The sequence below is a fragment of the Molossus molossus genome, unplaced genomic scaffold (assembly GCF_014108415.1).
Source record: "Molossus molossus isolate mMolMol1 unplaced genomic scaffold, mMolMol1.p scaffold_m16_p_14, whole genome shotgun sequence".
In the NCBI taxonomy this organism is placed as follows: domain Eukaryota; kingdom Metazoa; phylum Chordata; class Mammalia; order Chiroptera; family Molossidae; genus Molossus; species Molossus molossus.
In genome coordinates, this window is record NW_023425349.1 from 1,293,035 (window position 1) to 1,414,930 (window position 121,896).

Consider the following 121,896-nt stretch of genomic DNA (forward strand, 5'->3'; position numbering starts at 1 on the left):
CTGGATGGGGCCCTGGGCCTGGCCGGGGACCCTGAGCCGGGCAAGAACGGAGCTGACCGGCAGTGTCTGCAGCCCTGTGGAGGATGGTCCTGGGGGTGCACAGGCGCCCAGGGGCAGGGCCTTTATGCCCACAAGATGCCTGGGGAGCTCACCTGCCACCTGGCTCAAGGTCAGGGTGCCCTGCAGCGAGCACCCTGGCCCATCTCCAGTGTCTCCTCTGGGGGGGTGGCCAGACGCTCCGCAGCAGGGGAAGGGTAGTCTTGGCAGGCCCTCTGGGATATTGGTGCCCAGCCTTCAGCTCAGGCATAGCCCCTGGATCCCCTCCTCCGAGAAGCCCTCCCGGAAGCTCACCCTCACCTCCGAGCCTCACAACCCCTCTGCAGGGCCCGGCCTGGTGGGAGCTGAGTGGACTGCACAGGGCGAGCAAGGGGCCCGGACAGGGCCTGAACATGGCCCCCAGCGGGAACCCAGGGCGGAGAACAAGAGGCAGGGCGGGTGGGAGACCACACTCCTGCAGGCGTTGGATTTGGTGCCAGGAGCCTGGCAGATGAGCAGGGCAGGGTGCTCTTGAGACCCAGGCCAGAGGCCAAGTGTCCTCGGGTACTCGGGTAGCCGGAGGGGATGGAGGGTGGCCCGTCCAGCCCACTTGGTCAATCTGTCCCGGGAAAAGGGGGCAGACACCAGCCACCTTCCTCCTGGTCCCTGGAAAACCCGACCCCCGCCCAGCCCCAGTGTGCTAATCCCACGCCTTCCGAGCTGCCTGGACCCCAAGCTGCCCTGACCTTGGGCCTTGCCTGGCAGGGAAGGGCAGGCTGCTGCTGGGGGCACGTCCCCTAGCTGTCCTGCCTTCTGACCGGCCACCTCCCCTGCCCCACCTGTGCCCCAGGAGGCCCTGAGGAACAGAGAGGGGCGGGGGGACAGGGTCCGGAGCCAGTGGGGGTGCTCAGGAGCCCAGAGAGCAGGTGGGGCAGGCCCCGGGGCAGCGCAGACGGCGGACTGCAGGACAGACAGACAGACAGCAGTCAGGCTGCTGACTTGCTTCTGGACTTTATTCTCAGAGGCAGCATAAAGCTCGGGGGCGGAGTGGTGGCCAGGGGGCCAGGGCTGGGTCTCGGGGTCTCGGAGGAGAGCGGAGCAGGGCAGCATGGCCAGGTCCTGAGGGCTGGGGTCACCTGCTGAGAGAGCGGACCGCAGTGGCGCAGGCAAAGGGCCCCTCGCTGCCCCGGGGTGTGCAGACTGCCCAGGGTCCAGGCAGCAGGGGAGTGGACGCCCCTAGGGCCTCATCCCATGACATTTCTCAGCAAAGGGCACCGGCTCCTCTGCCCTCCTCACCCGATCCTGTCCCAGCCTCAGTGCACCCCGGTGCAGCTCCCTCCCCCTTGGGCGCCCTCTGCCCGGGACCTCCCCTGCATGGGGGGTGGGAGGCCAGCCCGCAGCCCACTCACCTACTGGTGCCCCTCCACGCACTTATCTGCCAAGAAAGAATCGGAGGGAGGAGGGGCAGTCAGTGTCCTGGGCCAGGGCCACCTCCCCCACCTGGGCTACCTAGGGAGTTGGTTGACCCCCAAAACTGCTCCTCTGTCTCTCCCACCCCTCTCCCAGACCCTGCACCTACAGACAGAGGGGTTCTGTCCCCACGTGTCACAGAGCAGGCTGCCTGACCCTCCAAAGCCAATGGGCCCTGAGGCCTTGGGGAGCCGCGTCTGAGCCCCAATGTGCTGTACCCCGCCTGCCCCCACACAGTGCCTGTCCCCACACAGGTTGTTTGTAGTGCCTGCCCCCCACTAGGCCGGGGACACCTGTACCTTGGGGGCTGACCCAGGACCTGGCACATACTTTGGGTGCTTGGTGAATGTGGGGAGGGGGGGTTTCTAGCCCCACCCCCCCAACTCCGGGGCTACAGGCCAAGGTCATGCGGGGAGTACAGCCCACCCCCACTCCAGAGGCCACGAGGCAGCTCCGTGGGCAGTCTGGTCAGATGAGCTCAGACCTCAGCTGCCCCTGAATCAGGAGGCTGCGTATCTGCCTCGAATCTGATCTTAATCCCAGCATCAGACCAGGGCCCTCACCGGTCTGGGGCAGGAACACAATGGTGTCCTCTGTGAACCCCTGGGCCTCGGCGAAGGTCGTGAACTTCTCCTTCACATCAGCCTTCGGGGTCTGGGTCCGACCTGGGCAGGAAGGCAACGGGTGCTGTCTGCTCTGCCCCACTCAGGGAGCCCCCCCAGGCCAGGCTGGGTCCCTGGGAGGGCGGGTGCGTACTGTAGAGAGTGGCCAAGTGGAAGTCGTGGTCCCGGGTGCCCGAGGTGTAGAGCAGAGCGTAGTCTTCGTAATCCGTCTCCACCACCCGCACCTCCTGCGTGCTGCCCAAGTCTGGGAACCCACGAGAGGACCCCGGTGGGTGAGCCGCCCCCAGACCTCTGGCCTTGGGAGGGGGCCTCGACGCTCCGCCTCTGGCTGGCTGCCTTCCCGCTCCTCCCCAGCCCGGGCAGGTGGCCAGCCCCCTGCTCCCAGCCTGCACAGCCTGTGAGCTCTGCGGGTGGGGCCTGTGCTCCCAAAACAGGAGTCCTGGGGGCCAGCAAACTGGGCTCAGGAAATGGGGCGATCATGGTGTAGCTGCCAACCCTTTGGCTGGCCAGGGAGAGGGAAGATTTCCCAGCCGGGAAGCCATCTTTAGTGGCCCCCACGGCAGGGGTGGTCCTGTGTGTCCTGCCTGGCCAGCAGGGAGGAGGCAACTAAGGTGTGGAAAATTCCACGCAGGGGCAGGGAGGGGCCTCCCAGGTCCCCTGCACATGAGCAGATCCAGGCCGCGCACTGGACTTGCTGACGCCGGTGGAGAGGCCCTCACCCTGCTCATGCTAGGGGTTCACCCAGAGTCACCCACAGCCGTGTGCCGGGGGGCCACTCACGGAGACTGGTGTAGCTGTAGCAGCCTGGGGGGCCCGCTGGCCACAGCAGCAGACTGCGCGTCTCACACTGGTCTTTCCTATGGGCAGGTCACCTTGGGTCAGGATCAAGTCCGGGGTACCCCTGACCACAACCACGGGGGGGGGGGGTGCTCTCAGCCCCGGAAGGCCGCCCGCTGTCCCACCTGAGGAAGGTGGTGGTGAGGTTGAGCCCGCCGCCGCTCCCGGTCGGGGCTATCACCGAAGTGCACATGGTCAGAGCCGCCTTCTTCTCCCGGAACCAGCTCGAGTTGGAGGCGAGGCCCGAGGTGAACCAGCGCCCCAGGAACTGCGGGAAACGGCCCCTGCCCAGTCGGCCAGGACCCTCTCCGGGCAACAGGGGTGGACCCCCTGCCCCTCGCGCCTGTCTCCAGTCTGCCCCCGCCCTGCCGCCCCTCCCCGGGGCAGGTCCGTCCCGCCTCCTCCGCCCAGCCCGTCGGGGGGAGCGTGGACCGGGCAGCTGAGGGCACCGGGCCGTTCCTGCAGGGGGTGGGGCGGCTCAGCCTCCAGGCGTCTGCGCCGCTCGTGGGAAGGGGCGCAGGGCTGGGCGGGAGGACCAGCACCGCCGCGTCCCCGCGTCCCGAGCGTGCGCGCCGCCGGCTGTGTGTGCGGGGCCGTGCGCCACCCCGTGCGCCCCCTCCATCAGCCTGCTTGCGCCGGCTGTGTCCCAGGATTCGTCCTGAGACCCAGGTGTGGGACGTGTGCTTGTTTCCTCTAAGTCGTGAGCTCAGGGGAGTGACCCTTTGGGTGGCGCAGGCACGCCGTGGCCCCATGCCCGCGTGTGCCACGTGCGTCTGTCACAGGTGCATCCCTGCGGGTCAGCGATACCCACCTCCTCCTCCTCGGCTGGGGAACTACCGGCCTGGCCTGTGCAGGTCAGCCTCCTCCTCCTGCTCAGCTCCCTCCTCCCAGGGAGACAACGCCAGGCCAGGGAGCACCCCTGTCCCCTGACTGAGCCCTGTCCCGCCCTGGGGTCCGGGCAGGGGAGCACCTCACCTTGTCCTGTTGGAAGTTGGGCTGCAGGGAGACCTGGGCCTCAGCCGCGGGCTGCAGGACCCCCAGGACCCCTGGCAGGACCAGCCCCATCCACAGTGTGTACAGAGCTGCCATTGTCCTGGAGCCGGGCAGGCGTCCGCGGCCTGGTGCCAGCAGCGTGGACAGCGTGAGGAGGCGGCAGGACTAGCGGGAACCACTGGGGAGACCCCTATTTATGGGCCCGGCTTGGCCTCCACCCAGGGCCCAAGGACAGCCCACTGGAGGCTCGTGATGCCAGAGTGGGGAGGGTACGGGCACAAGCCCTGCTGCAGCCTCACCCCCACAGGGCGACTTATGTAAGAGGCTCTAATCAGGACAGGCCGGGCCCTGCCAAAGGGGCTGAGGCCGCTCATGGCTGGTCCCTTTCCAGAGCCAGAATCCACCCAGCGGCCCAGATGGGAGCAGGGGACATAGCCTTGGCACTGCCCTGCCTCTGGGGCCTCGTCGCTTCCCACCTGGGGCTGGGCCCCCCGGTAAGCCCAACCATCATTCTCTCTCCAAGCCTGGTGACCCCGGGAGGGGACTCCAGGCCCCCGCTGCACTGCATGAGTTAGGTCCTGAGAGGCCCAGCGAGCTGGGTGACCAGCAACCCGAGCTAAGGTACAGAGCAGACCTGCTGGGGGCCGAGCCTGAGTGCCATGCCTGCGGGCACAGCTCCCCCAGTGCGTCCGCTGGGGCTCGGCTGGGGGCCCAGACACCCTTCTCAGCCTAGGGCCACTCTGGCCCCTCCCCCTCGAGTGTAGCAGCCGCAGTGTCCTGTCCAGGAGTCTGGGCCAGCAGCACCCCAGGGGACTCAGGCTGGTCCCGTTACCTGGGGCCCCGAGGCCAGGACCACTCACAGCTGCGGTGTCTCCCCAGCCCGGGGCCTGAGGGCAGCTGCCCACCTTACAGAGAGGGCTGCCCCATCCAGAGGCCTCCTGGGTGGTGACCGCCTGTGAGGCCCGAGGTCCTGGGACTGCCCCCTGTTCTCCGATCCTGCCTGAGGCGACTCCGGTGGGGGCCTTAGCAGGGCTGAGTGAGGTCGACGGCTCTAACCGGTGTTGGACGCGCTGGGTGCGGGCGCCCGGGCGAGGGGCAGCCTGCGCTCTGACCCTGGGGTGGGGAGTGAGGCTGGGGAAGGGGTGCCGGTGTGCGGTGAGGACACCGGAGCTGCGGCTGTGGCTGGTCATCCCCAAACACAGGCCCAGACCACTGGGGGGGGTCAGGCTCCTGCCCCAGGCCTGGCACCTTCTGCCCGGAAGCTGGATTCTTGGCAGCCCTGGCTCTGGCCTTGGCATGGCCCCGAGGCTGGCTGGAAGTGGTCAGGGGGAGGCGTGGGGTCAGGACATCTCCCTGAATGGGACCAGCATGGGCACTGGCACATACCTAGTGGGGGCGGGGGGTGGGCACCAGGCCCACAGGGGCCTGTGATGTTGGGGCGCCTTCACCTCAGCCCACGTGGGCTTCCTGGCCCTGGCTGGGACCCTGCTGCAGCTTGGTTGGGCACCCGGCTCAGCCACAGAGGAGCCAGGGCACAATTTGGGGGCTCAGGAAGTGGGTGCCCAGGCAGCTGCCCCCTGAGAGTCTTATTTATGGGTGTACCCGATGCCAGCACCGCCCCCAGCCGGTGATTCATCTCTTGCCAGGTCCCGGTAGGGTTGGGATGTTGAGGTGGCTCCTGCTGAGACACCGGTAGGATTCCTGCCCCTTTCTCCCCCACCCCTGGGGCTGTGCGAGATGCAGGCCCAGGGGAGAGGTGGGCACCCCCAGAGCCCCTGGCTCATCGGCAGGCACCGGGACTCTGCACTTGGTGCCCTGTGCTCCACTCTGGCCTAAGCCCTGTGGATGGTCAGCGGTCCGAGCCGAGCAACCTCCGCCGTCCAGGGGCTCCCGCTCAGCCCATCTCAGGGGGGGGGGATGTGCTGGACATTGGGGGTGTCATGGCCCCTCCTGCACCCTCAGAAAGCAGAGATGCTGGGTCCTGGTGCTACTTCCTGGTCTCACAGGCTCAGGGCGAGCTGAGGACGGACGGGCCCAGCCCGGGAGGGCAGGGTGCCGGCCCTGAGCCTGAGTCCGATGCTGGCCTCTGAGGAGCCCACGTGAGGCCCGGTGGAGAGAGAACCCCACGAGGCTGACCGGGAGTACCCCCTCGGGGCAGCCCGACCGGGCCTGTGAGCTGAGCTCAGCGGCCACGCGGAGCTGAGGCTGCGGTTTCCTGGGACGCATCGGCGGGGGCTGGGCGGGAAGGCCTTCCGTCGGCCTGCTGCTGGGCACTGGGATGCAAAGTTGGCCCCCAGGCCTTCCCCTGCGTCTGGCAGGCAACGGGGAGACCAGCCCAGGCCCAGGCCGCTGCCTGAGCTCAGCCTGGGGGTGGGGCGGAAGTGACAGGTCCCAGGCCCGGTGCAGTGTCCTGCAGGGATGGTGTGCCACCCAGGGCCTGAGGCTGTCTCTATGCCTGGTGGCCTCTTGCTGACCTGTGGAGTGTCTGCTGGCCTTGGGTGGGACACATAGCTCCCCCTAGCCTCAGGAAGTGGCTTTGAGGGACCCTGAGCAGACCACAGGACCCCACCCCACCCCGAGATGCTCCTCCATGGGAGGTGTTGGTGAGACTGGCTGATGAATCCCCAAAGGATTTTAAGTTGGGAAGGGGTTGTGGAGACGCTGCTAGAATATTCTTCAAAATCCCTGAAGGCCTGTCCCCTCCCCAACTTCCAGGGCTGTGCCAGGTGGACAAATGACCATCGCCAGGTGTCGGCGGAGGCCACCCTGACGCGGGGGAGGCAGTGTAGACATGCCCGAGGCGGGGTGCGAGGGCTGCAGCATGAGAACCTCAGGCTGGTGGAGGGGGGCAGCCCGCTCAGGCCCCCTAACTGCAAGAAGCTCTCCCCACCCCCACCCCCAGGAGAGCCCCTCTGTGATTTAAGGAGACAGCCCTGACTCGGGTGCCCAGCATCACGGCCTCTGGGACAGATGGCTCCCAGAGCGTCCAGACCGACCATGGGTGGTCGGGGCTAAAGCATGTCGCCACCTGTGTGAGGGCTGGGTGGGCCCCAGGCAGGCTGCGCTGCGTGGGCGGGGCTTGCTTGCCCAGGCCCCGTGGGGTCTCCTGGCCTCCATGCCAGGCTGTCAGGCTGGCCCAGCAAGGGGTCTGCAGGGTCTCCTGGTCCCTACCTAGGTGTGCCTCTCAAACCCTTTCCTGGGGACACACTGCATGCACACACCCATAAGTAGTCATGCACAGGTACACACCTACATACCTGTGCACACACCTATGGGGCATGCACACCTGCACATACATACACCTGCACACACCTATGGGCATACACACCTGCACAAACACACCTGTGCACCTACACACACACCTGCACACACACACCTATGGGCATACACATCCTCACATGCACACACCTGCACTCACCTGTACACACACCTATGTGCACACATGCATGGGGCTCCTGTACATGGCTGCTCCATCCTTCAAAGACACCAGTGCCGGGCTACAAGGTCTAATCGAGTCAGGACCACGGCGGGCTTCCTAAGGGCCCGAGCTGGAGGCAGGGCAGTGCTGTCATGTCCCTCAGCCCCTCCCAGCCCCTTCCCCAGAGCTGCTGCAGACCCCCTTTCTCCCTCCCTCCACCCTCCTCCCCTCCCCTTCCTGGAAGCCACTGTCTCTTTCCTTTACCTGTTCTCTGGCTTTGCCCCTCCACCTTCACCACCAGCAACCGCGTCTCTCCTTGACGTTCACCCAAGGCTTTGTCTCCTCCCCACCAGGCTAGGCACCTGTCTGGGTACCTGTTGAAGGGGTATGCAGAGGCTCCTCCCCTCTCCAGATAGAGGAAATGTAGGGGGGGGGTCCTTGCTTCAGTGTACCCCTTCCCGATCCCCAGAAATAAGCAGGTCTACCAGGGGTCAGGGCTCTGAGCATCTTTATCTGCAAAACCAGCCCTGGAGGCCACACCCCGGCCATGCCCAGGATGCCCCACTCTGTCCTGAACCCCAGCAGACTCCGCCAGAGCCGTGAGCTGGGCACAGACATGGCCATCCTCAGATGGCTCTAGGAGAGCCTCTTGGGCATCCCTGGACCTGGAGTCACCCTGCCCACTCCGCCCCGGGTAAGGGCCGGGCCAGTGGAGGGCGACACAGGGAGCTGTGGACTCTCTCGAGGGTCCCATGTGCACGGCACCGTGGGACCTGGAGACACACTGGGCAGCAACCCCCCAGAGTCCCTGAGGTCGCTCTGAAAGGTGAGACCTGAAGCAGGCCCCTGAGATGCAGTTGGAGATGGATGTGTGGGGGGACCAGAGACAAGGCCAGTCGTGTCCCCCAGAGTGGGGTCTGCTTCCAGGGACAGCGCCAGACCTCCCACCAGCCTCCCTGCCAGCCTAGAGGCAGCCCAGCCCTCCTGATGGGACAGAGCCAGGGAACCTCGCTGAAGTGCATAATTGCTGTGGGGGACATTTGCTCTCCAGGGTCTGAGTCCTGGTAACTGATAGGGTGGAAAATCCCAGCTCCCAGTTAATCTGCACAAACCTATGAAATAAGATAAACAAAGTAGCTTTCTTTCTGCCAGAGCATTCCTCCCGGGTACAGCAGCCGGGGAGCCACAGCCGGGGCCTTTCCCAAGGAACACGAGACAGTGCGCCGCACAACAGAGGCACGGTGGTGCACACACCTGTGTGCTTGTGTGTGTGTCTGTTTCTGTCTGTGTTTGCGCATGTGTGTGTGTGAAATATGCGCATGTATTTGTGTGTGGACGTGCATGTATGTGCCTGTACACTTGTGCGTGTTTGTGCATGAGTGTGCATGTACATGTGTGCATGGGCATGCCTGCACATGTGTGCATGTGTTTGTGTGCATGTACATATGTGCATGTACACATGAGCATGCCTGCATGTACATGCACACCTGGGTGTGTCTATGAAATGAACACAGTGGAGACAATGTTTCAGCGTCCCCCATCTGCCTGGAAAACTAGCTTCCTCCCCAGGACAGGGAGGTGGACAGTCAGGTCCTCTGTGTTCCTGCAGCTGCCCAGGCTGGTCCCACTGTGGCCAGAGCCCACGACTCCCCTCTCTGAGCCCCTCCCCTGGCGCCCACTCCCATTTCCGGCCTGCTTGGAGGACACCAGAGGTGGCCCCAGGGTGGACACCTGGGGAGGAACCCTGTGCACAGGCTCCTCGCTTTGCAGTCAGCCACGGGAGCTGGGTGTCCAGCCCCGGAACAGTGCGGGCACAGTCCTGGCCAGCAGGGTCCCTGGCCTCCACAAGCACCGTGGCACTGGGGACTCCGAGGCACTGGGGTGGAGAGGGCCCCACCTCTGTGCCCTCCCTCGGGCTTTCTTGCCAGGTCAGAGCGGCTGTTGAGGTGGGCAACTGGTGGGGACCCCTCCCAGGCCAAGCCCAGCCCCGGAGCTTTATCCACCCCGAGTCCCTGGGAACCTGCCCCCAGGTCCCCACCTGCGGGCCCTGGCCACACCACCACGTGAGCCAGCAGCAGGCGGAGGCCCCGCTGGACACAGGCAGGCCTGTCTTCTCCAGCCCACACCCGCTCCCAGCTGCAGGCTGTGCTCAAAATGAGGAGGCGTGGCCAGAGGCAGGCGCAGAGCAAACGGGGTGGGGCGGCCTGGCCCCCCCTCTCGGTAACACACAAAAGGCCGAACCCCTCTGTGGTTAAGGCACTAGCCGGGCTGTGGGGCAGGGAGCCTCCTGGGGCCTCGGGGTCTGCTGGGTCAGGCCATGTTTACACAGGTGTCTGCCTCTGTCCAGACTCCTCCAAATGGACGATGAACTGTGTCCACCTTGGGGTTAGTCAGACAGGGCTCACATTCCAGACACGAAGGCTAAATAAGAACTTTTTCAGAAAATAAAACCCGGAGGAATTCGTCACCAACAGATGTGGACTTGAAAGAGATACGAAGGGTCTGGCCGCTGTGGCTCAGTGGTTGAGCATCGAGCCTGCACCAAGGGGTCCCGGTTCGATTCCCGGTCAGGGCACATGCCCAGGTTGTGGGCCAATCCCCAGTGGGGGGCGTGCAGGAGGCGGCCAATCGCTGTTCTCTCTCATCCATGTTTCTATCTCTTCCCTCTTCCTTTCTCTCTAAAAATCAATAAAGGAAAAAAAAGTTAAAAAAAAAAAAAAGAGAGAGATGCTAAAGGGACCCACCATCCAGGAGGGACCAAGCCTCAGAATGAGCCCTGGGGACCCCAGTCCTGCTCAGCGCCCTGTGTCTGCTGGGGATCATCCCCACCCAGAAGGCAAGTCCGTGACAGCACAGAACCAAGGCTCAGGCTGTGAGTGGAGCTGGGTGGTAAGCTGCCGGGGACGGGGACGGGGACATGGACATACTGCCTGCTGGGGACGGGGACATGCTGCCGGGGACGGGGACGGGGACATGGACATGCTGCCTGCTGGGGACAGGGACATGCTGCCGGGGACGGGGACATGCTGCCGGGGACGGGGACGGGGACATGCTGCCTGCTGGGGACATGGACATGCTGCCTGCTGGGGACGGGGACATGCTGCCGGGGACGGGGACGGGGACATGCTGCCTGCTGGGGACGGGGACATGCTGCCGGGGACAGGGATGGGGACGGGGACATGCTGCCTGCTGGGGACGGGGACATGCTGCCGGGGACGGGGACGGGGACATGGACATGCTGCCTGCTGGGGACGGGGACATGCTGCCGGGGACGGGGACGGGGACATGGACATGCTGCCTGCTGGGGACGGGGACATGCTGCCGGGGACGGGGACATGGACATGCTGCCTGCCGGGGACGGGGACATGCTGACGAGGGGCAGCGAGCGTTCGGAGGGAAGCATGAACCACGCCCGCCCGCCAACCGCGAGAACAGTAGAGACGGCCGTCCACAAAGCAGGGTCTGAAGAGGGATCTGCACACCCACGCGCACAGCCGTGTGGCTGCCCACGGCCACGCATGCAGCAGCCCGGGGCCCACAGACAGGAGCGGCGGGTAAACACGGCAGGTCTCTCTAGGCCAGGAACACGGTTCAGCCATAAAAAGGAAGGAGATTCTAACAGCTGCTACTGCGTGGATGGCCCTCGAGGACTGGATGCTGAGTGGAATGAACCACACGCGGGACACATTTTGTGTGACCGCACTCATGAGGTCCCTGCAGGAGCAGGAGCCACAGAGACAGGAAGGACAGTGGGGACCGGGGGAGGGGTGGGTGGGCGTTCCCGGGGACAGAGTTTCCGGGGACAGAGTCAGGTGGGAGGATGGACTGTCCCGGACAGGATGCGGTGGCTGGGCCACAGTGAGTGCACCTGAGGCCACGGAGCTGTGCACTTGGACGTGGTTAAAAGGGTTAAAGAAACAAAGTAAAGTATAAGCTAATGAAAAGAAAATTATGCAATCAAGAAATTACTTACTCCCGAAGAGAGAGGACAGGAACAGCTGTCAGACAAGGCCCCCCCACGTCCCCAGAGTAGGGCAGACTGTACACCCCCCACCTACGCTACCACCACGCACTCCACCCCGCCCCCACCCCACCACCCCTGCCCAGGGCTCCTCCTCCTAAGTGACTGACACCCTTCCCATACAGTGTGGATGGGAGTGACACCACGTGACTTCTGACCGTGAGTCCTCAAAGGAGAATGTCCTCTGCTGCTCTTGTGTCCCAGGTCACGCTGGAAGGAAATGAACCACGGCCCTGGGCCACGGCCACAGTGGTTCACAGGGGTTGGCTTCATGCTGAGAGCAAGCGCTGGGCAGTGACAGGGCCTGGTGGGGGCACTTCACCCTTCAACAGCTTCCCAGAGAGGGTGACCACCCTGATGGGGGGACAGAGCCTCAGGATGGAGCATGGAGAAGAGAGGAGGGCAGAGGGCGGGGCACAGAGCCCAGGAGAAGGCCAGGGAGACAGCAGCTTCCCAAGGGGGAGGAGGAGGCTGGGGCAGCTGCTCTGGGGAGGGGCTGGGGCAGGAGGCAAGGGGCTGCGGGGTGCGCCCCGGGTGCTGCTCTCCCCCAGCCCTAGTCCTCAGGAAGCCCCCCTGGCCCCTGGACTCAACGCAGACCTAGGCACAGTGGGTGTGCAGGTGGGTGCAGGTGGGTGCAGGGAGGTGTGCAGGTGGGTGCAGGTAGGTGTGCAAGTGGGTGCAGATGGGTGCAGGTGGGTGCAGGTGGGTGCAGGTGGGTGCAGGTGGGTGCGCAGGTGGGTGCAGGTAGGTGCGCAGGTGGGTGTGCAGGTAGGTGCACAGGTGGGTGCAGGTGGGTGCAGGTGGGTGCAGGTGGGTGCAGGTAGGTGCGCAGGTGGGTGTGCAGGTAGTTGCGCAGGTGGGTGCAGGTAGGTGCGCAGGTGGGTGCAGGTGGGTGCAGGTGGGTGCAGGTGGGTGCAGGTAGGTGTGCAGGTGGGTGCAGGTGGGTGCAGGTGGGTGCACAGGTGGGTGCAGGTAGGTGCGCAGGTGGGTGCAGGTGGGTGCAGGTAGGTGCACAGGTGGGTGCAGGTAGGTGCGCAGGTGGGTGCAGGTGGGTGCAGGTAGGTGTGCAGGTGGGTGTGCAGGTAGGTGCGCAGGTGGGTGCAGGTAGGTGCGCAAGTGGGTGCAGGTAGGTGCAGGTGGGTGCAGGTGGGTGCAGGTAGGTGCAGGTGGGTGCAGGTGGGTGCAGGTAGGTGTGCAGGTGGGTGTGCAGGTAGGTGCGCAGGTGGGTGCAGGTGGGTGCAGGTGGGTGCAGGTAGGTGTGCAGGTGGGTGTGCAGGTAGGTGCGCAGGTGGGTGCAGGTAGGTGCGCAAGTGGGTGCAGATGGGTGCAGGTGGGTGCAGGTGGGTGCAGGTAGGTGTGCAGGTGGGTGCAGGTGGGTGCAGGTGGGTGCAGGTGGGTGTGCAGGTGGGTGTGCAGGTGGGTGTAGATATGCACATACTTCTCAGCAGAGTGCACAGTATGTGCACGAGTTTGTTTCTCTCTTGTTCACATGGGCGCACACAGGTGTGCAAATTGATACATCTCTGCAAAGGGCCAGAGGCAGGGAGTACAGGGGCCAGGTAAGAACACCCAGTTGGGGAGGAGGTGAGCCAGGACAGGGGGACCAGGTGGGGGAAGAGGTGGCCCAGGACAGAGGGACCAGGTGGGGCAGGAGGTGGCCCAGGACAGAGGGACCAGGTGGGGGAGGAGGTGGCCCAGCACAGAGGGACCCAAGTGCTACCTGTCAAGTCTGGGAAAATGACGTTGTCCTCTGACAGGCCCTGAGCTCTGACCAGGCAGATAAATTTGTTCAGCACCTGGGTCTGTAGCGCCCATATTCTGCCTGAAGCCCAAGAACACAGTGTGGCCCTGAGCAACTGGAGGTGGGATGACCCCCCCAGCACAGGGCCAGGCCTCCTCCCTCCAGCCCCCTCCAAGTGCACTGCGGAGAGGGGAGGGGCTCACACAGCAGGGTGACCCTGAGGACGGGCTGGCTGCCCGACTGTCTCCTGGAGAGCATCAGGGCGAAGGTGGTGTAGTCCGTGTCCTGCACCTGCACCTCCTCAACCTCTGCCGGGGAACCTGCGGGGGGACCTGCGGGGCTCGGCCAGGTCAGGGGCGCTCCCGCCGGGCCCTCCACCAGCGCCCCCGTGCCCCCCCTGCCCACGGTCTCACTCCTGCTCTGGTCCACTGAGAATTTTCCAGGCTGGGCTGTGGGAATCAGCACATAGGACCAGGTGAGGCAGCGCTGGCCCCTGCGGGGGAAAGAAGGGCAGGGGAGGAAGGTTCTGGAACCTGGCCAGGCCCATGGCCTCTTCGGCCCCAAGGTGGGCCCTCCAAGGAGAATTCAGCAGCTGGTTTGTGAGCAGGGCCCAGCAGATGAGGCTCGGCACCTGCCCCAGGGAGGGGGTGTCCACCCTGCGCCCCTCAGGCCATCTGCGTCCTCCCTCCAGCAGCCAGGCATGAACTCCACCTCCGAGGAGCGCGGCCAGCCCCTGCGCAGCCTCTGCCCAGCCCACGGCTGCCCGGCCCTGCGGGGCCTGGAACAGGGTGTGCAGGGATGAAACGGCTCCTCGGGTCTTGCTGGAGAAGCGGAAGGAGGTGGAGGGGCTGCATTTGCACTGGGTCCCCTGCCCCCAGGTAATCAACCTCCAGCCAGAGCCCAGTTGGCCAAGTCAGATGCCCCAGGAGTTTAAGCCTCCCCGGTGGGGGGGTCTGGTGGGGCTCAGCTGCACAGGCGACTCCGAAGGCCGATGGGTGGCCGTGCTCACAGGTTCACAGGGCAGGGAGCTGAGTGTACCCCTCAGGGGAGGCTGTGTCCCACTCTTGGCCTCCAGGGGACCCTGGGTCTGCATGACAAACCCACCTCGCGGAACCCTAAGCAGAGGTCTCGGGCCTCTCTTCCCCTCAGCCCAGCAGGCGGAGGGGTGGCAGGCCCTCAAGGCATCAGTGTCCCCCAAGGCTCCCGCCTCCTCTGTGATCAGGGAGCAGGCATTTGACCCAGGCAGGCCAGCCAAAGCAGCTGTCATCCTGGACACAGCTGGTCCAGGAAGGGCACGTGACTCGAGAAGACCAAGCAGAGATCATTGCCAGGCTGGCCTCTGGGCGCTCCCTTTCCTGACATCGGGACCCTGGGAAGGACGGCAGCTTAAGCCACCGTCTTGTCCTGTAAGGTGAGAACCTGCCTGAACAGAAGTCTGGGGCAGGCAGAGCTGAGGGAGGAGAGCAAGGGCATGACAAGGCCCTCGTCATGATATCTGGGCTCCTGGATCCAGCTGAACCTGAAATCCATCAGCCCCCAGGCCGAGTTTGTGCTCCGTAAACGCCTCCCCTTTGGTGTACACCCCGAGCTGTCTGGATCACTGCTGTCCTGGCATTAGGGGGTCTCTGGAGAATGTGGCACCAGGGCCACAGTGGACCTGAACCACGGAGCCATTGGCTTCCGGGCACAGGCCGGGGACCGTCACTCACCGGGTCATGGCATAGGACACTTCAAGGCGCTTCTGTTTGTTTCGCTGGAACGTTGCAGTGAAAGGGTTCAGAAGGGAGCTGTCCGTCTTGCTGTGGGTGCTGCCAGCCAGGCCGAGGACAAACCACTCCCCCTGGAACTACAGGGAGTGGGGGCTGGGCAGGTGCCAGAAGACCCTCCCCGGGCTGGGCTCCCAGGCTGGGTGTGCACCACTGACGCTGGGAACCTGGGTGTGGCAGGGACAGGGACCCAGGCCGGTAGCTGCCTCTCTGAGCCTCAGTTTCCCTGTCTGTGCAGAGGGACTGAGGTAGTCCCCCTTCACCGGGATTGTCAGGGGCTCCGGGGGGTGGAGAGCTGGGCTGGGTGCCCGCCTGCAGGGCTGCCTGGACTGCACCCCAGGGGCACAGCCACCTCTCCCTGCACCCTGCCGGCTGCCTCCTCTCGCCCCAGCCCCCACCTTGTCCTCCTGGAAGGTCTTCAGGACCTGGGTGGTGGGCAGCCCAGGCCGTGAGGTCTGGCCCTCGGCTTCCAGCAGGCTGAGCACCACCCACAAGGCACCCAGAGCTCCCATCCCTGCAGCCCGGGGGGAGGAAGCGACCACTGGCTATGGACTCCTCTAGCCTCCTTATGAGCCCCTCCCCTGCAGCGCCCCTCCTCGGGGTGTGGTAACCCCACCTTCCTCCTCAGGACCGGGAGGTGGTGGTGGCAGGAAGGGAGGTGGGTGCAGGGGACTAGGTGTGGGCGGAGCGGGTGGGCCCTCCTCAGATCCTGCCCACTAAACATGGGGGCATCTGGGTCCCTGCTTGGGGAGGGAGGTGGGCAGGAAATGGGGGAGGGGTGCCCACCAGGTCCTTGCCTTCTGATTCCTGAAACCCACCCACCCCCACTCTGTACCCCACGACCCCACAGTGTCTGTCCAGCCGCAGCTACAGGACGGAATGCACCAGGAAGGGGGCATGTCCCTTCTTGGTCCCGAGGGGCCAGAGCCGCAGTGTTCTTGCTGCGGGAACACAGTGTAGTGCCCGGGCCGCCAGCGCCCACGCTGCTCCACGTGGCCCAGACCCAGGGAAGGACAAGGACAGGGCAGTGGGCCAGCAGTTGCGAGGGTGCGGGGGAGGCAAGGGGGAGGCAGTCTGCAGGGTCTCTCGGCAGGAGGGAGGGGGAGCCTGGCCCCGTCGGTGTGGGGCCCACGCTGGGCCTGGGGCAGGAGGCCTCAGGGAGGGCAAAGGCCAGCTCGGGACTTGCAGACCGCCTTCCCAATCCCGCCACCCCTGGAGCATATGGGTGCTGGACTCCAGAACAGTAGAATGACCCTGACCTGTGAGCCCCCTGTCCTGGGCCACCTCCTCCCCCACGGGTCCCCCTATCCTGAGCCACCTCCTCCCCCACGGGTCCCCCTATCCTGAGCTACCTCCTCCCCCACGAGTCCCCCTATCCTGAGCTACCTCCTCCCCCACGGGTCCCCCTGTCCTGAGCCACCTCCTCCCCCACGGGTCCCCCTGTCCTGAGCCACCTCCTCCCCCACGGGTTCCCCTGTCCTGAGCCACCTCCTCCCCCATGGGTCCCCCTGTCCTGAGCCACCTCCTCCCCCATGGGTTCCCCTGTCCTGAGCAGAAGTCCCAGCCAGGCCACTCAGAAGGCTCTGGCCCCCCCAAGGCTCAGGGGCTGAGGGGCTGGGCTGTCCCAGGCCTCCGTCCTCATGGAAGGTGTGGCCCCCTGGGGCCCACCTTCTGCCGGGAGGGCCCCCATTGCCAAGGCCTCCCTGGGCCATCGGCAGGCCCTAGGGGGAGGTCCAGGGGGCTGCCCCAGTTCCTTGGGCTGGCTGTGCCCACTCGCCAGCCGTGTCTTTCAGGAGATGGACCCACAATGACAGAAGTTCCAAATCACATGACTGTTTGTCCCAAAGGAGCCCTCACTCCAGCGGAAGCGGGTGGCAGTTCCCACGCCCAGCCCCTGAAGGCCTGGCGTCCCACCCTGCGGGCACCAGCCCCTTGGCCTTGCCGGGAGCCGCCCCGCACCCACAGGTGCCCCGGAGAGGCTGGGGCAGGGGGCAGCAGCATCAGAAGGGGGCCGGCTGGCACCTCCACCAGGACCCCTGGCCGAACGGTGCCCAGGCCCGGGGCAGCATCCCACCGTTGATTAACCAAGTAAACAAGTTCGCACAACAGTGCTTCACCTGGGCTCCGGTCGCTCCACCTCCACACTGAACACGCGATTAGAGTCCGTGGACATGTCTGCGCCAACACTGTCCAGGCCCCGGTCCCGCCCGGCGCTTGCCCGGCCCGGGGCCTCGGTCGGCCGGGAAAGCTGGGCTGCTATGTGGCCTCAGCCCCGTGGTCACCTGGGTGGGTCTCTGGCCCTGCCCCTTGGACACCAGCACTCCACAAACACCCTTCTTTCCCCAGAAGCCCCGAGGGGGTCTGCCAAACCCGCTGCCCCCAGAGCACAGCCGGCAATTTCCATGTGGGGGCACGGGGCCAGGGGTGCAGGGGGCTCCCTGCCACTCTGGGCCTCAGCCCGGGTGCTGTAGGTGGCCTGTGGCCTCCGGCTCTATTCTGTGGGTGTGTGGGACCCAGGGCCGTGGGGTGCAGTGGCTGTAGTCACCTTTGCCCTGGTCCTTTGAAGTTCTGGGGGCTGGGACTCCTGCTGTGCCCTCCTGCCCCCAGCCCTTCCTGTCTGTCCCCTTGGGAGTGGAGTCTGTGGGGTTGGGCAAGGTCCCTACCCAATGGGGACATGGACCCCCTCCAGGGCTGCTGCTGGCTCCTCCCACCACAGTCTTACTGGTCTGGACTAGCCAGGGGGTGAGAGAGGCAAGTGGGCACTCAGAAAAGGACCGGGGCCCCAACGCCCCTCACCAGGGACTGGGCAGTGGTCCCGCCTGCTCTGCGACCTATGATTCATCTGAGTGGCCTCGTCCTCCCCGAAGCCCAGGGAGGGCGGCTGCAGGGGACGAAATGGGTGCAGGGGTCTGCCTCCAGCGCGGCCAGCCTGGGCTGAGTCCCCAGCAGCAGGGACCGCCCCTGGGTGTCCAGGGCTGGCCTGCAGCGGGCAGTTCAGAAAGGTTCAGCAGGGCGGTGCTGAAGTCCCGAGCGGGCGGTTCTGATGGGGGTCCAGCCCAGCTCCCTGACCCTCCAGCCCCGGCCTGGCTCCAGCCAGGGGCTGCCACCTGCCCTCGGACCCTCTCCCATGTCCTCCTAAAGGGAGGTGGCCCCTATTCCTGGTTCCCTGGGGACTGCTCTGGGCTGGGAAGCTGTGGGCTTGTTGGGCCCCATGGCGCAGATGGACACCCTGGCTCCTTCACTCGGCCAGGGGGCCTGGCTCTGGGCCGGCATGGCTGCAGACGGCCTGGTGGGCCAGGGACAGGGGCGCGCTGGCCTCCTCTGGGGCCTCTGGGAGCAGGGCTCCCCAGACCTGTCGGGGCATGGGGTGGGCACATGAGGGGCACAGCACCTCCTAAATCGCCAGAGCCGTTGAAGTCACGGGTACCCTCCCACAAATAGGGAAGGCCCTCAGCCACTCAACAAGACCAAGTGGAAACCCAGCCAGTATGACTCAGTGGTTGAGCATCGGCCCCTGCACCAGGAGGTCGCCGGTTCGATTCCCCGTCAGGACGTATGCCCAGGTTGTGGGCCAAATCCCCAGTGGGGGAGCACGCAGGAGGTGACCCATCCATGTTCTCTCTCATTGATGCTTCTCTCTCTCCCTCTCCATTCCTCTCTCTCTAAAAATCAGTAAAGAAAGAAAAAAAACAATAAGTTGGGGACAGGACCCAAGCCCAGACCCTGGCCCAGGATGAGGGCTGCAGCCTGCCCCTCCTCCAGCCCCACAGGCAGCTGTCTCTGCTCCTGGGAACCCCCTGACCAAGGTGGGGGGGGGAAGCTGGTCCTAGAGTATCCCTGCTGTCCTGGGCTACTTGGGGGATCAGATTAGTACAACCGTGGTTCTTCTAGTGCTTTCCACTGATGGGGACCCCTGGTGAGGGGCAGGCAGGATGCTGGGACCTCACTGTGTGGGAGAGAGGCTGTCTGCTCGGGGCACCAGGCAGCTCCTGCTCACCGGGGCGGCCCTGCCCCAGTGCCTCCCCTGTTCCTGACAGTGTGATGTCCCTTGAATGGGCCCCTCCTGGCAGCCAGTGGGGGGACAGGACACCCTCACCCGTCTTCATTTCTCCCACTCCCCTCCAACTTCCTCTCCCCAAGCCTTGGAGTTCCCACATTCCGGAAAGTTCCTCTTACAGAGAGAGCCACCTTGCCTCCAAGTCTCTAGCTGGTGACCCAGGGCAAACCCTGAGCATCCGCTCCTGGGGGCCCCGCAGTCGGCAGGGGCCCTCCGCTGTGTGCCCGGAGCACCTGTGCTCGCCCAGTCCTGGCACCGGAGGTAGGCTGGCCCGCTTCATCCGGCCTGCGGCAGGGACCCACCCGCTGCTGCGCCCCTGCCCGCTGGCCTCCCAGCCAGGAGCAGACCCAGCCCAGCCAGTCCCGAGTCCTGCCTAGCGGTGAGATGCCAGCGCACCCAGACCTGGGCCCGCATCCAGGAGCCGCTGCCTCCGCAGGGAAGGTGCTCCGTGCACCGGGGGCCCACATGCCCACGGGATGTCCTGAGGTGACCTGAGGTGACTGGGGGCGCAGAGGCCCCGGCTGGAGCCAGCACAGAAAAGGAGTCAGCCAGGAAAGATGGCATTTAATGGGGCAGTGCCCCAGGGCCCTGGGGTGAGGGGCAGCTTCAGGGGACAGGTGGGGTGCCGGCCTCAGTGCAGGGTCTTCACTGCCTGCATCAGGGACTGCTCGGGCCTCACCTCCTGACTTCTGCAGCACAAAGGGGACACTCAGCCTGGAGGCAGCTCCTGCCCCCCCACCCCGCCCCCACCCCTGCCCCCACCTCCCTGCCCCCGCCCCCGCCCCATCCTCTCACCGTCCAGGCGGTGGAACTGGTCTGCAGCCTCACAGAAACCTGAGGGCCAGGCAGGGGTCAGTGTGGCAGGGGCGAGGCCCCTGAAGGGGGTCGGGCAGGCCACAGGCGGCCACTGGGGCCACTCACCATATTTGGGGAAGTACAAGGTGTGGTCCTCCGTCATGTTGGCCTCCAGGACCCGCTGCTCAAACTTACTCACGACCAGGTCATTCACAGGGAGTGAGCGGGCTGTGGGACACAGGGCCGCTGGGGTGCTGGGCACCGCCGCGTAGGGGTAGGCGGGGTGCTCTGGGGACAGTCTGTGTGCCTGCCACGCTCCCAGCCCTGTCTGACCCTGCCGCTCCTGCCCCCACCAGGGCCTATCTGCAGGGGTGCCTCCTGACCCTCTCCCCAGTCAGCAGGTGAGGGTCAGGACGCCTGAAGGAGGGGAGGGTCTGTGTGTCCACCTGGGCTGGCCCAGCTGCCCGGATGGGGCCCAGTGCGCAGAGCCAGGGCTCCAGCAAGGACGCACCATACAGCTTCACTGTCAGCCGCCGAGCCCGCTCCAGGTACAGGACGGCGAAGCTCTGGTAGTCCGTTTCCCCAACAACCACGTGCACATCCCTCCTCGCGCCTCGAGCTGGGCAGAGATGGGCAGAGCTGGCCAGAGCCAGCAGTGACATCAGCCCCACCCCCAGCCTTGTACCCCCAGCCCTGCACCCCCACGAGCTGGGCAGAGATGGGCAGCAATGGCCAGAGCCGGCAGTGACATCAGCCCCACCCCTAGCCTTGTACCCCCAGCCCTGCACCCCCACGAGCTGGGCAGAGATGGGCAGTGCTGGCCAGAGCCGGCAGTGACATCAGCCCCACCCCCAGCCTTGTACCCCCAGCCCTGCACCCCCACGAGCTGGGCAGAGATGGGCAGCGCTGGCCAGAGCCGGCAGTGACATCAGCCCCACCCCCAGCCTTGTACCCCCAGCCCTGCACCCCCACAAGCTGGGCAGAGATGGGCAGCAATGGCCAGAGCCGGCAGTGACATCAGCCCCACCCCCAGCCTTGTACCCCCAGCCCTGCACCCCCACGAGCTGGGCAGAGATGGGCAGCGCTGGCCAGAGCCGGCAGTGACATCAGCCCCACCCCCAGCCCTGCACCCCCAGCCCTGCACCCCTGGAGCCGCCTTGCTTCACCTTGGAGCAGGAAGCGGCCAGGCACCTGCGTGTGTCCGTAGAGCTGCTGTACCTGCCAGCAGATGCCATCCCTGGGGAGGGGGACAAAGGCACAGCTGGCTTGGGGACCCAGCCTGGGCAGACCAGGCAGGACAGCAGTCCAGGCCACAGCAGGGGTGGATCAGGGCTGGGATGGGGCAAGGGGCTGAGGTGGGGCTGGGGGTCCGTGCTGGGACTCACAGCTTTTGGAAGGTGCTGACAGCCATGTCTGCACCCTGGGGAGCCACCTTTAGTGTGGTGGCCTCAGCCCGGTGGCCCTGCTCCTGCAGGAAGCGGCAGGGAGAGGCCACGGCTACGAGGAACCAAGTCCCTGCAAACTGGAGGCAGGCTGTGTAAGGCCATGAGTGGACCGGGCTGCCCAGGCCTGATCCCTACAAGGCTGGGCAGGCCGCTGCCCCCCCACCTCCTCCCCTCCCCCAGCTCTACCTGCTGAGCATCGAAGCCTGCCTTGGGCTGGATGGTGCTGATGGGGGACTGGTGCTTGGGGGGTCTCCGAGCCCTCAGACCCAGGGAGCCAGCAGCCACGACCAGAGTCAAGAGGAGAGCAGTCCTGGGAGACAGCATGGTAGAGGTGGCAGTGGCAGGACTGAGCGAAACCAAGGGCAGGATGGCTACGTCCTGGGTCGTAGTCCACTGTCCAGTGCTACCCAGGAAGTCCTCGTCTGTTCTCCCCAGGCCCCAGCCCAGGGCCAGCCAGGGTCCAGCCCCCCCACCCTGCCCCCTGCCTTCTCATGAGCTTGGCCTCGCCCTGGACACCTGACTTTGACCCTGCACTTCTCGGCAGGGCCTGGGCGCCATGCCCTGGGTACAGAGTCCGAGCGGACCTCTGGTTATTTGTGCAGCAGCCCCACCGATGTCCACTGTGGCCGGGCTCAGCCCTTTGCATTGACTCCACTAAACCAACAGGTCCTTGAGGCCGGCGCCGCTCTTATCCTCACCGCGGAGGGCGCGGGCGCCCGGGGCGCCGGCGGCAGGGTCTCCGGCGCACCCCGGCCCGCGGGGGCGCTCTTGCGCGCTCGGCGGCCGGGCGGGCGGAGGCGCAGGCGCAGGCGCAGCTGACGCAGCCGCTCGGCCGGCGCCATCGGTGTCTCGGGGCTCGCGCCGGCCAGGGGGGCTCCGGCACGGCGACCAGGCGAGCCAGGGGCTCCGCGGGCCGGGGCAGGGAGCCGGGGCGGCCACGGTGAGTGCGCCCGGCCCCGGGCAGCGTCAGTACCGGGGCCCGGACCCGCGCCAGGGCCCGGCCGCGGCGGGACGAGTCCCCGGCCCGGCCCGGCCCGCGGCCCCTGGTTCCCGGCCGGCCGCGCCCTCGGCCAATGAATGAGTCCGAGGTCCCGCCCGGCAGCCCCTCGGCAGGGAGGTGGGAGGGGGCGGGGGCGGTCCCATCGCCGCCCCGCCTCCCGCCCGGAGTGGAGGCCGCGCCCGCAGACCGCGGCGGGGCTCCCGGGCCACAGGGCCGGGCTGCGGCCCAGCTGGTGGTCCGGGGGCGCCTGGGGCTGGCGGGCGGGCCCTGAGCCGCTGCTGGAAGGCAGGCTCCGAAGCCTGGGGGCCGCAAGGTCAAAGTGGCAGGGTGCGCCCGCGCCCTTCCGGGGCCCTTCCTTTCTGCACCCAGACGGCTCCCTGGGCCTACATCCGGGAGGTCAGAGGGCCCCACCCCAGGTCTGTCTCCAAGGCCTGGAACCTTTAGGGGCCCCCACAGGGGCGTGCAGCCCGAGGAGCAAGGCTGGGTGAAGCTGTTGGACGCTTGGCCAGCTGGCCCTGTGCACAGGGTCAGCCCAGTGAAGTTCCCAGCAGGGCAGGGGGTGGGGCTGGAGGGTCGGCCAGGTGCCTCAGCTCAGCCCCCGAGCCCTGCACCTCTCCTCTGCGTGGGGCTGAGATCCTCCCCAGCCCGACTGGCGGCTAAGGGGGCCGTGCATGGGTTTCAGGGCCACGTGGGCAGAATGTCACGATGGACGAGGGGGGCACACCCCTGCTCCCCGACTGCCTGGTCTACCAGATCTTCCTGAGCCTGGGCCCTGCGGACGTGCTGGCTGCTGGGCTGGTGTGCCGCCAGTGGCAGGCCGTGTCCCGGGACGAGCTCCTATGGAGGGAGCAGTTCTACCGCTACTACCAGGTGGCCCGCGAGGTGCCCCGGCACCCAGGTCAGCACCCGTCCATGGCCCTGCAGCCCGCCAGGATGACTGGGCGGGAGGCCAGTGTCCCCAAGCTGCCATCTTCTGAGTGCACGGGGCAGCACCTGCTACACGGGTCCTCACACCCAAGGGACACGGCCCGGCCATATCTGGGAGCGCAGGGCCTGGCAGGGAGGCCAAGGGTGGGGTTCCACGGGAGCTCCCAGCTGAGGCTGAGTGGTGGCCAGTGAGCTCCAGGGGCAGGGCTGGCCCCACACTGTCAGGGCCCCAGCGGTGACCCCCACTCACCTCACAGCAGCCACATCCTGGTACGAGGAGTTCCAGCGGCTCTATGACACGGTGCCCTGCGTGGAGGTGCAGACGCTCAGGGAGCACACTGACCAGGTCCTGCACCTCAGCTTCTCCCACTCGGGCTACCGGTTGGCTTCCTGCTCCAAGGACTGCACCGTGAAGGTGAGGGCGGCCCCTTGGGGCCGGGGCCGGGGCGGGGCCACCCCACCACGGAGAGAATGGCCTGGGGCTGGTGGCCCACTGAGGTGGGAAGAGAGGGCCAGGCCAGAGGTGACAGATGCCCACACTGTCTCATCCCCATGGAGAGGGCCAGGCCAGGATCACACAGGACGGGAGGCTGGATGGGGGGCTGACACTGCCAACAGAGAGGAGAGGGTCCCGCTGGACGCCTGCTGTTCCAGAGCCAGGTCCCCAGCCCTGTGTACCCCGCTCTTCAGGTGGGCTAACAGCCAAGAGCAAGGAACTGCACTGCAATGGCAGTTTCTGAGCACCTGCTTGGGCCAGACGAACTGGCCTGCAGCATGTGTCCCTGGTGCCCCCTGACATGCCCCGCCCCCCACGCAGATCTGGAGCAACCACCTGACCATCTCGCTGCTGCACAGCGCAGACATGCGGCCCTACAACTGGAGCTACACCCAGTTCTCCCAGTTTAACCAGGATGACTCGCTGCTGCTGGCCTCGGGGGTGTTCCTGGGGCCCCACAACTCCTCCTCTGGCGAGATCGTGGTCATCAGCCTAGGTGAGAGTGGGCCCAGGGTGGCTGGACCTACGCCCTGCCACTGCTGGCCCCTTCTCACGCCCGCTCTTCCCAGCTTCTCCCCACTGGCTCCCCCTCCGCCTGGTGCCCGCCCCCTGCGGTAGTCCCTCCTGCCCAGCCCCTGCTCCCCGCAGACAAATACGAGCTGCTGTCCCGAGTGCGGAACAAGCCTTACGACGTGTTCGGCTGCTGGCTCACGGAGACCAGCCTCATCTCAGGGAACCTGCACCGGATGGGAGACATCACCTCCTGCTCGGTGCTCTGGCTCAACAACGCCTTCCAGGTGCGGGTGGGTGGCCCCCAGGTGGTGACCCCTCCTGGACTGGCCTGTCACCCACTGCCTGTGCCCCACCCCAGAATGTTGAGTCCGAGAATGTCAACGTGGTGAAGCGGCTCTTTAAGATCCAGAACCTCAACGCCAGCACCATCCGCACAGTGATGGTGGCGGACTGTGGCCGCTTTGACAGCCCCGACCTCCTGCTGGACATCAGTGCACCCCCGGGCTGCGTCTTTGACCTGGGCAGCGACGGCATTGAGGAGGACGAGGAGGCGGCAGCTGGCCCGGCCGCGGGGCGCGTGGAGGAGGGCGTTCGGCGCCTCCTGGACACGCGGGCACAGCTGCAGCTGGCAGAGCACCGGCTGGAGACCAAGGCGGCGGAGTTGCTGGCCCGGAGCCGCACCAAGCCCCCTGAGCGCAGTGCAGCCTGTACCCAGAACAAGCTCCTCATCTTCACCACAGGCTGCCTCACCTACTCACCGCACCAGATCGGTAACTACGCAGGGCCAGTCCTCAGCGCCGGAGCCGTGGGCACAGTCACTGCGTGCCCGGGGGCGTCTGGGTGCTGGGGTCCCTCACCGGGCTCTTCCGCAGGCATCAAGCGGATCTTGCCGCACCAGATGACCATGGCTGGGCCAGTGCTAGGCGAGGGGCGGGGCTCCGACGCCTTCTTTGACGCCCTGGACCACGTGATCGACGTGCACGGACACATCATCGGCATGGGCCTGTCCCCGGACAACAGGTGTGCACTCGGGCTGGGCGGGGGCGTCTGCAGGCATGTGCACGAGCAAGCAGAGTGCCCCTCGCCCAGGTACCTGTATGTGAACAGCCGCGCCTGGCCCAGGGGCTCCGTGGTGGCCGACCCCATGCAGCCGCCGCCCATTGCAGAGGAGATCGACCTGCTGGTGTTTGATCTCAAGACCATGCGGAAGGTGAAGCGGGCCCTGCGTGCACATCGCGCCTACACTCCCAACGACGAGTGCTTCTTCATCTTCCTGGACGTGAGCAGGGACTTCGTGGCCAGGTAGGGAGGGGCGCCAGACTGGGTGGGCAGGGCCCAGCGTGGCACACGGCTCACCCCAGGCTGTCCCAAAGTGGGGCTGAGGACCGGCACGGCTACATCTGGGACCGCCACTACAACATCTGCCTGGCCAAGCTGCGACACCAGGACGTGGTCAACTCCGTGGCCTTCAGCCCTCGGGAGCAGGAGCTGCTGCTGACGGCCAGCGACGATGCCACCATCAAAGCCTGGCGCTCACCCCGCGCCGTGCGCGTCCACCAGGCCCCATGCCCACGCCCCTTTTTCTCCTGGTTGGCCAGCCAGAGGCGCTGAGGGGCGCTGGCCAAGAGGAGCACCCGGGCTGTCCTCTGGCTGCTGGTGCCCATGAGGACGCCATGGAGGCTTTTCCCCATGGCCAAGCTGCTGCCCGGGTCACGCGGGGACGGAGAAGCTCGCAGCAGTAATGCCTTAGGAAGGGGCCTGGCAGGGCTGCGGGAGCTGATGGCTGACCCCCACCACGCTCATGCACGCACGCCGCTGGCCACAGCCGTGACACTGAGCACTGGGGTGCCGGGCAGCCTCCTGGCCAACCTAGGGTACACAGGACGCTGGGAGCCCCGCTCTTCACCCACCCTTTCCCTGGGCCCTGGGCTGTCAGCATGACACTGCCCCTCGGCTGGCCCTGTGGGGCCCCGGGGGCCCCAGGCTTCCCCTCTGGTTGGCAGTGTGGGTCAGTCTGTCGTGGGCCCAGGGGAACCGCATGTCACGAGTCACCTGTTTGGGACTTGAATAAACAGTTGGCGACAGCACTCCACATCCAGTCTCTGTGTAATGGAGATGCCAGTCCACAGAGACGCGGGGGTGTAGCTGCTGGAGGGTACGAGGCGGGCGGGGGCCAGCGCGTTGGCGGGGCGGGGCTTTCACAGAGGGCGCTCTGGTCAGGACAGAACCAGCAAACCAGGGCCGGCAGGGAACTTGCTCAACCTGAAAGAGGCCCTGGACTGGAAAACCTGCAAGTCAGACCACACTCAGCCCTGGCCAGTCTGGCTCAGCGGTTGGAGCATCGGCCTGCGGTCCAGAGGGACCCGGGTTCGGTTCCCGCTAAGGGCATGTGCCTTAGCTGCAGTTTGTCCCCGGCCCTGGTTGGGTGGTGTGGGTGGCAGCCACTCGATGTGTCCCTTTCACGTCGGTGTCTCTCTCTCTCCCCCACTCTATCTGAACAAAAAATGGAAAAATGTCCTCGGGTGAGGATAAAAAAAAAAAATCACACTCAGGGTGACAGGGACTGCTGCCCCCAACCCCCAAGACAGGAGCGAGGCAGAGCCGTCACCCCCCACCCGGTTCCCTCACCATGGAACAAGGCAAGAAAGAGAACGGACAGGCATGCAGACTGGCGTGAAGGAATGACACTGTCCCTGTTCACAGGTGACAACTGTTTCCCACAATCTACAAAAAAATGCCAACCTAGAGCCAACAATAAGTGTGCTCAGAAGTTCAGAGGATATGAACGTGACATGTGAAAATCAACCATGCCTCTGAACACTAGGAATGTACAACTGGAAACTAAAATTTAAAAGTCCAGCCTGGCTGGGTGGGCTCAGTGGCTGAGCGTTGACCCTGCACCAAGAAGTCACAGGTTCGATTCCCTGTCAGGGCACAGGCCCAGGTTGTGGGCCCGATTCCCAGTGGGGGGCATGCAGGAGGCGGCCACTTGATATTCTCTCTCATCAATGTTTCTATCTCTCTGTTCCTTCCTCTTTCTCTAAAATCAATAAAGGAAAAAAAACGTAATTAACAAAAAAAAAAGCCCTGGGCAGTTTGGCTCCGCTATTAGAGTGATGGCCCGTGGACCAGGGAGTTGCGGGTTCAGTTCTGGCCAGGGGCACACACCTCAGTTGTGGTTCGTCTCTGGCCCCGGTTGGGGTCACGCGGGTGGCAACCAATCGTGTGTCTCTCACATCGATGTTTCTCTCCACCCCCCATTCTGTCCAAAGATAAATGTAAAAACTATCCTCGGGTGAGGGTTAAAAAACAGAAAAAAGTCAAGACCTTTTACATCGGCTGAAACAAAGGAAACGCTTAGGGTCCCCTAACAAAACCCGCAAGGGTATGTACGCGGAATCCACAGCAGCGCTAAGTGAAACCAAAGACCCGGATGTGAACACATCGTGCTGACAGGTAGGAAGACTCAGCGCACAGGTCAGTTTTCCCCAAACGATCTCGGATTCAACAAGTTCCTGTGAAACCAGCAAGGCTTGGCAGCTACAGACAAGGTGATTCTGAAGCATCTATGTACCTGTAAAAGCACAAGCAAGCTGAAACAATTCTGAAAAGCGAGGATCAAGGGGGAGGAGGGCAGCGCTGAGTCGCATTCCCTGTAACCACGGCAACGGAGACCGGTGCTGGTCACATCAGCGGGACAGTTTCACACAAACCCGGAGAATTCATTTTTCACAAGCACAGGTCAGCGGAGAACGGAGAGACCACAGCGACCACCTCCATTCAACGGACATGTCTCAGGAGCGGTGCTGGGCAGCCGGCCATCTGACTGCGAAGAGCGGCCGTGACCCCACCCGCACACCCCGTCAGAGTGGCCGTGACCCCGTCCGCACACCCCGTCAGAGCGGCCGTGACCCCGCCCGCACACCCCGCGTCAGAGCGGCCGTGACCCCAGCCGCACACCCCGCGTCAGAGCGGCCGTGACCCCGCCCGCACACCCCGCGTCAGAGCGGCCGTGACCCCAGCCGCACACCCCGCGTCAGAGCGGCCGTGACCCCAGCCGCACACCCCGCGTCAGAGTGGCCGTGACCCCACCCGCACACCCCGTCAGAGTGGCCGTGACCCCACCCGCACACCCCGTCAGAGCGGCCGTGACCCCACCCGCACACCCCGTCAGAGCGGCCGTGACCCCACCCGCACACCCCGTCAGAGCGGCCGTGACCCCACCCGCACACCCCGTCAGAGCGGCCGTGACCCCACCCGCACACCCCGTCAGAGCGGCCGTGACCCCACCCGCACACCCCGTCAGAGCGGCCGTGACCCCAGCCGCACACCCCGCGTCAGAGTGGCCGTGACCCCGCCCGCACACCCCGAGTCAGAGCAGGCGGGCAGCCCTTCAGCAAGCCGCCTCTGTTCTAAAGAACTCCGTTAAGGAATGAGGAGATAAACCAGAGAAAACAGTTACACATCCAACAAAGAACTTGTATCTCTAGACCACAAATGACTCTCAGAACTCAGCAGTAAGAAATAATCAACTGAATTTTAAAATGGGCAAAAGAGCCCTGGACAGTCTGGCTCAGCAGTTAGAGCGTCAGCCTGTGGGTCGAGGGGTCAATTCCCAGTCAAGGGCATGTGCCTGGGTTACAGGTTCGATCCCCGGCCCTTGTCATGGTCGTGTGGGAGGCAACTGATGTGTCTCTTTCACACTGACGTTTCTCTCCCTCCCTGCCTTCCACTCTTCTTAAAAAAAGGAAAAAATCAATGGAAAAATACCCTCAGGTGAGGATTAACAACAACAAAAAGGCAAAAGAGATGAACAGGTGCTTCACCAGAGATCTCCAGCGTCACTGGCTGTTGGGGCGCCTGCCATACCACGTCAGTGCTGCCAGGCCGGGCAGGGGCGGGGCGGAGGCGGGCACTGGCTGGCACGCAGAGGGTCCAGCTGCCCTCAGTCGTCTTCTCCTCTGGAGGCTGAGGACAGGTCAGGCCAGCAGGGTGGGGACAGACTTCTTGCGGTGTCCTCACAGGCACTGATCCCATCACGGGACCCTACCTGCATGACCTCAGGGGTCAGGCCTTCGACGTCAGAATGTGGGTCAGGGGGACAGATTTGTTCAGGCCCCAGCAGCTGCTCTGGAAAACGGTTTCAGTTTCTTGTGAATATAAACTACACCGGCCGCGGGACCCGGCAGCGCCCCTCCTCAGGGACCACCGTGCCCACGCGCCCAGGGAGCCTGCTGCAGAGCCTCGAGGCCTGGGGCCCGGTGCGCGCAGGCACACTAGGCATCCTGCCAAGTGACGGAAGCCAGCCTCCGGTGACAGGCCGAATGAGTCCATTCCAGGTGGGGTGCGGCAACGGCTGCGTCCTGAGAGACGCGAGCCCTCTGTCCTCGCTGGGCACTGCTGATGTCGGCCGCAGGTGTGTGACCCGCAGCTGGACCCAGAGAAACGAGTCGGCTTTACTACATGACAAGCTTGTAACACTGTCAGGGAGGAAGTGCGTTTTGACTCCTCACCTATAGCAGGCCAGGTGACCACGGAGCCATATTCTTTTCCCCTATTTATCTTCAGATAAGGTGGGGGAGGGAAGAGAGAGAAACACTGATGTGAGAGAGACACATCGACCGGCTGCCTCCCGCACAACCCAACCAGGGCCGGGGACGAACCGCACCAAAGTACGTGCCCTTGACCGGAAGCAACCCGAGACTCTGTGGTCTGTGGGCCAACGCTCTAACCACTGAGCCAAACCGGCCAGGCATATCCTTACTTGTGAACCAGGACCATCGCCATGAACAGAGGGTCCAGTAAAGACAGGCAAACATGGGGGCCGGCATCCCTCACCAAGACAAGGGACACACCTCATCAGATATTTAAAAATAATTAGTTTTGTGTTTAAAAAACAAGAGGGAACTAAATTCTAGATGAAGATGAGGGGTCAAGTGAAGGCCCAAACAAGTCCTGTCCCAGCAGGGCCTCCTGGGGCGTGGCCACTCCAGACAGAGCGGAACACGCGGCGTGACTCCACGCACAGGTGCCGCTGAGATGAGAACGCCACGCGCGAGCTCCCCGTCGAGCAACAGCGGGGTCCCAGCAGCCAAGAGCGGGACCGCCTGAGTCCCCTCACGGAAGACGCGTGGTGTTGTCCAGCCCTGGAAGGCAAGATGCTGCCCCTGCCCTCGAACCTTCAAAGTTCTGGCTCAAAGATGCCAGACAGGCCACATCGCGACTCTGCTCATCTGAAGGTCCTGAACAGGCAAATCCATGGCAGCAGGTGGGCCAGTGGTTATCGGGCTGGGGTGCATGTCCTGCAGCGAGGGTGCGAAGGTGGCGAGGCAGCTGCAGCAGGCCTGCTCACGGGTCTTCCTCGGACACGCGGCTTCTCCAGGGGCCTGGTCTCCCCACGGGAGTCACTCAGTGAGGGCGGCGTTCGCAGTCCTAAGCTCCTGCAAGTTCTCCAGACAGAGACCCTCCCCCTGCAGGGGGCGAGGGCCGGGCACCCGCTGCCTCAGGGAGCAAGGGAGGCCTGTGGGGCAGGGCCTGTACTTGAACCCTTCTCTCCCTTTACTGCTCGGGCTCACTCATCCACCGGTGTATAACCACAACTGACCTAACGAGAAAACACACACACACGCACACACTGATACAAATTCCAATCAAACTCAACGTTAAAGACAAGACGTTAAAACCACCAGAAGAGAACACGAGGGCGTTTCCAACCCTGGGGAAGGGCAGGGATTCTCCAATGGCTGGTCAAGAAGACTGTCCAAGGCTCGCGTCTGATTTTAAATCTCTCTGCACCGCCACCACGCAGCTCCACAGCACCACCAAGGACAGGCCCAGGAACATCAGCAAGGCTTCCAACCCACAGGCAGGCAGACCAACAACCCAGCAGACAGACGGACAGGACAGGCGGGCCGCTCCCCGTGGCCCTAGGAGAGCAGACACCCACAGGGCGGGCAGCCCGTCCCCGGGCGCGTGCACATCTGCACCACAGGTCCTCAACCGGGGAGGACAGCTATCCGCCCATGACTGTCTTGAGTCTTAGCACGTTTTACACAATGTAACAGTCTTGTTTGTGGATCAAGAAACAGTAAAAGAAAATGTATTTATTTATTTTGTATCCTCACCCAAGGACATTTTTCCATTTTTTGTTCAGATAGAGTGGGGGAGACACAGAGAGACATCGACGTGAACGGGACACATCGTGTGGTTGTCACCCGCACGACCCAACCAGGGCCCGGGACAAAGTGCAACCGAGGTACGCGCCCTTAGCAGGAACTGAACCCGGGTCTCTCTGGACCGCAGGCCGACGCTCCAACCGCTGAGCCAAACCGGCCAGGGCAGTGAAAGAAAATTTAAACACATCAAACTGGTGAGGACGGTGCCTTGGGAAGGGGACCTGCAACCTCAACTGCTCCACCGCGTGTGGACAGGGGACACGTGCTGTCCTGTCCTGAACTGCTCGGGAGACGAGGGGCAGTGTGCAGGGCGCTCAGGTGTCAGAAGGGTTCTCTCTGCAGATGCCCAGGCGGCGAGCCAGCCTCGCTCACAGGTCCTGAGAATGACAGCCCCCCCTCAAGAGGCGGAGGCCCTAAGCAGGTCTACCGAGGCCCACTGTGGTCAGTCCACGCCGGGGGTCTGCAGCTGTTGAGAAGTCCTGCTGTGGGGCGGGGGGTGGGCAATGCCGCTGACTGACCCCCAAACACCAACACAGCCACTGGCTGTTCGCCCAGCTAAGGTCCCTGCGCGCTCCATGGGGTGGACCCAGGACAGGGAACCTATGGTCCCGCTCTCATGGCAGCCTGTAGGACGGTCTGAGGGAGGAGCCAACCAGCAAAGAACATTCCAGAAGACAGAAGCGCCAGTGTCGCCAGGCCTGCAGAGTGAGCTGCAGTGCTGGAGCCCACATGGCTGCTTGAGCTGGGGACAGGCGGGGCTGAGACCAGGAAGGAGTCCCGGCGAGGGCCACCACCCTGGCTGAAGCCAAATGAACAGCACTACCACAGAGATTTAACGATTTAATAACGACTTCCCCGTGGCCTGACGGGGCAGCAGACACGTCTCTTGGGGAGACTGAACGTACACCCCACACATGCCACAAGGGCAGCAGACAGGATCCTCGAAGGACGAGCCACCTCCCCGCCGCTGGCCTGGCCAGGCTGACACAGTAGGTCCCCTCAGGGCCACGGCCAGGCCCGAGGCTGTCGCTCCCTCCAGGGTCGAAGGGTGGGACCAGGCACTGGGGGCTCCTCGCTGCGGTGGCCCACCTCTCGCGACCACGTGTGCTCTGCTCGCCTTGCTCCGCGCTCCTGCTGCGTGGCGAGCACTCCGAGTGCCCACAGGACAGCCTGCAGGCGGCTCTCCAGGCTCACGGCCGAGCCACAACCTGGGGTTGAGCGCCCTCCCCTGGAGGCGGCTCCTTCCCCACAGGACAGGGCGGAGCTCGGCGCCTGCCCACCGCAGCAAGGCTCAGGCCCAGCACGGCAGCTGACACCAAGGCCCTGGCCAGGTGCCCTGGCCCCTATCCAAGCGGGAAGCGGCTAGAGCCCCGTCAGGTCCACGATGGCCTTGATGAAGATGGCGTCGTCGCGCACATAGGAGTTCTTGGCCTCCATCTTGGAGACAGGGCAGAAGAGGGGGCAGCCGCTCGCAATGTTCATGTCACTGACCGGCCTCTGGAAGGAGGACGAGGTCACGTCGGGTCTGAAAGCGTCAATCACGTGCTCCCGGTTGTTCTGGTCAAGCAGCATGAGGGTCACCTGGGAGGAAAGTGCCGGGAGGGCCGGCCTGAGCCTGGCTGCCATCCGCAGGGTCAGCCTCTCGGGGGACAGTGCCCGTCCCGGCATTTCCGAGCCTCGCACTATGACCAGCGCTCAGGAGAGGCCACCCTGCCTGCGCTCTGCTCCGCCACCACCTCCTCCGCGAGCACCGTCCCTAACCCTCCAATCGCTCGAGGTGTCAAGGGTGCAGCCACACCCAGGGAGGGCCGAGCTGTGCCCTTCCTCTGACACAGGCTCTCCAAGGAGGCACGTTCCACTGGTGGTCCTGGTGGCTGTGGAGCCGGCGACTACCGAGGGCGTGGTGACAGTGCCCACATGCACGCCCTGGGGCCAGGAGCCCCAGCGCCAGCCCCAAACCTCGCCAGCCCGTGGGCTCCCAGGGCCCTAGCCGCAGGACGGCCTGCACACCTTTTGGTTGAAGGGCCAGCGCAGGAGGGCGTCGTTGGGGCCCTTCATCACCACAAAGAAGAGAGACAGGTGTGTGCCGCGCCCAGTGCCATCCCCATTCAGGTACACGCGCAGACACATCTTGTAGCCGTACCTGCTGGTGTAGAAGGCTGTGGGGGGAGGGTGGTAAGGCGGGGACAGAGGACAGCCTCGTCCGCCCTCCGCACACTGCCCTCGGGAGACCCGCCGCTGGGGTGGAAGGGGCGTGAGGGCAGCAGCGGCGAGATGCAGGGTGCACTGGGCACAAGCCTGGCGTGAGGAGTCCCGTCTGGCACAGCAGCCCCTCCTGATGGCCACGCCAAGAGGGGCACAGTGACCGCAGGGCAGGGAGCTGAGTCCTGGGGACTCCCACCACAGGAGGACTCGCCACCTAGCCCCCGCCCGGTGTTACTGGGCGACTCCAGTTGGGGGGGAGGGGCACCCGGGACAGCAGGTGGGGCACAAGTCCCAGAGCAGCACCTGGGGAGAAGATGGCGGGGGTGCGGCCAGCCACGGCCTCCTGGCGCTTCCTGGCGAAGTCTGAGATCTTCCAGACGAACACCCCGTCAAAGGTGGATGCCTCCATCTCCTGGACCTTTTGCTCCAGGTCAGCCATCGCCAGGTCCTTCAGGCCGATGCTCCTCTCCAGCTGCTGCACCTGGGGCGCGGGGAGCCGGGGGACGTGGGGCTGTGGGCCTGCCCAGCTGCTCCATGGACCACCCTCATCTCCAGGAGATCGCTACAAAATCACCCCCCCACCCATCTCTCCTCGTCTCCCCGTGCTCCTGAGGAGTCCCCAAGGCAGCCTCTCAGGTCGGCTCCGTCCCCACGAGACCCCGCCCCATTTGGCCCGGGGTTCGAGGGCTATCCTGCCAGAGTGCAAGGCACATGTCCCACAGCCGGGTCCTGAGCCAGGCCCACTGGTGACCAGGGTCAGGAAGGGCTCTGCGCACAGGCAGAGGCAGCAGTGCCAGAGCCCTGGCTCTGATGGCACCGCCCTGGCCCAGGCACACACCTTGTTACTCAGGGCTTCGATCCTGTCCTGGTCGAGCCGGTGCTGCCGGCCGCAGGCCTCGGCCGTCATGGCCACCCTCTCCACCTCCCGGTTCAGGACGCAGACGATGTTCTCAAAGGTGGCCGTCTTCCTCTCCAAGGCTTCGCACCTCCGCAGGAGCTCTGCAGCCTTGGAGAGCGCCAGCCCCGGGCCCAGTGGGCCAGCCTCCCAGCCGCCTGCCTCGCTGCAGCCCAGGGACAGGTGCTTGGTCTCCAGAAGCGCGCCCAGCATCATGGCCAGGTGCTCGCGGAGCTGCTGCAGTTCATGCTCCTGCTGCTTCTCGCCCTCCACCTGCGGAGACCACACAGGGAGCTTGCTCTCCGCGCCTGCACGCAGCCCTGGCCTGGGGACCCCCGCCCCAGCCTCAGCAGAGCACACAATGCCAGAAAGTGAGGCGATGACACATGCTAGTGACCTTTCCATCCTGCCTGCCTGCCAGCATTTCCCTTGTCGCTGTCGGCAGTCGAGTTTGAGATACAAACCTTCCTGCTAACTCACTGGTTTCTATTTAGAGTAACGGAAGACTACACCGTTAGCAAAGCCCCCACCATGGGGCTGGAGGGAGGGCAATAAAAAAAAGCGCCTTCACATGGCTCAGTGGCTCAGAGCGTCGACCCTGCACCAAGAGGTCACTAGTTCGATTGATTCCCGGTCAGGGCACATGCCCAGGTTGTGGGCCCGATCCCCAGTGGGGGGCGTGCAGGAGGCAGCCAATCGAGTTCTCTCTCATTAATGTTTCTAGCTCTTTCCCTCTCCCTTCCTATAAAATCAATAAAGGGAAAAAAGATAAGCATCGTCAAACAGTCTCTACTACACAGAGCTGACTCCGCAGCCAATTTCTGCCAAACCTCCACAGCATGTTAGAATGTCCGACACGCAACAAATCAACAGGACAAAGGAGCCATGAACCTGCATGTGAGGCGCCCCCGTCCCAGGGAGGGGATCCGTGGCGCCCAGGCAGGAGCCCCAGGCATTCCAGGGAGCCACGGGGCCCACTGGGCACAGAGCACACAGAAAAGCGAGCTGGACCTGGCCAGTTTGGCTCAGTGGTTAGAGCGTCGGCCCTCCGACGGAGTCGCGGGCTCGATTCTAGTCAAGGCTCATACCTCGGTTGCGGTCCATCCCTGGCCCTGGTCAGGGTCAAGCAGGAGGCAACCAGTCGGTGTGTATCTCTCACATGGATGTTTCTCTCTCCCTCCCTCACACTCCATCTGAGATAAATGGTGAGGATTAAAAACAAAAAAGAAAAGCCAGCTACTGCTGTGCGTGGGCCCGAGGTCCAGGGTCAGACCAACGAGATCAGTGTAACTCAAAACCTTAGCCGGAGCCAGAGCCGTAATGTGTCCACGCGGACCACTGAGGCCCTAACAATCCTGCACCAGGAAACAAGGCCGCAGGGACCAGCGCCGAGCCACACAGAAAGCGAGAGAGACAGACTGAAGGGAAGAAGGGCGTGGCCCTGTGCACTGCCTCAGGGAACAGCCCGAGAAGAGCTGCTGGGACACCCACCAGGGAGGAGCAGGCTCCAGGCCTGCTGGGGGCGGGAGGCACAGAATAGTCAGGGAAAGGAGGGCAAGGCCACATGGACAGAGAGGTGTCAGGCAGGAGGGAGATGCACAGAGAGTGGCAGGTGAGCGATGTGCAGAAAGGAGGTGGGTCAAGGTCGTGGGGTGAGAGATCAGTGGGCTGGAGGACAGCCAGGCCAGTGACTATGGCGGAGATGAGGTCACAGGCAGCCAGGGCCCAGGTCACACAGGAAGGGCCATGCAGGCCGCAGAGGTGAGCTGGGGAGGTGGGGGAGGTGGGAAGGCAGGTGGAGCCCCGGACCCGTTTGTGCCTAGGAAGAGTGGAGCATCTTCTGGCTCCCTGGACGTGACATGGGAGACAGAGGGTCCAGGAGGACTGCTGGGCTTTCGGCCAGAATGGCTGGGTGAACCAAGGTGCTCCTCTTGGAAGAGGTGGAGGACTGGCACGTGGCTGAGGTCTGAGATGCCCCAGGGTGTCAGATGTGCAAGGCAGATGGCAGTGGTCAGGGCTGGGGCCACTGGGCGGTGGAGATTAGTGGAAGGGGAGGGGAAGAGCAGCCTGGGGCCTGAGGCTGGGCACCTGAGGGCCAGGCAGTGGAGGACAGGCAGCTGGGCAGGTGGGAGCAAACAAGAGGCCAGTAGGGGTCACTGCAAAGCAGGTTTGGGAAGGGGGCACACGGTGCAGGAGACGGGGACTCCCAAGAGGACCTGGACTCACCATCTCAGGGCAGCCAACGTCACGAAATCGGCAGGGCACTGGGAACTTGCCGCACATCCTGATGTGGTCCTGAAACTAGAAGACCGTGCGTCATGGATGCCGCACTTCTCAGCCGGGTCAGAGTTCACGGGGTCACTGGCCAACCCGACCTTCTTTTTCCATTCTCATCTGACCAAAGCCAACAGCCAACTCTCAGAGCCAATGATGCTCACACGCGCTCACACACCCACACATGCGCGCACACACGCGCTCACACACCCACACACGCACACGCATGCGCTCACACACGCACACACATGCTCAGGGCAGCCATAACGGGGTTGGGTGCAGCCTAGGGGCCAACACTTCAGGGCACCTGTGGAGACCCGGCTCCTCCACCCCAGTCTGTGGGACGCAGCGTGTCTGAGGCCACAGGCCCTGGAGCCAGGAGCCTGGTTTCCAAGGCTGAAAAGAGGAGGAACCAGACACCCATGCTGACCTAGTGTGGTGCCGGCCAGGACAACACTGAGACCCATGGAGCAGAACAGAGACCCGAGAGGGCGGCTGCACACACGCAGCACCTGAACTCAAGAAGGACGCAGACCGACGCTCCCATAGTGGGATGGCCACGGGACACCTAGAAGTGGTCCCTCCTGTGCCATCCACCAGGGACGTGAGAAAACCTGACCTCCAGAGGGGAGACGGCTGCCTCTGACGATCAGCAGCAGCAGGGGAACCTTCACAGGAACTCCCCAAGCAAAACCACCAGCTAGCAAAGGAAAAGGGCAAGTGACGGCGACTCAGTCCCTGACAGAACCCTACACAGAGGACAGACAGACCACAAGCCCCGCCAAGAGCTGGGCAGGTGCGGAGAATTCTTAGTCAGATGAAAGAGAAGCGCCCATGAGCTGGAAGCCAAAGCGCTCAACCACGCTCACAGTCGAGAAATGCAAATCGAGACGACCCGAGACAGTTCTCACCGTCACACGGGTGAGACCCTGAGGTCAGACATGACACTCTGCTGGCAGGTCGGGGACCCAGGTCCTTTGCTGACGGGCACAGGTTTCTGAACTGAGAGGGACAGCCCGGGGCGGGGTCTGAGCTGACAAGCTGCATTCCCCTGACTTCTCAGAATGCCCCCTCTTCCTGGTTTTCACTCTGGAGCCATGTGACCATTTCACAAAACTGCTACAAGACAGTTTCTAAAGTAGCAACTCAGAGGCTCAGAGGCAAAAGAAAGAACTGAGCTGAACGGCAGCCTGTGCCCTCAGACCACACGTGCCGAGACCAGGCAGACCCACCGCCTCCCAGGGGCGGGCTGGGTGCTGCCCGGGATGAGCAGTCGGGCACAGTGAGCCGAGACTGCTTGTCTGCACAGGAACCCAGGAGATAAAGCCTGAGCGGAGTGACCAGGACAGACCCACAGCGTACTGTCCTGACACAGGGCCAGGATTCCCGCCGCCCGTGCTGAACTGGCGCTGTGGGTCGGAGGAGAGGGATGGAGGCGGCAGGCCTGCACCCTCGAACCTCAGGAGTCCCTGGGGTTGTACTGTGTGCTCTACCACTGCCCAAGCTTGTTTGTTTCTGTCACCAAAGTTGAATGGGAAAGGGGCCCAGAGGCGACCTCGACACTCCTCCCCAGGTGCCAGGCGGACCCCATGGCGCGCGGCAGGCCCCTCGCGGCCAAGGCCAAGGCGCCCTCGCAGGTCTGAGGTGCCAGGCGGACCCCATGGCGCGCGGCAGGCCCCTCGCGGCCAAGGCCAAGGCGCCCTCGCAGGTCTGAGGTGCCAGGCGGACCCCATGGCGCGCGGCAGGCCCCTCGCGGCCAAGGCCAAGGCGCCCTCGCAGGTCTGAGGTGCCAGGCGGACCCCATGGCGCGCGGCAGGCCCCTCGCGGCCAAGGCCAAGGCGCCCTCGCAGGTCTGAGGTGCCGGGCGGACCCCATGGCGCGCGGCAGGCCCCTCGCGGCCAAGGCCCAGGCGCCCTCGCAGGTCTGAGGTGCCGGGCGGACCCCATGGCGCGCGGCAGGCCCCTCGCGGCCAAGGCCCAGGCGCCCTCGCAGGTCTGAGGTGCACTCACTGTCTCACGCGGGATCTTCTTCTTGCCGCAGCTGTCGCAGGTCAAGGGGAACTTGGGGCAGACGGCGTGGTGCGCCTTGAAGAGAAGCAGTCAGAGCATCAAGGTGGGCAAAGGACACGCCGGTGCCAGCAGCAGGCCTGGCGCCAGTCACACTGCACTTGGTGTCCCTGTCCTCAGCTCCAGGGGCCCGGGGTCCCCAAGACCCTCCACCTCAGAGATGGTGCTGGACACTGGTGGGTCCTCATCTGGTGGTGCCGGAGCGACATGACAAGGATGAGCCCCTGGCAGTGACTTGGGAGGCGGGAGCACTCGCGGCCCTGACTGAGACAGGGCTGCCCGGGTTGCAGACGGCCGTGCTGGCTGAGGTGGGACAGGCAGGACTTGCTGGGGGCAGACCCGCTGGAACGTCTCTGAGACCCTGCCGATGCTGCAAGGCACCTGGCATCCGCCCAACACGCTGCCCTTGCCAGGCCTCTGTGTCTGACAGTCCATGGGAAAGAAGACGGAGGGACTACTAAGGACACCTCGGGAACACAAGCAGCCAACACAGACTGGCCACCTCTTCAACAAACAGGTGGTGAAGAAAAAACCCCACAGGGAAGCACTGAAGAGGAAGAGAGACCTCGTAGACGTATCTGCTAAATGCAGGTGGGACCGTCTGGGTCCTGGTGCCAATCAGTGACCGTGACAGACATTTCAGACGTGTGACGAGCAATGATAAGGAGTCACCGTCAAGTTCAGACGTGGTGGTGACGGACGCAGAGTTCTGTACAGATAAGGCGGTTTTGGCGCAGTGGTTAGAGCATCAGCCTGCAGGCTGAAGGGTCTCGGGCTCAATTCCGGTCAAGGGCATGTACCTGGGTTGCAGGTTTGATCCCCGGCCCCCACTGGGTCGTGTGGGAGGTGGCCGATCGATGTCTCTCTCTCATTCCCTTCCACTCCATCTAAAAATCATTGGAAAACTACCCTCGGGTAAAAACTAGAAACAAAAACAAGGCACCTGGAAGAATCCTGGAATGCAGCGACATGAAATGTGGGAGGGATCTGGTCCCTGGGAGGCTGGGCTCCGCCTGGCAGGCAACACTGACACAGCCCCGTGCAGGGCGTGACCTGCCTGCCCTTCTGCGTGTGAACTTTTCTAAAATAGAACAGCTTCTTTTTTTATCCTCACCTGAGGACATTTTTCCATTTATTGTTCAGATAGAGTAGGAGGAAGAGAGAGGAAGAGAGAGAGAGAGAGAAACATCGACGTGAAAGGGACACATCGAGTGGCTGCCACCCGCACGACCCAACCAGGGCCGGGGACAAACTGCAACCGAGGTACGTGCCCCTAGCGGGAACCAAACCCGGGTCTGTCCACACAGCAGGCCGATACTCTAACCGCTGAGCCAAACTGGCCAGGGCTAAAACAGCTTCTTAACACGACTCGGCTTTGCCCTGGCCGGTGCAGCTCAGGGTCAGGGCGTCGGCCCGCACACTGAAGGAAGCAGGCTTGCTTCCCGGTCAAGGGCAGCACCTGGCTGCAGGTTCCATCCCAGCCCCGGTCAGGGCGCATGTAGAAAGTAACCAATCCATGTGTCTCTCTCACATCAGTTTCTCTCTCTTCCCCTCCCTTCCACTCTCTCTAAAAAAATTTAAAAATCAATGGAAAAACATCCTTGGGTAAAGATTAAAAAAAAGACTCGGCTTCAACTTCATACCCAACCAAGTTCCCCACCAGGAACCCCCTGCCGCCCACATGGCCCCACAACGGGACGAGTGGCCCCACATCGGGACGGGACGGGACGGGACGGGACGAGTGGCGGGACCTCACCTCCAGGCCGGCCCGGCAGCAGGGGGCGCGGCAGTGCGGGCAGCTGAGGCTCCTCTCGGGGCACTCCTGCTCCAGGTGCCGCTCCTTCTCGCAGAGCCGGACCAGGCCTCTGCACGCCGGGCACTCGGTCAGCACGAACGGGCAGTGTCCTTCGTGGCAGCTCTGGCAGCACAAGGAGCAACGTGTCCAGGGCGCACACAGGACACTGGCAGCCAGGCCACGCCCGTCCGTCGATGCCACCCAGCCGTGGCTCCCACTTCGGTCAGCCCCACAGTGCTGGCGAGGGCCACCACCCCGGTGCTGAGACTCAACATCCCTCCAGGACACCTGCTCCGGGTCAGAGGTCAGGACCAACTCCAGCTGGTGGCACCCCACCCACACCACCACCCCAGAACATCCCTCCCTGCGCCTGACCACGGGGGCACAGGGGGACTGCTCCGAGTGATGTTCAGGGACCACGGACCACTGGCTGGACAGTGAGAGGGGTGGGGACAGGTGCAGAAAGGCAGAAGCAAAGAGAGGGCACCAGAGGGGGGCAGCAGAGCCACGGGCAGCGACACAAGGACCGGTGCGGACTGGTGCTGGGAGCCACGCAGTTCTGCCGAGAGAACTGGAAACCCCACAGGCACCAGGAAGGACAGGTGGGTCCCAGAGCCCAACCAGCCCTGCAGGGCCCTGGGCTGAGCTACAGGACAGAAACTGGAGGCAACTCTTGGGAAAAGTCTGTAATGAATGAGACAGAGAAGAGAGCCGGGGGCAGGGGGCAGGGAGCTGCAGATTTGTTTGCCACTTTTTTTTTCTTTGTTAATCCTCACCCGAGGATTATTTTTTCCATTGATTTTCTAGAGAGTAGAGGGAGGGAGAAAGAAACGTCGATGTGAGAAATATCGATCGGCTATCTCCCACACGTCCTGACCTGGGCTGGGGATCGAACCTGCAACCCAGGAATGAGCCCTTGACCGTAAATTGAACCTGCAGCTCTTATGTGTATGAGCCGACACTCTTACCACTGAGCCACACCGTCCAGGGCTGCTATGTTTCTTTACTGTGGACAAGTACAAACACTGACGGTCCCCACCACGTCCCAGTGCACAAGTCGGTGGCGTCAGGGGCGCTCACTGTGGTGCAGCCGCCATCACCCTCTCCAGGACTGTCCCCCTCCCACCTGACTCTGTCCCAGGAAACACCCGGCCCCCACTGTCCACTTCCTGTCTGTGGATCTGAGTCCTGCAGGACCTCATGAGTGGGGTCACACAGGACTGTCCTTGGGTGCGTAGCCTCTCTACCGAGCATGACGCTAAGTGTCAGGCAGGACTGTCCCTGTGTGCCTAGGGGGTGGGGTGGAGAGAGGGAATGTGCTGGAGGAGGAAGACCCTCCACGGTGGGTCCCACAAGCGCAGGGCAGCTCAGGGCACCCTGCAGAGCACAGACACCATGACCTTGAGAGGCACAAGGGGAGCCCCAGACACTCCAGTCCCACAGCCCCGAGGACATGCACCCACACAGCCGCGTCTCCATCGGGGAGAGCTGGCTGCTGGGACTGAAGTGTGTCACTCAGGAGCAAGCAGCAGTGACAGGTGAACTCGAGACCTGTGTGTGGAGCGTATGGTGCAGGCACTTCAGATGTGGGATCAGTGGTACCCACACCTCCTCACAGGATCCCACCCCACGCACCCCCGGAGCAAGCATCCTGTCCCCTGGACCCCCTACCAGGACACACACAGACCAAACACTGACCTCCCAGAAAGCCTCCCTGGTGACCCGGCGGCAGCCTGACGGGCAAGTGGATGAAGGCAGGCGAGGCAGGGATGGGACTGGGCTGGACTCCCCGCTGCTGCAGCTGCTCAAGGGGAGACCTGGCTCCCTGCACCCTGCTCCACCTCCCCAGGAAGCACCCTCCCCCGCCCCGCACTCCACAGCCTCCTCCAAGCTCAGCCCCACAGCACATCCTGCACCCCCCGTGCACCAGGTCTCGGGCTGTGGATCTGCCTGCCCTGCTGGCACTGAGGCAGGGCCCGGCCTGGGCCACGCTGAGTGCATCAAGTAGCCCCTCCGAACCAGAGGGGCCTCAGCAGAGATCTGGGCACAGCACTCCCGGTCAGGGGGACCCTGAAGAGTGTGCTCTCAGCAGATAAGCTCCTCGGAGGGACATGGGCAGACTGAAAGGACCCTGGAGAGTCTGCACAGGGACAAGAGCGCATGGCTATCGTGGGCTGCACTGCCCACGACCCCCGGCCCGTGTCTGCAGCAGGGACACTGCACCACCACCGCACAGGCCAGAACAGGCTCCGTCAGCTCCACCCAGGAGACCTTCAGAGAGAAGCACACACATCAGAGAAAGTAACGTTTATTCAACCAGAATTCCAGCTAGATGTTTAAGCAAACAGCAGAGAGGGAGCACACCCAGCTCTGCCTCCCTCCAGCTGCGGCTCTCCGCCAGCCGTGTCCTCTCTCGGCCCCGCCTCACTCCCGGCAGCCGGTGTGTAGGTCAGCGCCACGGCAAGCGCCCAGCAGGCTCCACAAACACCTCGCTGAGCTCTCAGAAAATACTAGACATCGTTGCAGAGGAGAAGCATTCAAAGGCCAAACAAGGTTCCCTCATCTTTCCACACTCGTCTGTGCCGCGGTGTGAGCATCTCACAAAGCCACCCCAATTCTGAGCAGCCCCAAGGACAACCGAGCCAGCTCAGAGGTGACAGCAGGGCTCCAGCTGTGGCAGAGGCAGGGGCACCTGTGCATGGAGACCCACAGCGCTTACACCAGGAGAGGCCTCGTCAATATACCAAAGGCCACGGCCAGCGAGTGTCCCAGAGCAGCACCACCTCCCACATGACCACACCCAGCTCTCGGGGACTTTCCGGAGCTTGGGGGCAGCCAGGGACTTTCCAGTCTGCATGCCTGCCGGCCGTGGCAGGAGCCCAGGGCTGGCTTCGGTCCCTGCTCTCAGCTAGAGACCCGAGAAGCCACTGCCCACACCACAGGCCTGGAGGTGGCAGAAACCCCAGAGGAATCAGGAGTGGGGTTAGTCCACCTGTCCCCAGGCATCTCAGTCCTCTCCGAAGGCAGCACAGTGCCCCATGCCCCACATGGCCCGCCCTCCCAGGAGAGACCTGATACTGAGGGCCCTCTGGACACCCGGGCAGTAACAGCCACAGGACAGTAACATCCGCAGGGTCAGGCACAAAACAGCACTTGTCTGTGCAGGTGCGGCAGGCACAGAGGCCTCTGGGCAACCAGGGCAGAAGGCTCTCCCTCCCAAAAGGGCACAGGAGGGTGCGGGGAGGTCTGAGCTGTCCGCCAGGCCCCGGCACATCTCGTCCACCCCCAGAAGCCCCTCCCCAGACACGGCCCTGCTGCTCCTCTGGCAGAACAGCACAGCTGGGAGCCTGAAGACCGTGAGGCAGGACCGTCCAGGGAGCGTGCGCAGTGCAGTGCACTGACCGAGAGCAGAAGGGAGAGGCCGCCAGGAACCCAGGGTCCCGATGGAGACCTGATGGCCAACACACAACTTCCCCCGCTGCTGTCCACTGCCCAGGTGGCTCCATCCCAGCCCAGCCTGTGGCCCAGGAAGCTCACCTAACAAACAGCCCCCAGACTCACCAACTGGGGCCGCACTGGTGGCACCAAGGCCTCACCACTCCAGAGCACAGCCTGCCACCCTACCCCGCTGACTACACCCTCCCCCAGTCCCTAGCCACCACCACTGCACTTCTTGTCTATGACTCGGCCTCGTCCAGGGACCTACCTCATGGGTGTGGGATTCTATGAGATCTATCCTTCTGTGTCTGGCTCATCCTACCGACCACAACGTCCTCTAGGTCTGTCCACACTGTAACCTGATTCCCTTCCTCTTTATGGCTGAATAATGTTCCATGGTTTGGACACGCCACATAGGCTGGTGGGCATTTGGCCACTGTGACCCTTGTGTACAAGTAACCACCTGAGCCCTGGCCAGTTTGGCTCAGCGGTTCGGCCCGTGGACCGGAGAGTCCAGGTTCGGTTCCTGCTGAGGGCATGTACCTCGGTTGCAGTTTGTCCCTGGCCCTGGTTGGGGTCGTGTGGGTGGCGACCACTCAGTGTGTCTCTCTCGCATCAATGTTTCTCTCTCTCTCTCTCTTCCTCCCCTCTACCTGAAGATAAGTACAAAAAAAAGTCCTCGGGTGAGAATTAAAAAAAAAGCCACCTGAGGTGTCACCGTAAAGGGCATTCACTGAGAGAGGTGACCAGATACCTGGACGAGCTCCGGTACCTCTCAGCCTCCATGCCCATCAAACAGAAACCCCTATGTGCTGACGCTGGGACACAACCACCTCACCTGGCACAGACAGGCCACTGCCCACCACAGGCCAGGTGCCATTCTGTGACCCAGGACAAATGTGCACATGACTTCTGCAATTCCCAATGTCAACACAATTCAAAGTGAGAAAGCGCTGTCTGAGGATCCGACAGAGAAGCCCACCCAGCGAGAAAGCTGGCTGATTGCACACGCCGGACAGCTCTCGGGGGGCACAGGCCCTCCGCCCCTACTCCCCAGAGACAGGAAACTGAGGCCACGCCTCCACGGAGCGGCTCTGTGTGACTGGTATCCAAGAGGGCACATCGGAAGTGCCAGCTGACCCCTCACAGACACGGACAGGTAAGCCCAGCAGGCGCCATGCGGGCTCCAGCACTGCAGAGAGTGGGAAGGGACGTCCCCGGGTGCTGCCGGCACAGGCAGGCCCTACCTCATACTCTTTGAGGGTCCCCTTCCAGGTGCAGCCGTCGCTGGGGCAGACGGCTGGCAGGCTCTCCACCTCCCTGCGGGCAGCATTGTCTGGGAAAGCCTGGGGAGAGAGCAGCGTGGTGAAGCCCCAGCCCGCGGCTGCCCACGGGACCTGTCCTCTGCAGGGAGCCTGTCCGCACCGGACGCCAGCGCGGCAGCAGGGCCATTTCTGGCTGCTGAAGCCAGCCACCCTTGGTGTTGTGAAGAAAACGCAAAATGTTTTCTGTTCGTTTTGACATTTCTGCCTCAAGACCCCACTTACCGAGCTGCTCTCTAAAATCGAGACGCCCTCTTCGTATATGCCTTCGTGCACGCAGGCGGCGCAGTTCTGAGGCCCGGAGCTGGGGGAGGGTGGTGCCGCGTGAGGCCTCCGAGCGCTCTGCGTCCCCACGCCAGAGACGAGCACACGTCCACGTGATGTCACGTTCAGAACGGTGAGAGGTGCTCCTCTGACGGTCCCCCAGCGTCACTGAGGCGCTCCCACTCAGAGACCAGAACAGGTCGCCCAGCTCACGCGCCAGCGGCCCGCCCGTGCCCAGGCCCCACTCGGACTGGCCCGGCAGGCCCCGCGCAGGGGCTCAGCAGGCCTGCGATCTGAGCAGCGTGCCTGACACGCCAGCGCGGCACTTTAAACGGTCTGCGCATCAGTGCCAGGAGTCCAGGAGAAACTGCCCTCAGCAAGGCACGCTTATGCCCCACACCACACAGGGCGCGTCAGCCGGGACCCATCGTCACACTCAACTCCGCTCCCGTGTGCAGGGAGCCCGTGCCGTCAGCGAGGGATCACCTGTGGCACAGCCTGCCCGAGCCACCCCTGGCCAGCGCGGCCCTGCGGCCAACCCCAGCCGCTGCCCAGCACCAGCCGCCCGCCCGCATACCTGAGGATGCCACTCAGACAGAACGAGCAGTAGCGGTGGCCGCACTGTGCCTGGAAGGGCCTGCGCAGGACATTCTTACAGGCTGAGCACAGGTACTTGTCCTCCAGCTTGGTCCCCAGGAGGGTCTTGGAGAAGCCGGGCTGCAGCACGTCTAGGGAGCCAGGAGGGGTCACGCTGGCTGCCGCCATGGGAGCCGCGTCCCCCGAGAACGCCAGGCCCTGGGGAAGAACAGAGTGCATCAGGGCGGTCGGGCGCTAAGCTGTCAAGCCGACTGGTGGCCGTGCGTCTGGGAAGCACGGCCTGAGCACCCTGGAAAGCCTGGGAGACCGTACATTCTGAGCTCCTGTCACAAACAGGAAAACCAAGGCTTGGCCAGGGTGGCCACCTGCCCACACCGCAGCCCCAAGGCCAGTGGGCTGTCCTAACATCACCAGCCTGTGTCCGAGCATGGAGGATGCCACCTTCCTGCTACCACTAGTGATTAACAGTCCTCCGTGTCCTGAAACTCTACAGTGAGTATGACGCTGTATGGCGGACGGCCTCTACCATGGGTCTCACATCAGCCTGGCAGCACCCGGGAGGTGGCACACCACTCAGCAGCCTCTCCCACATCGGCTTGGTGCCACCACAGGCCCTCTCACTTCAGGCCCACCCTCTGCCATCAGCAGCCTTGGCAAGGCCCCCAAGGCGAGGCGAGCAGGATGGTGATGGGGCTGGGGGCGTCCCACAGCGCTGAGATTTGGAACCTCACATGGAAGTCACTGTTCAATGCCCACAATTTCAAAAAGCCAAAGAAATTGTACCTGTTAGGTTAGAACATCGGACCACACACCAAAGGGTCATGGGTTCGATTTCTGGTCAAGGGAACATACCTGGGTTGCAGGTTTGATTCCAGCCCTGGTCACGGTCTTGCAGGAGGCAACTAATTAGTGTGTCTCTCACATCGATGCTTCTCTTCCCACGCCATCCCTCCCTTCCACTCTCTCTAAAAATCAATGGAAAAAATATCCTCGGGTGAGGATTAAAAGAAAAGGGCCGAGTGCCCAGGAGCCCTGAACCGAGCACTGTCCCTTCAGGCAGGCCCCTGGCCCAGGAAAACCGCCGGTCCTCTGCAAGCACTGACGAGCCTTCCTTCCCGCACCTGGAACGCCCACGACGTTGTGAAACGACGCGTTTCCAGGAGCCGGGTCTGCACAGGGCAGTGATGACACCTGAGGCTGTCTCGCGGCCCCACGTTGGCCTCATGCCACAGGAAACAGCGACAGGCGGGGGCTGTTGGGCAAAGCCACCCTGAGTCTTGGCAAGTGGACTTGGCACGGACGAGGCCTCACACCTGATGGCACTCCACAGCTCACGGACTTTGACAGCCTACACTTACTCGCCCAATCACCTGGCACATGCTGTGCCCAAGGTCACTCAGCACAAGGGCACACTTGTCTCTTGCTCACTCACTCACAGGTCCACCTGCAGTCTGCACACGGGGCCGCCTGGGACCCCAGTGGACCCTCTCATCCCTCTGACGACCAGGCGACCTCCTCCTTCCCAGCCTGTGTGGCACAGGGAGCACTAGAGAAGGTGGCCCTCAAAAAGAAAACCTTTTGCCCTGGCCACTGTGGCTCAGCGGTAGAGCGTCACCCCACAGTACCAATGAGTCCTGGGTTCAATTCGGCCAAGGGCACGGACCTTGGTTGCGGTTCATCCCCGGCCCTGGTCGGGTCTCACAGAGTCAAGCAGTCGATGTCTCTCTCTCACATCAATGTTTCTCTCTCTCCCCCTCCCTCCCACTTAGATTATCTGAAGATAAACAGAAAAACGTCCCTGAATGAAGAATGAACAATAAAATAAAATAAAAACTCTAAGTCCTGCTGCCCATGAGCACTGACCAGGGCACCGGAGAGGGAGGACCCGCAGCCACCCCCCGGAGCCAGGCACCCAGGGCAGTGCTTGCAGGACAGGCCCTCCACCTGTCTGTCTACTGCTTTTCCGGCCACACCGCCACAGCGATTCCGTGAACTGCTTGTGGTTTGAAGTCACGGCTCTAAACTAATTAGACGCAGGGATTTTAAATATCACTAGAAAAAAAAGGCCACATTCTTCAGGTCAAATTTGACCCTGGTCAGGGTGTTTTCTACGGAAACAGGTGAACAGAAGGAAGGTGGCTGGCCCAGCAGAATGGCTTCTCACAGCGTCTGTCGGACGGAGCTCTCTTCTTCTAGTCGACACCCCACCCGCACGCAGCCAGGCCTGGCTTTCTGGTCGACTAACCACAGCTCCTGTGACAGACTGAACCCACCGTACAAATCCATTGAGTTTGACTCCTATTAGACACAAAAACGCTGACCTTTTTCACTGATAAAAATGGGGAAAGGCCCCAACACACAGCTAGGCCTGGACCTCTCTGTCCATTCCTGTCTACTTAGCAGTCACAGCGCCCTGCCACACGAAGGGGGTCAGAGCTCACCCGTGCTCCCGCTTTATTTTCCAACCCCCGACTCTGAGGTAAGTGGTCAAAAACGAGAACTGTAAACTCTGTCCACGTGCAGGGACTCCCACACGGCCATGCGATTTCCACTCACACCTTCCCCGAGACGGGCTCCCACGCACTCCCCACGGCAGCCTCCTTTGCTAGGGGCATTTCCACGAGGCGCAAAGCAGCGCTCACAGAGCAACTTCAGTCCTGCGGCGTCAAGGTCAGGCAGGGCCAACCTATGATGAAGGACGCTGGGACAGCAGTTACTTTGGCGGTGCGATCTGTGATATAATGGACGTTTGTCTGGTCTTCTTCCCAGATCCTGGCACAGAGCTCCCCAAACCCCTGGGATATCCTGAGTGATGGGGACCGAGCAGTATCTTTTGTTAGTCACAAGCCCCTTGCACCACCAGCACACCCCAACTCCAGGGACGGGAGAGGGACTGCAGATGGACTTAATTGCTGATGGCCGCTGAGTGGACCAGTCATGCTTCAAGATGGATCCCCCATAAAAACCCCACAGGACAGGGTTCAGAGAGCTTCTGGGTGGAGGAACACATCTTGGTGCGGGGAGGGCGGCACGCTGGAGAGGACCCGGAGCCTTCCCCCACCCCCGCCCCCGCACATCTCCCATGCGGCTGTCACTCGGCGTTTCCCTGCAGAAGCTCTGGACACTGCTGTGTGACCAAAGGGTGTGCATGGCTTAGTGGGGTCAGTGAATGACTCTCCCAAGAGCAGGTTGTATAATTACAACAATCCAGTGTTGCCCAGACTGACATCAGATCAGACAGCGGAGCACCAGACTGCTGGGGACACAGTGCCAACAGACCCGGGTTCGGTTTCCAGAGGGCCCTCGACACACAACTGGGACTCTTGCTCCGCCCTCAGACCCCCAAGGCTTCCCCAACTCCACCTGCCCTCCCTGCTTCTCAGGAAGACCTTCCTGATAACCCCATTAAAACTGCACTGTGGGCCCTGGCCAGTTTGGCTCGGCGGTTAGAGCATCGGCCTGCAGTTTGTCCCCAGCCCTCGTTGGGTCGTGCAGGAGGCAGCCACTCAATGTATCCCCTTCACGTCGATGTTTCTCTCTCTGTCTCTTCCTCTCTCTCCCTCCCACTCTATCTGAACAAAAAATGGAAAAACATCCTCCGGTGAGGATGAAAAAAAAAAACAAACCACTGTGCCTGGCTGGTGTGGCTCAGTTGGCTGAGCACTGCCCCATGCACCAAAAGGTCGCTGGTTTGATTCCCAGTCAGGGCACATGCCTGGGTTTCAGGCTCAGTACTCGGTAGGGGATATGTCGGAGGCAGCCAATCGATATTTCTCTCACGTTGATGTTTCTCTATTTCTATCCCTTCCTCTCTCTAAAATCAAATTTAGAAGAAATATATATTAGAGAAAGAAAATGGCATTGTGCCGCCTCCCTCCTGCAGTGCACAGCTCACCACCACACCGCCCTCTGGTCTTCTTGGTGTCACGGGCTGTCCCTCTAGAACATAAGCGCCAGGAGGCAGGGACTGCAGGGGGAAAGGGACCCAGCCCTGTGCAGCGGGTATACGAGTGCCCTCCCTGCTCCCCAGGCTCCCAGCCATGCGCTCTGACTGCTACACCCACTAATCCACACCACTGGCCCTGGTCCAAAACGGGGCACCCCACTCCTGGAACCTGTGCTATCCATTCCTTCTACCTGAGTCACCCCTCTACTCCACCTCCTACCCCACCCCCACTGTGTACTCGCCTCTTTAAATCACAACCAGTCTTTGGGATACCAGCCTCAAATGCCACCTCCACCCTTGCAGGGCATGTGGTCTCCACCCTGCTCCTACTCGAAGCTGGACACATCTCAGCTCAGACCCTGGACAGCTTCTGCTGAGCCTGCCTCTGCCCTGCCCAGACTATGCCCTCTGGACAGGGGTGGGGCACCGTGGTGGCACAGTAACACGCCCTCCCTGCGGACACACGTCTGGCACTTAGGGACGACCGGAGCATCCAGCACAGGCCTGGACTCGTGGGGCCTATGAATATTTTTTTCTGGATTTCCCTCCCAGGACCTTCCTGTGCTTCCCTGTTGTTGCTGTGTGGAAACCCACCTGCCAGGCCACACTCAGTGCACCAGCTGCTGGTGGGCAGGTGGGCAGGCAGGCTAGTGTTTCCACCGAGGGGGGTGCAAACCTGATCAAACCACAAGGTGAAAAGGCCTCTTCTTCCCAAAGAAAGTGCTTTCTCCAGCAACACGTGATCACTGCAAATCCTGTGCTCTAGCCCCCACCTACTGTTGAAACAACATATTCCTTCAGGTCCCCAGAGGAATGACATTTGGCCTTGTTTCCCCAGTAAGTTTAGAAAGTGTTACGAGAGAACCCAGCTGAAAGCCCCTCCTCCACACCCCGGCAGCAGGCAGAGGCACCAGCGTGGCCTGCACACCGCTCACTGCTCGCCTGGGACGTTCCCAGCTCCTGCCATGACCACATGTGGTGCTGGGGAAATGGCATTACTACCAACGGCGTGGACAGGACCACACTGCACAATACAGCCTCAGGTGGCAGAGGTCGGGGCACAGGGGGACACAGAAAGGGCATGTCAGAAGGCACATTCAAGGCTGTCCCAGGCAAAAGGACCACCAGGCACAGAGCCAAGGCCCACATCACAGCAAGTGCCTGGGTAGCTGCGGCCTCAGGGGGCTGAGAGGGGCTGGGGCTGGAGACAGACAGCTTCTGCTGCTGGGGCAAGACTAAGAAAAGCAGCTCAGCCCGGCTGCTGTGGCTCAGGGGTTGCGCATCAACCCATCATGCACCAAGAGGTCGCCAGTTCGATTCCCAGTCAGGGCACATGCCCAGGTTGTGGGCCAAATCCCCAGTCGGGGGGTATGCTGGATGTGACCAACCGATGTTCTCTCTCATCGATGTTTCTCTCTCTCTCTCCTTCCCTCCTGCTCTCTAAAAATCAAAGGAAGGGTATCCTTGGTTGAAGACTAACAAATAAACACAGAAAGAAAAGTTCTTAGTAGTTTGTCCAATGCAAAACAATAATAAATTTTGTGGTATGTAAATTACACTGCAATGAAACTGTTTAAAAAATAAAAAGCAGCCCTGGCCGGTTTGGCTCAGCGGTAAGAGCGTCGGCCTGCGGTCCTGAGAGACCCGGGTTCGGTTCCCGCTAAGGGCATGTACCTCGGTTGCAGTTTGTCCCCGGCCCTGGTCGGTCGTGCGGGTGGCAGCCACTTGATGTGTCCCTTTCACGTCGATGTTTCTCTCTCTCTCTCTGTTCCTCTCTCTCCCCCCTCCACTCTACCTGAACAAAAAATGGAAAAATGTCCTCGGGTGAGGATAAAAAAATAAATAAATAAATAAATAAAAAGCAGCCTGGCCCGTGTGGCTCAGTGGATTGAGGTCGTCCCATGGACTGAGAGGTCCTGGTTCGATTCCCGGTCAGGGCACGGCCGGGTTCGGGGCTCCATCTCCAGTTGGGGGCGTGCAGGCGGCAGCCGATTACGTTTCTCTCTCACGTAGATGTTCCCATCTCTCCCTCCCTTCCTCTCTCTCGGGGGAAAACAATTAATGAAAAACCCCTCAAGCAAGACTTCGGAGCTGGCTGGGCCGTCCACCGACACCTGTAACAGTAGCTAAACCTCGCCGTTCTCGGTGACCAGCGGCCCTGTGCGCCCAGGGCGGGAGCCAGGGCCGGCACGCCCCCCCTCCTGAGCAGCTGTCCGGGGACGTCCACTGTCACGGTCAGTGATGACCCCACTCCGGGCTCCGGCGCCGGGGAGCTGCCTCCACTCCGGACCCCCGCGCGGACGCCCGAGCCAGCCCACTGCACGCCCGCACCACCACCGCCGGCTCGTTCTCATCCTGGGACCCGCACCAGGCTCCCGGAGGCCCAGAGCGAGCGCACCCGGCCCCCCCATCCCGGCCCGGGCTCAGGCCCCCGGGGCAGGGGTGGGGCTGCGGGCGGGTCTCGGGCACCCTGACAGCTCCCTCGTGTCCACCGACACAGGAGCGCTCCCGGAACGGCGCACGGGGGGCTGAGGCGGGGGCCGGGGCGCGCAGGGGAAGGAGTCGGGGCGCGGGCTGAGCGGCCAGCGCGGGAGGCGCGGGCAGGGGCACCGGGGGGCCCTCCAGACGGGCTGCGGGGGCGGCCAGGGAGAAAAGGCGGCCCCGCAGGTGCCCCGACGCCCGGGAGCCCGTCCACAGCGCGACCGGTCGGGAAGCCCTCTGCGGGCAGGAAGCGGGCCACGGGGAGGGCAGCCCGCCGCTGGGTCGGGAGAGCCGGGCCAGACGCCCAGGCCGCGGCGCCGGGGACGAGGGCGCGCCGCCGGCCCGGGCCCGGGCCCTGCACCGTGAGCCCGCGCTGCGGACCCCGGGCCGGGACCCCGGGCCGTGGACCCCCGCCGGCGCCCGCGGGCGTTCGCGAACTTTCCTGCGCCGGCCGCGCTCCGACTTTCAGTTTCCGGTTCCCCGCCCCGAAAAATCCCCTCCGGCCAGGGGGCGGCGGCCAACCTGCCAACCTGCCTCCCTGCCCGGCCTTCACGGCGCGGCGCGCCCCAGCCCGGACCCGGACTTCGGACCCCGACGTCGACCCCCGCGGCTCCACTCACCAACGGTTACCGTGCGCCCCGAACTGCACGCCCGCCCAGCCGCTGCCGCCGCCGCCGCCGCCGCGGGCCCGCCCCCGAGCCCTCCTGAAGGACCGACACAAGAGCCTACCAGGAGCGCGCAGGAAGCCTCAGCGGGCGCCGATTGGTCCCATTTCCCCTCCTCGTTCCCGCCCTCCTGACGGACTGACGCGAGAGCCTACCAAGAGCAAGCAGGAGCCGCAGCGGGCGTCGATTGGTTGCAGCCGCCGCGACGTAAGTACTTCATTCATTCACCTCCCGGGTTTCCCCCAGTGGAGCCTGCTGGACGCCCTCGTGGCTCTGTGGGTTCTGTGTCCGTGGAGCGCCGTGCGCCGAGAGAGGACGGGATCCCAGAGCAAAGCCTTCGCTGCTTCTCACCTCCCAAGAACCTGGCCGGTGTCCACGAAGGGTCAATCAAGCCCAGGCCGAGGGCACTGCGGCGGCGGCTTCGCCTCCCCAGTTCCCGGCTCAGAGCAGGGCCCTAGCGTGAGTTACGTTCTTAAGAAAGAGCAGGAAAAGGCCCGGCTCACTTAAAGGGTGCAAGGCACCCTGGCCAGTTTGGCCCAGCAGTTAGAGCGTCGGCCTGCGGTCCAGAGAGACCGGGGTTCGGTTCCTGCTCAGGGCCTGTATCTTGGTTGCAGTTTGTCCCCAGTCCTGGTTGGGTCGTGGGGAGGGCAGCCACTCGATGTGTCCCTTTCACGTTGATGTTTCTCTCTCTCTCTCTCTCTCTCCCTCCCACTCTATCTGAACAAAAAATGGAAAAATATCCTCGGAGGAGGATAATAAAAAAATAAAGGATGTGAAGGCGACGAAGTCTCCTCTGGTAGTTCAGTGTCCTAGAACTAGACAGTGGTGATGGTTGCCCGGCATTACGAATGTACAAATGGTACGGTTTCAATGGTGAATTTTAGGTTATGTGAATTTTACTACCAATAAAGCAAAACAAGGTACAAACCACGGCCTGCAGACACATGGAAATGTGGAGCATGCAAATGGAAACCTCTGGAAACAAGGTAGTGGTCTTGGCCAGAAAAATAAAAAAAGGAGCAGCGCTGGGAAGGCAGAGTGTTGTCCTGAGGCTAGTCCGTTTCGTGCCAAGGGAGAGTCGGGACCAAATGGACGCTCTCTCATGGAGCGTAGGCTTTGCTAAGTATCCGACAGCATCTCGTCTCACAACAGCGTTGGAAGAGGGGGACTGCGCTCTTCATTTTGCAGAAGAAAACAAAAAAAAGGAAGCTCAGAGAGGTAAGATTCCTTACCCCAGGTCACACAGCACATCCAGCACCTCCACTCCCAGGGATCATCTGAAGCAACTGCACAGGCGACCTTGAAGTTACCTTATGTGAACAGTCTACATGCATCAGAAGTGCTTGTGTCACTCGGCATAAGTCATCGCTTGGTTTGCCGTCGGAATTCCCCAACCCAAAACACTACGTCCCTGGGAGACAGTAGCCAGGTGACCCTACCTCTGATACAAGTTCCAGGAACTCAAGGCTAAGTTGGCCACAACAGCCGTGGAAACCTGCCGCCCCTCGGCTGTGTGAGCTCTCAGGTGTTTTAGAGTTTGTCCTCCCAGCCGCTGTGAACCCACCAGCAACCCTGCAGGAAATCGTTCTGGTTGTAAAGAGGGTCAGCTGCAGCAGCACACCTGCTTCCTCCCGGGGAAAATCAGGAAATCCTCCGCCTCCCTTCTGCAGCGATTCCCGGGAATGTCACTCCTCCAGATCCCGGATCCTGCAGAAGCACTGACCGGAGCCACCTCAGCCTGCCCCGCATGGAGATTTCCTGAGCAAGGTCTTCCTCCTGGGAAAGCAGCCAATCCCAAAGGACTTGCCAGCGCTTCTAGCATGAAAATGCCTTTGCTTATGGTAAACATTGCTGCTTTTACAGGATATTCACTCACGCGCACATTTTCTTTTTAAGTTGACTCTGATGACAGGCTTGCGAGACCAGCAGAGTTGAGAACAGAGGGAGAGGGAGCCTCCTCTGTGTAAGGGCCCTGACCAGGAAGTGGCCCACCCGCCCCCGCCTGTCAGCTCTGAAAGGGTGACATCTCTGACCTGGCAGGCTGGAAAGGGATGACTCACCCTGGTCCTTGGGCAGCTCAGGGGATTCCCAGTCAGGTTCCTTCCTGCCAAAAAGAAAGCGAAACTCAGACAGCCTGCAGCCATGTCGGGGAGGATCCAGGAGGCACCTGGGACAGCCTGTGCAGCCCCCTGGAGGGGGCCAGGGCCAGGGTCTCAGGTCCGTAAAGGGCACAGAGGGTCAGCTCTCCTGGGCCTCAGTGCTCCCCCAGGAGACAGGTGTGGGCCTGGCTGCAGATCAGGGTCCAGTCTTTGTGGATGTCTGTTGCCTGCAGTCTTGGCAGGGGCAAGAGAGGCCCCATCAGCTGCCCACTGGGTGAGCAGACCACAGTGGGAGGTGGGCTACCACTGCCACCTACTCTGCCTAAAGGCAAGCAGCTTGCCCCTTCTCCCACCTCTGACAGCCACCCTGCCTCCTTGGTTTTTCTTTCTCACCTTGGCATCTGCACTGACAGGCATGGCCAGTCCCCTCAAAAGGCCCTCACCTCACATCCTTTACTCACTCAGGCTTTGGGAGGACACACCAGCTTGCACACAGGACCAGGAGGCAGGCAGGGTGACCTGGGCCCCTGCTCAGGACTTGAACATGGGATGCCCCGCATGTGCCCCTTGGGCTGTCCCCAAAGCCTCCCAAAGTGGAGCCACTTCACCAAAAACAACCTAGTTCTCTGCCTGAAAGCTCTCCCCGTCTTCTCATCTTTCAGACCTTTTACGGTCAGCCCCTGGCAGCAGCTTCTGAAAGGAGCCGGTTTCATTCTAACTCTACTGTCATCTGAGGGACACGCTTCCAGAGGGGCCAGCGCTGCACCAGAATTCCCCTGCACCCGTGCCAGCCAGGAGGGGCTCCCCCTCCGCACCGCCCCTCAAAGTGCACAGCCAGTCCTTCCCTCCCCCAGACAACCCCTGGGGGAAGGAGACACAGGGTGGGCCGCGCCACCCCAACAGCACCAGGAGGTCACCCAGAACCGCAGGGAGGAAAAGAGGCCCACGTGAGAAGGGTCTGCCTGGGGCCAGCTTGCTGGCAATGGAGCCCAGCAGGGGAAAGCACAGGGCACACAGAGCTGGGAAGGACAGTTTCACATCCATGTGCATTTTCTGTAGAACTGAGAAGGACACACAGTGATCAAAGTAGGGGGCCATGCCCAGCCAGTGTGGCTCAGTGGTTGAGCATTGACCCTGCACCAAGAGGTTGCCGGTTCGATTCCCGGTCAGAGCACATGCCCAGGTTATGGGCCCAATCCCCAGTGGGGGGCGTGCAGGAGGCGGCCAGTCGATGTTCTCTCTCATCCATGTTTCTATCTCTCTCTCCCTCTCTCTCTCTAAAATCAATTTTTTAAAAAAGTAGGAGGACATGTCTGCTGTTCACCATCTCACACTTTTTAAAACCACTGATGATATTACCTACTCAAACCACATTTGTGTTTGAAGAGCAGGTGGTCACTTCGGAAGCTCTGGAAAATGCAGAAGTACCAAGAAGAAAGGGAAGATCACCCCAAATTCCCTCACCCGCAGACACGCTTGGCCAGGGTTCCATACGAACTTTAACACGCCCCTCCCTTCAGACAACCTCAGAACACAAATGCCGGCCCACACCCAAGGCCAGGCAACAACCTCACACGCAGAACTGAAGGTGTCCAGGCCCGTCTGTCCCCACCTCTGCTGCAGAGGCCTGGCCACAGGGCCTTCACACCAGCCAGGCCCTCGCCTGGACCAGTCCCTCTCTCCCCCAGGAGCCTCTGGGGAGACAGACAGTCTCACTTCAATGGCCCGGTGTTGAGGGGTTCCCCCACTTGCCCCAGGTGACTTGAATCTGATTGTATGCCTGTGCCCTTCCCTAGACGTGGGTCCCTGGAGAGCAGCGGCCTCTCGGGCCTCATTTGGGGCCCATTCTGGGCTCGTCCTCATTGGATGGAGAAAGGCCGAGTGGATGCCAGCAGCTGGACAGAGTTCAGGCCCCCGGCCGCCTTCGCAGCCTGCCCCACCGCCCTCCCCGCACCCCTCCGGGGCGCAGTGGCGGGTCCGCGCGCGCCATCTCCCGGCTGAGGAAGGAACTGCGGAGACCCGAGGTTTGCACCACGTACCTGCTCCCTTTGAACACCTCACTCTGACTTCCTCGACCTCAGTTTGAACCCACAAACCTTGAGACTGCTCAGCTCACACTCAGAGTCAGCCAGCGAGATCACCTGACCAAGGTCCGCAGCCCGGTGTCCGGGAGGCTCCAGGTGCCCTCCAAGGGTGTCCCCTGCACCCTGCCGCAGCGGGAACTCCCTGGCCCACCATTTCCACCCTCCATAGCGTGCTTCAGCCCAACTGGGACCCCTGACCCTCTGACCGACCCTGCCCCCTGCCCACCGCCCTTCCTTGCTTCCCCAGACCAGGCCCGAACCTGTCTTCTGTGGCCCGGGGTGCGCCGAGAAGCCGGTGACTCTCCTCCTCCTTCCATCCACCCGCTCACCTCGTCCTCACTTGAGGCTAGAGACGGATCCTTGTCAACACCCTGTCCACAGGGCGGACAATGACCAGAAAGGAAAAGCGAGCCCTGAACGTGTTCTTGTAGTGAGCGTCACCAACACAACCCTGCCAGTGGAAAGGAAAACCCTTCAACACGTAGAAGAGGGACACATGGTGGACCCAGCCTTCGCTGCAGTCACTTGTGTTTTCAAAAACAAGGGGAATACTTACATACCGACACATCGGTTTTTCTCAGGAACGAAGCACATTATAACGTGGTTTGTTTTCGTGTCTTAATGTCTGCAAAGTAGGCAGTGGTCAGTGGTTTTGTCACAGTTGATCTTCTTCTCGTCCTGCTCAGTAGACAGTCCAGCCGTATTTGTCCATCTATTTTCATTCATAGTTGACCTAAGAACCCTTTTTATTATCCTTAAATTTCGTAATTTTCTTTCACTTGAAGCCACAGATACACAAAGTTAGGAAGAATTTGTTTTCTTCTTGCTATTAGGAAAAATCTCTATATACATGTATATACTTTTTCTTTATTGATTTTAGAGAGAGAGGAAGGGAGAGGGAGAGAGATAGAAACATTGATGAGAGAGAACATCGATTGGCCGCCTCCTGCACGCCCCCCACTGGGGATCAGGCTCATAACCTGGGCATGTGCCCTGACCAGGAATTGAACCGGCATCCTCTTGGTACAGGGTCAAAACACAACCACTGAGCCACACCGGCTGGGCTAGGAAGAATCTTAAACAGAGGATACGTTCAGTACAGATTCATAAAAATTCCACTTTGCAGAACATTCTAGAAATTGTGATTCTACCCATGACTTGGTGGGGTCAAAGCTGATCCTGGATGTCTTTCAGACATCTCTGTCGTCGGAAAATGCTAAGTTCAAATGGCCTTAAGTGGCCATACAGAAAGACGGACTGCAGTAACTCCGGCCTAGTGGCTGCAGTGACATTGTCCTCGGCTTCAGTGCAGGGAAGCTAAGGCCCACCAGAGCTGGAAATACACACTGGGAGCAAAGGGTCCAGCTGAGTCCCACGTAGGATACGACGTGTATCCAAAGATCCCAGTCTAGCCTGGCCCGTGTGGCTCAGGGGACTGAGCATCATCCCATGGTCTGAGACGTCCTGGTTCAATTCCCGGTTAGGGCACATGCCCACCCGGGGTTGTATCCCTGGCAGAGGGCATGCAGGAGACAGCCGGTCAATGTTCCCCTCTCACATTGATGTTTCTCTTCCTCTCACATCCTCTCTTTCTAAAAATCAATAAAAAATTAAAAAAAAATTTTTTTTAATCTTCACCCAAGGACATTTCCCCCCATTTATCTTCAGATAGAGTGGGAGGGAAGGAGGGAGGGAGAGAGAGAAACATCGACAGGAGAGGGACACATCGATTGGTTGCCTCCCAAACGACCCCGACCAGGGCCGGGGACCGAACTGCAAATGAGATACGTGCCCCTGACGAATCAAACCCGCAACTCATCGGTCCGCGGGCCGACGCTCTAACTGCTGGGCCAAACCGGTTTCTCTCTCTCTCCCTTTCTCTCCTACTCAATCTGAAGATAAATAGAAAAATATCCTCGGTTGAGAATTTTTTCAAAACAGTGACTTCAAATTTGAGACAAATGTCAGTAAAAGGGTTGTAAGTCAAGGAGCTCTCCCGAAAGTAGAACAGAAAGAAAAGGAATTCAAAAATAGAAAAAATAAGAACATTCGAGGCTCCACAAGGACTTCTGAAATCTCAGCAACAGGAATTCCAGACAGTGAAAATGAAGGGGAGAAATTATTAAGAAAGAGCACGAGCAAATATTCCATTGTTTTCTAAATTTAGAGGGCCCAGAGTGCCGAGCAAATGATGGGGAAAGCCACACCAAGTCCATCCTTACGAAACTGCCGGAAGAGGATAAATAGAAGATGCTAAAAACGTCCAGAGATGGGGAGAGAGAGAGGGAGAGAGGGCACACAAAGCAGATCACGTAGAAAGGACAGACAACCAGAAGGACACGGGACTGCTCGACAGTGATGTGGAAACTGTAAGAGGATGGAGCATGCCTTTGAAATCCTAAGAGAAGACATATTCCAACCTACAATTATTTGCTCAAAATAGCAATCAGCCTGAAGATGGAATAAAGACATTTTCTGGTTTTTAGGGAGAGATAGAAACGTCAATGTGAGAGAGAAACCTGGATCGGCTGCCTCCTGCACGCCCCCTACTGGGGATCGAGCCTGCAACCCAAGCATGTGCCCTGACCGGGAATTGAACCGGGACCTCTCAGTTCATGGGAGGACACTCACTCCGCTGAGCCACGCTGGCCAGATAGAATATAGACATTTTCAAATATGCTGTGTTTCAAAAATGTGGAGGATACCCACCACAACGAAGGAGAAAGCAAAGAAGAGGCTGGCATTGGCTGCAGGACTGGGGAGAGGGGCAAAGGAACGCCCTGAAGGGCAGCTCCAAGCTGACCTGTGGGCCTGGAGGCAGCTCACTCCGGTGGGGCTGGGAGAGCAGGCTGCGGAGGACGAGGCTCGGGACACCCAGGGTGGCTGTGCCCCTTTGAGAGGAGATTTACAGCTCTGACAGTTTGAGCTGAATTAACGGGGGTACATAAAAACAAAGCAACTAGCCTAGCCGGTGTGGCTCAGTGGTTGAGTGTTGATCCAGGCACCAAGAGGTCACCGGTTCGATTCCTGGTCAGGGCACACGCCCAGGTGGTGGGCCCGATCCCCAGTGGGGGGCATGCGGGAGGCGGCCAATAGATGTTCTTTCTCATCGATGTTTCTATCTCTCTCTCCCTCTCCCTTACTCTCTCGCAAATCAATAAAGAAAAAAATTTTTTTAAAAACAAAGCAACTGAACAAGAAAATTAGAGACGACAGTGAACACACGGAACCGGTGACACGGGAAAGGGAACACAATCACAGTGCATTATGGGAGTCTCCACGGAAAACATTTACATAATCACATTCATCAAAACACTGACAAAGGATGAGCCCTGGCCGGTTTGGCTCAGTGGCTGGAGCGTCGGCCCGCAGACCGGAGAGTCCCGGGTTCGATTCCCACCAAGGGCACGTACCTCAGTTGCAGTTCGTCCCTGGCTCCTGTTGGGGCGTGCGGGTGGCAACCACTCGATGTGTCCCTTTCACGTCGATGTTTCTCTCTCTCTCTCCCTCCCACTCTATCTGAACAAAATATGAAAAAATGTCCTCGGGTAAGGATTAAAAAAAAAAAAAAAAAAAAGAACAGGTCACATTACATGCAGGGTACAATGGTACAAATGGATATGAAAAACAGCTGACTTCTCATTAGAAAAAAATGGACATCAGGAGGTAACAGAGTAATATGTACAAAATATTATAATCTTCAAAATTAAGTATGGTTGGTCCTCAAAAAGATTAAAAATGAAAATACTATATGATCCACCAATTCCACTTCTGGCTATAAACCCAAAAGAACCGAAAGCAGAGCCTCAAAGAGCAATGTGGACAGATTCATTGAAATGTCAGTGGTGCGACCCAACTGGTGTGGCTCAGTGGTTGAGCGTCGACCCGGTACCAAGAGGTCGCCAGTTTGATTCCCAGTCAGGTCACATACCCAGGTTGTGGGCCAAATCCCCAGTGGGGGGCGTGCAGGAGGCAGCCAATTGATGTTTCCATCGCTCTCTCCCTCTTCCTTCCTCTCTCTCTAAAATCAATCAATAAAAAAAAAATGTCAGTGATGTGGCACCTCTGGAGAGACAGAAACTACTCAGTAGGCCCCCCCAAAGCTGGCCCTTCGCACCTCCTGCTGCCGTCACCAGGCTACACCCCCTTGGGCCCTGAGTAAATCAGAAGTACCCAGAGCCGGGGGCGGGGGGTGTGCACAGGTGAGTAGGGACAGAATGGGTGGACGGTGGGGAAGGCACAGACACCTGTTCCATCTGTGCCCTGCTGGTAGCAGGTGCCACAAAAACAGCAGTAGTGAAGACTTTGTGGCATCAGGCCTGGACTCCTGACCAAGAGCCAGGTGGGATGGTGGTTATCCTGGCAGACACTCACAGCATCTGAGGACACCTAGGTCTAGATGTCCCATCTCCAGGCCTGACCTAACCAGGGCAAACAACACCACAGAGCTGATGCAATTTCTTTATTATTTTTTAAATTGATTTTAGAGAGAGAGGAAGAGAGGGAGAGATAGAAACGTTGATGAGAGAGAACATCGACTGGCTGCCTCCTGCATGCCCCTCACTGGGGATTTGGCCCACAACCTGGGCATGTGCCCTGACGGGGAATCGAACGGCAACCTCTTGCTGCATGGGTCAACACTCAACCACGGAGCCACACCAGCCGGGCCGATGCAGCTTCCCATGCTGGGATGCCAGCCATGCTCTGGGAGAGAGCCTAAGTGGATTCACTTAGCCAAGTAAGTGTTGGTTAAATCTGCTGAGTAGAATATTTTAACTGCAGTCAGGTAAGAAGAGCACTGCCTCTTTCCAGCCAGACTCCTCCTTCGTTGCACTCTTCTTGGGGCCCTTTGGAGTGACCACAGGCACTTTTGGGACCCCGTTGTGAAAATTAATACTTAAAACCTCAAATAAAATTGGAATGGGAGCGTCCGTAGGGGAATTCTTCTACCCTACCACTCAGCATCAATCACCCATGCAGGAAGAGACACTTGCATCTCCAATAGAAGTTTTCTAAGTTACTACCCCAGCAAGGGGAAAATTTTCTCTTAGCCAGGCAGAGATCGGCACAACCCATACAATGAAAAACCACTCCATTTGGAATTTCAAGTTTCCTCCAATGGACTCTATTTGTAACAGCCCCTCCCTCCCAACTCCCCACTTTCCTCTATAAATGAAGGTTCCTCTGCTTTGTTCTCTGGACTTGCTGGTTTGCCATATATGGAATATTCTGAATTTGCTGTTCTGGTATAAACCCATTTCTGCTAGTATAATAACTTTGATCTTTTAGTTCAACACCACGAAGGGGAACTTGAGTTGCATTTAGTTAAAGCTTATGGGACATTTTTATGCAGTTCAGTCTCACTGGCCTGTCCTGGGGTAGGTGTCTTCTATGGCTGACAACTACCCACCTGCACAGCGTCTAGCACTGGAAGTATTTGGGAGTTAGGAAGAAACAAGGTTTGTAGTATGTACCAGGAGGGAGTCTGTGCAAAATTCTTCCAATCATGCAATGTGCAAAAGTGTGAGCAGAGGACTTATTTCTCAAGCCCTGGAAGGAAGGAAAGTTGTCTCCTCTGATGAAGGTATTCCATAATGCAAAGCATAAAACAATTCTGCCCAGTCACAATGTAGCACTCAAAGAGAACACAGACACCCGGCCGGTGTGGCTCAGTGGTTGAGCATTGACCCCTGCACCAATATGTCGCGGATTTGATTCCCAGTCAGGGCACATGTCCAGGTTGTGGGCCCAATCCCCAATCCCCAGTGGGGGGCATGCAGGAGGCAGCCAGTCGATGTTCTCTCTCATCAATGCTTCTCTCTCTCTCTCCCTCTCCCTTCCTCTCTCTCTAAAATCAATAAAGAGAAAAAATAAAAAATATTAAAAAAAAATAACAAAGAGCCCTGGCCGGTTTGGCTCAGCGGTTAGAGCATCGGCCTGCGGTCCAGAGAGACCGGGGTTCAGTTCCCGCTAAGGGCGCGTACCTCGGTTGCAGTTTGTCCCCGGCCCTGGTTGGGTCGTGTGGGAGGCAGCCACTCGATGTGTCCCTTTCACGTCGATGTTTCTCTCTCTCTCTCTCCCTCCCTCTCTATCAGAACAGAAAATGGAAAAATGTCCTTGGGTGAGGATTAAAAAAAAAATTAATTAAAAAAAGAAAAAAACAGAGAACAGCCTAAAATGTAAGCAAAACCACTGGCGATACACTTGCTAATTCCTACAAATGTTATTTTTCTAAATGTGATGTTAATGACATTTGTCAGTTTTTTAAAATTTATAATTTGTCCTCTTCTTATACAAAATCATCATAACTGTAAAATATTATAGAATTATTATAAAATAACATTTATACCTTATACAAAGTATGTTACACAAAAAAAATTTATCTAATTTTGGTTTCATAATTTTCCATATTTATCTTATAGAGTCCTACACCAAACCGTATATGCCCAAGTATCTGCCGCCCCCCCTTCCTCCTGCAGCCCAGTCTCCCTTCCCACGCCCCAGCCCCCCTCACTGTCCTCCCCTCTCCTCACTCTCCCTCCCCAGTGCGGCACCCCTGCATTCCCCCTCCCCGCCCCTCCCCGCCCCTCCGCGCCTCTTCCTCTCGCCCCCCTCTTGTGTACACTCGGCCCTGACACCGCCCCCTGCCCACCCCTCTGAACCCCCTCCGCCCTCGTCCGCACCCTGACGTCGCCCCCTCCCCGCCCCTCTGAACCCCCTCCTCCCTCATCTGCACCCTGACGTCGCCCCCTCCCCGCCCCCCTCTTGTGTACACTCGGGCCCTGACACCGCCCCCTCCCCGCCCCTCTGAGCCCCCTCCGCCCTCGTCTGCACCCTGACGTCGCCCCCTCCCCGCCCCCCTCTTGTGTACACTCGGGCCCTGACACCGCCCCCGCCCCTCTGAGCCCCCTCCGCCCTCGTCTGCACCCTGACGTCGCCCCCTCCGCGCCCCCTCCCCGCCCCCCTCTTGTGTACACTCGGGCCCTGACACCGCCCCCTCCCCGCCCCTCTGAGCCCCCTCCGCCCTCGTCTGCTCCCTGACGTCGCCCCCTGCCCGCCCCTCCGCGCCCCCTCGCGCACACCCCGCGCCCCTTCGCGCCCTGACGTTTCCACCCCTGCGTCGCGTGCCGCCCCCGCAGTGCCTCAGACGAGCCGGGCGCGGATTGGCCCCGAGCCGCGGGAAGTGCCCGCCCCTCCGGGCCGCCGGCCAATGGCGAGTGGGGGCGGGGCCGCAGACGGCGCCGGAAGCGGCCTAGCGACGAGGAGACGTCGCGTCGCCGGGTCTCGAGCAGCTGCCGCGGAGCCGCCGTACGGACCGTCGGACCCGCCCGCCCGCCCGCCATGGCCGAGAGCGACTGGGATACGGTGACGGTGCTGCGCAAGAAGGGCCCCACGGCCGCGCAGGCCAAGTCCAAGCAGGTGCGGGCACCGCGCCGGCCTCCCGACCCCGGCGCGGCCGGCCGGACCGAGCGGGACCGACGCGGGCCGACGCGAGCCTGGGGCCGCGGTTAGGGGGCCGGGGCAGGGAAGGGGCGGGGACCGGGGCAAGGGAGGTGGCCCGCGGAGACAGTCCGGGCGGACGTGGGGGCGCTGGCATGAGGACGGGGGCAGAAGGTGGCACCGGAGGACGGTCCGGAGGTAACGGGTGGGGGATGGGACGGGATCAAGGAGCTGGGACCGGGCAGGGTGGTGGAGCGACCGGAACGAGGACGACGACGGGGCCTGGACAGAGGCCTTGCCGGGATGGGAGTGTAAGGGTCGGGGGTTTTCGGACCCATGATACAGGCCTCGGGCTGACCCCGAGCAAAGTCCCAGGGCCTTTAGACTTCTGGGTGTGGACAGGAACAGCTAAGATGAAGCAGATGGAGGACCCGGGCAGGGTGGCCGGGGAGGACCTTGGGGCGGGAGCTGGGGTACGGATAGGAAGCAGGGATGGGGTAGGGGCCGGTTGGAGCCCCCCAGGAGAGTCCACTCAGTCTGATGCCGCTCGTGTAACCCCCGAGGCACACTGCAGTCTGTAGGGTGTTTGGTGCCCAGCTGAGCTAGCCTAGAGACTCACCAGGCAGGTGGGCCTGCTTCCCCATCTCGCAGGTGTAGATGAGCCCTGAGCAGTACTCGGAGACAAAGTTTCCAGCCTGGCTGCGCTCTCCAGGTTCATGTGTGAGTCCGATGTAAGTGCGCCAGGGAGGGGTGGTTCAGCCACCGCCCGGGCTCTCAGACTTGCAGTGCTGGGTCTGGGCCAGGACTGGCTGCAGCCCTGGTGATCAGCATTCATTAACCTGCCCTAGGCTTGCTGCACAGTCAAAACCAAATTCACTCTTTTTTTTCTCCCCCGAAAGGAACCTAGCTACAGCTAGGAGTCTTGTGAACAGGTCTAGAAAGCATCTTTCAACACATCATGCTTAAGCGTATACCACAATCACTTCTTTGAAGTGTTAGAAGCACCAAGAAATACATTACTGTTCGGGGACTACAGATCAAGGGGTGCAGCCCTTGTTGGTGGTGTTTGGGGGCTGGGTGCAGGCTCCCAGAGCTGTGCCCTCTCTGTTATTGGAGCCAAATGCCCTGAGGAAGGCCAGACCAGGTCAGCGTGGCTGGTGCAGGAGAGTCGGTCTGTTTCAGGTGTAGATTTCTGAAAGGAAAACATTAGCATGTTTTTCTCAACAGCAGGGAAGTGAACGATTCCTGTTTCCCTTAGTATCAGCTTACTGAGAGTTGCTGGATATTCGATGGAAGGCGATTGAAGGTGTATGATGAGCTTGGGTTTAAAACCCAGCGCTGCCCTAGCTGGTACGGCTCAGCTGGTTGGGCGTTGTCTTGTGCAGGGAAAGATTGCCAGTTCGTCCCTGGTCAGGGCACGGGCCCGGTCTCTTGCTCCATCCCCAGCAGGGAGTGCACAGGACGTAGCACATTGATGTGCTCTCACATCAGTGTTTCTCTTTCTCCCTCTCCTTTTCTTTCTCTGTAAAGATCAATAAAATATCTAAAAAATAAAAACCCAGCACTGATGTCAGTGTGCACACGCCTTCTACAGGACTGCCAGGCTCCGAGGCCCCAGGTGTTAGCTGTGTGCTGCCTGGTCACCGCAGCCTGAACTGCACTGCCAGACGCTGGCAAAGCTCTATGGTTTCTGTTTTGTTTTTTAAAATATATTTTTATTGACTTTCAGAGAGAGAGGGTGGGAGAGGGAGAGAGAGAAACATCGATTGGCTGCCTCCTGCATGCCCCCCACTGGAGGTCAAGCCCAAAACCCAGGCATGTGCCCTGACCGGGAATTGAACTGGGATGTCTTAGTGCATGAGTCGACGCTCAGCCACTGAGCCACACCAGCTGGGCCAAAGTTCATTTTTAAATTTATTTAATTAAATTTATTTATTTATTATTATTTTTTTTAATCCTCACCCGAGGATATTTTTCCATTTTTTGTACAGATAGAGTGGGAGGGAGAGAGAGGAAGGGAGAGAGAGAGAGAGAAACATCGACGTGAAGGGACACATCGAGTGGCTGCCACCTGCACAACCAACCAGGGCCGGGGACAAACTGCAACCGAAGTACGTGCCCTTAGCGGGAACCGAACCTGGGTCTCTCCGGACCGCAGGCCGACGCTCTAACCGCTGAGCCAAACTGGCCAGGGCTAAATTTATTTTTAATTAAATTTTTTTACTGTTGAAAGTATTAGAGATGTCTCTTCTCCCCCCCCCCCCATTGACCCCCTCCTCCCTGCTCCCATCCACCTCCTGCTTTTCCCCAACCTGATGTCTGTGACCATTGGTTATGCATATATGCATAAAGCTCATTTTTTTTTTTTTATCCTCACCTGAGGAACTTTTTTGATATCTTGTTCAGATAGAGTGGGAGGGAGAGAGAAAGAGAGAGAAACATTGATGTGAAAGGGACACATCGAGTGGTTGCCACCCACACAACCCAACCAGGGCTCAGGGACAAACTGCAACCGAGGTACATGCCCTTAGTGGGAACCGAACCCAGGTCTCTCCAGACCGCAGGCCGGCACTCTAACCACTGAGCAACTGCCAGGTCAAGCTCATTTCTTAAACATTGATTTGAGAGAGAGAGAAATAGATTTGCTATTCCACCCATCCATGCACTCATTGGTTGACTCTTGTATGTCCCCTGACTGGGGATCGAACCTGCAACCTTTGCGTATTGGGATGACGCTGTAACTAACTGAGCTACTTGGCCAGGGCTCCAAAGTTATTTTTGACCAAAAAACATTTCTTGATTTTCTAGGCCATCCTAGCAGCTCAGAGACGAGGCGAAGATGTGGAGACTTCCAAGAAATGTAGGTACCTCTGTTTCCACCCACAGCTAGGGCTTGGGGCAGGCCGTTGCTGTAGACGTGCGCAGTGTCCCGGGTGTGAGGATGGCTGTTGGCAGCTGGAGCTGCTACAGGGCTGAGAAATGTCTGGAATCTTCTCAGAGCAGTTGTGGCTGGCACAGATCAGGAGGGCTTGTTCCACCCCCTCCCACAGCTGGGAGACCATTCTGGACTCTGCTCTTAAGTCTGTGAAGTTCCTGTAATTTGGATGACCCGGTTTCCCATGTCCCCGGGCGCAGGGCACCGCACCTGCCGTGCCTGGTCCCCTCCGGAATGGCTTCCCTTCACCGTGGTTGCAAACCCTCTCTGCTCTCACCTCCTGCTGGCCCAGGGGCTGCCGGCCAGAACAAACAGCATTCGATCACCAAGAATACGGCCAAGCTGGACCGGGAGACCGAGGAGCTGCACCATGACCGCGTGACCCTGGAGGTGGGCAAGGTGATCCAGCAGGGCCGGCAGAGCAAGGGACTGACGCAGAAGGACCTGGCAACTGTGAGTGTGGTGGGCCCCCTTTGCCCAGGCTGCCGGGCAGGCGGGACCAGTATTCAGAAGGACCTGTGCTGTGTGACTCAGGAGGCTTCAATTTACCCCTGACCCCACCCCCAGGCCCCTGAAGGCCTCTGGGGAAGGCACGGGAGACCAGATTAACTTCCTCTCCCTGTGACCCCAGAGCATTTGAGAGCTTCTCTGCTAAGGCCCTTGGCCCCTCCCTGTCACAGAAGGTGGTGTCCCCGGGCCCATCCACATGTGTTCTAGTCTTGCACTGTTTTCTTATTGAACCAACACATACGAAACACATGCTCTCCTTAGAAAATCAACGAAAAGCCACAGGTCATCGCGGACTACGAGAGTGGACGGGCCATCCCTAATAACCAGGTTCTGGGCAAGATCGAGAGAGCCATCGGTGAGCGCCCTGCCGGCCTTTGTTGGGTGAACGGGTGAGGGGCTGTCCCTCTCGGTGGGGGTGGTGCTCAGGAAGGCTCGGGCTTTAAGAAAATTCCCGTGAGTGGGTTCTGTGGGTTTCCTCCCCTTTCACTTTTCCTCTTCCGCTCCCTCCCCCTAAATCTGCTGGGGGGTCCTCCGTGGCTCCTTCCAGTTCCCACTCCCAAGGTCTCCCACATGCCCCCTGTGTGAGCTCCTGTCCTGGGAAGGGAAGGGGTGTTGCTCTGGGTCCACAAGACAGCAGGCTCGGAGGGCCGAGCCAGGAGCAGGGCCTGCTCATCCCTGCCCCCTCCCCCCGTCTCCTTCGTATGGGGCAAGGGAACTAGTACTCAAGGGGTCCAGTGGGCGCCTGCTGCCATCTTGGGGACCCGTGGGCGGGATGCTGTGCTGCTGCCCTGTCCTCTGAGGTTCCAGGGTGAGCTGCGGTGGCCAGCGCATCCGATGCCTTTCAGGCCTCAAGCTCCGGGGCAAGGACATTGGCAAGCCGATTGAGAAGGGGCCGAAGGCGAAATGAGCACGAAGCCTCGGAGTCGGTGCGTCCAGCTGACCTTGTCTGGCTGGCTCCCCTGACCACCGCGCCAGCGCCGGTCTCTCCATGTGGCCGAGCGGGCACGGGGTCCGCCCTGCCCGGGACCCTCCACCTGAACCTGCTGTCCAACAGAACCTTGCAGAGTGTTTGCTTCTCCTGGCTGTTCTTCCTCCCTACCCCCGTCCTCACATGAGGTGCAGACGCCACTGTCCTCTCCCAAGGTGTTGTCCCAGTTGTGGGTGTGGCTCCGGGGCAGCTGAGTGGGAGCCCTCGCGTGGGCGGGTGTGGGGTCGTGCGCCCAGGCCAGGCCAGGAGAGGGAAGACGCGCCTCCAGGCTGGCTGTTAGAGACGCTAATAAATGTTCGCGGCCCTTCCTGCTGGTGTGAATCATCGTGTGTGGTCCCACCTGTCATCCCACCATTGCACCCTCAGCACCCCCTCCTCTGCCCATGTTGGGAGGGGTTTGTTTTCATGACAGTTGCTGTCAGGGGTGCTTGAGGGGCTGTGAATGTCACCATCTGCTGGGACAGTTAGGGGTGTTGGCTGGCCGCTTGGCGCCGGACCCCGCCCTCCCCTGGCCCGAAGTTCCCGGCCACACCCTTCCCCACAGCCCAGTGGCCCCGGTGGCAAGGTGGAGCAGGAGGGGAGCCCTGGCTGTGCAGGAGTGGCCATCGCCTTAGCTCGCCCTTGTCTGGGAGCAGGGGTCAGGGCAGGTCAGGCCCCTGAGCCAACTCTAGGGCTGCCCCAGGCCCGTTACCCCCACTGCCCAAGTGCACTGGCCGCTTCCAGGTCTGGACAAGACTGTTCAAGTGCTCCCCAGGGAGGAGCAGAGCCCGGCGTCCTCCCTGGGTTAGGAAGACCTGACTCCATCTCATTACAGGAAGGTGGGATGTGGGGCACCAGGGACCTGATACACCTCCAGGGATGAGCCTCCCTCACACCCTTGGTGAGCGGGAGCCGCAGCTCGCTCTTAAGGGACCTGCTCACGACTGTCACGGTGGGCTCTGCTCTGAGATCATTTCAGGGATTGCTCGGACCTTCCCTGCGCGATGGGGGACATGGGGACCATGGGCACAGGGACCTTTATTGTGGGGTTGTGGACACGGACCTCCAGAGCGATGCACAGACTGGCTAGTGAGGGGGAAGCCACCCTTGTGGGCCGGAGTGTTGATTGCTGGGGTTAGGACTGTAGCCAGGCATGAGGGGGGACAGGATGCGGGGTGGGCATGCAGGACTCAGCCCATCCTGGGCCAGGGCTGATAAGACGGGGGGAGCTTCCGTGAGGAGCCTGGGTCTTCTCTGTGTCTATGGGTCACTGGTGGCAGGTGCTGGCAGGGTGACTTGATCCTGGAAAGGAGAAGCCTGGTGACTGCTGGGTGGGTTGAGAGGGTTCCTGCCCCTCTGCTCTGATCTCCAGGGTCAAGCCAAGTGCAGGGCCAGTGGCTCCCCCACCCACCTCCCCACCCTTACCCAGGGGCCCCTACCGCATTGAAGAGAACATTGTCAAAGCCAGGGGCTGAGGCCGCTGTCCTGTCCTGGAAGGAGTAGCCCCCCTTCTGCAGCCAATGCCACCCCAGGAGTCCAAGCAGCACCAGGAGCAGGAGGAGGAGGGTGCTGCCAACCGTGGCTGGTACCACCATGGCCACTGCTGTGTCCCCTGTGGGCCACAGGGCACATGAGCCCTGGGACTCGAGCCCTCCCTGTCAGCCCCAGTCTTGAGGCCAAGGATGATGTCTAGGGACAATGGTCTCTCCTCTCCCTGCGGGCTGCTGGGTCACTGCTCTAGACTGGGGCACGGCCGTGCCAGGACAGGCCCAGGCTGAGGCGGGGGACCTGCAGGCAGGAGTCACGGCCCCAGGCTGAGGACCTGCAGGCAGGAGTCACGGCCCCAGGCTGAGGCGGGGACCTGCAGGAGTCATGGCCCCAGGCTGGCCCCATCTGGAGGTGGAGTGTCAGCAACCAGCAAGTGCTCCAGGAAGAGGCTGGTCGGTATCTTACCTGGCTGGCACCTCCCAGGGCCTGGCCACACCCTGAGAGCACACATGGAGTTCAGGGGCCTGGGGAGGGGACGGGACAGCAGGAGAGGGAGGGACGGGCCCGGCCCTGGTGGGTCTCCTGGCCTCTCAGGCAGCCACATGGGCCGAAGCTGCCGAGCCAAAGAAGCCCAGGCCCAGAGCAGGCTGGCCAACTTGGACAGGGCTTACCCTGGCTGGGTGCAGGCAGCTGGCAACGCTGCCCGGTCAGATACTCAACGTCGTCCAGGGCAATGGGCCCCAGGGCTGGCTGGCCACCCAGAGTGGCTTCAAACATGATCTGACCGGGAGGGAGGAGGGGCTGTGTGGACTCCAGGAGGAAGAGGGCCCTGCCCGAGCCCCTCAGGCCCTGGCTCCGAGCAGAAGGGCCTTACCTGGAACTCCTCGGCACTGGCCACCTCCACCTGGCCTTCCAGCCACTGGTGCCGCTGGCGCCCGCCAGCACCCCACACGGCCAGCTGGCCTCGGGCACTGCTCAGGAGCACCCTCAGCTCGCCCTTGTCTGAGCGCAGGGTCAGGGCGGGTCAGGTCCCCGAGCCACCCCAGGCAGGGCCGCCCCAGGCCCCTGCTGCCCCACTGGCCGGCCGACTCACAGCAGTGCTGGGGGAAGTCCATGCGGTACCAGAAGCGGAGGCAGGAGGCCTTGGTGGCAGGCAGAGGCTGGCTCCGCAGCCAGGCCGCCCGGCCCCCTGCACCCAGCACGCCAGTGTCGAAGAGAGCAAAGTGGCCTGGGGACGAGAGCGGGAGGGTGCCCGAATGGCCCGATGGAGCTGAGGCCTCTGACCCTGGCGGGAGCCTGGGCGAGCTGGGCTGGCTGGCCCGGTTGGGGTGGGTGTCTGTCCCTGGCTTTGTGTGGCTCTGGGACCCCTTCCCTGACTCAGACCCACCTGTGTCAGTGCCCAAGGTGTGGTCCACAGGGGGTTGGGGGTACTGGGAGGGTGTGGATCCGCTGCTCCAGTCCCAGCTGTACCCACCCAGGCCAGGCCAGGGCAGGTGGCTCCAGCCACATAGGCCAGTCTCGAAGTCACAGGAAGCTGCAAGGGACCTGGGCAATGAGTGGTGTTGCCGCTGCCCCCATCCCTGGGGCACCAGCGCTGCCGGGGCCGGGTGGGCACGGAGCTGGTGCCACCCCTAGGGCATAGCAGGCTGCAGGGCTCCCACCTGGCCGAGGGCAGGGTCCGTCCTGGAGGAGCAGGTCGTCCAGCGCCATGTAGGAGTGCTCCACGCCAGCAGCCACGGCCTCAAACACCACCTGGGCAGGCACAGGGCGAGGCAGCTCCACGTGGTCCGGACAGCCCCCGGCGCGAGGCAGCACCCGCTCCCTGCACTCACCCTCCAGGCCCGCTGGGCCTGCACGTCCACACTGCCCAGGCGCCAGGCAAGCCCTCCGTGGTCGCTGACGCTCAGCACCTGGCGCCTCTCCGCCTCCTCCACGTGCACCTGCAGGGTGCCTGCCCCGGCGGCAGCCCAGGTCAGCAGCAGTGGGGAGCAGGGCCCTCTCGGGGCCCGAGGAGTGGGCTCCCCGTGGCCTTGGCCTAAGGGCTGGTGTGGCCAGACAGCCCCTCCTCCTGGCAGTCCTCACCTGGGTTTCGGAGGCTCAGGTGGTACCAAAAGGTCAGGCAGGCAGGTTGGGTCAGGGGCCTGTGCTCCTCTGAGGTCAGAGAGGCCATGTGGCCTCGGGGTAGGGCCTGTGGGCTCGTGTCCACTATCATGTAGTGCCCTGGGTGAGGGTGCCAACTTCAGCCTGCTGCCCTGCCCCACCCTGACCCACCCCTCTCATGCCAGCCTGCCCCTGCCTGCCCACCGCCCGGCCCTCCCTCAGCCCCTCTGTCCAGCCCAGGGCACCCTGAGCTGTCTCCATAGTGTGGTCAGCTCGGGGGCCCAGGGCGGCATGGCCCGTGACGTTGGCCTGGCGAGTCCAGGAGTCCCCGGTGAAGCCGCAGGCCGAGTCCTCAAAGGAGCAGTGCTTGGGGGCCCAGCAGGGCCCAGGCCGCACAGCCACATCGTCCAGCGCCATGGTGCCATGGTACCCGTCCCGGAGGCCCTCGAACAGCAGCTGGGGGCAGAGGGTGTCAGTGCTGGGGCCTGCCCTGCCCCCGCCACCCAGGAGCTGGTCCTCACTTGGTACTGGGCGCCAGATAATGTCTGGTGGTGGAGGGTGGCCCAGGCCTCGTGCCAACGGTTGCCGTGGGTGCCTGACCTCGACCAGAGGTGTGTGTCCCCCTTCCCATCCTGTCTCATCACCAGGCGCAGTGTCCCTGTAGGGAGAGTGGGGTTTGGAGGGGCCAGACCCCCTCCTGATGGCTTCCCACCCCCTCTAGAACTTGGACCACCATGAGCCTCCTAGCCCTGCCCTGCCCTGCCCTGCCCTGCCCTGCCCCAGGTCACTCACCAATCTGGGGCCCATAGAGGTGATACCAGAAGGAGAGACACTCCTGAGGGGCTGCTGGTGTCTGCGGCTGGGTGAGCAGGTGGGCACCAGGGCCCCGGGCTGGAGGGTCCGTGGGGTCCAGGAGCATGAAGCAGCCTGCGGGAGTGCGGGCGGAGAGCCCGGCTGAGCTGCATACGCCCAAGAAGCATGCCCTCCACCCGAGTCGAAGCCAACGCCCCAGGCCGGCGCTGCCACCGAGTCTGGGTGCCCCGCCCTACCTTTGCCTGTGGTGTGGTCGTACCCAGGGCCATGGCTCTCCGTCCAATGCCAGTGGGCATCTGTGAGGTGGCCTGTGTGCCAGCCGCACAGGTCCCGCTCGAAGTTACAGGAGACCTCTGGGGGTGGGGCAGCGGCGGGGTCAGAACCCCTGCCCCTTCCCCACCCTGCATCCCTCCTGAGTCCTGAGAGGAGGGGAGACGTGCTCTCTGGGGTCTCTGGGGGTCCTTCAAGGTGGTCTGGGCAGAGGAGCCAGGGTGGGGAGTGGGTGCGGGGGTGGGCGGGAGGACCTGTGTCTTTCTTGGTGACCACTGTGGGGCTGCAGTCCTTCAAGATCACATTGTCCACCCCAGCTCCCTGCTGACCAGGGCCATCCAAGTCCACAAGGCCGACAAACTCCAGCTTCATGGGGGCATGAAGGGGGGCTGTTAAGTCAAGGCCAGCTCCATGCCCCCTCCCAGGCTGCCCCCCTCACCTGGAAAGGCCGGCGGCGTTTCCCCAGAAGGACCGTGTCCACCCTCCAGACGCTGCTGCTGCCCGGGGCCTCCCACACCAGTTCCCGGGTGCCGCCCTCCACCACGGCCAACGCCAGGAAGCCTGGTGAGGGGTCGCCAAGGGTCAGCCCAGCCCACCCCGCCTCCTGCAGGGTGCACCTGGGGAGCTCTGCGCCCAGGGCTGGCAGAGGGCTCGGACGGACGGCCAGACGGCCAGCAGTACCTTGGGGGTGACTCTGAAAATAGTAAGCCATGTGGAGTTCGCAGTGGGGGCCTGAGAGGCCCAGCGGGGGGGTGAGGACGCGGGCCTCTGTGGTCCGCTGTCCCCAGGCCCTCTGCAGGGACAGGAAGTGCCCTGCGGAAGAGCAGAGCTGCTCAGCTGACTCCTCCTGGGAGCCCCAGCTCAGGGGACCCCTCGGGGAGGCACTTGGCAGGCTGCTGCCCCAGGCTGCCCTGGGCCGGGGGCTGGGGCCTCACCAGCAGCAGCCCCGCCGGCGTCCGTGCCAGGGCCGCTGCCCTGCTCCGCGGGGACACGGCCCCACTGCAGCCGCCCCACGCTGGTGTCCTCCCAGCCCCCGGCGGTGGGCAGCTCGAAGTCCGAGGTGCCTGCAACAGCAGGGGGTGCTGAGCCGTCCTGGGGCCTGCCCCGCAGTGCGAGAGCCCGACCTGGAGGCCCCGCTTCCGGCTGCCCTCACCACACTCCTGCTCGTCCTCGCCCCCCTCACACTGCTGCTGGAAGTCACACAGCTGCTCCGGGGGGACACACAGGTCGCCACAGGACAGATGTCCTGGCTCACAGGATCCTTGGGGCTGCAGGCCAGTGGGCTGGGGCCTGGGGCCTGGGGCCCAGAGCCCAGGGGGCCAGCGGGATCCCTCTGCGGGGGTAGAGCAGAAGGGGGTGGGGGTTTAGGGGAGTGGGAGGAAGCTGTGTTTGCCGGAGAGGGAGGGGGCTCAGCAGACTCACCCAGGACTGGTTTGCAGCCATCAGACAGGATGAGGTCATCCAGGCCCACAACACCCCCAGGACCCGTCTGCCCGGCCAGGAGGATCTGAGGGCACACAGGGCTCAGGGGGAACCCCAGCACCATCTGCTGTCCCCCGGGTCTGCTCCCTTGAGCCCTCTCCTCGCCACCCCACACCTTGTAGTTTATATTTGGTGGACCCCTCCCCCATCACCACCACCCCACCCCTTCGGGAAGGGCCTTCTGAAGGCCACCTGTCTCCGCTGGCCTTCTGCAGCCCACCAACCGACCAGCAAGCTCCCTGCAGAGATAGCTAGAGGGCCACCCGACTGCCCCCCATCGCTGCCCTCGCTGGCCTCACCTGGAAGGGACGTTTGCTCTGGATGTCAACCCGGTCTCGGACCCAGGCGGCCCCCAGGTCCCCGTGGCGCCTGCGCAGCAGGACAGGGTCCCGGGGGCCACTGGGGTTCTGTGCCTGCAGGTACAGCTGGAGGCGGCTGGCCTCGGACCCGTGCAGGTAGTAATAGAAGATGAGCTGGGAGGGGACCAAGGACAGTTGGGAAGTCGCCCTGGGGCCCCAGCCGCAGGACAGCAACCCCAGTCCCTCTGCCTGCCTTACCGAGCAGTTGTGGGGACCCGGGGCTTGGAATTCGGGGCTGTGGAGGACGGCAGGGGCGCTGGGCTGAGCCGCAGACACCAGGAAACAGCCTGGGAAGAGAGCAGGTGTGAGTTGGGCGCGGGGGGGGGGGGGGGCTGCGGCCTGGCATGGGCCGGGGCTGTGGCCGAGGGTCCCCAGTGGGTCTCACCCTGGGCGCTGTTCTGGCTGTGGTCTCGGCGCGGCCAGGCAGGGAGTTCAGGGACACTGGCACTGTGGTTCCTGGTCCAGCCCTCCAAGTGGTCCCACAGGCCCAGGCCCTTCTCAAAGTCAGTGGACAGGTAGTGGCCTAGGGCAGGAAGTGGGACTCAGGCTGCTGAGCAGGGCCTCCTCCTGGGCCCTCGGCCTCCCTGACACCAGAGGCTGTGTGGCCCCATCTCCGCAGACAGGAGCACCCTACCCCCAGAAGGACCAAGCCGAGGTACAGCCCCTCCCGTGTTCGAGTGAGAACCCCGACTCACTGCACATGGGTGTGTCCTCATCGGAGCTGTCCCCACAGTTGTCCTCTCCATCGCACAGCTGGTGGGGCTCCACGCAGGCCTGGTTCCGGCAGTGGTGATGCCCCAGGGGGCAGCTTGCCTGGGGGGCTAGGGTGGGGAGGGTTAACCCATCACCCTTGGCCCAAGACCCATGGGGCTGGGGCAGTGGGGGGAGGCTCCAGACCTTCTGAGCTGGGACTGAGCAGGTGAGGGGCTCTGCTAACCCACTGCCCCCCAGGTGTGGGGCCATAGCATGGGGTCTTACTGGGCAGCCCACAGCCCCAGAAGGTCACATCATCCAAGGCTACAGTGCCCCTGTGGGTGGCATTTCGGGTGGCAGAGAAGGTCACCTGAAGAGAACAGGGTCCTTAGGACCTAAGTCAGGGCTCAGACTCAACCTGCTACCCCCACCATCCAGACCACCCTCCAACTCACCCAGAAGTCACCCCAGATGCGGCCAGGGGCCACCACCAGCTCCTGCCATCCTGGGCCCCAGGGTCCTGAGCTCTGCCACAGGGTCAGCGTCTCGGTGCTGTGGGTCAGCTCCAGCCGAAGCTCAGCCACATCTGTAGGGGGCGTCATGGGGCTGCTGAGCCACCCCAGGGCCTCCCCGCCTGCTGGCTGTGCGCTGCCTTGGGACCTCTGCCCCTTCCTGGGCACCTTCCCTTTCCTGCGGCAGCCTGCCTTCTTTTCCTGTCTCCCTCAGGGCATCCCACCTGGGGCGCAGGGTTCTGGGCGCACACCTGCAGAGGCTGCGTGGTACCAGAGCCTCAGCTCACAGGTAGGGGCCCCCTCGTGCAGGACAGGGGAGCGCAGGGCTGCAGTGGACGTCTCTTTCCCACGGTGAGTGCCAGCAGCCACGTACCAGCCTGGAGGGGCAGAGAGGTTAGAAGACAGGGCAGGAACCAAAGAAGGGAGGGGGTGGCATGGACACCCACCCACTAGGCCTCACCCAGGTCAGTGCCGAGAGTGTGGTCTGAGCGTGGCCCGGGACCCTCGGGTGCAGCCCCTGCCCGGTCTCGGAGCCAGCTGTAGCCGGAGGTGCTGATGTCTCGCCAGCCACAGGAGTCCTGCTCGAAGTCGCAGGCGAAGGGGACGCCCCAGGCAGACGAAGCCCCATTGTAACCTAGGACAGAGGGTGGTCAGGGGAGCCGCCCTCCGAGGGCTGGTCCTGCCCGCTCCCTGCCCAGTACTGGCTCACCACACTGAGTCTCGTCGGAACAGTCCCTGCAGTCACACACAAAGTTGCACATGGTGTCGCTGGGGGTACTGCAGTGGCTGGGGACCCAGGCCCAGCCTGGGAACCCTGCTGCCAGCAGAGAGACAGGCAAGTGATCTGGGGCAGGGTGACTCCCCCCATCCAGATACACCTGGGACTGTCCCAGGTCCCAGAAACCCCGCAGAGCCAGGCAGGCTGTTGGTTGTCCTGCTCTAGGTCCCAGGACGGAGGTGGAGAGGGAGGGGATGGGTCTGTGGCTGGGGGCTCCCTGTTAAGGCCCAGGCTGGCTGCAAGTCAGTATGGAGGGATGTGGGCATGCATGGGACCAAGCGCGCCCCCTTGTGGAACAGCCCCTGGCGAGGAAGCGGTGAGCCCAGCGGGGAGGGTGCCCCCTCAAGGGGATGTATCAGTGGATAACCCAGAACCCCTCAGGCTCCACGCGTCCAAGAGCAGGGATCTGCCTCCAGGGCCCGCTCACCTTGGAGCCTGGGTGGAAACGGGCCATGGAGAGCAGATGTCCTGCCCTTTGCCCAGCGGGGCAACCTCAGGACCCTTAGGACTTGCTCTGGGTCCCACTACAGCAGGTCACCCAGGCCTTGTCCCCGAGACCCCAGCCAGCTCTGCTTCAGGATCCAAACCCGACTCACCCAGGAGCAGGACCAGGGCAAGCAGGAGGCAGCCAGGCAGAGGCATGGTCAGGCCAAAGGAAGCGAGGCCCAGAATGTGTACACGCTGGGCAGCTTGGTGGGGACTTTGCTCAGTTATCAGCCTCGGCCCCACAGGCTGACTCTGCTCTAACGGGAGACAGGGCCCCTTGACCAGCCCCACCCTGGCTGATGAGTGCAAACACTGGTTGTAAAAGGGTCCAGGAGAGGGGCCCCTGGCCCAGGTCAGCTCCCACTTGCGCAGCCACTCCAGACCAAAGGTTCGGCCCCGTCGTGCAAACCACTGCGCAGCCCTGCCCGGTGGAAGGCCTGCTGGAGGCAGCTCCAGGGAGCACAGGTCGCAGCCACTTCTCCAGGGCTCTGTCCCCAGCCTGGCTGCAAGGTCAGCTTGGCCCAGGCTGCCAACAGGAACCCAGCATGTATAAACCCCGGGAGGAGGGCTAGCAGCCAGGGACCTGGACCATCTTCGTCTCCATCACTCAGCCTGTGGTTCCTGTACCCTTATTTATTCATAATCACTTATTCCTGGACCACTGTCCTGAGCAGCATGGCTGGCACTCAGGGGCCCTGGTTCTCATGGCACAGACCACAGATCAGCCCCAGTGCAGGGCTGGCAGCCAGGCTCTGCTGCAGTTGATGCGGTGACCTTGGAACCTGCCTCCTGTTAAAATGCAGTGGCAGGGCACCTGCATGGAGGCTGTGGTGAGCTCACCCAGGCACACAGCAGGAGGCAGCCGCAGCAGGGCACACCCACTCGCAGGGAGCCGCAGGCTGCACCTCGGTGTGCCTGGCTCTGCCCTCCTCCTGCTGGTGTCCCTGCAGCCCTGCACTGGGTGAGGGGCTCCCAGCTCCATGTCGGAAACTCTGCCTGTTGACCTCAGCTGTGGGCCAGGGGCTGAGACCTGATATCGGAAGCAAGGAGTCACAAGCCACTTTCATGTGTGACCTCGGCTGGCAGAGCACACAGGGACACTGAAACCAGCCGCCAGGAGAGTGGTCACTGGTGCCCTCCTGCCCTGCACACTGGGATGGGCACTCCCACCCCAGGCCCCAAGGAACCAGGGACTAATTCCTTGTGCAAGGGCTAGGTGGGCCTCCTCCCAGATGTCCTTGGGGATAGCAGCCACGAGGAGGAGCAATTAGGTCATAAACGGGGACAGCAGCTGGGGGGCCCTTATCAGACCCCAAAGAGCTGAGTGTGCACTGCCACTCCCTGGGGCCTCCAGAGGCAGAGCCAGGTGAGGGGCAGCCAGGAGGGGCCCCGCTGCCCCCAGGGCTCCTCAGGCTCTCTGCTACCCACCCGCTCGAGTCGTGGATCCAGAGGGGCAACCCAGGAGGAGAAGCCAAGACACATAATATCCAGAGACCAACTGGGGTGACAACGCTTTTAATTCCAGTGGGTGAGGCAAACCCAGATAGTGGGACCAGGCTGGTGTCCAGCTCCAAGGTCTGGGCAGGGTGGCACAGCACCAGGAGTGCAGCCCAGCCCCGCAGGAGGGGGCTTCAAGGGCAGAGTCCTGAACGGGCAGCTGGAGGCAGCAGGCCTCAGTGGGCCTCAGTAGCCGTCGTCAGCCCAGGTGACCTCGTAGTCGGGGTACTTGGCTTTGATCTTCTCCGTGGAGATGGAGTGCTGGGCGCGCCCGTATCCCTGAGGAGAGAAGACGTCTCTTACAGCCCGTGTCCTGGCTGTGGGTGTCCAGTCAGTAGGGACACCCACGAGCCAGACTGGGGTGGGGGCCCTAGGGAGCCCTCCTGCAGAAAGGTGGTCACCGCGGTGAACAGACCTGCCTGAGGCCTGGGCTATTCTGGGTGCCCAGAGAATACCCCTGTGCATCCACGGGTGCCTGAGTTTCACCCCTCTCCCCATGCCTCAAAGAGCTGGGGGAGAGTGACAGCCCGCGCTGGCCTCCGGAGCTGGGACAGGACCAGCCCACTGTCCCTCCCAGCCCCTGGCACTGGGAGATGGGGAGGCTGCGGGCCGGGGACGGGACGCGTGTGGCCGGCAGGCCGGGGCTGGGCCTCACCATGGAGTAGCCGTACACGTGGATCTTCTTGTCCTGGCTCTGGTGGGAGATGCGCCCGCCTCCCAGGCACTCGCAGTCATAGCCTTTCTTCTGCAGCTCGCCGGACACCTTGTCGTAGATGTCGGCTGGGGGGGAGCGCGCAGCACTCAGCGGAGGCTGCCGGGGACCCGGGTCTGCAGCCCAGCTCCGGCGGCGGAGCCCCTCCAGGGCGCGGAGGGGGGGAGGCGCGCCTGGGCGCGGCGCGAGGAACGGGAGCGAGGGGTCGCGCCGGGGCCGCCGCTGGGCCCGCAGGACGCCCCGCCCCGCGCGGGATGCCCTCCCCCGACGCCCCCGACGGCCCGCCCCGCCCGTGGCCCCAGGCCCCGCCCTCACCGTGGTACTCGGCCCACTTGTAGCCGCGCACGATCTCCTTGCTCTCCCCTGCCGGGGCCGCGTGGACCCGAATCAGCACGTACTTGAACACGCCGTCGGGATCGATGTCCACGTCGGGGACCTGGGAAAGGTCCGCCGCCGCCATGTTTCCGGGGGCGCGCCCGCTCCTGCGGCCCGCGGCCCTACCCTACGCACTCGCGCTGCGCCGGCAGGGCGGGGGGCGGGCTCTGGGAGTCGGCGGCCAATCCCGCGGCGGCAGGCAGGCCTGGCCCTCAGCCGCAGCCAATCGTGCCGCCGACCCGCAGCACCGACTGGCCAATCGCAATTCAGCTACAGCACCGACTGGCCAATCGCAATTCAGCTACTTGCACCCGCCCCTCCCCCCGGGACCACGCGGGTCCCACTTAAAGGGGAAAGTGGAACCCGGAGTGGGTGGTGGTGAAAACCAGCGGACGGAAAACTTCGTTTCTAGCAGAGTCACGGGCTGGTGACAGTCCCCCTGGGAGGGGGTAGGCGGCCCTTGAGGCCGGAGGAACGCGCGCCGGCTCTGACGGCCTCCCCCACCGTAACCAGCGGCCTCCCTGCCGGGCCTCCCCCGCTGTCCGAGGGCCGCCCTCCGCCGTCCCGCCCGCCACCCCGCACAATGAGGCAGCAGTGGTGACATTCGAGTTGTTTTTACTTCGTTCGAAAAGCGCTCGCCCTCTTAAAACATCCCGGGCCAGGGTCCTTCCTGACCCGCCGGCCCTCAGGCGGGGCCGAAGGCGGAGACCCGATTTGGGAGGGAGAGAAGGCGAGTGGGAGAAGTGGGGCGCGTGGCCGGTGCAAAGGCGCGGGGCTGAGCGGGCGCGCGGGCGTGTGAAGGAGGGAGGCGAGGGGGCCCTGTGAGGGGAGAGAGCCGGGAGGCGTTCATCATTTAACCCGATGGATGCTCCCTTTCAGCCCCAATGCGGTGCTGGGAGCTCCAGGAGGGCCCTTGCGGGTGCCCGGCCTCACCCCCTCTCCCGGTCCCTTGACCTTCCTGGAGCCGGGCCGGAGCCAGGATGCACTCCTGGGGAGGTCGGGGGCCGAGGGCCACTCGAATGTGCGCTCCCGAGGGCCGAAGCCGGGCCGCTAGACTCACGTTTCCAGTTGGCAACACCGGGGACCTCCAGACAGAGCGCAGGGGTGGGGAGGGCTGTTGTGCAATGGCGTCCCCACCCGTTCGGTGGACCCCTACACTGACCAACTAACTGGTTCCCTCACCTGCTCCCACCCAGGATTTTCCCCACCCAATTCCCATCTGAGAAGCCCGTCCTGACTCTACGCCAGCGGGTCGGAGCTCTTCCTGCAGTTCCCCCCACCCGCTCATCCGTCCTCTGCACCTGTTTCCTGCCTCCCTGTGAAGTTAGAGCCTGCGCTGTTGTTTGCAGCCCTGCTCTGTCCTGGCACCCACCTTGGGCCATCCTGTCGGGTGTGAGCCGGCAGCCTGACTCATGCCCAGCCATGTCTCAGCTCTGGACCAGCGCCCCACCCACACCCTCTGCTTCCCCTGCCAGTGTCTTCCTCTCCTCTGGCTGGGTGTCTTGCGCCTTGGCTGAAGACCTCCGAGTACCCTTCCACTGCTGCTTGCCCAGTCCCTCCTGCAGAGCCCAGGCCAGGGCAGCCTGTGGTGAGGGGGGGCAGGCGGGCAGCACTGAGAAACGTCTGTGCTCGGGGACCGGCTGTGTCCTGGGACCGGCTGTGCCCTCTTCAGCCAGGACTGGGGCCACTGGAAACGCACCGTGCACCACCAGGGCCGGACGCACTGAGACCAACCAGGGTGTCTTCCAGAGAGGAAAGGCCTCTGAGCGGGACGCATCCTAGACCATAGGAGGCGGGTGGGGAGCGTGTTAAATGGGACGGAACTAGGCTTTGGTCAACTCGGGCTCCTGGACCAGGAAGAACCAGACTTGGGAAGGTTCCAGGCAGGCCCTGCGAACGACAGAGGACACAGGGACCGGATCTGCGCGGCGGGGTCTGCAGTCGTGACCCCTCCACTTGAAGACAGGGATGGGCGGTCCTCAGGCCCACCCCGCCTCCCAGCGGGGAGCACCAAGTGGCCAAGGACCGGCCTCTAGGGAGGCCCGAGGGAGAGCTGAAGAAGGGGGAGCTGGGCTGGACTGGTGGGGAGCTCGCAGGAGAGGAGGAGAAAAAGGCATGATCTGTGGCGAACACAATGGGATAGGACCTGGGCGGAGCTCGAGGTGAAGAGGGCGGGGACTAGGAAAATTTGAGGCGGGGCTCAGGAGAAGCAGGGGCGGGGTCTGAATGGACTGAGCTGGTCCTGAGTGGGCTGGGCGGGGCTCGGGCATCTCTGGGGGCAGGGCCTGAGAGACTTGGGTGGGACTAGAGGACGACCCTGGACAGACTGGGCGGGTCCTAGATGCGTTGGATGAGTCTCTGGCGCGCCGCCGCATCTCACATGATATCATCAAGCAGGTTGGCGCTGGCCACCCAGTCCAGAGCTCGAGGCTCGGAGGCGGCCATGATCATGCACATAAAGGGGCGGCCCGTGCGCCGGTCCGTGGGGTAGATGGTGGTGGGCGTGAAGCGCCGGTTGGCCTCGACGAACTCGCAGAGCTGCTCGTAGACGCGCGGGAACTCGTGGCGCAGGAAGACGCCACGCAGTCGCAGCTCGCGCTGGATGTGGATGAAGGCCACCTCGCGCGCGCGCCGGCCAGCCTCGCCGTCCTGGTCCAGGCCTGCGGTGCCCGGTGGCGGCGTCAGGATCAGCGTCTCCATATCGGGCTCGCGACCCTGCTCCGGGGGCGGCCGTGCGGGACTGCCGGCTGCCAGTGCCACCTTGGCGAACTTGCGCACCGTGGGCCCAGGGCTACGCGGCGCGGGCGCGGGCCGGGTGGGAGCGCCAGGGGGTGTGGCGCCGGGGCCTACGGCCACTGACACGCTGAGCAGGAAGCACTCAGCCGGCTCGTAAAGGCGCCCAGCAGCCGCCAGCTCACGCGCGTAGCTGCCCAGGGGGGCCGCGTGCGTGGCCAGCTCGCGTAGGGACAGGTAGGTAGGTGACATCAGCAGCCCCTCGAGGCCAAAGCGCAGGAAGTTGTCCGCGGAGCCGGGGCTCGGAAAGCCCAGGAAGAGCACGCCGCGGCCGCGCGACAAGAAGCCAACACGTGCGATGCGCGAGAAGGCGCGGTGCACCGGACCGCTGTCGCGGCAGAACTGCAGCACGTGGCGGCACACGCTGCCCACGCGGCCATACACGCAGCGCGCCTTGTGCGCGTCCCAGTCCTCGCGGCGGCACAGGCGGGAGCAGTAGTAGGTGTAGCAGCTGTGACAGGACTTGAAGTAGAGGCAGGCATTGAACATGGTCTCGGTGCGCCGGCAGCGCGCGTTGGAGCAAGTCATCAGGTCGTCTTCGTCCGCGCTGGGCTCCGGGGACGCGTCAGCCGCCTGCCCCGCGCCCGCGGGCTCCTCGGCACTGCCGGCCGACCCCGGTGGCGAGCGCGGCGCCAGCGCGGGGGCCGCGGGGGCCCCAGGGCCCACGGGCCGTGAGTCCAGCAGGCGGCGAAGCTGGCGGCCTAGGCTGTCAGCCGCGGGGTCAGCAGCTTGACCGGCCAGGGGCCGTGAGTCGATCACCAAGTCAGTAATGAGTTCGTCTAGCTGCTCGAGGCTGCGCTGGCGGCCCGAGGTGGGGCCGTCGGGGGCGACTGGCGGGGGCGGCCGCGGGCGGCCCCCCGGCAGTTCCCAGCCCCTGGTGGTCGGGCGCTCGGCGGCGCGCAGATCGTTGTCGGTGATTGTGATCTCCGGGGTGACATACCAATTGCGGCCCGGGCCCTCGCCCACTCGGCCCTTCTCAGACAGCGATGTCTCAGACAGTGACAGCGCTGCATAGCGTCTAGGCGAGGTGGACAGGTTCACGACGACTGGCTGGCGCCGGCCTTCTGGGGATGTGCCCAGTGGCTCCCGTGCCTCTCCCCCCAGCAGGTTCTCATAGCTGCGGCCGCGTCCCAGGGGGTCCTCCCGGCGCCGCCCAGACGCCAGAATGTTGTCCCAGGAGCGTGAGTAGTGGCGTCTATCGGTGGCCAGCCGGGGCGGGCTGGTGCCGGTGCCGCCGTGCCATGAAGCGAGCAACGGGCCAGGGTCTGGGGGGGGCGCCACCTGCAGGGTTCGGTAAGGCAGTGGGCCCCAGTCGCCCCAGGCCAGGCTGCCGCGTGGATGTGGGTAAGTCCGCGCCAGGACGTCGCGGTCTCGGTACCGTCCTAAGTCCTCCGTGTAAAAGGTTCGGGTGGCGGGGTGGGCCTGGGGCTCCACAGGGGGATAGCGCGGTCCCCAGGGCTGGCCGTAGGCTCTGGGGGCCTCTCCATAGTAGGAACGGGAGGGCGGTTCGTGGACAGGGAAGGTGCGTACTTCTCCTGCATAGTAGCCGCCCCCACGCCTTGGACTGGGCCCGGGGATCTCCTCGGGCTGGAAGGGCCTGGGGAAGTAGCTGTCAAAGGGAGGGCCTGGGCTGGTCATAAAGCCGCTGGGGTGGCCCTCCGGTTCCTCCGTGTAGAAGAATTGAGTGGGGACCGGCGGGGTGGTAAAGGGCATATTTCGGCGCTCCGCGTAGTCCCGGGGCCCAGGCAGGGGCCCATCACAGTACAGCGCTCGGGGATCCGCGCTGTAGGAGTCACTGGGAGTGGGAGTGCGAGACAGAGCCACATGGCGAGGCCCGGGCACCGTGAGACCGTGGAACTGAGGGGCGGCGCGGGCCCAGGGTGTGGTCTCAATGGGCCCGCAGGGCCTCGAGCCCCGGGCGGCGTGCTGTAGCACTGCGTCGTCGGGTTTGATGTCCAGGCGGCAGCGGACATGAGGAGCAGGCCCAGTGGGTGGCTCGGGTGGGGCACAGCGGCCGGAAGCGGCGCATAAGGGCGCGATGCGGCCCGGGCCGCCCCGTTGCGGCTGCAGCTTGATGGGATGCAGCTCATTGGCGAGCGCGCGCAGCGCGGGGTATGTGGGCTCCCGGCGTGGTGACCCCTCGGCCCGCGCTGCTCGTTGGACATCCCGGCCTCGGCGCGGCAGCACTGTAGGTGAGGTGGGCGCGGGCGCGGGTGCGGGCGCGGGCGCGGGCGCGGGCGCGGGCGCTAGGCCCGGAGGCGCGCGTGGCGTGCTCTTGGAGCGGGCGCGGCGCCGGGGTTCGCTGTCGCGGGGCCGGGCACGCGGTGCTGGGGGCTCCGGTAGGGCCTCCATGGCCGCCCCATCCAGCGCCTCCAGGAAGTCGAAGCTGCGGCAGTGGCGCTTGTTGAAAGGCACGGGAGCAGCAGGCCGGGCCATGGAGCGCTCACATGGCGGGCGCGTAGACGAGGGCCCCGGGGCCGCCACCTTGATGTCCTGGTACACGGTCGACACCAACAGGTCTGGCGGGTCCGTGCGGGTCATCTTAAAAGAGGTCCCCAGGCTGGCGGCTGCAGCTCATTCGGCCTTGTGGGGCTTTCGCCCTGGGGGGGGGGGGGGAGACATGGGTCAGAGTGGCCCCTCCGCAGCCCAGGCCCCGCTACCCCCTGCGCTGGACCGACTTACCTGGGGCGCAGTGGGTAGAGCAGCCCTGGCTTTGGGCCTTGGCTGAGGCTGCAGACACTTGCTCCATGCTGGCGGCTGAAGCCCCTGCAGAAGGAACCCAGCTGTCCAGCCACTCAGGTTTCCCCCATCTACCGTGGTGGCAGACTTGGTTAGACCCCCTTTCCTGGTGCAGAACGGGGTAGGAAGGGTAGGAGTGTTGTCCCAAGGCTGCCCCCTGGTGCCCAAGGATGTGAGCACATTTGGGGCCTTACCTACAGACTTTATTGCTGCCGGCTCCGTTACCCACTGGTGACAGAAGTGCCCTCCGAGTGCACAGTGCAGAGTGAGCCCTCCCCTGGCCCTAGCCAGCTCTGCACAGTCACTGAGTCTCCTACTCCACCTGCCGAGAGGCTGGGCTTGGAACCCCTCCCCCAGCGCAGCAAGGGCTGCTACTCTGGGAACAGCTGCCTGCTTCAAGCCCCAGTCCTGAGGCCCCAGTGGGCCCTGAGGTGGCCCCATCAGGTCCAGGCATGGCCCTTAGGCTGACAAACTGGTCCATCCCACCCTTGACATCAGGTATGGTTCCAGCCAGAATAATGTCCCCAAACAATATACCTGGGCCCCCAAACCCTCTTTTCTTTGCAGAAACCTGACACCAGCTATCTTGGGGTGGTTGAAACCCCAAGCTCTTTGAGGTTTCATGACAAGCTGAGAGAGTGACCCCCAGTTTTGCAGCGTGTGCACCACAACCTGGAAAACAGGCAGAGGCTGCAAGACCACGTGGGGGCATGTGAGCTAGGGCTTATGGCTGCCCCTCTTCCTCTGAGTAGGGTACTTGGCCAGGAGGCTGCCAGCTGAGCAGGCAGAGTGGTGGGTGGGCTAAGCTCCACCCCCTTTCTCAGGAGAGAGCCCTCCCCATAGCATCTCGGGAAGGCTCCATGGAAACCCGAGGTTCCACGCCCCCGCGATGCCAGCTGGGCTGGGGTCCACCCTCTGTACCAGGCTCACATTCAGACTTGGGCCACCAGCCCCCTGTGGCGCCAGGTCCTGGACAGGCTGGAGAGGGGCTCAGATGGTGCTGAGAGGGCCCCACCTCCTCACACAGCCTGAGCAGTGTGCTCCAGGGTGAGCTGGGGGGAGGGGGATGCTAGGCCCTCACCAGTCAGGACCTCTGATCGGGTGGACCCCTCTGTGTCCCAGGTGTGCAAGGGGCCTCCTGCCAGCAGGGTTGCTCTTCTGGGTCAGGGCCACCAAGGTCCAGTGCCTGTCCCCATCCCAGCCTGGCATCCACCACAACTCTGTCCCTGGTTTATAGGACCATCCCCCTCCCGCCCCCTTCCAACCATCCTAAGCTCAAAGTCAGACCGGAATTGGGGGTCATGGCAGGGTGAGGTGAGGCTCCGCCCCAGGGAGGTGACAGCTTGGCCTTGCCACTGCCTGGTGAGGACGACACCCCCCCCCCCCCCCCCCATGGGGATGGGGTGGTCGCCCTGCTTGTGTCCCAAGCCTAATGAGTTTCGGGGGCGGCCCTCCCCACGGCACAACCTGTCCCCCAGTCCCCATCCCCGAGCAGCCCAAGCGGGATGGCCGGGGGCGGGACCCCCATCCTTGCGGGCGCCCCACCCAAGACTCCGCGCGTGGGGCAGCAGTCTCCGACCCCTTACCTGAGCTCCGCTCCCCCGCCAAACCCGCTCGGCTGTGCAGGCCCAAGCCCGCCCGCCGTCCCCCACTACGCGGCGTCTCCGCTGCATCCGCACCGCGTCCCCGTTACCGGCAGAAGCTTCGAGGCAGCGGAGCGGAGGCCGTCCGGCCGCTCAGTGCTGCCCCCGATGGCGGCCGGCAGGGTTGCACTTAAAGGGACCGCGGCCTTGGGCCTGGGACCCACGTGGCCCGCTGCTTGGCACTGGTGCTGTGCTGGGCGCTGCGTGAGGAGCCCTCTGGCGCCCATAGGGTGCAGGCCTGAGGTTTAACCAGGGGACCTGCCGGTCCTGCCAGCTCCCACCTGTCAGGGCATGGGAGCAAGCCTCTGGGCTTCGGACAGCTCCCATGATCCACACCTGGGGTTGGGCCCAGGCAGGAGCATATGGGCTGCTCTCCACCCGCCCTGCTGGCTGTGATGCAGTGCTGGAGGCGCCAAACTCTCTGCAGGTACCTGGGGCCATATGGCCCCCAGGCTGGACTGAGGCCTGAAGCCTTTCCCTAGGATGCAAAACCTCTCCCAGGCACCCTTTCTCCCCCATGTTCAGTGTCCAGGCAGGCAGGGGCTGTCACTGCCCAGGGCAGGTCTGCATGTGGCCCACTCCAGCCCTGCCAGTCACCCCTTAACAAGATGCTGAGCCGGGGGACATTCCAGCTGGGCAGGAGTGGATCACTGACACCTTCCGCTCCGGAGGGTGGGACCTGTCCCACTGTGGGTCCATGAGATGTGGGGCCTGGGTAAGTTCATGACATTCGTGGGCTCCACAAAGATGGTGACCTCACAGGCTGTGGGCTAAGGGAAGTCCCTACATGACAGCTTGGTGCTTGCTCAGTGACTGCTGTCCCACTGCCCCCCGCCCCCCAACCCCAGGTTCAAAACTCTAGGAACAGGCCCAGCTGCTGTGGCTCCGTGGTGAGCATCGACCCTGCATCAAGAGGTCGCTGGTTCAATTCCCGTCAGGACACATGCCCAGGTTGTGGGCCTGATCCCCAGTGGGGGCGTGCAGGAGGCAGCCAGTCGGTGTTCTCTCTCATCGATGTTTCTATCTCTCCCTCTTCCTTCGTCTTTCTCTAAAATCAAGAAAAAAACCAAAAAACTCTAGGAACAGAAATTAGGGAAAGGGAGGGTTATCTGACTGGGAGGGGGTGCCCAGCCTGCCCACTCCTGGAGGGAGGGGCAGAGACAGTGTCAAAGCCATTACCATGGCAACTATTGGTGGGTGGGGCTGGGGCTGCAGGCAGCCTGGACGGGGCAGAGCTGAGAGATTCCTGGAGGGAGTAGGGAGGTAGTTGGGTCAGGATGAGGACGGCTGCAGGCGGGCAGAACACAGGACACACGCCTGCCCTCAGAGAGCTGGGCACTTCCGTGTAGTCCTGGGTGGACGTTGATGGACATAGGGGCATGCTGGCCCGGCCTGGACAGCACACGGCTCTTGTGGGCTGGGCCTGATGGGAAGTCCTCCAAAGACCACTCCTGGCCAGTGGTGCTTGAAGGTGGCCTATCCCAGCGGGCAGCAGCCCTTCTGGGAATAAAGGCTCTTTGGACCAACAGGAAGGTGGCCAGGGGCAAAGGGGGCCTGTAGGCGAGTCCCAGCCGCCGCCCTGGCGCCGAGCAGTAGGAAGCAACACACACAGGCAAGCAGTAAACAGGACTTTATGGTTGGAGTCGAGTGTGGAAGGAGAAAAAGGAAATGAGTGAGGACATTCTGGCTCCGCTGGTGGCGCGCGAGCAGGTGCGACGCTGGACACGGTGCCTGGGAAGAGCCTCCCCCAGGAATGCGCGGCACTGCCCAGCGTCCGCAGACGTGCCGAGGGCCCGGTCCAGCGGTGGGCAGCCTGGTGGAGCTGCGCAGGAAGCTGAGCCTGCCCGCATGCGGTGGGCGGGGACCAGGGCGCTCCGGCCTTTGTAAACAGCCTCGCCAGCCTCCTGGGCCTCAGCCCCTCCCTGAGAAGCAACGGCCGGTGCCCGCTGCCCACTCCCTGCAGGGCGGCCCAGAACCCGCAGCGAGTACGCAGTGTGCGTGCGCCCGGGCAGCGGCCAGGTCTAAAGCTCCTCGTAGTCCCCGCCCCCGCGGAGATGGCCGCCCGGGGCCCCGCCCCCAAGGAAGGCCTCCAGTTCGTCCACGGTGGTCCTCTTGCCCCGCCGCCGGTCCTCCCGGCCCTCCTCCTTGCTCTTCTTATGCTTGCTCCTCTTCTTTGCAGCCCTTTCTTCCTCCTGGGGGTGCAGCACGGGGTCACGGGAGCGCCAGGAGACAGCCCCCCCACTGCCCGCAGGGCACTTGGGAGAGGTGTACCTCCTTGCTTTTCTTCTTCTTCTTCTTCTTCTCCTTGGAGGGAGGCCTGCCCTCTTTGTCTGCAGAGGACACCCGGTGTCAGCTCCCCCATGTCGGCCAGGTCCAGCGGGAGCACCACGGGGCCCACACCCACTGCCCCTCGGCCTCAACTGCCGGGGCCCTCGTGCCCTCGGTGACAGGCAAACACTCCAATTCCAGGACAAGCCATTCTGGGTCGCGTCCCAGGTGACACTGCTAGTTGGGGCAGGGCTGGGCTGTGCTCAGCAGGCCTGGAGACCATGCCAGGGTTTCCATGGAGGGCTGGACTCTGGGACGAGGACTGTTAACCAGCTCCCAGCAGCACCAAATGCCTCCAGTGTGGACAGTCAGATCCCTCGGGCCTGCCCCCGACCCCAAGAGTCTGGGATGTCATCGGTGCTGGACCCCAGGCAGGGCTGAGCAGGGCCTGAGGAAGGGCAGCCCTGCTGCTCTGAGGGTCCCCTGGGTAAAGGGGACAGACAAGCAGTGGCTCAGGAATGTGCCCAGGCCTCTAGCTACCTTCACCGCTGCTGGCCTTGTGGCCCGTCTCCTCGAGCCCCAGCCCGAAGAGATCCACGTCGCCCTTCACTCTGAAGGGCAGGGCGGAGGGCTTGGGGGGCGGGGGCATCTGCGCAGGGCCGGCCTCCTCATCTGTCACGTCAGAGGGGTCCTCTCGCACTGGGAACTCATCCTGGAGGGGCAGGCAGATGGGGCCGCTGTGTCACCATGTGGTTAGGCCCTACCATTTCCCGGGCAGGTGACCAACCGCCTTGAGGGCCCCCCATCCGACCCAGGGTCGGGGACAGCAGTGCCTGAGTATGGCGGCCGGGGTGCTGAAGCCCTCCGTCACCAGGATGGGCAGACGGGCCTGGGCTCGGGACGGTCACGCTGGCTCACCTCCGGCTCTGGCATCACTGTGATGCTGCCCAACATCTGGGAGCTCTCACCCCGCCCCCACCGCTCCGTCCCGGACATGTCCTTGGGCTCCTCACCGCTCTCCGCGGAGTGTCTAAGTCGCTCTCAAAGTCAGGGTCATCCATGACAAAGGACAACATCTGGGCGGCAATGGGGCCCTCGGGGTCACTCTCTGTCGACGCTGCTGACCCATCCTTCCCGTTCTTGGGCTCGGGAGAGGAGCCCTCAGCACGGCGCCCTCGTGGCTCTGCGGTTCTGGGAGCTGCACCCCTCTGTGGCTTTGGGGCCTCTGTGGAGGACCTTCAGGACAAGGAGGGGGTCAGGGGTGTGTTCCACTCCTCCTTCTGGGGCCCCTCCCGAGGACCCCAACATACTGTTGGGTCTCTGGCCTGGAGCACTTCCGGGGGGCCAGGGCAGTGGCCTCCTCTTTGGAAAGAGTGCTGTTCTCGCTGAGCACGGGGCCTGCGGGCGGCTTATCCTCAAGGTCCACGTCGTCCTGGAAAGGTGCCACCGTTGGGCGCTCTCCAGGGGCCTCCCCATCGCTGCGGGGGAGGGGCAAGGAAGTCAGTAAGGAAGGGGCGGGGCACCCGGCTGCCCATGTTGAGCGCCGGAGTCGCAGGCGCCCACAGGCACTGGACACCGGCTGCTGCCCTCGTGCTCGGCTCCCGTGGGGACTCGGCGAGGGGCCTCCTCCGGGCCCCTCTGGGATGCTCTGCGGAGGCCCCTCGGCTGTGGGGCAGCGCGGAGGCCTGCAGGAGGGCGTGGGGTGGGTCCAAGGAGAAGGAAGGGGACGCCGCCTGCTCCTTGCAGGACGTGGGGTGAGGGGGCCCACACGTGGTGTTGGACACTCGGGCAGGGCATGCGGCCGGGCCCAAGGGCAAGGCTGAAGTCAGCTGCTGCCCCAAACGGTGCCATCGAGGGCACAGGTCTGTGGCGCACAGGCCTGGCACCACCCTTACCTGTCACTGTCCCGAGGGACCTCGGCCTCAGCTGTCCTCTCGCCCCTCGGGAGGGCTCCATCATCCAGGAAGCTGTGGTCAAAGCTGTCTGCAGGGACAAACTCCTCCACGTCCCGGACTTGCGCGGCAGGCTCTGCAGCTGGGGCCGGATCTGTGCCCACAGGGCCAGGACGCAAGCAGGGGTTGGCCTGTGACTAGGCATCAAGCTGCCCACCCAGGAGGAAGGGGACCCTGTCCCGGTCTGAGGAGCTCACAGGGCCAGGGTGATGATGCCATCACCACCTGGGCTCCCACACCTCCTGAGGGGCCGCCCGGGCCTACCTGGGGGGGGAGGGGCCACCTCAGGAGCTGGTGAGGTCCCAAACAGCCGGGAGATGATGCTGCGTCGTGGGGCCGGAGCGGGGACCACAGGGTTTGCCGGGGGTAGAGGAGCCTCCGAGGGGGACAGCGGGGAGGGGCAGGCTGCGGGGGCGTGGGGGGGCAGCGGTGGGGCTGGCTGGGGCGTGCTGGGGCTGGAGCTCCCCGTGGACATGGCGCTCAGAGGGACCACAGGTGACTGGGAGCCTGAGGACGGGCTCTGCCCGTTGGCCGCCAGTGGGGACGCGTGGCCGCGGCTGCGCGCCTCCATCATCTCGAGGAAGCTGGGGGCACAGGGCAGCAGTGAGAAGCCGGCTCCCTCACCTGGTTCCCAGTGAGGGGCGCTCCTGTCCTCGCTCAGCAGCCCTCACACCCACCCCTTCGTCGAGCAGAGCACCCGAGGGAGAGGGGGCTGGGCTGGCAGCCAGCCATGCCCCTCCCCACCGTGCCCTCCGAGCCCGTTCGGAAGGCAGGACTGAGCCTGGGACAAGCCCTGCTGTCCTGGCCCGAGGGCCACTGTGTTCTCTTCAAGCGGGCTTTCCCACAGGCCTGGACCCTGTCTGCAGGCGGGGGCCCGGGGGCCCGGGCTGAGCATCTCACCCTCACTTTGGACTCTGGGGTTGGGGTCTGGCGCAGGCTGGGAGTGCAGTCCAGCCTCTGGTCCCACAGCAGGGCCGGCTCAGCCCTCAGCCAGCCCCTCTCCTGTGGCTGTGGCCCGGGGACACCTGAGCAGCCCCAGCTCCCCAGAGGCACCGTCCTGGGCAGGGGTGCCAGTGCTGCCTCCCAGGGACAAGGTGGTGAAGCGGGCACCCAGCAACCCGTGGAAACGCCCTTCTGCTTCCAGGCCAGCAGCCACACGTGGCCCTGGGGAGCCCCCAGGGAGACTCCTGCTGGGGGAGGCAGGGGTGCGAAGGTCCTGCTGGGCTGCAACCAGAACCGGCGCTCCCGGGCCATGAGCACAGCTGGGCCCGGCACTCAGGGCAGCTCAGGGGCCGCCGCCCAGGAGCCAGCGCCCTTCCCAGAGCTGTGGGGCGCGGCCAGGCTGCTGCCGGCTGGAACCCCAGGACCCCGACAGAGCAGAGGTCTGCTCAGCAACAGGCCGGGCGGGGACGCTGCCCTGCTCTGGACCCCTCCCTCTCTGTCCAGGACCGGAAGGTTCCATTCCCCCCCATAGCCCTCCCAAGGCTGAAGACTCGAGCTGGTCTCGTCGGGGCCTTGGGTGGAACATGACCTGGTCAGTGGCAGCTGGCACCACGGCCATGCGGCCAACAGGCGAGGCTGCTCTGGGCAGAGGCAGGTGCAGTGACAGCAGCTGCCCCGTGTGCCCTTCAGCTCAGAGGCACCTGGGTCCAGTTGGGACAATTACAGAGCCCAGCTCTAACGGGCTCGGTGGGTAAAGGAGGCAGATGCTGAGGCGCCCGCCCGCCCGCAGGAGCATCTGCAGGACCAGGAAGCTCCTCTCCAAAGCCAGGTGGCTGCCACCGCGATGTAACCGCCGTGTTCTAGGCGAGGGCGCACGCCACTCGTTCATCACTGACACAGAACCCGACTCAGGGCAGAAGGGGCTGCGGGCCTCAGGGCGCAGCGGGGCCACCCTCACCCCCTCCTGCAGGGCCTGAGCTCCGTTCTCCCAGCACCACCTCCACTGTGGCAACGACCCGGATTCTTGCAGTCACACAGCCACCCTGGCCGACGGGTCTGCTGGGATGGTGGCGCTGCCCGTCTCGCCAACGCAGACCCCGACGCTTAGCCCTGCCTCCGGTCTAGCCTCTGGGCCACCCCGGGCTGCCGTACATGCCATAGTTCTGGTCCTCGGTCTCCTGCTGCACCGACAGCTCCTCCAGCGTGGCGTCGATGTCCAGCTGGTTGGTCTCCAGCTGCCGCAGCAGGGTCTCTCTCTGCAGGACGGGAGCAGGTGCCCGAGAGGAAAAGCGCAGTTGCAGTGACTGCCCCTCCCCACCTGTGACCCCACTCGGCCAGCCACTGATGAGCCAAGGGCAGCCAGCACGGGGCACGGAGACCAGGAGACCCACACAACCGCATCCGCATGGCCACGTGACACCTGAGGTGCTCGGCGTAGCTACGATGACGATGTCAGTGCCCATTTACACAGGTGCCCCAAGGGCCGCCAGGGCCAGCCCAGCGAAGTCTCAGTGGTGATGGCGCCCCAGGTTAGCTGCCACCTGCGTGCGAGGGAGGGGCGTCCCTGTGCCCGAGCAGCACCTGGGAGGGCAGGGCAGTGCTCACCTGGAGCTGCAGGAACGGGATGTTGAAGAACTTATGAAGGTACTTCAGGCCGAAGCTGTTCTTCATGGAGGACTCAGCATAGCGGAAGTAGGAGGAGCCCGGTGGTCTGCTCGCGGAGAGAAGAGAGAGGCCCTGGTCAGAGAGTCAAGGACTGAGCCAGGCTGCCCTTCTGCCCCATCCTGTTTGAGGTGCCTTCCGCAGGTACTTGGGCCCAGAGCCAAGCCTCGGTGGCTCCGCTCAGCCAGGTGCCTGCAGGGTGCTGCCTCCCCTGGGCTCATGCCCCCTCCCCGCCCCGCCCTGTGTGGTGCCGGGAAGCCAGCTGCCTGCACTCTCGGTCCTCAGTCTGCTCCCTTGGGCCGAGCCCGCCCCCCGCCCGCCCTCCCGCAGGATCCACCCCGCCTCGGCCCCGTGAGGGCTCCCGCAGGCCCACCTGTCCAGGCTGTCCAGGAGGCCGCGCACGTCGTCGGGCAGGACGACGCGGTGCTCGCCCATGTCGCGGCAGTTGCCCAGCACACACACTGGCACGTGGGTCGGCACCTTGGGCAGCTCCCGAACGACGTAGCTGAAGGTCCTTCAGGGCACACGTGAGGAGAGACCCGCCTGAGTTCCAGCCCTGAGCCCAGCCCCGGGGAGCGCACGTCCCGGACCCAGGGGTCACGGGGAGCACAGTGCACGGCGGCACCCCCAGTGCCGCCCCGATCCACAAAGCAGCCTTGGTCTTGCCACTGCAGCTGCTCGAGGGTCTCCTTCCTGCGCATATCCTTTCCGGACTTTTGTACACGCAGAGGCCCGAGGGCTCCCCGAGGTGTCCCTTCTGCTGGCTCAGGGCTTCGCTTCTCAGTGACGTGAGGGTGCCGTACGGCCCCTGGCACAGGGCCCCCCCTCCGGGGCTGTGCCGTAGGGAGTGACCAACGGGAGTGTGACAACTGCCCCACCAGAGGAGGCCGAGACAAGTCAGAAGTGCGCGCACCGCTTGCACCCTGGCTCCCCTTCTTCACCTGCACGTGCACTGCAGCTGGCAGAGGCCAATGGCGCCTGCCCTCCTGCCCTGGGGACGGCCGTGCAACAGGCATGACCTCTCACCCAGCAAAGCTCCAGGACCCCACAACGATACGGAGCCGCCGTGAACTGTCCACGCGGAAGCTCACAGGAGAGTCACTGGACTCCCTGGCCCTGGGCTTCCCTAGCACGACCCCAAGGAGCACACAGCTGCTTTTTGTGCAGATGCCTATGTCTCCAATGTGAGGGACGCGGCCCGAGGCACACAGCTGCCGGAGCCCAGCACTGCAGGAGATCAGTGCTCGCGATGCTGGGGGCCGGGCGCCCGTGAGAGATGGACGTGAGCAATGGACGCGGCCCGAGGCACACAGCTGCTGGAGCCCAGCACTGCAGGAGATCAGTGCTCGCGATGCTGGGAGCCGGGCGCCCGTGAGAGATGGACGTGAGCAATGGACGCGGCCCGAGGCACACAGCTGCTGGAGCCCAGCACTGCGGGAGACCAGTGCTCGCGATGCTGGGGGCCGGGCGCCCGTGAGAGATGGACGTGAGCAATGGACGCGGCCCGAGGCACACAGCTGCTGGAGCCCTGCACTGCGGGAGACCAGGGCTCGCGATGCTGGGGGCCGGGCGCCAGCAGCAGTCTGTCCCAGGGGCTAGTCTACGAACGAGTGGGCTCCACGTGCAGTAACAGCAGTAACCCGGAAAAGCAGGACGCGCACCCAGAGGCTGTTTCTAAAACAGGCTGCCAGGCCCTGGCTGGTTTGGCTCAGTGGTTAGAGCATCAGCCTGTGGTCCAGAGAGACCCGGGTTCGGTTCCCGCTAAGGGCGTGTACCTCGGTTGCAGTTTGTCCCCGGCCCTGGTTGGTCGTGCTGGTGGCAGCCACTCGATGTGTCCCTTCACATCGATGTTTCTCTCTCTCTCTCCCTTCCTCTCTCTCCCTCCTGCTCTATCTGAACAAAAAATGGAAAAATGTCCTCGGTTGAGGATTAAAAAAAAAAAAAAAAGGAAAAATGTCCTCGGGTGAGGATAAAAAAATAAAAAATAAATAAGTAAGATAAAACAGGCAGTCAGCTCCGTTTTTGGTGGCACCTCGGAGTGGCCCGAGGCTGCCATGGGAGAAAGGCCACCTGGGGGCTGGCTGTGGCGCAGCTGCCTGGGCTGCACCGGCTGGTGCGCTGGCTCAGAGCTCCCGGTGTCCTCGAGTCGGGAGCCCCGGCGTCAGGCGGGACAGGCACCAAGTCCCACGCTTCCCTGCAGACACATCAAAGGTGTCGTCCCACATGGCTCCACGCAGTGTCCTGAGAGCCGGCGCCCGGCACCCTGCCCTCGCCCGAGCCAGCCTGCCCCTACGGACAGACGCCCACACATGCGGCCAGGGCAGGGCTCTCTGCGCTTAGCTGCCTGCGTGCACAGCCTGCTGGCCCCCGAGAGCTTCTGGTGCCAGTGGTGACGCCAACGTAACTGCACCTGCTGGACCAATGGCATGTCCCTCGAGGTGGTGTGCTATGAGGAGCTGTGATGGTCCCCCGGCCAGCCCCCTTACCACTGCTTGGTGATGTCAAACATCATGACCACCCCATTACAGTTCTTGTACACGTCCAGGAACTCGGCGTCCAGGGCCATCTCAGACTCCGCCTGGGGACAAGAAGGAGTCGGCTATGAGAGACGTGGCTGTGGGTGGGGCCCCACCGGTGTGAACCCACAGCTCCTGGAAAAGGCCGAACAGGACTTTTACAATCTGAAAAGATAACAGCTATGTTCATTTTGGAAAAAATATGTAAGCACAAGACTATTTGGTGTGGGGGCGAAACCTCGGCTTCGAAGAGTCTGGCAGTAACTATTTCAGACTCGGGCCACTTTGACTCTGCCCGACCTGGGTGGGTCTTCTGCACTGGTGCAGCAGCACCTCTCAGTGCCCCGAGCGCACCTGCCAGCAGAGGAGACGTTCGCAGACCTTCCAGGGCACACAGGCCGAGCGGAGCAGCAGCCCACCACACAGACGGGCCAGGTGGCCTTTAACCTTCCTGCATGAAGGGGAGCAGGGAGGCTGCCCACAGCCCGAGGCCGACTGCGGAGGTAGGACAGGAGCAGGGCCCTGGGAAGCGATGGTCAGCCCAACGTCCGTGTCAAAGGCGGTGGCCATGTGCCAGCCCACCGGGAGCCACTCATGGTGTGGAGGCCTGTGTTTAAGACCTGAGGCCTCTGATGGGGGTACGAGCTGGCCGGGTCACTAAGCCCCGCTCAGCCACTCAGACTGCAGAGGGTATGCAGGATCACGGACACGCGATGTGACTGCGGGCAGCCGGGGTCCTGAGAGCCGCTGGGACGGGCAGGCAGAGGGGTCTGCAGAGCGGACGTCCGCACCACCCACACGGAGGACCCAGGCACGATGCCGCTTACCTCCTGGGGGTCGTTCTCCATCTTCAAGCCATCGCCTCGCTTCTTACATTTTCCTTAGTAAAGACACACAGAAGGACCAGGTGGGCTCTCTGTGTCCAAGGATGGCCAGCGGCAGGAGCACCCCTTCCCTGTCCCACTGCCCCCACACCCCAGCCCCACCCTCAGACTGGACGCCCCAGAAGCTGAGCCCCCACACGAAGGCACCAGAGCACCCTTGGGGTGGCCTCCTTGGCAGCTCTGGTTGCCGCAGTCCAGCCCGGAGAGACGCCCCAAAGGGCTGCCGGCAGCTGGGCCGTGAAAACACGGGGCAGGTCTAGGGGTACAGCAGGCTGCCCAGGAGACGCCCGATGCCCCAGCAGGTCTAAGTGTACAGCAGGCTGCCCAGGAGACGCCCCGATGCCCCAGCAGGTCTAAGGGTACAGCAGGCTGCCCAGGAGACGCCCGATGCCCCAGCAGGTCTAAGGGTACAGCAGGCTGCCCAGGAGACGCCCCGATGCCCCAGAAGGTCTGGCTTCAAGTAAGGGCACGTCCTCCGTGAGTGAAGGGCCCCAGCCCAGCCCCTGAGGGGCTGCTTCGGAGCCCACGGCCGCTCCCCGAGCTAGTGCTGAGGGGCAAGCTGGACGCGGGCCTGAGAAGGCCCTGGAGCTAGAGCTGGGCACCAGTGCCTCCAGGTGACACCGCGCCCCCTCCCGGCACAGCTGAGACACTTCTTTCCTTTTTTAAAAATCCTCACCCGAGCCCTGGCCAGTTTGGCTCAGCGGTTAGAGCGTCGGCCTGCGGTCTGGAGAGACCCGGGTTCGGTTCCCGCTAAGGGCACGTACTTCGGTTGCAGTTTGTCCCTGGCCCTGGTTGGTCGTGTGGGTGGCAGCCACTCGATGTGTCCCTTCACATTGATGTTTCTCTCTCTCTCTCCCTTCCTCTCTCTCCCTCCCACTCTATCTGTACAAAAAAAAAAAATATCCTCGGGTGAGGATAAAAAATAAATAAATAAATAAAAATAAATAAAAATCCTCACCCGAGGATATTTTTTTACATTTTTGTTCAGATAGAGTAGAAGGAAGAAACATTGACGTGAGAGAGACACGTCGACTGGTTGCCTCCCACACGACCCCAACCAGGGCTGGGGGACGAACCGCAACCAAGGTACATGCCCTTGACCGGAATCGAACCCGTGACTCATTGGTCCATGGGCCAATGCTCTAACCGCTGAGCCCTGGCGGTTTGACTCAGTGGTTAGAGCGTTGGCCCACAGACCAGAGAGACCCGGGTTCGGTTCCAGCTAAGGGCACGTACTTCAGTTGTAGTTTGTCCCCGGCCCTGGTTGGGGTCATGTGGGTGACGACCAGTCGATGTATCTCTCATGTTGATGTTTCTCTCTCCCTCTCTTCCTCCCGCTCTATATGAAGACAAGTGCAAAAATGTCCTCGGGTGAGCATAAAAAAATTAAATAAAAAATAACCACTAAGCTAGACCAGCTAGGGCACAGCTGAGACATTTCTAACAGGAGGAAGGACTGTTCTCGCCTATACCCCAGACTCAGAGCAGCAGGCTGGGCAAAACTAACAAACAAACCCCCAGAACAAATTGGGGTTCTTTTATTAAAATAACCAACCTGTGCCCTGGCCGGTGTTGCTCAGTGGTTAGAGCATCAGCCCGTGGACCAGAGACATGGGTTCGATTCTGATCAAGGGCACGTACCTCAGTTGGGGTTTGGTCCCCGGCCCTGGTTGGGGTCATGCGGGAGGCAACCCATCAATGTGTCCCTCTCAGTGATGTTTCCCTCCCTCCCTCCCTCCCTCCCTCCCTCCCTCCCTCCCTCCCACTCTATCTGAAGATAAATGGAAAAATATCCTCGGGTGAGGACTGAAAAACCACCTCTGCCTCTTTTCACAGCTTTCCCGAGTCCCACCACCTCTGACCCGTCCACAGCGAACAAGCTGGGGTGGCAGAGAGAAGGCCACTTCCCTCAGCTCAGAAAGGGTCTCACCCACTGCCCCGTGCTCGGGTTCAGGGGTGAGACAGGGGTTCGAGCAGCACAGACCTCGGCCCTGACAGGTGACTGCTGTCACACCTCCGCCTGCCACCGTGCGCGGGGAGCGGGCCCCGGACCCAGAACTACCCGGAACGTCAGCACCGCCCCAGGCCTCCTCTGGCCGGGGCGCCCGCGAGATGCTGCTGCCCCGCCACGCAGTGCGCAGGGCTGGCCCTGTCTGACAGAACCCGCAGAGGCCAAGGACAGGCACACGAGCCGGGCACAGGAGGGCTCTTTTCTTTACAGGACAAAGCATGAAAGAGAAAGTGCTTGAAATAAAGACACTATTTACCTTTGTCAACTACATCCCAGACCTCAACTTTCACGATGTCATCAGTGGCTAAAACGGAAAAGACAAAGATTAGTGCTCAAGGGACCTGCTAGTGTCAAACTAGCTTTCAGGGTCTGTGCAGGTGCCACAGGAGACACAGGTCTCTCCCTGGGTGCTGGCCCAGGAGCTCTGCACATGCTGTGGCCTGGGAAGCTCCCCCCAAGGTGGCAGGCAGGTGCATGGCAGTGGGCCCACCCCCCAGCCCAGGGATTCTGAGGGGAGCCGCGGTGCCCCTGCCTAGGGCGGGGTGGGTGGGTGCAGCTTCTTGTGCTGCCCAAGGCTGCAGTCAGCCCTGCTGCAAGGCCATCCAGTGGTCCCCGGATGCGGCCTGGCGCCACTAAGAGACTCAGAACTCCCACAAAGGTCCCGTGTATCCTGCTGTTGGACCCACTAGATTTCTTCAGTGAAAAGCAATGTTTCAAGGTCTCATGATTCCCAAACACCCGAAGCAGCTCCTCCACCCGCTGGAGGCTGCCAGGCATGCCCTGCCAGAGCCGGGCTTTCGAACCCTGAAGCCGGGCCTGGCTCTGCCCCAGGCCCCCTGCTGGTGGAGCAAGGCCACCGCAGAGCAGCAGCAGCCACCCTGGCTCCGGGGAGGGGGGTGCACCCCGTGAAGCCAGAGCTTTTGCCCTTCCAGGATCTCCAGGCTCAAGAGTGGGGGCCTTGGACCCAGTCCCCCCCACGGAGCCCCTGCCACCCTGTGTGCTTCTCTTGGAGGGGATTTCAGGGCGTCCCAACAGCAACTTTAATGACAGCAGCTCTGAGGTCACCGAGGCCCCACACGTCGTTTCCATGCCAACACCAGGCTGAGGAAGGTGTCTCCGGGGAACCAAGGCCAGGAAGGGCGTGGACGCCAGCCCCAGCCTGCAGGGCAGCCGCGGCCCCCCAGCCCTGCCCGCGCCCAGCCTCACTCTTGTAGTTCCAGTGGATGCTGGTGACCTGGATCTCCTGAGTGGGGATGTACTCCTCCACAAACTTCCTGCCCTGCAGCCGGTGCCACAGCGCGGTCTTGCCCGTGTTCCTGTCTCCTCGGATCACTATCTTCACTGGCGGGAGAGAAGAGGGCAGATCAGGTACACAGACCAGAGCAAAGCAGTCCCGCACTTCACCCACAGCCGCGCAGCTGTCTCCGCACAGACCCCGGCCTGAGTGGCTGGCAAGCGGGGAGGAGCCAGGTGCCAGGGGCAGGCCAGTGGGGCCCGTGGGGCCCTCAGTGCCCCCGGGGCGGTGGGACCTCTGCTCTCCCTCTCTGTTCCACTGCAGAAGACCCAGGAGGCATTTCCTCTCGGGCCGGCGCAGTGATACCTGCTCGGACTTTGCACTCACTGGAAAGTGTCTCCCCTAGGGCTGGACTCCGGCAGGGGCAGGGGCGGGGGCAGGGGCAGGCTGGGCTGCCAGAGCTGGGCGGGGCAGGTTCCCGGGTCCCCGGCGGTTTGCTCTGAACCCGCTTCTCCCCAGCTCTGTATTCCAGTGCCCAATCCTGCAGAGCGCAGGCCTCTGGAGACCACAGGTGGGGTCAGCGCAGAAAGCCCGTGTTCCATCTTGCCCCTTCGACAAGTATTTCCTGAGTGGCCCACGTGAGGAGCCCAGCACGCGACGGGGGACAAGTGAGGGACAAGCGAGGACTGAGGCGGGCCAGGGCCAGAGCCACCGCGCCCGCAGCAGTGTGGACTTCCAGCTGCCCCCTAGAGGAGGCAGGTCCAGCAGGAGGGCAGCTGGCAGAGTCCTGCAGAGCCAGTGGGGGCAAGGACCAGGGGCAGGCTGGGAGCGACACTGGCCGGCGCCACCCCTCCCTGTACCTGATGTTTGGAAGATCAGCAGTATCTTTACTCTTTTTAACACTCACACTCGCTGTAATAAAGTCTAAAGTTAATAAACGTCCTTGTCTTAAACACAGGGACTTCAGAATGCCTTAATTCTGACCTGCCCCTCCGGGGGAGGTGCTGACTTCTGGGGTTTTCGTCTCTCCGTCTGCGTTCCCGTATTAATCATCGTCATCCACAGAAAGTGTGTCAAGACGTCGCCCAGCTCACCAGCTTCTGCGCCTTTGAATCCTGCGGCCCCTCTGAGCTCCGTTTCCATCTGTCTGGAGCAGCCGTTCTCAACCTGTGGGTCGTGACCCCTTTGGGGGTTGAACGACCCTTTCACGCGGGTCCCCTAAAACCATCGGAAAACACATATTTCCGATGGTCTTAGAGACCGAGACACCGCTCCTCTGTCCACCTCCAGGCGGGTCCGCCCACACACAACATGAGGAACAGTAATAAAGGATCGTGGCACTAGGAAGGTTGAGAACCACTGGTCTAGAGTAACCCTCAGGATCGTTCCAGCAAGAACCTGGGCACAGTGAGATGTCCATCTTGGACTGGGACAGCCTCATCAGCTGCTCCCGAACAGCTGTTTACTTGGTGCTGAGTGTGAGGCTGACAGGACTGTCCCAAGGCCACCATGCGACCAGCCACCCCCCTGCAGCAGTCTTTTTGCTCTGGTGGCTTCCACAACTTTTCTTTTTCATTCTGATCTTCCGAAAATATCCAATGACATGCCCAGCTGCAGATGTTTTTAAAACCTTGAACTCAGCCCCGGCCGGTCTGGCTCAGCGGTTAGAGTGTTGGCCCACGGACCAGTGAGTCCCGGGTTCAGTTCCCGCTAGAGGCACGTACCTTGGTTGTAGTTTGTCCCCAGCCCCAGTTGGGGTTGTGTGGGTGGCAGCCACTCGATGTGTCTCTCTCACATCAATGTTTCTCTCTCTCTCTCTCTCTCTCTCTCTCTCTCTCTCTCTCTTCCTCCCTTTCACCTTCCTGTTCTATCTGAAAATATATGCAAAAATGTCCTTGGGTGAGAATTTTAAAAAAAGTAACCAGCCCCTACTTTTAAGTTAAAAAGTCAGATCAATGTCAGAACCTTGGACACTGGCTCAAATAAGCTGAACAAGTGATTCACTAGAAAACTTGAATTAAATCCCCGCAGAAGTGACAAGAGCAGCCCTCACCAAAGAAGCATGTGGCAAAGTAGCTGTTTTACTAGACAGTAACTTTCCACTTCCACTGTCTGCTTTCGTCCGTGAAGACAGTGCAGAAAGCAGGCTCAGCTATAGAACCCACGAATCTCTTTCACCCCCCCCCATTCGATATTAATTCACTCACATCCCCACACATTTCCTGAAAAACAGAATCATTTTCTTTTGAACCAAAAAAGAGCAGCACATGTTTATGGCTGAAGCCAGCGTGCAGCCACTTCTGCAGGGGACATGCTGCCCTCTCGCCCTGCCCCTGTCCTTGCACAGGGATCCAACAAGCTCCCCACGACCCCCTGCTCCTGGGCACCTTGGCCCGTTCCGCAGCAGTCCCTTCTGCTCCAAGCCCGCACAGTTCTCATTCACAGTTCTCAGTGGCCTGCGGGCATGGCTTTCGGAGAGGGCGTCTCTCCGGACCTCACCCGGAACACACCTTCTGCCCCCCCCCCCACCTCCAGCCTGCCCTGTGATCTTGCTCCAAGCTCTAACCCTACCCTGCTCCCACAGCCCTCAACCTTTCACACAGGCCCAGGCTCACTCACTTCCTGTGTTCACTGCGTGCCCTGCCCTCCATCCCCACTGGGATGCAAGCCCCACAAGGCAGAGATCGGTGTCTGGGTTTCCACTGGCGAACACAATAAATATTTGCTGAGTAAATGAACACTAGAGAAGGAAGACCCATAAAAGAAAACGTGGCAGGTCACGGACAGCAGAGGCTCGGCAATTTGCAAATCAGCCCTACTGGGGCAGGTCAAATCATTTGCTAAACTCAGCTGTCTTTTTCCTAAAGGAAAAGCTCTCTTGCCCTAAAATCAACCTCCCAAAGAGTGTCTAGTGAGGAAGAATTCCAGTTCATGTTAAGTTCTAGCCCTGAAATCCAGTGTCCCATGGCTTTGCTGTGAGAACGCAGTCCTGGGCACCAGCCGTCCTGGGCACCAGCCGTCCTGGGCACCAGCCGTCCTGGGCACTCCGGTGCCTGGCACTTCCTCACCGGGACGCTGCCCCACGGAAAGCGTCTCCACAAACAAGGCTGATGAATTGTCTAGTTGCCAAAGAAAGGGTGGACCAATTCAGGTCGCATTTTTCCTTCCACTCTACATGCAAATGACTTCCACACGCAAGGACGCCAGGCGTCTGTGACAGGGCTCACTTCTCATTATTACAGCAACCGAACAGAAAATGCCTACTTGCCCCAGAAGGACAATCTTCTGTAAGAAAAACATACTTGGAAATCAACTCTTACCTATAAAACCCTGAGTCTCTAACGATCACACTGCTGGTTTGTTCCTCTAAGTAAGTCACCTCGGAAAATAAACTAGAAACATTCTATTCTAATAACAAAGGAAGTTAGACATTTTGAAATTGCATATTATTCAATTACAGAAACAACATCCCTCTCGATTTTAATTCAGGTCCAAATCTCAATTTCTGTCCATCTCAACGCCTTTCATTTAGTCTCAGGAGATCATAACCTGTCCCTCAACTACCTGAGGTTGGGGTGTCTTCTCTGGACAACTCCACTGCCCCTTTCCTTTGGCCCTTTGGACACTAGGGGATGTATGTGGCCACCAGGGAGGGCTTTCCAGAGGGAACAGTTTCCAGTTTCCAGGTCTAATTTCCAAAGGACTGGAGTTAAGTTTGAAATACCACCATACGTAATAAAATTAAATAGGGGACCCACACGTAGATTTGAAAGATTTGTGAAATATATATTTTGAATTATTATTCTCTCCTCTGAATGGGAGAGAAATACATACAAAACTGTGAGTGGAGCCCTCCCTGGCTGGTTTGGCTCAGCAGTTACAGTGTCGGCCTGTGGACCGAAGGGTCTCGGGTTCGATTCTGGTCAAGGGCACACACCTGGGTTGCAAGTTCGATCTCTGGACCTGGTTGGGATCATGCAGGAGGCAGCAAAACAATGTGTCTCTCTCACATCCAAGTTTCTCTCTCTCTCTTTCTCTTTCCCTCCCTCCCTCCCACTCTCTCTGAAAATCAATGAAAAAATATCCTCAGGCGAGGATTAAACAAACAAAAAAAGTGCCTTGGCCAGTTGCTCAGTGGTTAGCGCATCTGAGCATCAGCCCTGATTCCAGTTAGGGGCACGTACCTCACTTGCAGTTCGGTCTTTGGTCCAGGTCGAGTGGGAGGCAGCTGGTCCATCACATCATCCCCCCCCCCAATCTATCTGAGGATAAAGGGACAAAAATATCCTCGGGTGAGGATTAGGAAGAAAAAGTGATTGGAACTCTCTCTCTCTCTCTCTTTTTAATCCTCACTGGAGAGCATGTTTTTCATTGATTCTAGAAAGAGAGGAAAGGAGAGGGTGAGAGAGAGAGGGGGAAACATCCACGTGAGAGAGGGACACGGATGGGCTGCCTCAGCTGCCCCTGTCCGGGTGGAACCTGCAGCCTGGGTACCTGCCCTGACTACAGGCCGATGCTCCCACCCACTGAGCCGCACCGGCCAAGGCAGAAATGACCTCTGTCTTAAACCTGCACCCAAGTTTTTCCAGCCATTTCTTAATGTCACACATCATCACCGAAATACGTCATCGAAGACTGGAGGGCTCCCCTTAAAGGAGCAAAGAGGGGAGAAGGCCCCAAACCTGCAGCATGTAGGGAAGCACTGGAGAGGGACACGACCTGAAAGGACATTGGGAGCCTATAAATACTGCTAGGAAGAGGCCGGCGAGACGGACACACTGAAAAGAGGTCAAGAAGCCAGCATCTAGGAGCCACACGATTTACATAATTTATAACAGACGACGGAAACGTCCTGGGCTCTGGGGCAGCTGTAAATAGCTCCTCCTTCCCGCAGGGAAAGGTCTCCTACGATAACAAGTGAGCGTCTGTGTGCCTTCTGGAGCATAACTAAATATACCCCTTACAAATGCTTCTTTAAAAAAGAAAAACACTGGCGGGGGAGGGGGTGGGGAGCAAGAATGTGTGGCGTCGCTGATATTCCGCCTTCAAAGAAAAACCCCGCAGCGCACAACCAGGGCCGGGCGATCAGCTGCCTGGCGGAAGGCCCCCGCGCCCCCTGCGCCCCCGCGCCCCCTGCGCAGGGTGGCGGCCCACGGAGCTCTCCCCACGTTATGTAAGAACCCCTCTCGGCCGAGGTCACCTGGGCGCGGCCGGGGCGCAGGGCGCACCTGGGACGGAAGCCACCCGGCCCACCGGCACCGTGCAAACCGAAGGCAGGTTTCTAACCGGGCCAGCGTTCCCCGGGGACGACCCACGGGTCCGAGGGGAGCGCCCGCAACGTGCCGGCACAGGCCGGGGCTCCGCACACCCCGAGCATCACCCCGCAGGCGGCCCGGCCCCCCGGCGCTTCCCGGGCCGGCCGGCCGACCCCTCCCCACGCCCCGCACTCACTGTTGTACTGCACTCCCTTGGCGAAGCGCCGCTGCAGCGCCTGGTTCATGGACTGCAGTCCGGCGGGGATGTTCTTCTCGCGGCCCGGAGCCGGCTCCGACCCCACCAGCTTCTTGAGCGCGGAAAACATCTTCCCGCTCCCGCGTCCGAGCTCGGCGTGGCCCGCGAGCTCAGCGGCGGCGGCGCGGCGCGGGTCGCACCATGCCCCGCGTCCCGGCGGCCGGGCACCTGCTTCGAAGGCCGCTCGGGGATTCAGCCCCGGCGACTGCGCTCCGGGCCCTTCGGCCCCCCGTGCGGCCGCCCTCCGCCCGCCAGCGCCGCCATCTTGGCACCGGCTCAGCAGGACGCGCGGCTACGGGGCGCCGGGAGGACCAAGAGAGTGCGGCGGCGCGCGTGCGCGAGGCGCGGCGCGCGGCTACGGGGCGCCGCGAGGACCCAGGGAGTGCGGCGGTGCGCGTGCGCGTGCGCGTGCGCGAGGCTACGGGGCGCCGCGAGGACCCAGGGAGTGCGGCGGTGCGCGTGCGCGTGCGCGTGCGCGAGGCTACGGGGCGCCGCGAGGACCCAGGGAGTGCGGCGGTGCGCGTGCGCGGGGCGGCGCGGGCCGAGTTGGGGCTGCGGGTTGCAGCTCCAGCCGCCACTCCGGTCGCACCTGCGCTCGGATCCCTTTTCTTCCCCTCACCCCTGGTCCGCGGGGTCCCGGACCCACACCGACACCCCGCTTCCCGTAGTCTCCCCAACGTGGTCCCCGCATCCGCGCCTCCCCAGGCTCACTTTCTGAGGCTCCTCTCTCCCCCCACGGGCCCCGTCGCGGTTCTGGAAAAATGTTTATTTGTGTAACAAAGCGCCTGCCGCGGGGCGCGGGCGGGGGTGCACAGGGCCCCCCTCCGGGTCACTTCTTCTTCTTCTTGGCCACCCGGAGCCTCTCCTCGATCACGCGCTGGGCCTGCCTCTTGATCTCGGCGCGCGAGGGCACGTAGCTGTGGTCCATGTCGGCGAACTGGAAGGTTTCTGCGGAGACGGGCGGGAGCGGCTCTGGACGACCGTCCTCCCTGTGCCCCTGGGGCTCCGGCCCTTGGGTCTTACAGCCCCGGGAGAGGCTGCGCCCCAGGTCCCCGGGGTGCCTTTCTTGCAAACGGACCAGGGCACCCCTCCCCCGACCTTTATCCAAATCTCACACCCGCCAACATTCCTTTGCCCAGCTCACCCCAGGGCCAGACAACTGGGCAGTCATGTCCCCAGCGCACAGGGATTATTCGGAGGAGCTGAGCTGAAGCCGTGACCCTGCCTTTCCCACGGAAACCCCACTGAGGGCTCTGGCCTGGGGCTCCCCTTGCTCCTTCCTGCCTCCTGATGGGCACTGGTGCTTCCCAGGACGTGTAATAAATTCTCTCCATATATCCTCACCAAGTCACTGACACACCCTTCCCATCCCTGTCCCGCCTGGCTGTCTTGATCAGATGGAGCACTGTGCAGTTCACCCAAGCCACCCACCCCACATCCTCTCCCTGGCCTGGGCAGCCTGGCCCCCCCAGCCCCGACCGGGCCTGTACCGATCATATCCTCCTCCAGATCCTCAAAGCTGATCCTGGTGTTCTGCTTCTCCTTCAGAGTTGAGGACTCCAGGGTGTCCCTCACCTTCGTGTTGGCCTGCAAGGCACGGGGTGGGGGGCTGTCAGCTAGGTGGAGACAGGGTACGAGTAGGTGCCACGCCACGCCCCCCCCACCGGCCGCGGGGCTACCTCCTCAGGTATGGACAACGTCCGCATTCTGTCTGCCAGGAACAGGAGCTTCCTCTCGCAGTATGCCAGCTTGCTTTGCAGGTCCAGGCTGTCCAGGCCCTCAGAGAGTACCCTGTCTTTCTGCAGACCAGGAGGAGGGGCTTGTCTCCTCTCTGGTCCCTCCCAGGCTCCCCGTGCAGGCGGCTCCTCCCTACTCGGCCGATACCTGGGCCTTGGGCAGGGTGATGCCCATCAGCCGGAGGTAAAGGTTGTCGATGCCCATCTGCATGGTCAGCAGCAGCTTCTGGCTCTTGGTCAGGTTAGTGTGGGCCAGCTGCAGCCTCTCTTCCTCCCTCTTCAGCATGTCCTTCATTTTCTTCTGGACAGACTCAAAGCTGTTGGGGACCATGGGGAGGAAGGTGGCACAGACCTGAGGGTGGAGTTGGGTGCTGTGCTAAATTCTGGGGCTCAAGAGCTGTGACGTGGGCACGTGGGGTCCCTGGCTTATCTGCAGAGCGCGACTGGGCTGGCTGGCAGTGCATACGCTGGGCTCGGAGCCTGGCCCCAGCCCAGTCCGGTGGGCAGCTTGGATGGAGGGAGGCGGGGCCCCATCAGTACCTGCTGGAGCTGGGCATCTGGTGGAACTTCAGCAGCGCCTCCTCCATCTCCAGCTTCTTCATCAAGGCCTCCAGCTGAGTCCGCCTCTCCTCACAGTCGTCCATCTGCAGCTCCAGGTTTTCCTCCGTGTTCTTCTGAGCCAGGAACTGGCTTGTGATGTCCTGGCCCCACCAGTAGGGAGAAGCAGGTGTGGGCCAGCCAGGCAGGGCCCACCGCACTGATTCCTTCTGGGCCCTTCCCAGTGGTCAGTGATGATGCTCACAGCAGCTGGGCACTGAGGACTTGTGGGAGGCCATCCCTCCACTGGGTGACATGTTCCATGAGTCACTGTACAGAACCCTCACAACAAGCAGAGGGCAGAGGCAGGGGACCACTGCAGAGACTGCACGGCTGCAGGTACTTGTCCGAGGATGGACAAGCTTAGTCCAGGGCCGGGGACAGGAGCTCAAGGCTTTATTACTAGTGATAAACCCAGGTCGGATTAAAATCAAAGGGGGCAGGTGGAGAGGCAGCTGCTCGTTATGGTCAGTTTGGGAAGGTACGGGTTGGAGTTGGAGGCTACACCCTAGGCCTTTGGATCCTCAGATTCCACAGCTCTGGCCTCCCCGGAACATGCTGGGATGTGCTGGCTATGTCCCGGGAGGCCCTCTACTCGGAGCTGTGGGGGCCACAGCGTTGGTTGTGTGTTCATTCATTCAAAAGGTTCCCGAAGAGCCTTCCCTGTTCAGCCGGCAGGGAGGGGGGTGCCCCCACCCGCCCTTCCCCCAACACCACCGGCGTGCCGGGAAGCAGTACCCAGAGGTGGGAGCAGCGCACAGCGGTCTTGACTTTCTCCACCAAAGCGCTGATATTTGTCTGGTACTCTATGCTGGCCCTGGAGCTGTCTTTTCTCTTCACTGAATAGAGCAGAGGGAAGGATGGCCAGCACGCGGGCCTGGAGTGGGAGCTCCGTACCTGCCCCGTCATCAGGGAAGGCCTCCCGAGACCTGGGTCCCTGTCACTGGTGCTTGCATATTAACCTGCTTCCCCCCTAACCTGCCCTTCAGGGGTGCCGCCAGGGCAGCGCCATCCAGAGGAGGACCGGAAGCAGCCTGGCTCTGTGGGGCTCCGCGGAGCTTCTTAGGGGCAGCTAGGGGCCCGGGGGACTCGAGTTGTCTCTTCTGAGGAGTCAGTGGGTGACTGGGCCCTGGGGTGCTTGTGGAGTTGACAGCTGAGAAGCTGGGGGCTCAGTCACACAGGGCCACGAGCTCCAATCTGGTAGCCTTGAGGCCGGTGGCCTCTGCGGGTATAGCAGGGCACATCTGTCTCCCTCGCTCAGGCCTCACAGTGACTTGACTGGGTGGCTCTGGCCGGAGCTGGCCTCTCAGGACCCTGGGTGGGGCGGGCAAGGAACTGAGCGCTTACTTCTGAGACTTTCCACACTCATCAGATTGGAGGAGTAGTCCAGGTCCCTCCGGCCCTGAAGGAGGAGGGGGAGATGAGCAGCACACTCTGCGGCGGGCCCCGTCCTCGTGCCGCATGGGTCCCGGGCGCTTACCCGGCGGTACTTCTCGCTGGTCTCCTTGGTGTGGATCTTGTCGATCAGCTTCTTCTGCTGGTTCAGCCTGTTCTCCCGTGCCCGTCGCTCCTCAATGAAGGTCGCCTCCCCTTGTCTCATGTTCATCTGGGGACACAGAGAGGTGGTGGGGGTCTGTCTCAGTAAGGCCTCCCGTGTGCGGAATCCAGTGGTCCCTCGCAGTCCCCTTCTTCCTAGGTGTGGGAACAGCCTTCGAAGCTGTCGGCCAGGCCTCTTTCCTACAACACGGGGTCTGCTGCTTCCCCACCCTGGGTTTGCGCTGTCCCCTGCCTGGCCTCTGAGCGGCTGGGCTGCCCCTGCGGCTCCCGCAGTCACCCAGGCAGCCGGCTCGGGCTCTCCACTGGCTCCACGCCAGCCCCTCCCCGGACTCACCAAAGTGGATTCCACGTGGCTTAACATGAACTCATCACCCTGGCCGATTTGGCTCCGCAGTTAGTGTCTACCCTTGCACCGAAGGGTCGTGGGTTCGATTCCACATCAAGGGCACATTACCTGGGTTGCAGGGTTGATCCCCAGCCCCAGTCCGGGCATGTAGGAGGCAACCAGTCGATGTGTCTCTTTCACATTGATGTCTCTCTCTCTCTGTCTCTCTGTCTCTCTCTCTCTCCCTCCTTCCCTCCCTTCTACTCTATCTAAAACTAAAAATGAAAACTAAAAAAAAAAAAAATCAATGGAAAAATATCCTCAGGTTAGAATTAACCAAAAATAAAAATGAAGTCATCATCTTCCCCCAGACCTGGTCTCTTCCTGTTCTACTTCCATGGTTGACACCGTGCTCCATCCACACCTGCCGACACATCCTGAGGGCTGCTCTGTCCCTCACTGTTCACACCTAACTTCGTGCTGCTTCATGTGATTCTCAGCTCCCTCTGGTTTCTGCCACCCCACTCCCGCTGGTCTGGCCCCGGCGACCGGCCTCTGGGCTCTGGTCCCCTCCAGGCTCTGCGGCCAGAGCACACCCGTGTTGAAACAAATCTGATCCCGTCGCCCCGTTTCCCCCCAGGGCTCCAGGTCAGGTGGGGGGTGACACCTGAGCCCCAGCTGCTCTCAGGCTCCTTCCTCTGCAGCTCCTCGGCTGTAGCTCCTCCTGGGCCCTCTCAGCGCGCCCGCCCCGAGCAGGTCAGCGCTCCACAGTACCCACGTTTCTCCCTGCCGCCCTGGCTAGAGGCTGTGTGACGTGGACTGGATGAGTGGCTGCCTCCTCACACTGCCCCTTCACGAGCACAGCTTTGCGGGGGCCTTGGCCCTGACTGGGTGAGTGGGTGGTCCTGCCTGAGCTAGGCCAGTCCTCTCCTTTCTCTGTCTACCCCATGGCTTCCGGCCTAGTGGGGCTCCCTCTGTCCAGGGCCACAGAGTGAGCAGAGCAGGCTGGCGGGGGGCTGCTGGACTCCAGCGATCGCAGTGATGTAGGCATGGGGGTGTCCTGCAGGGCCTCCCAGCCCGGGGACCTGAGCTCACCTTGACCTCATCCGTAATCATCATGGCATCTTGGGACATGATTGTCATATCCGACAGCTCTGAGCAGTATTCGACCACGAGACCCTGCAGCTTGTCTAGTTCTGTGGGGTATCCGGCCAGCTCCTGAATGGGAGGGGCAGGGCCGGGGGCACAGAGCCTGATGGGCCAGGCCAACTGCATGCCGCCCCGGTTCCAGGGCAACTTCCCTGGCCCGTCCCGGGTCTCCTGTGGCCCTACAAAGTGGACCGTGCCTGCCCTCCACTCCTCGCCCCAGACCATGCACCCTGAGGACAGTGGCCTGTGGCCCCAGCCCCTACCAGGCACATAGCAGGCAAAAGGAAGTGTTTGGGAGGGGCACGCAGTCTCCTTGGTGGACTCTCCCACTGCGCAGGCCAGACAGCCCAGGGACCCTTCCAAGGACGTTGTGATGGGATGGCCCACTATTTGCGAGGTGACTGTGAACCCCAGGGGACACTGCCGAGGAGCGACTGCTTTCCGAAATGAAGCAGTGGGGCTCGAGGCACAGGCCACCTGACCACTGGTGTGGCACCTTGGGAGAGCCACTTGACCTCTCTGAGTGTCCCTGTCTGAACAGAGGTGACCACGGCTTCTTCAGAAGGGTGCAGTGACTGAGAAGGTACAGTGAGGTACTTAGCTCAGGGCCAGGGTCATAAACGTCTAAGATATCTTGGCTCCTAGTATTTTGTCGTTCATAACTACAGTGTAGAATCTTTGCTGCTTTTTTTTTTAATGCAGGTGCCCTGGCTGGTTTGGCTCAGCGGTTAGAGCGTCGGCCCGCAGACGGGAGAGTCCAGGGTTCGGTTCCTGCTAAGGGCATGTGCCTCGGTTGCAGTTTGTCCCCGGCCCTGGTTGGTCGTGCGGGTGGCAGCCACTCGATGTGTCCCTTTCACGTCGATGTTTCTCTCTCTCTCTCTCCCTCCCAATCTATCTGTACAAAAATTGGAAAAATGTCCTCGGGTGAGGATAAAAAAATAAAATAAAATAAAATGCCTGTGTTCTGAAAAGATAAGCCACTGTGAGGACACACGTGCCAGGTGAAGGAGCCGCTGGGCCCTGGAGGGCAGTCACTGGTGCAGAATGGAAAGGTGGGCGGGGCCTCCAGGTGGGTCTCCAGGACCAAGGGCTGAGGCAAGGGGGACAGGCTGGGGGCTGAAGCTGTGCCAGTTAGGATCAGAGGGTGTGCCGACCCATCCCACCACACCCTCCTCCCAAGCCGCCATCTGAACCTGTCACCCTCTGGGGCTCCCCCTCCCCCAGGCTGAGGATGAGGAAGGCTGGGGGTTCCCTCACTCTCCCTGCCCCTCCTGCCAGTTGCTCCTCTGGCACCCTGGAACCCACCCTCCTCTACGCCCCATCTACTGTCGACATCTACTGGCCTGTGCCAGGTGCCTGCACTGTGCTGTGTGGGGCCCAGAGGTGCCTCCTGTGAAGGGGTCTTGCCTCACAGTGGGTCATGTTACCTGGGGCCTCCTCCTGGCCTCCTCCACAGAGCAGGGAAGCTGGCTAAGAGGAGGTGGGCTGCAAGCCGAGGTCACTGGCCTGCTCTGAGGTGACTTGCCCTGTATATTGAGGGGCTTTCTGATGGCACAGGGCTCATCTCTTGCCCTCAGAGGCCAGGCAATGACAGATGACAGGCAGTGCCCTGCCCAGTGTAGCTCAGTGGTTAGAGTGTCGAGGTTCGCACCAAAAGGTCACGGATTCTATTCCCAGTCAAGGGCACATAGCCCGGCTGGTGTAGCTCAGTGGTTGTGCATCGACTCATGCACCAAGAGGTTGCTGGTTCGACTCCTGGTCAGGGCACGTGCCCAGGTCATAGGCCAAATCCCCAGTGGGGAGCATGCAGGAGGTGGCCAATTGATGTTCTCTCTCATCGATGAGTCTCCCCCACCCCATCCTTTCCACTCTCTCTAAAAATCAATGGAAAAAATATCCTCAGGTGAGGATTAACAAAAAAAAGGGGGGTGGGGCCTGGCAGGTATGGCTCAGCAGTTGAGCGTAGACCCATGCACCAAGAGGTTGTTGGTTCGATTCCCAGTTGGGGCACATGCCCAGGTTGTGGGCCCAATCCCCAGGGGGGGTACATGCAGGAGGTGGCCAATCGATGTTCTCTCTCATGTTCTATCTCTCTCTCCCTCTCCTTTCCTCTCTCTCTAAAGTCAATAAAGAAAAAAAAATTTTTAATTAAAAAAAAGGGCGGGGGGCAAAATAAAAACCACACTAACCATCAAGTACATGCAAGAAAATGCAAACAATTCTGATATATCCCATGAAATGCTTCCTTGGAGTAGCAGCGACAAGTTCTTGAAAGAACGTTTTTCACCTACTGGTGCGGCTGCTCATTAGGCGCCGAAGCAGGGCTCAGCCCTCCCCTGGGGTGATCGGCCAGGGTAGCTATGGGCCTGGGGCACGGGGTAGGGGTCTGGGGTGGGGGTGCGGGGTGGGGTTGGGGGGGACGGCCCTGCTCAGAAGGTTCCCGTCCCCACCGAGATCCCAGCCCTGCGCATGGCTGGGGCCTGAGACCCCGGTCCTCCCACTGAGCTGGGCTTCCAGGGGCTGGGATTAGGGGGAGGGGGCTCACTTTCTTCAGGTAATCTAGCAGGTTCACATACAGCAGGTGTATGTTCTGGCTCTTGGTGATCTTGATCATCGTCTTTTCGATGTTGTTCTCCAACTGGCGGATGACCTAGGGGCAGCCAAAGGACACAATGAGAGCCAAGTCACCTAGAGGTGCAAGGGGGGGGGCTCTCATCCATCTAGCTCCGCCTCCCCAATGTAGCCCCGCCTTACTCTCTGATCCACTTCCCGAGGATCCACCCCTCCCGAGCCCCCACCCGAGGAGGCCCCTCCCCGCCACCACCTGCAACAGGCGCTGCTCCTCCTTGGTGGCCACAGGCTGGTTCTGCAGGCTGGCCAGTTCCAGCTGCATGCTCTCCAGCTGCTGCCCGCGCCGCCGCACGAGGTGGATCAGCACGTTGTGCACGTTCACGCGGTCGAAGACGTACTTGCGCAGCTTCTCCCGCGCCACCTGGGTCGGGGAGGGCAAGGTGCGCAGGGGGCCGCGGGCCCACGCGCGGGGAGGGACCCCGAGGTGGAAGCCCGCTCTGCCTCCTACAGCTCCGGCCACCTTACCTCCATGGTGCAGCGACCATGCGCCAGGCTCGTCTGCGCGTCCTTCCCGCAGGCCTTGGAGATGGACTGCTGGTCGTACTGTGGGGCAGAGGCGGCTGAGCGCGGGGGGCACCTCTGCGTCCCCCTGCCGCCAGCCCCTCCGGACATTCTCCCAGTGCCTCTCCTGCCCGTGCCAGCCCAGCTGCAAGGCCCCAGGAGGCAGAGCGCTACGGGACCCTATCCAGGTCATCCCAGCTCAGATGTGATGGGGGTCCAGGTCTCCCCTACAAGGCCAGAGAGCCAGAGGGGCCCCTGCTGCAGGGGGTAGCCCAGGAAGGGGCACCTAGTCAGGGGACCTGGCCGCCAGGCTCGCTGGAGCGCCTGGAGCCCAGCACAGGCCCCCACCGGGCGCGCCCCCCACCGGGCGCGCCCCAGATGCCTCACCCCCGGAAGTCAGAGCCAGGGAAGGAGCAGAGGTGGTTGCTGTCCACCTGTGTGTCTGTTTCAGCACATGCCCCGCCCCCTCACCCCTAGGCAGCAGGGAGGGGGCTGGGCTGCTCACCTTCTTGGCCAAAGTCCAGTCTTGGGTCCTCTGGCGGATGTTGCTGCGCAGGAGAGCCAGCGTCGCCTTGTTTTTGACCGTTTTCTCCTTCATGGCCTGGACCTGCAGCGCCCGGCACTGTTCTGTGGGCGGGCAGAGGGTCGTGGACCAGGGTGTGGGCCAAAGGCCTGGTCCGGATCCCCAGGATTCCAGGTCTGGTGAGCTCACAGCCTGGGGCGCACCACCTGCAGGCCCTGCTCCTGACTCCCTCCCTGCCCCTAAGTCGGGGCCATGGTCTTCACTGCTCAGAGTGCTCATCTGGACGGCAGTGCTCAGCAGGGGGGATGAATTGTGTCCCCTTCCAGACCTGCCGGCCACGGAGGCAGCTGGATTCCTTTCTGTTCCCTCTGGCTTTGGGGTCCATAATGCTCACAAATCTCCATGAAGCCCCCAGCCTCTGTTCTCCCCCACCCCTGCCTCCTGCATGGCAGGCCCCTTTGATGCCTTCTCCCAGCTCTGTTTGCCCTGGGCTGTCTTTGTGTTAAAACGGAAAGTCCTGCACCCCGGAACCTGTGAGCTTTGGGGGCACAGTCGCCACGGCAGTGGCTCACCCTGGAGCCGAGTGATGGTCTTCAGCTCCTGGGTCTGCTCCTCCATATCCGCCTCGCTCCATGTCTTCATAGTGGCCCGCAGGGCCCCCGCCTCCCACCCTCGCTGTGCTGGGCCTGCTTAGCAGAACCAAGTTCAGACTGTCCCTGGAACCTCGGCCATTGTGATGGGGGCCAAGGTTCTCAAAGCCCAGGGAACCCTGGAATTCCTGGCCCGCCTTGCCACCACCCTCTGCCCTGCTCTCTGCTCAGGAGCGTGGCCGGAGCCGGGCGTCCTCTCCCAGACAGGGGACTCGTGGTGGGTTAGCAGGGCACCCACCCATCCCTCCACCGTCTCCTGAGCTCCGGACCACTCACTGCCTTACAGGGTCTCTTCTCCACCCACCCTGTGTCCAAACTCCACCCGCAGGTGACCTGGGTCATGAGACCCCAGCGTAGGCCCTCACTACCCCCTCTCCCTGACCTCTGCCTCTACTTCCCTGGGGAATTCCTGGGTTTAGCTTTATGTATTTTTTTAAATTTATTTTTATTGTTGAAAGTATTATAGATGCCCCCCCCCCCCATCCACCCCTTCCGTGAGTCTAGCTGTAGATGTCACTCCAGGAGGGATCAGTGCCCGTCTCTACACCCCCAGCCCAAGCTCCCTTAGAGGTATGTGCCCCAAGCACTGGACGGCCTGGGACTTTGCAGGTTGGGTGCAGGGAGGTGGACCCTGGGTTTGTTACCTTTCCTAGCTATGCTGCGTGACCACTAGGGCTGCAATGACAAAGCACCATGGACGGATGGTGGCTTAATCAGCAGACATTTATTGTCTCACATCCTGGTGACTGGACGTCCGAGATCCAGGGGAGGGCAGGGCGGCTTGCTCCTGGTCTTGCAGTCGGCTGTCCTCTCTGTGCCCCCACAGGCCCTCTTCTCTATGCCTGTCTGTGCCCGCATCTCCTCCTCTTATAAGGCACCAGCCAGGCGAGATCGGGGCCCGCCCTCACCTTAACTTCATCACTGCTTCAGAGACCCTGTCTACAAACGCAGTTGTATTCTGAGGTCCTGGGGGTAGGGCTGCAATATGTGAATTTGGGGGGGACACAGTTCAGCCATAACAATGATCTTCACCCATGTTACAGCACCCTCTTCCTCTGTGACCTCTTACACAGCTCATTTACCTTTCTGGTCACTCTGTTTTTACAAAGTGAGTCCAATCAGGCCTAAATCTCCCAGTTTTCCCTCCACCCTCCCTCTAACCCAGGCCTTACCCTCGGAGATGGAGGAACCTGCCATATGCATGGTCTGCCCCTGCCCCCTCGCCCCCCCGGCCCCCGCCTGAGGCAGCACCTGCCTTGGTTCTCCCTTCTTGCTCAGATATAGAACCCCTGAATTTTAGTAGGGCGCATGACTGCCCAGAGCAAAGCTGCCTTCCCAGGTGCCTTTGCCCAAGTGTATCACATGACTTCGTTTGGGCCAGTGCAGTATAAGCAGAAGGGTGAGTGAACTGCCCTCCTCCTTCCTGTTGACTGGGACGAAGGCACAATGGCTGGAGCTGGTGCAACTGCCCAGGGCTATGAGGTGGATTTGGAATAGAGGCCATTACAACAGGGAATGAACTAAAAAGGAGCCCGGGCTCCTGACTACTCAGCCCCAGACCACCCACTTGGGCTTTTACATGAAGGAGACTCTAGGTTGCTTATGCCATGGTTATCCTGGGCTCCCTGTGATTGCATTCCCACCAACGGTCCTGGTGCATAGTAGGTACTTAGTAGATTTTGGTGTTTTTTGTTGTTGTTGTTGTTAATCCTCACCCCAGGATATTTTTTCCATTGATTTTTAGATAGAGATAAAGTGGAAGGGAAGGAGGGAGGGAAGTCGGGAGAGAGAGAGAAATATCCATGTGAGAGAGACACATCAACTGGCTGACTCCCTTATGACTCTGACTGGGGCCAGGGATCAAATCTGCAATCCAGGTACACACCCTTGACCAGGAATCAAATCTGTGACCCTTTGGTCCATGGACTGACACTCCAACTCCTGAGCCAAACTGGCCAGGGCAGCAGATATTCTTGTGAATGACCGGCTAGGCCAAGAGGCACGGCTGACCTGGGCTGGAGCCGCGTGGCCCTATGCTATGTGCCTTCAGCGTGAATGGGGAGCCGACTGCAAAGGACGTGGACTTGCCCAGAGTTTATGTGGTCTCTGCCTCTTCCTGTTGGGGTGGGTGAGGTGGGGAGTCTTGCCAATCGTGAACTTTCCTTCCGTGAGGACAGAGCTCCAGTAAACTAGCGGCCTCCCTCCACCCCTGGAGAGAAGTGACTTCATCTGACACCCGTGTGTAGGATGACAGGCGGGTGGACATAGCCACTTCCTGTCCCTCATCTCTCGGGAACCAGGTGTTATTGGTGGTACACCTTGTGGTCTGCTCCTCTATGACACGTTGTAAAGAAACAGACACCCACAAGGAGAGGCCTCCTGGTCTTACGGGGCCGGCAGGAAGGTCTAATCCTGGGGTCCGGTGTTAGGAACCGCCTGGCACAGCCTCCAGGACCAGCCATGTGGCAGGCACTAAAGGGACATTTGGCTCGCAGCTTCTTCCTGCCTCTGCTTCCCAGTTGCTGAAGAAGTCAGTTGGGAAAAGGAGCAAGGCGTTTATTCGTCCCACAAGCCCAGCGGCATCTGGCACCAGAAAGGGAGTGTCTGCACCAGGGAGTGTAGAAGTCCTCCACCAGGCGCCCCACAGGGCGGGGAGAGCTGGCCTGGGGTGTGGAGGTGCCGAGGGCTGTGTTCCGGAACTCTCCAGGCCCAGGTCTTGTGCGCCCAGGCTGGAGCTCTCCTAGGTGCGCTGATCTGTAAGAAGCAGATGGAGACAGACCCACACTTAAAGGTGCTCACGGTCCCTGAACCCATGTTACTGTGGCGAACACCAAGGTGAGGCCTGTAGCACAGATGCAGGCCGTGGAGGACGGGCCGGAGGTCAATCCGCCTGCTGTCTGATGCCCGGCCTCTCAATCTGCACGTTCTCCCTGGGGTGTGTCCACACTCCTCGCTCTGCACTCCTCCTGGGTCCTCCTCCTGCAAAGGGGCTCTGGAATTTTCGTCCACTGCACTCATTCCACTCCAGGAAGTGCATGCTAGGGCCCAGGCCAGAGGGAGAGGCCCTGTCCAGCCTACACCTCCGGCCCCAGGTTTGCCTGCCTAGAAGTGCACACCAGAGGCAAGACGTCTGCCTCCCACTGCCCCGGGGCCTCTCACCTGTGCCCCTGTCTGTGGGGAGCTTTCCCGTCTCCAGGAAGAGCCAGAGGTTGCTGCACTTCTGTGTCTCCACACGGGTCACCCAGTAGCTGGCCACTGAGCCTGCAACTGTGAAGTAGAGCGGGGCTGGCGGGCTGGGGGCCTAGGCCTCTGCATTTCTCCAGGAAAAAGAACCTGGACACAGGATTCCTCTGGGCAGATGGTGGTGGTGGGCTTGGGCAGGGTTCCCTCTGGGAACTGGGGCCCCATCCCAGGAGGCAGGGATGCCCGGAACGCAGCCCCCCCCTACACACACATACACTCCTAGTGGGAACCCACCCCCACTTTAAAGCCAGAGTCACCTCCGGCAACTTGGATGCATTTCAGGGGCCTGGGGCACTGACCCTGGGGTACCCACCCACGGCCACCAGCACGTTCCACTGAAAGGGGTACTTGAACTTCCTCTGAACGAACATCTGCAGGCCGAAGGTCAAACCGGTGCCTGCCAAGAGGCACAGTGCCCATCAGCCAGCATGCGGGCCCAGGGACCACGGGGGCGCGGCACCTGCCGGCCCCCAGCACCTGCAGGCAGGCGACTTGGCGCCACCTGCTGGGGAGTCAAGATGAGACGAGGTCGGAGGGTGAGGTCTTTACACCCGGGGGCACCTGGACCCAGCCTACCTGTGACAAAGGTGAAAATGCCCTTCACGAAGGCGTTCGATTGGCATGCGGCATACTCCCCCAGTCCCTGGGAGGGGGAGGGTGTGGAAGGCTCAGTTCCCCTCCCTCTTCCTTCACCTCTTCCTTCCTTCATCACGAGGCCCCGAGCTCTTGGGCGCATCCTACCGCCCCATGGCCACCCAGGATGCCCCGATCCCCGGAGCAAGAGGGTCCCCACTCGGCCCCTTTTCCCTGACGAGACGCACCCCCCCGCCCGCTCAGGTCAGCTTCTGAGGTCCTGAACCCGCGTCCTAGGCCGCGTCTCACCGGGTGCTTGGCGGCTACGGCGTCGTCCACGCGGGACAGGCCCAGGTTCACCATGGCTGGTGGGGCCTGGCTGTCGGATCCACGCAGGCGCGGGCGGAGGGGTCGGGCCGGATCGGGGCGGGGCGGAGTAGGAAGGGGCGGGGCCTTGCGGGCCAATCTGCGCAGGCGAAGGCGAAGGGGGCGGGCAGGCCTGCGCAGAGTCGGGCGGGGTCTGGAGGAGGGGGCGGGGCCTGCGCAGAGTCGGGCGGGGTCTGGAGGAGGGGGCGGGGCCTGCGCAGAGTCGGGCGGGGTCTGGAGGAGGGGCGGGGCCGCGCAGAGTCGGGCGGGGTCTGGAGGAGGGGGCGGGGCCTGCGCAGGCTCAGGTGGACCCGGCAGAGCGGAGAACCGAGGGCGGGCCCGGGAGAAGGGGCGGAACCCGGCGCGTCGTGCATCCCGGGCTCTGTGACCTGCGGGGCCGCAGGCGTACACTGGCCACCTCATCCCCATCACGAGCCCGGCCTTGGTCACCCTGCCTCACGTCGACTCGCGGAGGAGTAATGATTATTGATAGAATTATGTGTTGGGATGGGACTTTGCTTTAGGGGTTCAATCTCTTGGAAACGACCACGGTGGAATGATGTATCAAAAGATTATTTCGCAGATTAATTCCCAAAATGCTATAAACCCATACTTGGTGCTAGGAGTTCTGTGCTAGGAGGTGGGGAACCCACGGAAGACTTAGAGCCCCTGCGCTCAAGGAGCAGACAGGTGAACAGAGCCGGGAGACAGACCAGGAAAACAAAACTCGTCGTTGTGCTAGGCGGGGGTGAGGCAGGGGGGTACTGGGTGGGCCCCTGGGATCCCCTAAGTCAGTTTGGCCCCAAGGCTGGGCTGGTGGGCAGGTGCAGGTGAGCCCTCCCTGCAGGGCCTTCTTGGGCCCCAGGGTCCTTCTGCTCTCCTGTTCCGAGCCCAGCCCAGAGGTCCCAGGATCTGGAACTACAGGGTGAGGAACGCACTCCGCAGTCCGGGAACATTTTCAACCAGAGGGGCTGCAGCCCCTGGTGTCTTTCTCCCCTGGAGAGAGACAGGGCGCCAGCTTGGTCCCTG

The 121,896-nt window shown here is 62.3% G+C and overlaps 12 protein-coding genes across 24 annotated transcripts; 2 read left to right on the plus strand and 10 right to left on the minus strand.

The window, feature by feature from the left end:
* Positions 1-1,028: 1,028 nt before the first annotated feature.
* Positions 1,029-4,140, minus strand: PTGDS (prostaglandin D2 synthase). 2 transcript variants are annotated; one of them, XM_036262114.1, is made up of 7 exons: positions 3,942-4,140; positions 3,092-3,234; positions 2,910-2,986; positions 2,263-2,373; positions 2,070-2,171; positions 1,446-1,471; positions 1,029-1,172 (listed from the first exon to the last, which is right to left on the minus strand). In XM_036262114.1, the coding sequence occupies exons 1-6, from the start codon at positions 4,053-4,055 to the stop codon at positions 1,446-1,448; spliced, it is 573 nt and encodes a 190-aa protein (XP_036118007.1). In that variant the 5' UTR covers positions 4,056-4,140; the 3' UTR covers positions 1,029-1,172. The 2 variants fall into 2 exon arrangements, with proteins under 2 accessions (XP_036118007.1, XP_036118006.1); XM_036262113.1 differs by having other exon boundaries at positions 1,029-1,175.
* A 7,583-nt stretch (positions 4,141-11,723) lies between these two features.
* On the minus strand, positions 11,724-17,078 carry LCN12 (lipocalin 12). Its single transcript, XM_036261669.1, has 8 exons — positions 17,023-17,078; positions 15,522-15,577; positions 15,304-15,419; positions 14,849-14,985; positions 13,553-13,632; positions 13,343-13,471; positions 13,119-13,220; positions 11,724-11,752 (listed from the first exon to the last, which is right to left on the minus strand). The coding sequence occupies exons 1-8, from the start codon at positions 17,076-17,078 to the stop codon at positions 11,724-11,726; spliced, it is 705 nt and encodes a 234-aa protein (XP_036117562.1).
* A 2,508-nt stretch (positions 17,079-19,586) lies between these two features.
* On the minus strand, positions 19,587-21,569 carry C8G (complement C8 gamma chain). The gene is made up of 7 exons (XM_036261839.1): positions 21,389-21,569; positions 21,143-21,279; positions 20,924-20,994; positions 20,269-20,376; positions 19,884-19,985; positions 19,758-19,796; positions 19,587-19,651 (listed from the first exon to the last, which is right to left on the minus strand). Exons 1-7 carry the CDS (start codon positions 21,524-21,526, stop codon positions 19,638-19,640), a joined length of 609 nt encoding a protein of 202 aa, XP_036117732.1. The 5' UTR covers positions 21,527-21,569; the 3' UTR covers positions 19,587-19,637.
* A 537-nt stretch (positions 21,570-22,106) lies between these two features.
* Positions 22,107-26,232, plus strand: FBXW5 (F-box and WD repeat domain containing 5). Of its 6 annotated transcripts, none has more exons than XM_036261933.1 (9): positions 22,107-22,142; positions 22,885-23,100; positions 23,387-23,544; positions 23,947-24,121; positions 24,274-24,422; positions 24,497-24,908; positions 25,011-25,158; positions 25,228-25,440; positions 25,512-26,232. In XM_036261933.1, exons 2-9 carry the CDS (start codon positions 22,908-22,910, stop codon positions 25,747-25,749), a joined length of 1,686 nt encoding a protein of 561 aa, XP_036117826.1. In that variant the 5' UTR covers positions 22,107-22,142; positions 22,885-22,907; the 3' UTR covers positions 25,750-26,232. The 6 variants fall into 6 exon arrangements, with proteins under 6 accessions (XP_036117826.1, XP_036117825.1, XP_036117827.1 ...); XM_036261932.1 differs by lacking the exon at positions 22,107-22,142 and adding an exon at positions 22,478-22,728; XM_036261931.1 differs by lacking the exon at positions 22,107-22,142 and adding an exon at positions 22,479-22,618.
* Positions 26,233-31,436: 5,204 nt separating this feature from the next.
* Positions 31,437-53,268, minus strand: TRAF2 (TNF receptor associated factor 2). Of its 7 annotated transcripts, none has more exons than XM_036261502.1 (12): positions 53,217-53,268; positions 46,150-46,367; positions 45,534-45,612; positions 45,234-45,332; positions 40,510-40,671; positions 39,319-39,462; positions 38,697-38,771; positions 36,640-36,714; positions 34,357-34,686; positions 33,822-33,999; positions 33,324-33,472; positions 31,437-32,894 (listed from the first exon to the last, which is right to left on the minus strand). In XM_036261502.1, the coding sequence occupies exons 2-12, from the start codon at positions 46,335-46,337 to the stop codon at positions 32,676-32,678; spliced, it is 1,698 nt and encodes a 565-aa protein (XP_036117395.1). In that variant the 5' UTR covers positions 46,338-46,367; positions 53,217-53,268; the 3' UTR covers positions 31,437-32,675. The 7 variants fall into 7 exon arrangements, with proteins under 7 accessions (XP_036117395.1, XP_036117397.1, XP_036117398.1 ...); XM_036261504.1 differs by lacking the exon at positions 53,217-53,268 and adding an exon at positions 47,022-47,040; XM_036261505.1 differs by lacking the exon at positions 39,319-39,462.
* An 11,465-nt stretch (positions 53,269-64,733) lies between these two features.
* EDF1 (endothelial differentiation related factor 1) lies at positions 64,734-69,625 on the plus strand. The gene is made up of 5 exons (XM_036261279.1): positions 64,734-64,863; positions 67,693-67,744; positions 68,112-68,272; positions 68,591-68,684; positions 69,175-69,625. The coding sequence occupies exons 1-5, from the start codon at positions 64,786-64,788 to the stop codon at positions 69,234-69,236; spliced, it is 447 nt and encodes a 148-aa protein (XP_036117172.1). The 5' UTR covers positions 64,734-64,785; the 3' UTR covers positions 69,237-69,625.
* A 924-nt stretch (positions 69,626-70,549) lies between these two features.
* MAMDC4 (MAM domain containing 4) lies at positions 70,550-78,433 on the minus strand. The gene is made up of 27 exons (XM_036262089.1): positions 78,388-78,433; positions 77,723-77,830; positions 77,474-77,647; positions 77,265-77,390; positions 76,957-77,087; positions 76,787-76,871; positions 76,504-76,629; positions 76,194-76,331; positions 76,007-76,095; positions 75,749-75,922; positions 75,390-75,474; positions 75,121-75,300; positions 74,903-75,031; positions 74,649-74,780; positions 73,934-74,050; positions 73,677-73,811; positions 73,406-73,542; positions 73,130-73,340; positions 72,867-73,004; positions 72,617-72,735; positions 72,446-72,536; positions 72,172-72,318; positions 71,878-72,012; positions 71,659-71,786; positions 71,456-71,564; positions 70,736-70,908; positions 70,550-70,598 (listed from the first exon to the last, which is right to left on the minus strand). The coding sequence occupies exons 1-27, from the start codon at positions 78,431-78,433 to the stop codon at positions 70,557-70,559; spliced, it is 3,405 nt and encodes a 1,134-aa protein (XP_036117982.1). The 3' UTR covers positions 70,550-70,556.
* A 1,343-nt stretch (positions 78,434-79,776) lies between these two features.
* PHPT1 (phosphohistidine phosphatase 1) lies at positions 79,777-80,994 on the minus strand. Its single transcript, XM_036261570.1, has 3 exons — positions 80,802-80,994; positions 80,430-80,554; positions 79,777-80,053 (listed from the first exon to the last, which is right to left on the minus strand). The coding sequence occupies exons 1-3, from the start codon at positions 80,944-80,946 to the stop codon at positions 79,961-79,963; spliced, it is 363 nt and encodes a 120-aa protein (XP_036117463.1). The 5' UTR covers positions 80,947-80,994; the 3' UTR covers positions 79,777-79,960.
* A 2,243-nt stretch (positions 80,995-83,237) lies between these two features.
* Positions 83,238-86,195, minus strand: AJM1 (apical junction component 1 homolog). Its single transcript, XM_036260283.1, has one exon. It carries the CDS (start codon positions 86,193-86,195, stop codon positions 83,238-83,240), a length of 2,958 nt encoding a protein of 985 aa, XP_036116176.1.
* Positions 86,196-89,660: 3,465 nt separating this feature from the next.
* Positions 89,661-107,158, minus strand: RABL6 (RAB, member RAS oncogene family like 6). Its single transcript, XM_036261830.1, has 15 exons — positions 106,957-107,158; positions 101,478-101,612; positions 100,528-100,575; positions 98,204-98,256; positions 97,347-97,438; positions 95,234-95,374; positions 94,804-94,909; positions 94,351-94,454; positions 92,521-92,840; positions 92,200-92,350; positions 91,615-91,782; positions 91,318-91,540; positions 90,845-91,016; positions 90,308-90,366; positions 89,661-90,228 (listed from the first exon to the last, which is right to left on the minus strand). The coding sequence occupies exons 1-15, from the start codon at positions 107,084-107,086 to the stop codon at positions 90,058-90,060; spliced, it is 2,073 nt and encodes a 690-aa protein (XP_036117723.1). The 5' UTR covers positions 107,087-107,158; the 3' UTR covers positions 89,661-90,057.
* Positions 107,159-107,826: 668 nt separating this feature from the next.
* CCDC183 (coiled-coil domain containing 183) lies at positions 107,827-116,677 on the minus strand. The gene is made up of 14 exons (XM_036261317.1): positions 116,608-116,677; positions 116,018-116,139; positions 115,477-115,554; positions 115,205-115,372; positions 114,926-115,030; positions 112,327-112,449; positions 110,830-110,955; positions 110,697-110,751; positions 110,088-110,188; positions 109,293-109,453; positions 108,901-109,069; positions 108,696-108,815; positions 108,507-108,603; positions 107,827-107,964 (listed from the first exon to the last, which is right to left on the minus strand). The coding sequence occupies exons 1-14, from the start codon at positions 116,675-116,677 to the stop codon at positions 107,846-107,848; spliced, it is 1,614 nt and encodes a 537-aa protein (XP_036117210.1). The 3' UTR covers positions 107,827-107,845.
* A 1,924-nt stretch (positions 116,678-118,601) lies between these two features.
* TMEM141 (transmembrane protein 141) lies at positions 118,602-120,892 on the minus strand. Its single transcript, XM_036261318.1, has 5 exons — positions 120,811-120,892; positions 120,505-120,571; positions 120,242-120,325; positions 119,845-119,952; positions 118,602-119,439 (listed from the first exon to the last, which is right to left on the minus strand). Exons 1-5 carry the CDS (start codon positions 120,862-120,864, stop codon positions 119,426-119,428), a joined length of 327 nt encoding a protein of 108 aa, XP_036117211.1. The 5' UTR covers positions 120,865-120,892; the 3' UTR covers positions 118,602-119,425.
* Positions 120,893-121,896: the final 1,004 nt, after the last annotated feature.

Coding starts and splice junctions, on each gene's coding strand:
- MAMDC4 (XM_036262089.1), bottom strand. CDS start 78,433: ATGCCTCTGCCTGGCTGCCTCCTGCTTGCCCTGGTCCTGCTCCTGG. Junction 75,301..75,389: donor TGGCTGCAAACCAGTCCTGG/GTGAGTCTGCTG, acceptor CTACCCCCGCAG/AGGGATCCCGCTGGCCCCCT. Junction 72,319..72,445: donor CGGACCCTGCCCTCGGCCAG/GTGGGAGCCCTG, acceptor GGTCCCTTGCAG/CTTCCTGTGACTTCGAGACT.
- RABL6 (XM_036261830.1), bottom strand. CDS start 107,086: ATGTTTTCCGCGCTCAAGAAGCTGGTGGGGTCGGAGCCGGCTCCGGGC. Junction 100,576..101,477: donor CATCCACTGGAACTACAAGA/GTGAGGCTGGGC, acceptor TTTCCGTTTTAG/CCACTGATGACATCGTGAAA. Junction 90,367..90,844: donor CAAGGCCAGCAGCGGTGAAG/GTAGCTAGAGGC, acceptor TGTCCTCTGCAG/ACAAAGAGGGCAGGCCTCCC.
- CCDC183 (XM_036261317.1), bottom strand. CDS start 116,677: ATGAAGACATGGAGCGAGGCGGATATGGAGGAGCAGACCCAGGAGCTG. Junction 112,450..114,925: donor TGCTAGATTACCTGAAGAAA/GTGAGCCCCCTC, acceptor CCTCCCATTCAG/GAGCTGGCCGGATACCCCAC. Junction 107,965..108,506: donor TCTGGAGGAGGATATGATCG/GTACAGGCCCGG, acceptor CCGTCTCCGCAG/AAACCTTCCAGTTCGCCGAC.
- LCN12 (XM_036261669.1), bottom strand. CDS start 17,078: ATGTCCACGGACTCTAATCGCGTGTTCAGTGTGGAGGTGGAGCGACCG. Junction 13,633..14,848: donor GTGTCCTATGCCATGACCCG/GTGAGTGACGGT, acceptor TTTCCCCCGCAG/GGGCCAGCGCTGCCTCACCT. Junction 13,472..13,552: donor CTCAGTGGACCAGAGCAGGA/GTGAGACCGTGG, acceptor CGAGCCCCGCAG/GTCCCCCCGCAGGTTCCCCG.
- PTGDS (XM_036262114.1), bottom strand. CDS start 4,055: ATGGCAGCTCTGTACACACTGTGGATGGGGCTGGTCCTGCCAGGGGTC. Junction 2,987..3,091: donor CTCACCACCACCTTCCTCAG/GTGGGACAGCGG, acceptor ACCTGCCCATAG/GAAAGACCAGTGTGAGACGC. Junction 1,472..2,069: donor TGTGTTCCTGCCCCAGACCG/GTGAGGGCCCTG, acceptor CTTTCTTGGCAG/ATAAGTGCGTGGAGGGGCAC.
- TMEM141 (XM_036261318.1), bottom strand. CDS start 120,864: ATGGTGAACCTGGGCCTGTCCCGCGTGGACGACGCCGTAGCCGCCAAG. Junction 120,572..120,810: donor CCGTAGCCGCCAAGCACCCG/GTGAGACGCGGC, acceptor TCCCCCTCCCAG/GGACTGGGGGAGTATGCCGC. Junction 119,953..120,241: donor GAACGTGCTGGTGGCCGTGG/GTGGGTACCCCA, acceptor TCTACTTCACAG/TTGCAGGCTCAGTGGCCAGC.
- FBXW5 (XM_036261933.1), top strand. CDS start 22,908: ATGGACGAGGGGGGCACACCCCTGCTCCCCGACTGCCTGGTCTACCAG. Junction 24,122..24,273: donor GATCGTGGTCATCAGCCTAG/GTGAGAGTGGGC, acceptor TGCTCCCCGCAG/ACAAATACGAGCTGCTGTCC. Junction 25,159..25,227: donor GGCCTGTCCCCGGACAACAG/GTGTGCACTCGG, acceptor CCCCTCGCCCAG/GTACCTGTATGTGAACAGCC.
- C8G (XM_036261839.1), bottom strand. CDS start 21,526: ATGCTGTCTCCCAGGACTGCTCTCCTCTTGACTCTGGTCGTGGCTGCT. Junction 21,280..21,388: donor CAGGCTTCGATGCTCAGCAG/GTAGAGCTGGGG, acceptor GCCTGCCTCCAG/TTTGCAGGGACTTGGTTCCT. Junction 20,377..20,923: donor TGGCCGCTTCCTGCTCCAAG/GTGAAGCAAGGC, acceptor ATCTCTGCCCAG/CTCGAGGCGCGAGGAGGGAT.
- TRAF2 (XM_036261502.1), bottom strand. CDS start 46,337: ATGGCGGCAGCCAGCGTGACCCCTCCTGGCTCCCTAGACGTGCTGCAG. Junction 39,463..40,509: donor GCTGCCGGGCCGGCCTGGAG/GTGAGGTCCCGC, acceptor TTATCTGTACAG/AACTCTGCGTCCGTCACCAC. Junction 38,772..39,318: donor TTAGCAGATACGTCTACGAG/GTCTCTCTTCCT, acceptor CTTCTCTTCAAG/GCGCACCACGCCGTCTGCCC.
- AJM1 (XM_036260283.1), bottom strand. CDS start 86,195: ATGACCCGCACGGACCCGCCAGACCTGTTGGTGTCGACCGTGTACCAG.
- EDF1 (XM_036261279.1), top strand. CDS start 64,786: ATGGCCGAGAGCGACTGGGATACGGTGACGGTGCTGCGCAAGAAGGGC. Junction 67,745..68,111: donor TGTGGAGACTTCCAAGAAAT/GTAGGTACCTCT, acceptor CTGCTGGCCCAG/GGGCTGCCGGCCAGAACAAA. Junction 68,685..69,174: donor CAAGATCGAGAGAGCCATCG/GTGAGCGCCCTG, acceptor GATGCCTTTCAG/GCCTCAAGCTCCGGGGCAAG.
- PHPT1 (XM_036261570.1), bottom strand. CDS start 80,946: ATGGCGGCGGCGGACCTTTCCCAGGTCCCCGACGTGGACATCGATCCC. Junction 80,555..80,801: donor CAAGTGGGCCGAGTACCACG/GTGAGGGCGGGG, acceptor GCTCCCCCCCAG/CCGACATCTACGACAAGGTG. Junction 80,054..80,429: donor ACGTGTACGGCTACTCCATG/GTGAGGCCCAGC, acceptor TTCTCTCCTCAG/GGATACGGGCGCGCCCAGCA.